This window comes from Peromyscus eremicus, chromosome 7 (assembly GCF_949786415.1).
Source record: "Peromyscus eremicus chromosome 7, PerEre_H2_v1, whole genome shotgun sequence".
Classification (NCBI taxonomy): domain Eukaryota; kingdom Metazoa; phylum Chordata; class Mammalia; order Rodentia; family Cricetidae; genus Peromyscus; species Peromyscus eremicus.
Window position 1 is genome coordinate 108,251,937 of NC_081422.1, and position 143,475 is coordinate 108,395,411.

The following is a 143,475-nucleotide window of genomic DNA, read 5'->3' on the forward strand; positions in this document are numbered from 1 at the left end:
TTCTCTCCTGGAAGTCCTCTTTTTTGGCTGTTACAGTGCTCTCATTTATGAGTCTCTGTGTTTGACACACAGTAGTTAACTAGTGTATGCAGACTGTAAATTCTGTTGATCAAGTTTGTTCGCTAATCTTGTTTGCCCCAGTCTCTACTTTACAAATATTTGACTGAACAGATAGTGAGTTTAATTTTTTTTAGAAGGGGATGGCCTCACTGTCTTGGCAAGGCTGGCCTTGAACTTTTGATCTTCCTGCGTCTGAGTTTACAGGCACATGCCACCAGGCACAGCGTCCATGTAGTTGTGACTGTCATGGGTTATCTGCCTCCCTGAGGTCACATGGTTCCCTTCTGCAGCTGCTGTCCCTGCTGGCCTTCATCTGTGAAGAGGTTGTGTTCGAGTGCACGCTGTGTGGAGGCTTGTACTTCTTTGAATTTGTGAGCTGTAGTGCCTTCCTCCTGAGCCTCCTCCTGCTGATTGTGTACTGCACACCGCTGTATGACAGAGTTGATGCTGGGAAAGTCAAATCATCGGTAAGTGGGGAGACACGGCCACCGTCAGGCCTCTGGCTTGTCGTCACACCTGTTTATTGCTGCAGTAGTCATGTTTCAGAGCAAAGCTCTGGGAAGAGCACTGTCCGTGGTTAGCACTCTGCACTCTAGCAACTCGGGCCCCTTCAAAGATGGAGATGGGAAATGAGTCTTGAATGAGAGCCAGAAATCACCAGTGATGTGTGGTTATTGGTGCCTTCACATAATTCATGTTAGACATTTTGTTGTTCTTTAAGACAGGGTCTCACTAGCCCAGACTAGACTTGAACTTGTGATCCTCCTGCCTCAGCTTCCTGAGTACTGGTATTGTCGGCTTGGGCTCTCATGCCTTACCTGAACATTTCTTAGAAGTTTGACTTTTGTCACTTTTTATTTCTTACATTTCGGAGTGTCGTCGCTCATGGACTCTCTAGTTAGGAGTTGTGTGCCTACTTCCTTCCAGACATCACACTGTGTCCGGGACATAGTGATGAATAAATGAACACTACAGGCTTTTAAACAGAGCAACAGTGGTTCTGTCTGTATTTTGCTTTCATTTAATTTTATATAAAAAAGGGGTGTCTTTAGGTAAATAACGAAGATATTTGGGGCTGGAGGGATGGCTCAGTAGTTGGGAGCAGTGGCTGCTCTTCTGGTAGACCTGGGTTCAATTCCCAGTACCCACATGGCAGTTCACAACTGTCCCATTTCCAGGGGAGAAAAGACTGCTGAGCTGTCTCTCTAGCCCACAATAAAATCAATCAATCAATCAATCAATCAATCAATCAATAAATCAATAAATAAATAGAATGTGTTTGTTGGTTCACTGTTAAGATGTTTCCCAGGTTGGGCATGGTGGCGCACATCTTTAATCTCAGCAGGTAGATCTCTGTGAGTTCGAGGCCAGCCTGGTCTACACAGTGAGTTCCAGGACAGCTTTGTAGAGAGACTCTATCTAAAACAAATATCTCAAACAAACAAACAAACAAACAAACCAGGACAGCTTTGTAGAGAGACTATCTAAAACAAACAAACAAACAAAACAATACAAAAGAAAGAAAGGAAAAGAAAAGAAAAAAATATATTTTCCTTATAATGCTAGGAAAGCTTCATTTTCACATTAGAGGTACTTAGCTTTCTATTGGCAATCTGCTGACCCATGGTGCTTACATGTAATTTAGATTTGATGGCTGACAGATGAAATAATTCATTTATTTAGGGCACACTTGCACAGTTGATTTCTTAGGCAGTGTTTGGGTTGTCAGTAGTCACTTGTGGAGAATGTGTTGTCAGGATTGACATAATTAAAGAGTTGACATCTCCAGGCAAGGATGAAAAAGTTTATTATATTTTTAACCATTAACAGGAGAGAGCAGTATAAAAAGAAGCCATATGATTCTTATATTTTAAATTGATGAGAAGTTGGCATAAGGTCAGGAATTGATCATATGCTTAATATACTTTTTTCTGTCTTCTTTGTGGTGCTGGAGAACTATTTAAACTGAATTCCTTTTTGTACCTCACAAATTTTATTCTGTAGGAATCTGTTGTCTTAAAAAGGTCGGGAAATGGGGCTGGGAAGATGGCTCAGCAGGTAAAACACTCACTTCACAGATATTAGGACAGGGATGTGCGTCCTCAGCACTCACACATGACCACATCTTTTCCCCCAGTGCTGGAGACAGACTGGACTAGCCAAGTCAGTGAGCTGTGTTCTGGTGAGAAATGCTACCTTGATATTAGGTGGAGAACATCTGGGAAAGACATCTACCTCCGCCTCAACATACGCACACATATACATGCAAAACAAACAACAACATTCCCCCCCCCCCCCAACTGACGGGGATATAATTGAGTTGGTAGAATACTTAACTTGGTTTGCAGTGAAGCCTGAGCTTTATGAATTGGTGTGGTCTTACATGTCTGTAATCCTAGCAGTCAGGGTCTAGAGAGAACTTAATCCACAAGGTTGCCCTCTGGCCTCCACACACAGGCAATGGCATGCTCCCCCCACCCCCCCAACACTAACAATAAGAAACAAACAAGAAGCCAGGCAGTGGTGGTGCACACCTTTAATCCCAGCACTTGGGAGGTAGAGTCAGGTGGATCTGTGAGTTCCAGGCCAGCCAGGGCTACACAGAGAAACCCTGTCTTGAAGAAACAACAACAAGAAACGAACAAAAAAACCAAAAACAAATAAAAAGAAACAAGAAGTTAGGTGATTAGAAAGTGGTATAGCTTGGATTTGAACTGAGGTAGTCTGCCTTTAGAAGCTATGTTTAATTGAACATTGCATCTTTCTTTTTAAAAAATAGAAGGCTGGAGAGACATCTTTCCAGCCCCAATAGTGCATTTTTCTTTATCAAGATGTTTGTCCTAGGTAGGCATGGTAATCCCAGCATTTGGAAGGTGGAGGCAGGAGGATTAGAAGTTAATGGCTAATCTGGGCTACATGAGAACTTGTGAGAAATAAGCAAAAGTTTAGCTCAGTGGCAGTGTTTGCCTAGCATTCACAAGGCCATAGGTTCACTCCCTAGTAACACCATAAAAGAAAAGAAAAACCTATTCAAAAATGAAAATGGGCTACGTATGGTGGCATATGCACCTAGCACTCAGGAAGCAGAGGCAAGTGGTTAGAGCTCTGTGAGTTCAAGGCCAACCTGGTTCACATATTAAGTTACAGAACAGCCAGGGCTACATGGTGAGAGCCTGGCTCAATATCCCCCCCCCCCCCCCAGCAGCTGAGGACCGAACCCAGGGCCTTGTGTTGCTAGGCAAGCTCTCTACTACTGAGCTAAATCCCCAACCCTCAAAAAAATTTTTTTTGTAATATATTATTATGTTCAACTTAAAGTGGATAGTGTTTGCATGCAGGCTTGTTGAAAAGGTACCTGGCTAGCATGTTTAAATTTGGGTTGCACCAAGAAAATGTAAGTCATTCAAGGGTTTTTGAAATTAAAACTGTTAAACTTTGTGTCTGCTTTTCTAACCTATTGTGTTCTTGGTTTCTCTGCATGTGCAGGATTTTTACATCACCCTGGGAACAGGGTGTGTATTTCTATTGGCGTCTATCATTTTTGTTTCTACCCATACTGGGACCTCACCTGAAATTGCTGCAATTGTAAGTACTTCGCATTTTTAACCTTACTATGTTTGTTTCCTTAGAAATAGCGACTTTAGAAAGTTCTTGGTAAGTTATATATAGGAGTAATAATTTTTTTTTTTTTTGGTTTTTCGAGACAGGGTTTCTCTGTGTAGTTGTAGTTTTGCGCCTTTTCCTGGAACTCACTTGGTAGCCCAGGCTGGCCTCGAACTCACAGAGATCCGCCTGGCTCTGCCTCCCAAGTGCTGGGATTAAAGGCGTGCGCCACCACCGCCTGGCTAGGAGTAATAATTTTTACTTATTTGTTTATATTCATGATGTGTGTGTTTGTGTGGGGTAGGCACCTGTATGCCATGATCTATGTGCAGGTAAGGGATGAGCTTCAGGTTGGTCCTGTCTTTTTTCCTTGTTTGAGACAGTCTTTTCACTGTGTAGTCAACCAGCCCTCCTTTTGAGATAGGTCTCACTGTGTAGCCCTGGCTGGCCTAGAACTCACGGAGATCTAAGTGCTGGTATCCGTGGCATGAGTCAGCTCACCTGGCCCCATTAGCTTCTTGGAATGTCCAGTTTCCACTTCCCATTTCCTGTAGGTGTTCTGGGATCTGCTTTTGATACTGTGTCTGACTTCGGGGACCTGAACTCAGATCTTCAGGCTTGTGTGCCAAGCCCTCCCCTCCCCCTCCCCCCCCCCAGCCATCTCCCCAGCCCGAGAGTAGTTTTTCTTCTACTTCAAATGTAATACTGACTAGAAGACCTAGAAGTAACCAATTCGGTAGTCTTCGGAACCAAGGAACCTGCCTGCAATTTGACTGAGTTTTGTTACAAAGTTTCTTTACGCTGCATAGAGACAAGTGTCTGCTAATGCAAATGGCAAGGTGGCCTTTGTCATCAGACACGGTTTTTTGCCCTTTAGTACTGCGTTAGGTGCGGTGCAGAGGCACTCCAGAGAAGAGGCTTGTGGGGTTAGCCAGGCACCTTGGGATGGAGTGTTGGAGTGAGCAACAGAAGCTTGTCTGCACTTCAGTCTTCCTTGATTACTTCTTTAGATTTTGGTTTTCTTTTCTTTTCTTTCTTCCCCCCCCCCTCTCTCTCCCCACCCCTTTCCTCTTTTCTTGTTTGTTTGTTGCAATACCGGGGATTGAATTTAGGACCTTATATATGCTAGGCAAGTATTCTACCTCTGAGCTACAACCCCAGAATTATGTCTTGATTTTGAGATAGAGTCTTGCTCTATAGTCTAGGCTAGCCCTGAACTCACTATTTATTTTTGGTCTCAAACTCAGAAGTCTCTTGCCTCAGCCTCCTGAGTACAGTGATTCCAGGCATATGCTGCTAAGGCCATCTGGAGCAGTCGTTAGCAGGCTACACATATCTTTAAAGTCTAATCAAGACTTTGTGCTAGGCAGAAATAATTTTTGAGGAAGTCAGTCCATTTTTAGGTTTTTAACCTTTACATGGAATCAATTTTTTTTTTTTTTTTTTTTGAGACAGGGTTTCTCTGTATAGCCCTGGCTGTCCTGGAACTCACACTGTGGACTAGGCTGGCCTCAAACTCAGAGATCTGCTTGCCTCTGCCATCTGAGTGCTGGGATTAAAGATGTGCACCACTGCCGGGCGGTGGTGGCGCACGCCTTTAATCCCAGCACTCGGGAGGCAGAGCCAGGCGGATCTCTGTGAGTTCGAGGCCAGCCTGGGCTACCAAGTGAGTTCCAGGAAAAGGCGCAAAGCTACACAGAGAAACCTTGTCTCGAAAAACCAAAAAAAAAAAAAAAAAACCAAAAAAAAAAAAAAAAAAAAAAAAAAAAAGATGTGCACCACCATGCCCAGCATAATCAATCATTCTTTTTTTTTTTTTGGTTTTTTGGTTTTTTTTTTTTTTTTTTTTTTTTTTTTGGTTTTTCAAGACAGGGTTTCTCTGTGTAGCTTTGCGCCTTTCCTGGAACTCACTTGGTAGCCCAGGCTGGCCTCGAACTCACAGAGATCCACCTGGCTCTGCCTCCCGAGTGCTGGGATTAAAGGCGTGCGCCACCACCGCCCGGCTTCAATCATTCTTGAAACTAGTACTGTGACAGTTCTCCTGGTGGAGGAGATTGACCAGTTCTCTCCCATTTCCTCTCCATAGCACTGTTAATCCTTCTCACCCACTGTGAAATGACAAGTACACTTGCCTGTCCCCAATCCTGCTGCTGGGTGACGCCTTAACAAAGGAGCAGTTCGGGGAAGAGCTAATTTCATTGGAATCCTTTGGGCCAAGTGTTGTGGGGGTTTTTGTTTGTTTTTGAAGACTGCGTTTCTCTGTGTAGCCTTGGCTGTCCTGTAACTCACTCTGTAGACCAGACTGGCCTCAAACTCTGAGATACTCAGGCCTCTGCTTCCTGAGTGCTGAGATTAAAGGCATGTGCTACCTGGCTCCAAGTTTGTTTTTTTTTTTTTTTTTTTAATTTGTATTATTCTAGATTTTAGAAAGGTAGTACTTTGTATGTTCTGTATTATCCAACACCTTTAGAAGGCCTGGGGCAGAACTCTATAATCCAATTTTAATATTTATGAAGGGAAACACATGAACATCTGTAAGTGAAGACTAAATAGTCTTTGTGTGAATTTTGAGCCAAGCAAATCAGGAAAGCTGAGTTTTGTAGCTTTACAGGTCAGAATTGTGAATGAAGGGTAGTGGGCTGTACTGACTGGTAGCAATGTGGCGATGTGAATGACTGACTGACACAGGCTGACAGACCTCCTGCAAGTCAGCAGCTTCCAGTGCTTTGTAAACAAGGGGACTTCAGCTAGGGCAGCTGTTGGCTGTTACTACATTAGGAAGCCTTGGGGTGTTTTGTGTGTGTGTGGTGTGTGTGTGTAGGTCAGAGGACAACATGGGTAGGTTTTTTTGTTGTTGTTGTTGTGGGGCGTTTACCCAACCACCCCCACAGTTCCCCAGAGTTTTCTTGAGTGCGAGCAGCAGGAAATATTAGATAGAAGGATTTATTGCGGAGAGTATCGCGGAGATAAACAGATAGAAAATAAAGGATAGCCTCGAGAGGGCCTGGAACCTATTCCAACGGGCCCCGACTGTCTCTGCCCCAGGGTTTTTATAGAGATGCCAAGGGGTGGAGCAAAAGACCTCCTCCCCCAGCACAGCCAAGTGCAGACCATCTCAGACACCTGCACTCAGGCCCGTGGTCCTAATCATCCTCTATGCGGACCTGCTGGATAAAGCCATGAGGAACCCGAGAACGGGCTCCCACATGTTGTTTGTTTTTTTAAGACAGGGTTTCTCTGTGTGGCTTTGCGCCTTTCCTGGAACTCACTCTGTAGCCCAGGCTGGCCTCGAACTCACAGAGATCCGCCTGGTTCTGCCTTCCGAGTGCTGGGATTAAAGGTGTGTGCCACCACTGCCTGGCATTTTTTTTTTTTTTTTAATATTTAAAAACTGTTCTGTCTGTGTGTGGGTGTGTACATGTGTGTGCAGGTGCCCTCAGCCGGGGTGTCAGATCCCGGGGAGCCAGAGTTAGAGGAGGTTGTCATCCTCACAGCATGGTGCTGAGACCTTTGCAAGAGCAGCATATCTTAGCTAGACCCACCTCTCTAGCCCACAACCTTGGTTTTGGAGACAGAGTTTCTCACTGGGAATTGGCCAAGTAGATTAGGCTGGCTGGCCAGCAAGCCCTGCCAATCTGTCTTTCTCTGCCTCCTCAGTATTGGGATTACAAATATGTATCACAACATCTAGCTTTTGAAGTGTGTGTATGTGTGTGTGTGTGTGTGTGTGTGTGTGTGTGTGTGTGTGTGTGTGTGTGTTTGCACGCCATAACATACATGTGGTGGTCAGAAGACTTTGGAAGTCAGTTCTCTCCTTCCATCTTTATGTGGGCTCGTACTTAGGTCATCAGGCTTAGAGCAGCAGGTACGTGTACCCATGAAGCCATCTTGCTGGCCCCCCTTTTCATTTTTTTTTTATTTATTTATTTTTGGGTTTTCAAGACAAAGTTTCTTTGTGTAGCCCTGGCTGTCCTGGAGGTCACTCTGTAGCCCAGGCTGGCCTTGAACTCAGAGATCTGCCTGCTTCTATTTCTCAAATGCTGGGATTAACGGCGTGTGCCACCAGGCGATGGCCCCCTTTTTAAAATTCAGGTTTGAGGAGACTGAATTCAGGTGTTCATGCTTGCGAGGCAAGAATTGAATTGAGTGAGCTATTACCTTGGCCCTGAAACTACTACTCCATATGGTGCACAGACATCCATGCAGGCAAACTACTCAGACACAGAGAAGAAACAGAAGTAAAGCCTTCAAAAAGAAAGCAGTGAGAGAGTTGCAGATGGCGCCTCGCCAGCCTGGTGTAGGGGACAGACAGATACAGTCAAGCCACAGCAGACTCCAAAAGGGGACCGACCTGGCTATGGCAGTGAGTTATAAATTAGTTTGTCGTGCTCTGCTGGGGTCATCAAGTGAATAATGCCAAGCTCGGTTTGCTGTGGTGAGATGAAGTGTGTCCTTCAGAGTGGAGGGGCTGAGGAGAGAAAGAAGCCGGAGACCACAAGAGATGGCCCGGTCATCATGGAGGTGTGAGCCAGCTGTGGCCCTGCCTTCAGTCCTAGCATTTTAGAAACTCAGGCAGAGATTGAGTCTGAGGCCAGCTACCTAGGAAGCCACCCCCACCCCCACCCCCACCCCCACCCCGCCCCCCATCCCCCACCCCCACCTCTCTCCTCCCCCCACAGAGCACAAAGTCATGGAGGAGGCCGGCTGGAGGTGCAAGAGACTTGGTGCTCTCTCTTCCCTTCCTTCCTGGTTTGGTCTCCACTTCCTCAATGGCTTTGCTGGTGAGGAAGCTAAATTTGAAGTGTGGTCTTTTGTCTCTTGACAGAATTCTCAGAATGTTTAGTCATCTGTTAGAGTACTACAACGAGGAAGTGACTTAAGGAAGAGGAAGTAACACTGTGTTACTACAGTGTGGCAAGTAACTGGAAAATGTATTTTAGGTCATTTAACCTAGTAGTGTTTTTTTTTTTAAATGGAGTTTTTGTTTTGATATGAATAACTTCATCTGTCTTCACCTAACCTGAGTTGTAAATCACATTTCCCTTATCACATCTGTGGGTCAGGGAAACAAACCATTGCTAATAATCATGTGTTTGATACTATTTTGTGGAATCTCATTTATCTACAGGCCTTAGTCTCATTGATTGACATCCCACATAGACTCCTGCGTCGATGCTAGATGGAGCAGAGGCTGTGACATTGCAGTTAGTAACGCTGGCCTCCCCATAGGACTCGGAGACCTGACCTGGAGTCCACCGAAAAGATAGGGAACGAATGGGGGTTGCCTTCCTTTTACAGGTGTCAGAGTCGGATGCTGTAAGAGAAAATAGGGCTCCACTCGAGGAATGTGGGATTTGTAGGACATAGAGAAGTCTGATCACACTTCAAGGCCAGTTTGGGCTGGCAGGGCTGCAGGGTGGTGTGTCTAGATCCCTTCCATGCTACCTTGACTCCTAAAGTGGCCAGATCTTAAAACAGCAGGTCCAGGACGTAGCCTTTCCAGCCTTTTGTGTGTAAAGACATGGCTTTACAGGACAGGTGGAGGGGTGGGGTGCAGGGGATTGAGATGTTACCCCGGGTCTGTCTTGCTCTGTCAGATACAGGTAGTAGGATTGAGACCTCTTGAGAGAATAGGAAGTATTGATGTGTCTGTGGATAACAGAATGAAGGGGGGGATCGTGTGTGTGTGTGTGTGTGTGTGTGTGTGTGTGTGTGTGTGTGTGTGTGTTGGTGGTGGTGGTGGTGGTGGTGGTTTGTTTTTTCCCCCCTGAGACAGGGTTTCTTTGGTAGCCCAGGTAGTTGCCTCAAACTCACGGAGATCCACCTGCCTCTGCCTCCCAAGTGCTGGGATTAAAGGCATGTGTCACCCACCATGCCTGGCAAGGGGGGACCTTCTTAATAGCTAGATGGATTTCTCATCTTGAGGCAGCTTTAGAAAGAGACAGCTGTGTGGCTTTGGGTATCCCTGACAGTGTGGCTCAGCCAGCCTCTGAGCCAGGAGATAAGAGGTAGATATTCAGCCCAGGGGGCGGAGGAGACTTGGTAGAAGGACTGACCGTCTTACTCACAGCCAGTGAAATGTTGAGAGTTACGGTGAGCTTGCACAATGAGGGATCTGGATGTCCTGCCTTGGTGCCCCTTGAAAGGCTTGTCTGGTAAAGCAGAGGGACACATGGGCCACCACAGAAGTACTGTGGTAGATGGACCTGATGATGGGGACTTAGGACATGTTTTGGATATATGTATCCTATATACAATCTGAGGTCTTCTATCAGAAGAGCAGCATCTGGAACCCGAGTGGCTATCCCTAGGTCAGCACTGGGGCCGGAATAAAAGAAGTACCTGTTTAATGGAGACTTCGCAGGCACGGGAAGCAAAAAGAGTGTAAGGAAGGGGAGGTGCTGGTTGTTTGTGAGAGTAGGCCAAGGTTCCAAGGACACAGAGAACACAGTTTCATCTACTGACGTTTATCAAGTTCTCTTGTAATCACCAGTCAACTATAATGTCAGGGACAGCACTGTGGGCAATGTGGCTGGTCAGCAGAGCTCAGTGAGGAGAGTTTGGAGGAATTCTTTCCTGTGCTACAGAGGCAGGTGAGGCTATGGGAGGAAGTGGCCTCGTCTGGTTGATTTTTGAATAGGAGTTTGAGGTTCTCCAGGAGGTCAGAGGACTAGATGTGAGGGACTTGTGAGAGGTATTCCTCAGGGGTGGAGCCAAGAGTTGGGCTGGTGTCTGGTTTTAACACAGGGTGTTTGCCTTTGTGGCCTGTGAGCCACTTTAACCTGGAAAAATGAACAAGAGCTAAGACCCAATGATTCAGCAGCAGTTGGGGCGAGAAGGGCCAGAAGGGGTAGGGGGGCTCAGAGGTGAGGATTTTTAAGTAGAATTTGTTCCTCAAGTGGATGGGGAGAGATGGTGGGTAGCAGTGTACCTTAGAAATGTCAGGTGGGCGAGAGCGTGGATGTAATCACCTGGGGTGTGTGGGGAAGGCAGGGTCATCTAACACAGGAGCCTTCCGTATGTCAGTGTGGAAGGACTTAGGCCATGTGGAGCTCGAGGTGCTGAGCATGAGCAGTGTGGGCAGGAAGCTAGCTGCTCCAGACACTTCGCCCTGGACTGTTAGTACGATGCTTCTGTAGAAGGCCATTCATCTCTGCTCTACGTGATGACGACGGAGGCCTGTCCAGGATCTGGGACTTCCGGGTCGTGTGGGCTTGGCAGGCTCCCTGTCTGACTTTAGATATATGTGCAGGGCCCTTGCCAGTCTGTATGGAGGCAGGAGGCCCAAATTTGGATACTGTTTTAAGATATCCATTACTGTGCCAGCTGCCTTGGATGTGACCCATTCAGAAGGGTCGGGACCAGTACATGTTTGGTCTTTTTAATAGATGCCACATGGGTAACACCTGCCAGTCTGGGCCAGAGGTTTGTTCTCTCGGAGCCCCTCCTTCTACTTTCCCACATCCTCAAGGCCATACAGCTGTCCCCTTCCTCTCTCCCTGCTACACAGAGTAAGAGACTGATGGACTCTAAGCACGTACTATGGACTGTTATTCACCCACATGGCAGAGAACTTCCCCCTTCTGAACCTGTAGCGAGGTACCCACACTCTCTCTGCCTTGTAGGACTCCACTCTTCTCAGGGCCCCCATTTTCCATGGCATTCATAACTCATAATAAACCCACCTCAGTGTCACCGTGGACCCCAGTATCTGAGACCTTTCGGGTGGGCCCCTCCTGGCAGCTTTTCTTCTTCAGGAGAGGATTCAGAAACAGAGCAACTGGGAAGGGAGAGAGGTATGTGGTTTGAAGTTCGGCCTTCACATCAGCCTTGTGATTTCCTAGGCTAATAGGGAGTTTTAGTGTCTCTTGTAGTGGATTGTAGCTGCTGGTTGAGGTGGAAGCAGTCTGCATCAGTTAGATTAGGGCTTCTGAGTGACAGGTGATCTCTTGGTGGTTAGAAACCCTCCCTCCTTCCTGCCACATGGAAAGTGTGTCTGGAGGCAGCTTATCCACCATGCACTGGGATGGGAAATCTGGTTCTTAAATAACCATTGCAGGGACTAGTCTCCAAATCCCAACCGGAAGTCAGTTGTGAATGAAGGGAATTCCTGTCATAAGTTTCCAGAGGAGGTAGTGTGCCAAGGTGACTCATGCTATCCTACAGGGACTATGGCTTGGAGGTGTCAGGTAGAGGAGGTGAGATTGGGGACTTCTCCGGTAGCTATGGAGATAGAGGAGCAGGGATCTAGATCTCTCCTGGGCTTCCATCTCTTCCTTTAGTGGCAGCACCTAACTAAGCCTGGGACTGGCTCTGCCACTCTGTGGGACGGAGAGTGCTTGCTTGGTGTGCAGTAGCACTGGGCTCTGGACCTGGCACCTCATACCATAGCAGAACTGGCGTCTGTGTCTTGGTGTGCAGTAGCACTGGGCTCTGGACCTGGCACCTCATACCACAGCAGAACTGGCGTCTCTGTCTTGGTGTGCAGTAGCACTGGGCTCTGGACCTGGCCCCACACCACAGCAGAACTGGCGTCTCTGTCTTGGTGTGCAGTAGCACTGGGCTCTGGGCCTGGCCCCACACCACAGCAGAACTGGCATCTGTGTCTTGGTGTGCAGTAGCACTGGGCTCTGGACCTGGCACCTCACCATAGCAGAACTGACGTCTGTGTCTTGGTGTGCAGTAGCACTGGGCTCTGGGCCTGGCACCTCACCACAACAGAACTGGCGTCTCTGTCTTGGTGTGCAGTAGCACTGGGCTCTGGGCCTGGCCCCACACCACAGCAGAACTGGCATCTGTGTCTTGGTGTGCAGTAGCACTGGGCTCTGGACCTGGCACCACACCACACCAGAACTGGCGTCTGTGTCTTGGAGGACTTTGAGTAGCACCTGTAGTCCAGACATTTTTCTTTCCTTTTTAAAAATTATTTATTTTTATTTTATGTACATTGGTGTTTTGCCTGCATATATGTAAAGGTGTCGGATCCCCTGGACCTGGAGTTACAGACACTTGTGAGCTGCTGTGTAGGTGCTGGGAATTGAACCTGGGTTCTCTGGAAGAGTAGACAGTGCTCTCTTAACCCCTGAGCCATCTCTCCAGCCCCTGGAAATTTTTCTTTTGTTACTTTCCTCTTTCAATGACTTTTACATGCTGTTAAAGAATAGTAAGTATGGGGCTGGAGGGATGGCTCAGCAGTTAGAACACTTGTTGCTCTTTTAGAGATCAGAGTTCGGTTCCCACCACCCACATCAGATGGCTCTTTCCCATCTCCAGGGAACGCTGTGATTTCTTTAGGCCTACAAAAGAACCCACATACATGTGGCATTCACTCCCACAAACACACACATATACATAGGTACAATTAAAACTTTTTTTAGAAAGTAGTTATAAGGTAGAATGGATATGAACTCTCAGGCACACGTGATTATAACCCACACGTCCTCATATAACCCCTCTTTTCTTCCTTAGGTGTTTGGCTTTATGGCGAGTCTGATGTTCCTGTTTGACTTTGGCCTCATGCTGTATGAGAAACGGCAGGAGAGCCAGCTGAGAAAACCTGAGAACAACACCAGGGCTGGAACCCTCACAGAGCCACTGAATGGTTAGGAGAGGCTCCTCCCGTGTGACCTGTGTGCACCTGTCTTTTGGAGAGAAGAGGAGGGGCAGGAGGGCAGCTTCTCAGTGCCGGGCTGGGTGGCGGCCCATCAGTTAGCTCAGAGGGTTTTTTTTTTAATACTGTAGGAACTTGTCTCAAATGGAGGAGGCTTTGTTGTTTGTTTGTTTGTTTGTTTGTTTTTAAAGATGAGGACCATTGTCTTTGAATTGCATGTCTGTCATTTGCTACAGGACGCCCATCACCAGGCTTAGCTTCCAGACCATGCATTCTCTGTCCTTTTACGAACCGTTTCATTTTAAAATCATTTGCTTCACTATTAGTTTTTGATAGTTAAATTCTGTTCTGTTGTTGGAGATTTAATTTGTATTTAAGATGCTGGCGTAGGCCTCTTTCCTTAATATATGATCCTTGTCTTTACTGTATCTCACTCAGCTTTACACTTAAGTGCTAACCTTTAAAGGCAATTATTCCTGACCCATGCATTGCTTAACAGAAAGTGCGTGGGCTGGTGGTGTTTTATATGATATAAAAACAATATCAGCAGCTTTGTGGTTTTTACATTGCACTCTGGTTGTTGAGGTTACATTTAAAAGAAAAAGGAAGATTGTTGTGAAATGCAGAAAGTTGAAGAAACTGATCCTACATCTGAAGACCAAAGATAGATTAGACTCTGTCCTGTACAGCAGACATGATTGCACAGATAGGCCTGGACCACTTGGTGGAGATGTGAAGGGTCGTGCTGGGTGCACACATGGAAATAAACAGTTGGTGGTGTCTGTGATGTGTGCACACACACACACACATACACACACACACAAACGGTTGGTGATGTTCATCCTGTGAGTTGGAAACTGGGAGTCTCCCTCCTGGCAGATGGCTATTCCGACTCAAGTGACACAGCTCTGCAGGCTTCTCTTTCGAGATCTGGGCTGAGGTTGCTCAGCCACCTGAGACGCCTCCGTTCTGACCTTCTGGAAGATCCCTGTGCCGCATCACCATCTGCTAAGGGACCCTTCACTCTTGCTCTTCCCTTCTCCTCACTCAGGTTCATTTCAACTGTCTCCAGGCCATCCAGACACTTGTGCCCTTCCTGTCACCAAAAGTCTGAGGCAGGAATGTCAGGTTCTTCTTCCCATAGGCCTCTGCTTGAGTTTCTCTCCAGGGGAGGTATCTGCAGAAAGCAAATCCAAGAATCCCTGCTAGTGAATACTGTTGGTGGTTAAGGAGGCCACAGGCTGTTCCTGACACTTGGGAAGGGTTGCTTGTTGCTGTATGGCTATCTTAGAGCCACTTGGGACCTTTGTGCCCAAAGGAGACCTTTCTTATCTTCCTTCTCGGAAGTGGAGGAGTCTGGGCACACAGCTTCTGCTGTTACTGACTCACTGCCTGACCTGCTGGCATCGAGGTTACATGCTAGTGACATCATCACACTTGCTTGGGAGACCGTGGAACCAATCATGGATGTTGCCTCCCTGTAGGGCGTGCCACCTAGGGGAGGGGACAGAAGCTCTTAAACCAGGGACAGAATACTTCAAAAATAACCAGCTTACAGCAGACAGTTGTAGATTATTGTACATCAGGCTGTGCTGTAGTCACAGTAAGTACCATCTAGACCTGCTGAGAATTAATAGCCAATCAGGGCAACTTCAGTGTTACCGACTGGTAGTGTCTGTTACGGTAACAAAATACCGAGACAACTTAAAAAGAGGAAGGATTGGGGCTGAGAGATGGCTCACAGGTTAAGAGTGCTTCTTCTTCTCTTCAGAGGACCTGAATTCTATTCTCCAGCACCCACACGGCATGGCATGTGACTGCCTGGTGCTCTAATGCCAGGGTATCCAGTGTCTTTGGTCTCTGTCACCCAGACATGCATGACATCCATTCCATTTGCACATCCACACATAAAGTAAATTATAAAAGGAAAAGAGGGTTTATGTGGCATGCATTTTTGTATGCTTCAGCCCACGGTCAGTCCTGTTGTACATCATGGGGGGGTGGGTAGAGCAGGCTGCTGGTCCTGTGCCTCCAGGAAGCAAGAAAAGCGTGGCCGTGACTGGAGGTCCTGTGTGCCCTTTGGAGGGTATGCCCCGCCGACCTAAGACCTCAAACTAGGCCCCACCTCTAAAGGTTGCTGCCACCTCTCAATAGTGCCATCCTGGAGAGCCCTTGGGGACAACTCATCTCAGTGTGCACCTCTGCCCATGTTTGGCTTGATCAAGATGGATAGACATACTCAGACTCAGCTACTTCTTCCCTTTAAGAAGATACACTGGTCACTTGTATCTGTGGTCACTCTTAGAGCTTTCTCTCTTGGGGGACCTGTGGCTGGTTGGCTTCTGCATTCTCGGGGGGCAGATGGGGTTAAAGACTGTGACACCAAATCAGCTCAAGAAGAACTGGGATCAGAGACCGTCAGCACAGAAAAGGTGTCTTTATTCACAGCTGTGGCAAATTGGATTTGCTGTATTTTATACAAATGTTTAGAATGGTTTTTAAGACTTAGAAGGGAAATATACTTACAGAACAAGACTTTTATAATTACTATACTTAAATTATGCTTTATGTGGGGACTGGGAAATGTATTTTTACATTGCTTATATCCAATCACTTTTGTATTTGTTGATTTAAAGCCTGTGGGTCTTTTTTTTTATCACTCTTAATATCAACTTTTATAATCTTTTAAATAAATCCTCTTAAGTCTAGTGTTGATGCATTCACAGTTGTTCATTGCATAGACTTGTTTAGATAAGCCCTCATTGGAGGAGCTCGCTGTCCCTTGGGCGGTGTGGTCGGAGGGGTCTGGAAGAACAAACCTGCTCCTTTCCATGGCTGCCCTCCGGAGAGGTAGAGGATGTGTTTAAACAGCGTGCTTGCCCTCCAGAGAGGTAGAGGATATGTTTAAACAGCGTGCTTGCTGGCTGTGGCAGCACAGGCCTCTAGCGTCAGCACTTGGGGCTGAGGCAGGAAGATCGCCCGCTTCAGGCCGACCTGGTCTACATGGTAGTGAAAATATTCTTAGGACCAGCTGTGGTGGAGGCAGATCTCTGTAAGTTCAAGGCCAATCTGGGCTACATAGTGAGTTCCAGGCCAGCCAAATAAACAAATGAACACAAAAATATTTTTAGGATATCACATGGGATGAGTTATCAAAGAATGTTCTACACTGAATGGCTTTAAATCCCTTTTGCCTCCTCTTTCCCCTTTCTCTTTCCCACTTCTCCTTTCCCTTTTTTTTTTTTTTTTTTTTTTTTTTGAGATGGGGCTCATGTAGCCCAGGCTGGCTTCAAATTCACTATGTAGACTTGAACTCCTGACCCTCTGTTTTCACTTCCCGAATTCTGGTATCATAGACAAGTGCTGACTCCACCTGAATAATTTGAAAGAAACAAGTTTGGACTCCACTTCACATTCTAAATGTGGCTCTGGTGCTGCAGACAGACAGATCTGTCTGTTTGGGACAGCTTGGTAACTAGAAAGTGTGAAGCAAAGCCGCAAGGTTCTGCTGAAGCCGGAACAATTTGTGGAGTTTGTAAAATTCCTGCCTCCAGTCACTAGAGAATAACAGGACCTTTCTAGTCATCCCAAATTCACTGGAATTTGTACATTCTTCAGGCTTTGTTGTTTTATGTTGATAAAGAACATTCTATCAATATTCAGCCAGCTGCAGAGAGCAGCAAACCAATGAACTCCCCAACAGGAAGGCAGACTCACTTCAGGGGAGGTCTGGGGAAGGCATCACGAAGGCTGGCCTGTGTCTGTAGTCCGGCTGATGGAGGAGATCACTTGGGCCTAGGAGTTGGAGACCAGCCTGGGAAATTCAGTGCCTTGACCAACTGTGTCCTGGGGTTTCTGCCCATCCATTTTCTGCTGTGGGTTTTGTCCTCAGAGTTGACTCTGTGTGGCGACATACCTAGACACCATCTGCTCACAAGGCTGTCCAAAGGTGAGAAGGGGTTGTTGATTCTCCTGTCTCCAGGTGTTCCTTTCCCTTGAGCCCTTAGTGGGCCTGACTCATCTCACTCGTGAATCAAGGTTATGCTGACTATGATGAATGCACTGTGACTGGACTAATGTCATCCAGCCCCCTCCCCACCATGGTGTGAAAATCCCTTTCAAGCTTGTCAGCGGAATTCCGGTACCTACCAGAATCGGTCCTGCTAGCAGAGGAAGGGATTATCATGTTAGAGCGAGGAGAAATAAAGTCAGGGTGCACTGATGATAAACCCAGTGTATAAAGCACTTGTTAAGGACTGGGGAGACGGCCCAGTCAGTTAAGTGCTTGCAAGGCCTTGAGTTTGAACCCCAGAACCTACACAGAGCTGCATGTGTTAGCACATGGAGCATGGGCAGGCAGGTGGATATAGGTGGATCCCTGGGGTTTCTGACCAGCCAGTGTAGCCTGCTCAGTGAGCTCCAGGGCAAAGAGAAAAGGTAGATGGGTCCCAAGGAACACTTGGCTTTGGTCTATACACCTGTGTGCATATGCTCATACACATGGACTGCACACTTATGCACACATTTGTAGTACTGGCTCCCCTGAAGTGTCCATTATTTTTTAGGATAAAGTATAATTCTACAAGTAATTTGCATCATATATTTTTGTTGTTGTTTTGTTTTTTGAGACTGGGTTTCTTTGTATAGCCTTGGCTGTCCTGGAACTCAATCTGTAGACCAGGCTGGCCTCGAACTCACAGAGATCCGCCTGCCTCTGCCTCCTGAGTGCCGGGATTAAAGACGTGGGCCACCATGGCCTAGGAGAAAGTTGTTTTTAAATAAAGACAGCTATAAAAGTCAGTGAATAGTTCCATTACCCCAAGTTATTTTTAACATGTATGTTTATGTGCGTGCGTGCGTGCGTGTTATAGTGCCATTTAGAGGTCAGAATTGTGAGAGTCGGGGCTGTCCTTTCATGTGGGAGGTCTAGGACCCAACTCAGGTCGGCCGGTTTGGCCGCAAATGCCTTAATCTGCTGAGTGGGTTCATCAGTCCTTTAAAAGACATTTTTGTATGTGACTACTAGAATGAAAAATGTATGTTGCATAATGACAGGTGAATGTCGTCACCAAGAGTTACACAGTGCCGCCCCCACTGACATATGAACTCACGTCTCATGCACTTTCAGAGTGCAATACAGCCACGGAGGAACCAGCATAAGAAAAGCAACTGTCTGGTGATTGGTGGTTCCGGGTGTGATGGTGGGAAGGGAAAGATGTTCGTGGTGGCTAATCGTGGTTGTCAGCTCTGCCACATCTGGAATCAACTAAAACCCTTTGTGTGTGTGTGTGTGTGTGTGTGTGTGTGTGTGTGTGTGTGTGTGTGCATTCTTTCAGTTCTGTTGTCTGGAGATCCCGTGTGTGTGTGTGTGTGTGTGTGTGTGTGTGTGTGTGTGTGTGTGTGTGTGTATTCTATCAGTTCTGTTGCTCTGGAGGACCCTAATACAAAGTAGTTATAATATAGTTGGCTGTTTTCTTGATTCTCCATAGTAAAGAACTAATCTGAAGGAAGAAGGGACAGAGAGGGAAGAGTGGGAGAGACCAGGCGTGGCCCAGTGGTTAGCGCGTGTGTTTGGAGTTGAGGACTATGACTAATCCACGTTAAGAATGCGCGCGCGGGGGGGTGGGGGGGGTGGGGGGCTGCTTTATGTCTGAACCTAGGCCACTGCTCTGGTGGGGCCTGGGCGGCACTGCGTACCGCGGGCCGCCAGGGGGCGCGCGCTGCACGAGTGGGCGCAAGGCCTTAGCTTTCACCTCTGCATGGAGTTTTGTTTCTGCAACTGGGATGCAGAGTGCTGCTGGAAGCATGCATAGCTGCGGCAGGGGACCCGGGGTCCCCCGGGAGGCCTCCGCCTTGTGCGGCTGTGAGAGGAAACAGCTGGCAGCCCTGCGGGCCTCCGTTTGACTTCTCACTTTATCCCAGAACTGCCAGAACACGCGCGCCTTCACTCGCCAGTGGACGAGCCGGCCGTATCTGCCCCAAGACAGGTTTCGTTTGGCCTCAGCTGTATTTCTAGGTTTCTTTGGCAACGTTTCCAGATCGGGAGATGCTTAGCTAGAAAACCCAGATTTCCAATTTTCTGGGTCACTGGGGCAGCTGGCAGCAGTGAGCAGCTGGCAGGTGGCAGGCCCGGGCCAGCTGCCACCTCAAGAGCAAAGCGCCCAGCAGGCAGGGTCTGCCGGGGCTTAGAGAACCCTAACTAATCCAGGCAGCCCTCCTCCTCTAGAGGTAGCCGGTTCCTTTTTTTGTACAAGTGTATGTGGAGAATATCTGCTGCATCTGGGGGTCCTGCCGCGTACAATTCCTAACAGTACCCACGAAGAGGTTTGCACCGTTGGTGTTTGCTACCGGTGGCTGGCCTACATGAACTGTAAGGTGATAATACCATATTTCTCTTTTGTTAAGATTTATGTTTATTTTGTGTGTGAGTGTTTGCCTTCGTGTGTCTGCACGGCATTCATGCAGTGTCAGAAGAGGCCAGAGGAGGGCATTGGATTCCCCAGATGAAACTGTAGTTCTAGGTAGCTCTGAGTCACCGTGTGAGTGCTGGGAGTGGACCCAGGTCTTCTGCAAGAGCAGTCAGTGCTCTTCAGCACTGAGCTGTCTCTCCAGCCCTGGGTAACACATACTTCATACATGCACTGAATGTCTGCAGCCCTGCAGGGCCTCTTCAGGCCATGATTCAGCCACCAAAAGAGGATGGTGGGGGTGGTGGTGAGCAGACCCTGAAAGACCTGCTAAGTGTGTAGAAGTTGGTTTCTCGTGTTAGCAGCCACCTTGGGCCCCTGGTGTGAGCAGACCCTGGGTCTCTGTTTCCCAACTTCTCAGGAAGAGGCTGGACTCCGCTGCCGTCCCATCTGGGCTCAGGAGACAGCCATGCCTGGGGTCAAGGACCAGCGCTGTCGTCAGTCTCCTGTCCCTCTGGCTTCTTTCTTGGGCTTTGCAGGCCTTACTGCCAGCCTGTCCAGGCTTGGTGCCTTCCCTGCAGGGCCTCAAAGGCGGCCAGTTTCCAAAACCCTTTCCGAGCAGCACAGAACTCCTATTTGTAGCAGAGGCTTGCTGTGAAGAGCCTCTCCCTACTTTATTTCCCCCTCCAGGGCCCAGTCAATGGAGGATAGAGGGAGCCCAGCAACGACCTTATTTTCTGGACCCTGGGGCTGCTGGGAAAGACTGGGCAGGCTGCAGCTTCCCTGCTCTCCCTGTCAGCCCCACTTTCTTTCTTTCTTTTTTTTTTTTTCTTCGAGACAGGGTTTCTCTGTGTAGCTTTGCGCCTTTCCTGGAACTCACTTTGGAGACCAGGCTGGCCTTGAACTCACAGAGATCCGCCTGGCTCTGCCTCCCGAGTGCTGGGATTAAAGGCGTGCGCCACCACCGCCTGGCTGAGCCCCACTTTCTTACCTTTCCCCTCCTATGTGCACACGTGGCCCTGCCAAGCTATGAAAGTGAACCAGCAGGAGGCAGGGGAATGTTCTTTGTTTATTGTGTAGCCCTGGCTCCACTGGAACACACTGTATAGACCAGACTGGCCTTGAACTCGTAGAAATCCCCATCTCTGCCGCCCAAGTGCTGGGATTAAAGGCGTGCGCCACCTCTCCTGGCTCCGGTTAGGCTGCTGTTGCTCTGTGGTTTTGTTTGTTTTGCTTTTTTAATTGAGACAGGAGCTCATGTAGTTCAGGGTGACACTGAACTTTCTATGTAGCTGATGATGACCCTGATCGTGATCCTCCTGCCTCCACCCTCCACAGTGCTGGGATGACAGGTGTGGGCTACCATGCCAGGTAGGGAGGTGGCCCGGGATCCAGTGATGGCCAACGGGCCACTTCAGAAAGCTGCTGCTTGGCCACACTTCTCAGCTCCTTCTCCCCTGGTCGTGCCCTCCTCAGACTCATCCCCAGAGAGGACTCTTCCAGGCCAGCAGTGCTTCCCACATGCAGAAGAGCACATCTCGGTTGTCTGGTGTGCCTGGGGCCTGGCTTCCACCATTCTACCCAGCTCCTATGCCTGCATGGCTACGTCACCCTGTGAACAAGGTTTTAGAAGATCCCTCCCTTGCAACACATCCCTATTTTCTTGGATGGAGTTGGTCAACACATCCAGGACACCTTGGTGGATCAAGGGCTGGCTTCCAGTATTGTCCCTCTGCATCAGCCTGCTGGCCCACAGCACAATGGCCACTCTAACATACTCAGCCTACTCTGTCACTACCCTCTCAGCCTCCATTGGTGCCCCTGCCACATGTAATGAATGCTTCCCAGAAACTCACCAGATTCTTTTTTTCTTCTCTTCTTTCTTCCCTTTTTTTGGTTTTTCGAGACAAGATTTCTTTGTGTAGCCTTGGATGTCCTGGAACTCACTCTGTAGACCAGGCTGACCTCAAACTCACAGAGATCTGACTGCCTCTGCTTCCTGAGTGTTGGGATTAAAGGCGTGCGCCACCACTGTCCAGCATCACCATATAAGGGTTCTGTCCTGTGTTCACATTGTCCAGGTGTACTCCTGGAAATTACACCAGAGCCCATGTTCTAACTGGAAGAGAATTTAAGGTCCAGGATAATAAAAGTCAAAGCTGGATGTGGTGGTACACAGCTAGAATCCCAGTACTTGGGAGGTGGAGGCTGGAGGATCAGGAGTTCAAAGGTCACCTTTGCCTACAAAGCAAGTTCAAGGCCAACCCAGACTATATAAGATTCTACCAGAAATGGGGAGATGTGTGTGCCTGGGAATGTAGCTCAGATGGTACAGTGGTTCCCTAATGTGCACTGAGCCTGGGTTCCATCCCCAGCACCACAGAAAGCTGGGGATCTCGGTACACACCTGTAATCTTAGCATTGGGAGGTCGAGGCAAGAGGATCAGAAGTTCAAGGCCAGCCTCAGCTACAGTTCAGTTTGAAGCCAGCCTGGGAGGGAGAAAAAGGAGATAGGGCATTTAGCATGGAATACACACAGAGTACGGGGGTTGAATGTGTAACAGACACAAACTAGCATAGAAAAGTCTGCTGTTACAGACATCTAATTCAATAAGAAATCCTGCTGCAACTGACTGATGTTTTATTAACCCCCTTCCCCCCCACACACACACCCTGTGACGAAGGCAGAGATAGGGACCGGAGAAACAGAGGAGCCACACAGTGTTTCTGCTCCTCACTTAGAACAGAGGGTGTTCGCCGGGCGGTGGTGGCACACGCCTTTAATCCCAGCACTTGGGAGGCAGGGCCAGGCAGATCTTTGTGAGTTTGAGGCCAGCCTGGTCTACAGAGCGAGATCCAGGAAAGGCGCAAAGCTACACAGAGAAACCCTGTCTCGAAAAACCAAAAAAAAAAAAAAAAAAGAAAAAGAAAAAAAAAAGAAAGATTGACAGGCCAGATAAATTAGGGTCCACTTCTTTTGTGAGGACTCTGGGTGGTCTTGGTCCTGAGGGGTATGTAGAGTCTATGCAGGCAGATCCAGAAGTCTCTCCACTGTGCTCAGTACAGTCCTTGGTACCTGAGAGGTGCTAAGAGCCCCGAATGGAGGAATGTTCTCTGAGGCAGACTGGAAGGAGGCTGTAGCTGCTTGATGCTCAGGAGCCCGGTGTTTCGGCAAAGCTAGGCAAGGCACTGGCCTTGTCACCTGAGCAGTCCATAGCCATGCATGGAGTCCTCCTGGGGTGAGCCTACGTCCTGCAGATCCTTTCGAGGGGACCAGAGGCTACGGCCTTGTCAGGCAGATGCATCTTGAGAGAGAAATGGAAAGTTAGGTCACCTTGCCAGGAACAGAACTCACCCCGAAGCCATGGGCTTCTGCTCCACATGTCTGAGCCGAATAGAGTGTGTGTGTATGTGTGTGTGTGTGTGTGTGTGTGTGTGTGTGCGCGCGCGTGTGTGCGTGTGTGCGTGTGTGTGTGTGTGTGTGTGCGCGCGCACGCACGCGCGCGCGTGTGTGTGTGTGTGTGCGCGCGTGTGTGTGTGCGTGAGCTTGCGTGCATGCATGCAGGGGAGGGAGGAAGAGAGGAAGATCAAGGTCATGCATCTTCCTTTATTGCTCTCCATCTTATTTTTTGAGACACGGTGTCTTGCTGACCCTGGCACTCACTGTCTAGGGCTAGAGTGTCTGGCCAGAAAGCTGCAGGCATCTGTCTCCACCTCAGTGCTGGGATTACAGATAGATGCCCCCATATTCAACTTTTTACGTTGAGTACTGGGGATCTGGATTCTGGTTCTCATGCAAGCATTTTACTGACTAAACCCCAGCCTCTGAGTATGTTTTTTAAAAAGGAAGAAAAGAGGGGAGTGGAGAGATGACTCTCTATGTTATGTTCCCAGCACCCAAGCCAGCTGGCTCACGACTGTCTCCAACTCCAGGGGATCAAACACTCTATTCTGTCCTCTGAAGGTATCTACATTCACACACACAGGACTCCCCAACCCCACTTAAAATCTTTAAAAAAAAAAAAAAAAAAAGGAAAGGAAGTTGTGGCTTGAAGAAAAGAGTAAATTAATCAAAACAGTTGTGTTGGTTTGGGCTTCCTGAAACCTCCCAGTGTCTCTGTTTTGAGACAGGATTGTAAAGGGGGTCTGATGGCCTTGACGGTCTTCGGCTTCGGTCCCCACTACTGGGACCACAGGCATCTACCACCAGCTCCACAATTTCACAGTCGGTTTTTAAGAACACAGCTTCGTGTGGTGGTGCATGCTTGTAAACCTAGCACTGGAGAAACCGAGGCAAGAGGACTGCCCTAAGTTCAAAGCCAGTCTGGGCTGCACATGTAGACACTGGCTAATCCCATTAAGGATGTATATCGGGGTTACTTTGTAAGGGCACTCATTATAGCAGTATTTAGTAACAACAACAACAAAGAAAATTTAAAAAATTAAACAAAGCCAAAACCTTAAAACTGAGTAGGAAAAAGGGCGAGTGATCCCATCATTGAAAAATAGTAAAGATTGAGAATTCCTCATGACACCAGGCAAATGTCTGGTACATGCTGAAGTGGTGAGGAGGAAAAGGCAGGTGTGTTTCCATGTTTAGAGAGAGGGTCTCTATGTAGCTCTGGCCTGGCACAAGCCATGTAGACCAGGCCAGCCTCGAACTCACAGAGATCCGCCTGCCTCTGCTTCCCAATGTTGGGATTAAAATTGTACATCACCATGCCCTTTCCTGGTTCTTTTTATATACGCATATTTGCATGTGTGTTTTTTTTCTGAGAGGAGATACTGGGAGGAGGTCAGGCACTACTGAGCGCTGGGCTTGGTGCCACACACCCATAATCCCGTGACTGGAGGCTGAAGCAGGAAGATTGCAAGTTCAGACCTACTCTAGGCTTCCTAATAAGACTTTAAGAGGAAAGCAAGCCTTTAATCCCAGCACTCGGGAGGCAGAGGCAGGTGGATCTTTGTGAGTTCGAGGCCAGCCTGGGCTACAGAGCGAGTTCCAGGAAAGGCGCAAAGCTACACAGAAAAACCCTGTCTCGAAAAAACAAAAACAAAACAAAAAAAAGAAAAAAAGCAAAACAGTGAAAACTTTGCCTACATTTTGTAAGAGTTCTGAGTTTTATTGTTACAGGACGCTTATTGAAAAAAAAAAAAATGCTTGCATAATCCCAGCACTTGGGAGGCAGAGGCAAAAGGATCAGGAGTTCAAGGTCATACTTGGTCATTCATACACAGAGCATCGGTGTATCCCTGGGCATGTAGAGATGGGTAAGAAGGCAGGCAGGGAGGGGCCTTCGATTCCACCCTTCCTCCTCCTGTGCCCTGCCCTCCAACTCTGCTTTGGCCCTTGGTACCAGGACAGCCCCTATTGCTGAGCCAAGGACAGACCTCCCACCCTGTGTGCCCTGCGTCCCGATGACCAGCGCTTACCTGTTGACTGAGTTATGCAGCTGATCTTGTAGGACAGCCACAAGCTTGCCAGGCAGAGGAAGCTGGCCAGAAACCCAAAGACCTACAGTAGGAGAAGAAAGGGAGCTCATACCCCAGGGCCCATCGCTTGGGTTTTCTTCTGTGTCCTAGGAAGAAGCTGGGGAGCCATCTGACCCAGCCATCTCGTCCCCACTCAGTTAGCCTTGGGCTTCTGGTCCCCCTCGTCAGGCCCAGGAGCCAGGTCTCTGGGTTTCTAGCCTTGTCCTTGTTACTTTAGGTAACTCTAAGGCCCCTGACTTGGGTTTGTATTTACAGCTTCCTTGGGGCCAAGCCACTGGACCTTGATGATCCAGGACCAATAAAAATGAGAGAGGTGGTACTGTAAATTTTAATTTGGATTTAAACACTGGAACGTGCCTGCAGATTATATGGCTAGCATCATTGGCTTTCATTGGTAACGGCTTCTGGTCTCTGCCAGCTTTAGAGTCATGTAAGAGCTAAAGCTGAGGCCTCGGAGCTCAGCTTTATGTCTGCACATATTTAAATAATGACAATAAAGTTAAGTCAGGGCCAGGCTCCTACCTTTTCCAGGGTCCATCTAGTGCAGGGTTTGAGGAGGGTTGAACTTGACCTAATAGGCTTCTCAAAGATGGTTGAGAGAGAGTAATCATGACCCTGGTGTCTTGGGAACCATGAGGCTGGTGGCCATGGACCCTCCTTGGACCCTTGGACCCCTCCAGTAGCCACTGAGGAGTAAGGACACGTCTGCCAGGTTTCTAAGCCTTCAGGCAGCTAACTCTTTGAGCCTACAATCCCCCAAGGTGAGGATGGTGCGCCATCCCTGCCCTTCCTGTTTCACAGCTAAACCAGGAGAGGGACAGGGAGCTACCTCTGTTGCTCAAGACCCCAGAGCACACCAGGACCAGGCACAGGGTTCTGACCCTGGGCAGTGGGCTCCAGAACTCATGCTCTGCTAGCCTGTGGCCCAGGTGTCCTCAGACCCACACAAAGGCCTCGGGTCACCATGCTCCCACTAGTGCTGACACTGGCCAGCAGCTGACATTGGATAGGTGTGTCCAAGAACAGCCAGATGAAGGGTAGAGTTCCAAAAAGGTTTGGTGTTCTTTCCAGGCCCAGCTCACTGTATAGGTACCCGGCTGTCCCCAGCAGCCTATGCCCAAAGGCCTTCTCCTTAGCTCTCTTTGTCCAGCTTGTCTGAGTCACATAATGAGCTGACTGGAGCCAGGCCTTGCTTCCCATTGTCTGTTCTGCACAATTAGCACATTACTACTATCCCAGTCCAACTGTCTGCACTGCATAATTGAACAGTTTATTATTACACCCTACAGATGCTAGTCTGCACCACAGTGCCTTGTTTGTTTGCTGATTGTCACATGGGCCCTGTCCTCCTCGACTAAGCTAGAGGGCTACTTTCTCATGAACAGGGACCTCATTTTGTTTTATTTTTCTGGCTTCCCTGTGGTGTGATAAATGTTAGCTACTGGGGCTGAGAGACCATGGGGCTGACACAGTTTATGTGTGACCTGATTATAAAACCCAGTGGGAATCCCTTTGTGAAATACAGTGTGTGTGTGTGTGTGTGTGTGTGTGTGTGTGTGTGTGTGTGTGTGTGTGTGGTGGTGGTTGGGGTGGGTGGTGGTGGTGGTTGGGGTGGGCGGATTCCTGGACTCTTCCCCCAGCATGTACTATTATCAGGCAGGTACCACCTTGCAGGTGGCAGCTCAGAGGTCACATGGAGCACTGGAGGGAGGGTGCATCGGGGCAGCATTGTTTACGGGCTTGGCCACCCCTCGGCAGTGATGTTTGGTCTCCACTGTGTGGACTTGAGCAGAGAGTCTGTCCGAGGGAAACTCCAGGGGCAAACTGGATGACAGGCTATGGTCTGGAGAGTTCTGGTGATATTTGTAAGTGAAACTCGCGCAGACCTTGAAACTCATTTAGAAGTCTTAGCTCAGTTGGTAGAATGCACCAGCATGTACCAAGTCCTGGGTTCCATCCCCAGCACCACATACACCAGGTGTGGTGTTGCGTGCCTTGGATCCTAGTATTGGGGGGGGGGGACTGGAGGGGGGCTGGCGTCAGGAGAATCTCAAGATGAAGGTCATCCTTGGCTATTTATTAAGTTGGAGGCCAGCCTGGGCCACAAGAGACCAAGTCTTAAAACAAACACAAAAAAATTTCTTGCCTGGGTACTGGACTAAAGGCTACTCAGATAAGAAGTTGGCAAAATCATGACCACAAGAGTCTATGGACCTTGTAAAAAACGTTTCAACCATGTGTCCATATCTGTATGCCCTTCTGTGTGCTCATGTGTGTCCCACAGTGCTGTATTTCTGCACATTCTAGCGACCTGTACATGGCTATTGGGTGCCCCTTCCGGTCCTGAATACTGTTACAACTGAAAACGGGGACTGTGTTGAAGCTGAGTTGGTAGAGCGTCTGCCTCCCACACAGGCAGCCGAGGATTCCGTTTCTGGCACTGCATAAAAATTGGGCATGGGTGGAGCACACCTATAACCCTAGAACTAGGGAGGTGGAGGCAGCAAGATCAGAAGTTCAAGGTTATCCTAGCTACATCGTGAATTTGAGGTCAGCCTTGGCTACATAAGAGTCTGGGTTTTGTTTTGTTTTTTTTCTGAGACAGGATTTCTCTGTGTAGTTTTGGTGCCTGTCCTGGGTCTCGCTTTGTAGATCAGGCTGGCCTCGAACTCACAGAGATCCACCTGACTCTGCCTCCCAAGTGCTGGGATTAAAGGCGTGTGCCACCACTGCCCGGCCTGTATTTTTTTTTTTTTAAGGTATCTGAGCAGGGTGGTGCATGCCTACCACTCCAGTACTCAGGAGGAGACAGAGGGAGGCAGATGCAGGAGGATCTCTGTAAGTCTAAGGCCAGCTTGGGCTACATAGTGCATTCTAGGCTAACCTGGGCTAAACAGTGCATTCCAGGCCAGCCTGGGATACCCAGTGAGACCCCAAAGAAAAGACAAAGGACTCATGCAGACATCACTAATTGATCTGTTTCCTTCCCTCTAGAAGCAAAAGAGATGCCCAAATACTTCTCTGCCATGAGTATATGCTCAGAGTAGGCATGGGGATTGAAACCCCTTTGCTGTGATTTTTTTTTTTTTTTTAAGGCAGTGGCTATAAGGAAGATGGGCCCAGAGATAGGCTGTAGAGAGTAGGCCCAGCTCTCTAAGTTTGTCAACAGTCCTTCAGTCTACCTTCCCAGACCCTCTGACACAAGCCCAAGCGTCAGGCCCTTTGGAAGAGGCTGGATTGAGGTAGGCGTGGGTTCTAAGAAGAAAGGTTCCCAAATCAACCCCTTCCCTGCCCCCTGTCAGGAAGAAAGGACCTCAAATCTGAATCAGTTGCTAAAAGCATCTCACCGCTCCTGCCACCAGGCCACTCTGGTTGTAGCTCTTGGAGGCCGCCACGATGGAGGCAATGAGAAGAAGCAGGGTGCCGATTAAATAGTGCAGCAGTTCCTGGACGGGGCAAAGAAAGAAGAGACGTGAGTGGAGAGCGTGCTCTGGTGCAGTGGGGTAGGGACAGCTCCACTTTGCCTTGGAACGCTTAGGCCGGAAGAACGGCATGCTTCTCAGTGTGGAAGCTGGGCCAGGAAGAGCCACCCTGGGGAGAAAGGAGCCTGGGAGAGCAGGAGGCACAGAGAAGGGAGGCATCTCTGGTGAGCAGTGCTGTTCACCGAGAACTGCCTGCTTCCCGAGATCGACCTGCAGACCTTTCCTCTGGTCCTTGGTTTAATCCAGCATAAAACAAAACAAAACAGAACAAACAACAACAAGATACTCTAAAAAAACCTAGAAGCACAAAGCACCAAGGTCTAACACACACACACACACAGGCACTCGATAGATGAGGTTCTCAATGTGATGACGGATATCTATAAAAACTCACACCTAGCCTCACATCAACATGGAAGGCACATGCTTCCCTTCAGAGATCACAGCCGTGACACCTGCTCTTGCCCTTTCTGTTCAACGTTCAGCCACTCTGTTCGGCTAATTCTCCACAATAAGGCGAGGCAGTCAGATGAAAGGCATCGAGATTAGTCGGAAGAAGTGAACCACTGATATGTGTGGACCGTGTGATCTGGTACATGTTGGATTCTAAGGATCCACTAGGTCCCTGTTAGAACTGATGAATTAGCACATTTATGCTCAGGTAGAAATCAAGGCACAAAATTAAGTATATTTTCCAGGTGTGGTAGCACACACTTAACTCAGGAGGCAGAAGCAGGAGGATCTCTGTGAGTTTGAGGCCAGCCTGGCCGACACAGTAAGACACTGTCTTCAAAACGATCCTTCCGGTTTATCTTCTCAGCCTCTGCCACCAAGTGCCACCATTCAACTCTCTCAACAGTGTCCACATTCACCATCCTTACCAGCTCCTTCCTTCAAGGCTGGTCCTCCCGCACTCCACACACACAGCACATACATACCAAAAGGAGCCCCAGCCTTCTAACGCTGGGAAGTGAGTTTGAGAAACCCTCAGAGCTGGGCGGTGGTGGCACACGCCTTTAATCCCAGCACTCAGGAGGCAGAGCCAGGCGGATCTCTGTGAGTTCAAGGCCAGCCTGGGCTACAGAGTGAGTTTCAGGAAAGATGCAAAGCTACACAGAGAAACCCTGTCTTGAAAAACCAAAAAAAAAAAAAAAAAAAAAAAAAAAGAGAGAGAGAGAGAGAAACCCTCAGGCAGCCAGCAGAGATGTCTACCAGACACTGAAGAGTCAAGGTCCAAACAGCCATGTCCCAACCCCTGTCCCAACTCCTACATGCTGACTATGGGGCCAGGTCTCCCTCTTACCGACAGGGGCCAGCTGATGCAGGTGAGCACACGGTAGAAGCGGAAGAGATGGACCAGGTAAAAGATGAGAATCATTATCAGGTCACAGATGGTAACTACTTCAAAGAAGCTGTACGCGCCATAGTCGATCCGCAGAGAGCTTCGCACACAAATGAAGGCAATCAGTAGGGTGACCTGTGGCAGACATGGAGATGTTGGCACACTTCTAACCAAGTACCCAGTTATAGACAAACAGGAAACCAGCTGAGCTGCCCTGTGTCAATCCTGAATTGATACACTGCTACAATCCAGCTTATTCCCACACAAATTGGTTGGGAGATTGGAAGAATTTGCTTTCACATAACACACACAGGCTTTAAAAATACAGTCAGGGGGAGCCAGGCTTATGCACTAGGTAAAACTAATATTCAGCTGTTTCAGATGGCAAAGATAGCAACTCATCCATCGTCCTTATCAGTGGACAGCAAGTTATTATTGATTGATGTGTGGTGTACATGATCCAATTGAAGCATTTGAGAACTCTGCCAGGTAGACAAAAATTATCCTTTGTTTCATATAGGGAAATGGAGGCACACTGAGTCACTAATTAGTCCAACTAGCTCAGCTTGTATGCAGTAACATATTTGGATCAGTGTCCGTGTGTGTGTGTGTGTGTGTGTGTGTGTGTGCGCGCGCGTGCGCGCGCACGCGCGCGCATGAACACACACTTGTATATGTGTGTGGAACCAGAGGCTGACATCCCATATCCTCCCCTAATGCACTTCACCCTATTTTTTGAGGCAGGGTCTCTCACTGAACTTGAAGCTCCCCAATTCAGCTAGACTGGCTGGCTGGGCAGCAAGCCCCAGAGGTTATGTGCACATGGCCAGCTTTTTCACATGGGTGTTGGGATCCAAACTTGGGTCCTCATGCTTGACTGACTGAATGAGCCATCTCCCCAATCCCCTGCTCTGCCGCAATAGCCCTTCTTCAGGTAAAGCCCACTTGAGAGAATCTAACATTCACAGTATTCGGTGTGGACCTGGGTGGCTCCAAGAAGTCTCTGTACTGTCCTAACTGGTAGAAAGAAGCAAGACACTACCTGTAATCCAGACTCTTTGGAGGCTGAGGAGACTGCTAAGAGTTTGAGGCCAGCCTGGGCTGCACAGTGAGTTAGGGTCAGTGTTAGGTACATAGTAAGACCCCACCTTAACACAAAATAAATAAAAAGATCAACAACAGAGCATCAAGTATTAAAAGCCTGATGGTCCGAATTGGTCCCTGGGACCCCCACGGTGGAGGGATAGAACTGGCATATACAAATTGTCCTCTGAGCTCCACAAACATGCCCCTGTAAGGAATAAATAGGCAAATATAGTAATAAAAATGTTTTCAAAGAGCAGTGACAAGAGCTGGGTGGTGGTGGCGGCGGCGGCGGCGGCGGCAGCGGCGGCGGCGGCGGACGCCTTTAATCCCAGCACTGAGGAGGCAGAGGCAGGTAGATTTCTGAGTTCGAGGCCAGCCTGGTCTACAGAGTGAGCTCCAGGACAGCCGGGGCTGCACAGAAAAACCCTGTCTCAAAAGGAAACAAACAAATAACAAGCAGACTTTCTTAGTTCCTTTTCCCATTTCTAAGGTAAAGTACTCTGACACAAGCAACTTAAGGGGGAAGGAGTTTATTCTGTGTGGTATTTGAATGCAGTCGGCCCCCATGAGCTCAGAGGGAGTGACACTATTAGGAAGTGTGGCCTTGTCGGAGGAAGTGTGTCACTGTGGAAGCTGGCTTTGAGGTCTCATATATGCTCAAGCCATGCCTAGTGTCTCTGTTCACTTCCTGTTGCCTGCACAAGATGTAAAACTCTCAGCTACCTCTCCAGCACCATGTCTGGCTGCACGATGCCATGTCCCATCATGATGGTAATAGATTGAACCTCTGAACTGTAAGCTATTAATCAATTAAACGTTTCCTTTGTTGAGTTGCTGTGGTCACGGTGTCTTCTTCGTAGCAATAGGAACCCTAACTAAGCCAGTCTGGCTCACAGTTCAGTGGTATAGTCCTTCAGGGCAGGGAGCCCAGTGCAGCAGGGAGCCCAGTGCAGCAGGGTCTTGAAGCAGTTGTTCACCTCTCATCCACAATCAGGAAGCAGAGGGATGAATCTTCCCAGCTCCTGTCTCCATCTATACAATCAGGAAGCAGAGGGATGAATCTTCCCAGCTCCTGTCTCCATCTATACAATCAGGAAGCAGAGGGATGAATCTTCCCAGCTCCTGTCTCCATCTATACAGTCCAGGATCCAACCAGTGATCGGTGCCTCCCACACTGGGCAGAACTTCCCACTTCATATGTGTGAATGTGTGTGTGTGTGTGTGTGTGTACAGGTGTGAACACATGGCACAGTGCAAGTGTAGAGGTCAGAGGACAAGTGTCAGGGGTCATTTCTCTCCCTGCGCCATATGAGTTCTGGGGATCAGGTTTGGCTGTAAAGCCTTTACATGCTGAGCCATCTTGCTGGCCTTGTTAGTTTATTTTTGAGACAGAGTCTCATTATCCCAGCTGGCCTCCGATTCCCTATGAATGAGGATGACTGTGAACGTCTAGTCCTCCTCTGTCCACCTCCTGGACCGAGATTACAGGCATGTGCTATCACATCCAGTTTTATGTGGTGCTGGGGAATGAACCCAACTCCCTAGCCTAGGAGTAGCCACATTTTGGGGGGGGGGGAGGTTTGGAGGGTTGAAGCTGTCCTGGAACGTGCCCTATAGACTAGGCTGGCCTCAAACTCACAGAAATCCACCTGCCTCTGCCTCCTGAGTGCTGGGATTAAAGGTGTGTGCCACCACTGCCCAGCTAGGAATAGCCACTTTAAAGAGACTTATTTATTAATAATTTATTTATTTGTATTTTATGTACATTGGTGTTTTGCTTGCATATGTGTTTTTGTGAGGCTGTTGGATTCCCTGGAGCAGGAGTTACAGACAGTTGTAAGCTGCCATGTGGGTGCTGGGAATTGAACCTGGGTCCTCTGGAAGAGCAGCCAGCCAGTGCTCTTAACTGCTGAGCCATCTCACCAGCCCCAAGAGATTTATTTTTATTAGTTTGAATTACGTGTAGGCATATGTGTCTGCATGTGGGTATGTGCACATGAGTGCCAGTGACTGAGGAGGCCAGAGGCATTGGATCCCTGGAGCTGGAGTTACTGCCTATTGTGAGCCACCTGACCTGGGGCTTGGAACCAAATGTGGGTCCTCTGATAGAGCAGTAAGTGCTCTTAACTGCCGAGCCATCTCTCCAGCCCTGGAATAGACACTTTTAAAACAGGCCCTGGTCTATGGTGGTGCAGGCAGAGGCAGACAGATATGTAAGAGTTCAAGGCCAGCTGGGTCTACATAGCAAATTCCAAGCCAACCAGAGCTACATAGTGAGATCCCATCTCAAAACAAACAACAGAAAACAAAACAAAACAAAAAATAAAATAAAATAAAATAAAATAAAACACATTTGGCATGTTTTGAAAGTAGGTTATTGGTTGTTCTGGGTTTTGTGTGTGACTCTTGCTCAGAGCGGAACTCTGTCAAAGGAGAATGATGGGAACAGGTGAGGGACACACCTGACAGCTGCACCTGGGGTACTATGGCAGATGTGTACCCACATACAATTACATGTGCACACAAAATAGTGAATAGATAAGGAGCCATAGAGGAAGGCAGGTGTTTGAGTTTGCTGTAATAGTGCATTTCACCTCACTTCTCTGTTTTTCCTTGAGACAAGGATCTCATGTAGCCCAGACTGGCCTGGAACTCACTAAGTAGCCAAGGATGACCTTGAACTCCTGATCCTCCTTCTAGAGTACTGGGATTACAGGCTTGTACAACCATACCTGTTTTTTACAGTGCTGGGGACTGAACCCAGGACTTCTTGCATACTAGGTAAACACTCTACAGACTGAGCCACATTCCCAGCTGTCCCTATGAAGAGGCCTAACTTAACATTAGTGCAGCTATGACAGGCTGCAGACTAACAATGCTGGGACAAGGCCTCACCATTACAATAACCAGGAAAAGCCACAAACTGTACCCTGTGGGGGACTAATCAGAATTGAGACAAACAAGTACTAGATGCTCCAGAACATAAGGGATAGCTTACATCACTTGTATGTCAGTTGCCAATTTCCTTGCAGCAACACTGGTACCAATCCCTGTTTGACAAGACTTCTGTGAACCCACTCCTGCCCAATCAGGAGTTCAACCCCCATCTGAATCCGGAATTCCCCTACCCTCATCCTTTACTCCTTAAAAACCCTGCCATAACTGAGCTCAGGGCTCTCCCTGATCCAACCACTGTGTCAGAACACATGGAGAGACCAAGCTCAAGCTTTCAATAAAGGCTCTTTGCTTTTGCATATGAACACTGACTTCTGGTGGTCTCTGGGGGGCTCATGACTCGGGCATAACACCTACACTTTTTACTCCAAGCTACCATCCTGTTGGATCTAGGACAAGAGACTCTGGGACAGTATAATGCCATTCCAGTTACCCCACTGAAGGCTGCCCAGAGGAGGTGACATCAGCCAACCCTGACTCACAGCTGCTCAGACTCATGACTTGCAGGGCTGGCCCTTGAGAGTCCTGTCCAGCTGGCAGTAAGTACTTACTGGATGTCATTAACATATTTTTTGGGGTGGGGTGAGGTTGAGACAGAGTTTCTCTGTGTAACAGCCCTAGCTGTCCTGGAACCCACTTTGTAGACCAAATTGGCCTTGAACTCACAGATATCTTCCTGCCTCTGCCTCCTGAGGGTTGGGATTAAAGGCATGCGTCACCACCACTCACCTGGCTAAGATTTATAACTATTTATTGTGCAGCAGAGCTAACTGATACATCTGTTTTCATAACTGGCTTGGCTTCAAAGTCAGAGTACCCTTGCTTTTAGTAAGGGAACAGGAACACATTTATGCTAGATGTAGTGGCTCACACCTTTAATCCCAGCACAGCCTGGTCTACAGAGCGAGTTCCAGGACAGCTAAGGCTACACAGAGAAACCCTGTCTGGAAAAAAAAAAAAAAAAAAAAAGAAAAAGAAAAAAGAACCCATTTATTTGGTAATTATTCATTGGGTCCCAGCCACACCCCCAGCTGCAGTCCTTGTCAGTCAAGACATAAGTTTACACTGAAGGAAGCATGGTGGTCCTTGCCCTTCATCTCAGCATAGACAGAGGCAGAAGGATTGCTTCAAGTTCAAGGCCAGTCAGTGCTACAGAGTGAGACTGTCTCAAACCAAAACTAAAACCAAACCACCAAACAAACAAACAAACAAACAAACCAACGTAGGGACTGGGGTGTAGTTTCTTTTGCTGGCCTGGTGCTCACAAAGCCCTGGGTTCAATCCTCAACACCTCATAAACCAGGCGCGGTGGTACAAGCCTAATGCCAGCATTTGGGAGGGCACAGGGGAGGATCAGAAGTTCAAGGTCATTTTTTTCTACATAGTGAGTGAGACCAGCCTGAGACTCCATCTCAAAAAACAAACCGGCCGCGAGGTAGGCTGATCTCTCTGAGTTCAAGGCCAGCCTGGTCTACAGAGCGGGTTCCAGGATAGCAAGGGATGTAACACAGAGTAACTCTGTCTTGAATAAATAAAACAAACTACCGGCTGATGCAATGGTCAGCAGGTAAATGCACTTGCCACACAAGCCTGATGGCAGAAGTCCATCCCAGAACGTGTAAATAGTGGAAAAAGAACTGACTCCACACGGTTGTCTACTGACCGCCAAAACGTGAGCCATGGGACACATGCCCATGCACACACTTACATATACACAATAATGATAAAGTTTAAACAAACCCCAGAAAGGCCACACTGGCTTCCATGTAGCCAGGGAGAGTCCTCAGGAAGCTTGGACAAAGAGCACATGGTGGGGCTGGCACTTTGGCCAGTACCACGGGAAATCAATCCTTAGAGAATCAGTGAGACTGGTCAGACCTTGTAAGAGGCCTGGCATGCAGCCTTGGGCAAGTGCCAGAAGTGTGTGCCCATTGAGTCCCACAATGAGGCTGCAGGATGCCTTGATTCAAAACTGAAGCAGTCCCGAGCCAAGCCTGTGCCAGCCTGAGGGAAGGATTAGTCTGGGATGAAAAATGACCGAGCAAGTATACAAGAACCATGACGGGCCTGTGGCCTGGGTACAGATGGAAAGCCACTGTGGTTCAGCATGTGTGATCACCCACCATGGGGACCCGAAGAGGACCAGGGAAGAGGGGTTGAGGCCGCTTGAAGACTGGCCTTCAGTAAGAACACGGGAAGCTGGAGGGGAGGGCTGGCAGGATGTCTTAGAGGGTGAAGGCTCTTACCGCCAAGTCTGAGGACTGAGTCGGAGCCTCAGGTTCGACATGGAGGAATGAGAGAATCAATTCCTGTAACAGCCAGGGGAGAGCCGGAGAGGGGGAACCCAGGTGTGAGGAAGGCAGCAAGGCCTTCCCCCTCAAGACCTCCAGGGGAGGTTTAGGGGACTCTGATGCATGGTGATGCAGGGAGCCCTGTGGGTACACAAGAGGGTCCCTGCGACTGGTCACAACAGCACCCCCACCCCTCCCTCACCGCTACAGAGTCCTTGGATTTTTCACAACAGTTTCAAATTGAGTCCAGATCCTCCTATAAACCAAACACTAATGACATCCACTGGGGCCTCCCCACCTCAATCCTGCAGGCAGCCTTGGTCCTCCGAGGGCCAGCTAAGGAGCAGGAAGCCTGTGTGAACCCCTTACAGGAGGGGTTCTCCACCTTCCTACTGTTGCGGCCCTTTAATATAGGTCCTCATCTTGTGGTGACCCCAACCATAAAATGTTTTCCTTGCTACTTCATCACTAATTTTTCTGCTGTTATGAGTCATAATGTGAATATATATGTTTCCGATGGTCTTAGGCGACCCCTGTGAAAGGGTCATTCAACAACCCCAAGGAATCTCGACCCACATGTTGAGGGCCGACTGCCGCTGCCTTACAGGAAGGAAAGATGGGGTCTGAGGCCCAGATACTTTGTTCTCCCAAGGTCTGAGTGCTGCTGTCTATGCCCAGGCACAGTGGAAGGGGGCCCTCCCTGGCCTGTGTCTGAGTTCTCCTCACTGTGAGTCCTGTGGAAACAAAGGCCTCCCTTCAGTGATGTCCCCGCCCCTCCTTAGCCTCCACTTATTAAAAATAACCTGGGATGGCTGACCTTAGCTAGCCCCACATGCTCCTTTCACCGGCCCATGGCCACGCTGAGGCTGCCTCGGCTACTGTCAAAGGAGAAAGACAAAGAAGGCTTTTCAGTCTCCACAGAAGGCCCCCGCCCCGGCCTGGAAGCCCTGGGAGGAAGTGGGGAGGCCACGAAGCCTGACTGTGGGTCTGTCCTCTACAGTGCCTGCACTCATCCACCTGCACCGAGACCTGCACGGCTCAGATGAACCGGACACAGGCCTGCAGTCCTCAGGTGACAGCTGGAAGGGGGGGCGGGGGAGACAAGGGTCAGTTGAGGTCTTCGTGAACCTTGCTACCAAGAGCAAAGGCTTCCTTCTAACCCCTGTCTCAGAATTGGGCTGCAGAACGTTCCCTTTCCTAAAGCATGGTAGAACTGAGGAAGAGGTTAAAAAATAAAAAGAGATGAAAGGGGAAAAACAAAAAAACAAAAAAACAGCCGTGGCGGTGGTGGTGATGGTGGTGGTGGTGCACACCTTTAATCCCAGCAGTCAGGAAGGATCTCTGAGTTCGAAGCCAGCCTGGTCTATAGAGTGAGTTCAAGTATAGCCAAGGCTATACAGAGAAACCATGTCTTGAAAAAAAAAACAAAAAACAAAACAACAACAAAACAAAAGTCGTCACAGAAAAAGGACAGGGATTCCGAGTAACTCAGAGAGGACTGTTCATATGCAAACATCTCGGGGTGGCTGTGAGCTCTCCACGTTTCTGCCCCTCAACTGCATCTTAGCACGTCACACCAGCAACACAGAAGAAATGGGAATGCAGGGCATCTCAGGAATGCACAGCTGGTTTAATCGTTTCAAATGATTTGAACCAACACACTAGAGAAACAGACACGAGAGGCAGCCGTATGTCCCTGTCAACTGATGCAGAAAAAGCATGGCAACAATTTCAATATCCATCCATGATAAGAAACAAAACAAAAAACCTCTCAGTAAGCAAGGACCAACCTTAACCTGAACAGGGAGTGCTCAAGACAAGCACAGCTAACTGTGCTTGGCCGTGAGAATGGTAGTCTGTCCCCTCAGGACAGGAGGTGACAGGGAGAAGACAGCTCCTCACTGCTCATAACTGACTGAAGCTGTGACAGGAACACACACTGAAAAGGGAAGTGCACAGTTTCATTTTAGGCAACATGCTCATGTCTGCAAAACATCCAATGGAACTCAAAAAGAAGGTTCTGGAATGAATATGAGTCAGCGATGGCATGGGTTGCAGAGTTCAATTTACGAGAGCAACCATATTTCTGTATGTGAGCAACGAAAATTGAATTTACACACTAAAAACAAGTACCACTTCCTTTTTGTTTTTCCAGACAGGGTTTCTCTGTGTAGCCCTGGCTGTCTTGGAACTCACTCTTTAGACCAGGCTGGCCTTGAACTCAGAGATCTACCTGCCTCTGCCTCTTAAATGCTGGGATTAAAGGTGTGCGCCGCCGCCTAGTTAACAAATACCACTTCTAACAGCAGCAAATCGGGAGCTACTCACTGAAAATACAGCATTGTCAATAAGTGAATTCTCCCCAGAACTGGTGGGCCAGTTCAACAGAACCTGGGTGGAAACCCAGCATGCAGCCTTTTTTTTTTTTTTTTTTTTTTTTTTTTTTTTTTTTTTGGTGTGTGCGTGCATGTGTAGGTATTGACAAACTGATTCTAAAATGTATATGGGAAGGTAAAGTGGGAATAATCAAAGCAGTTTTGCAGATGATCACTATACAGTTTGAAGGCTTACTGTAAAGGTAATAGTAATTAAGAGAATGTGGATTGGGCTGAGGTGTAGACACATATGTTGGTGACACTGAAGGGAAGGGAAGTGGAGGGGAGGGGAGGGGAGGGGAGGGAGGGGAGGGGAGGGGAGGGGAGGGGAGGGGAGGGAGGGGAGGGGAGGGGAGGAGAGGGGAGGGGGAGACCCCTCAAGAACATGGTCAATTAATATTTTGTCTGACAGAAGTAAAAGTAAGGGGGTGGGGAGAAGGCCCAGTTGGTGAAATGCTTGCTACACAACTGTGAGGACCTGGGTTGTATTCCCAACATCCATGCACAGCTGTGCACAGCTGTGACCCCCATGCTGAAGAGGAGGGGCGGACAGCCAGCCAGTCTAGTAGAATTAATGAGATCCAGGCACACTGAAAGACCCTGCCTCAAAAAATAATAAGGTGGCTGGGTCTGGAGAGATGGCTCAGCAGTTAAGAGCACTGACTGCTCTTCCAGAAGACCTGGGTTCAATTCCTAGTACCACATGGCAGCTCACAACAGTCTGTAACTCTAGTCCCAGGGGATATAACACCTTCACACAGACCTACATGCAGGCAAAACACCAATGCACATGAAATAAATAATTAAAAAAATAATAAGGTGGGCTGTTATGAGAACCCACGAATCTGTTAAGGGATCTCAAGAATTTATTAAGGTATAAAATGGGGATAATGCAGTCACTGGTACAGAATAAGGGAGCCGCCACTGCTGATCCTGCTGGTCTAGCTATTGCTGTCCTGTCCTGTCTCTGGCGGGGATGGGGGAACAACTGCAAGCTGCTCCATGCCACTTGACCTGGTCCTGGCAACCCAAGAGAAAGCATGACTCCTCTCTCCATTCGCTTAAGGGGTCACGTACACAGACAAAGCCACGCCCTAGGGCTTGTACCCCAAAGCCATCGGCTGAACAGAACGAATCCCCACAACAGTGGGTTGGCTGTGACAGTTGCGTGCCTTTAATCCCAGCACTCAGGAAGCAGAGGCAGGCAGATCTCTGTGAGTGTGAGGACAGCCTTGTCTACATAAGACTATATGCTGAGACCCTGTCTCAAAATAATCAAGTGGAGAGAGATGGAATACATTGATACTGACCTCTTTGGGAAGTAATGCTGCAGTAGACGGAAGTTTGATGAGAAAATGACCCGGCAGAGAATATAGGTCAGTCGGCACAAAGTTCAGTCTGCAGCACCACATAAACCAAGTGTGATAAGTGCACACCTATAATTCCAAAAAGCTTCTAGACTGAAGAGGAAGAAAGAGACCTGACCACTGAATGAGATCACGTGTGATCACATGATCCTGGGGCCCTAGACCAGAAGGCCGTTAGTGGGTTGTGGTAAAGTCTGACTAAGACTTGTAGATAACATCATCAGTGCCATTGACTTCCTGTTAGCAATATGTAGAGAAGGCCCTTTCTAGAAAATGTGCACTAAGTACACCACATCGGTAACTTACTCTCAACTGGTTCAGAGAAAAAACTGTAAGCCAGGCTAGCTCTCCCTGCCTCCATGTCCCGTAGGCACACTGCTCTGATTACAGATGTGTGCTACTAGGTCTGGATTTTACGTGGGTTCTGGAAATCAGAACCCCTGTCTCCAGGGTTGCCTGTAAGCATTCTTACCCACTGAGTCATTGCGACAGGCCTGCAGCTCATCTTTAAAGTAGGTGTCAGAATGATACTCAAGCACAGCGTTGAGATACGGAAGGGTTATCTGGCATGTAAGGGGTTGAAGGAATCTGGGTGGAAAGACTGTCCAAAGCCAGGCACAGTACTTGTTTAGAATACATTTTTTTTTATCCTCTGTGACCACTCTGTCATCTGGGAATTGCTCTCTGGTGTTTTCTTTCTTACAGGGTTTTCAGCAGACATTCCAGGGCACTGCTTTCTCTAAAGGGAATAATGTACTCCAAGAGGGCTGAGAAATAATTCCCACTCAGAGGGCCTTAGAGGCTGGTCATCACTGCTCGGCAGGCTTATTCCTGGAAATGAGGAAAGTCTGTTCAGAAGGATACATTAGATGCCTACAGTGTATATAGTGCTGATGTTATTTAGAATCTGGCCACACTTCGAAGTCTTTAATGGCCTCGCGAGTTTCCCGTGGCTTCTCTAGCCAATGACCCCAGTGGACATTCATTCCCTTGCAGTTCTGGAAGCCAAATCTGCATCCGAGTGGAAGTGAGGGTGGCAGAAGCTTGTTCTCTGTAGACTCCAGCCCAGGATTCGTCTCCTCCTTCAGCTCTTGAGATGCACAGCTCTTCCAGGTCTCCAGCCTCGCTACCTCACATCCTCTTCTTTTTCTCCTTTCCCCTCACACTGAGTTTAATTAGGGCTACTCCCGGGAGCATGGGCAACTTGCCAGGGGTCACACTGTTGAGGAAAATGTCTCTTTTCCAGAAAGAAATTTTAAAATCTGATGGTTCATTTTAAAAAATGCCTCAGACCAACTTTGGTCCTGCTACAGATGAACAGAAAACACAAGACCCCTGCTAATACCTGCTAGTCTAGCTCTTCCTCCCCACCCACACTCTGTTAAATTACCTGCCCCCCCCCAAAGTAGAGGTTTAGAGTAGAAAATTATAGCTAAACTTGCCTGTCGAAGTAAGACAACTGTGTGTAAAAGTTGCAGCCATTACTTTTCAGTACAGCACGACTGTCACCACTGATGGTGACTGGAGACACAGTCATGGAAGCAACTTATAAAAGAAAGCATGTAACTGGGGGCTTGCTCAGTCTCAGAGGTTTAGTGCATGGTCATCATGGCAGGAAGCATGGCGGCATGCAGGTAGGCACGGCACTGGAGCAGTAGCTGAGAGCTTACATGTTGAGACAATGACCACAAGGCAGAGACTGAGCTAACTGGAATGGTGTGGGCTTCTAAAACCTTAAAGACCACCCGCAGAGACACACCTCCCTCAAAAAGGCCATGTCTCCTAATTCTCGCCAAATAATTCCATCAATTGGTGGTACCAAGCCTTCAAATATACAAGCCTATGGGGGCCAATACGTATCTTGCCCCAGAGTTCTTCCCTCCACCCAAAGTGTCACGCAGTGAACAGGACGCCCTGACTGATACTGGGAAGAAACCTTGGACCTCAGTGTCACAGCTGGGAATGGTGGCACATGGGTGTAATCTCAGCACTAGGAAGGTGGAGAGGCAGGAGAATTGTGAATTCCAGGCTAGCTGGGGCAACATAACAAGACCATGTCTCAGAAACAAAACCAGCAGTGCACGATAGACACGCATGTCTGCGGCTTGTCTCATTTTCCAAGAGACACAGGAGGTGTTGGGAAGGTGCCCACTCCAGCAGTCACGGGCTGTTCTCCAGGACACATTGTCCATGGTTATGACTTACGTGGTTACAAGGAGTTAAAAATGAAATGGTATGCCAGGCCGTGGTGGCACACACCTTTAATCCCAGCACTTGGGAGGCAGAGGCAGGTGGGTCTCTGTGAGTTCGAGGCCAGCCTGGGCTACAGAACGAGTTCCAGAGCTGTTGTACAGATGGGAGATGGCTCAGTTGGTTAGTCGGTGAAGTGTTCACTGCGTACGCAGGAGGACCCAAGTTTGGTCCTCAGCACCTGTGTGAAAAGGCAGGAGAGGTGGCCCACAGTTGTCATCCCAGTGTTGGGGAGGTGGAGGTGGGCAGATTCCTGGGGCTTGCTTGGCCAGGCAGGGGAGCTCAGGTTCAGAGAGAGAACTGTCTCAAAAGGGGAACAGTAACTGAGCACACCTGAGGTTGACCCTTAGCTTCCTCACGCACATGCACAAATATGCACCTCACCAGTACGCACAGCTAAGCGTGCACACGCGCGCACACACACACACACACACACACACACACACACTGATTCAGTTATTGCTATTATCGTGACATTGTTGAAACAGGAAAAAGGCTGTTGAAATCATTTTCTTCCCCATCGACTTTATTTTTCACTCAGTAAATATTGATCCCCACCCCTCCTGCTCTTATTTTAAATTAGAGTTGGATAAGAACAACAAAACAGCACAGCTCTTTCAGTGGACAGCAAAGGGTAACATGGAAGTCCTGAGGGCGCCTGTGCCTGGAGGTCCAGAGGGACACTGGGAAGACAGTAGACGAGCCAGGTCACAGTCAGCAGGAAGGCAGCAGGTGTGCATATCACAGAGCACCAGATGCCGCCAGATGTGTTCAACCTGTGGCCAGTGGGCCACATGTGCTCCAGGACAGCTGTGAACACAGTTTGACACAGACTGTCAGCTTACTTAAAACATTTAGATGATTGTGTGTGCGTGTGTGCGTGTGTGTGTGTGTGTGTGTGTGTGAGAGAGAGAGAGAGAGAGAGAGAGAGAGAGAGAGAGAGAGAGAGAGAGAGACAGACAGAGACAGAGACAGAGAGACAGAGAGAGACTGAGATTCAGTTGTGCAGTTTTCTGGCATGGATTTTGTATGTGGCAACATCTTCACAGTGTGAAGACGGACACACCTGGCAGACAGACAAGAGGAAACCCCGCGCCCCCCCCCCCCCCCCCCCCGTGGCTTCCACACAACACAGCAGGGAATCCACAACTCCCAGCTCCGATGTCTTCCTGCTCAAGTGCCCAGACTCCCTGTATCCACCAGGGCACAGAGCATCTCTCCAGCAGCTAGGGATGCTGCTGTGAACTCATTCCTCCATGCCCTCTATCCTTGCTTCCCTTAGGCATCGCGGCTCTGTGGCTCAGAGGTCTTGGGGCTTCACTGGCCTCTTTCTACAATGTGGCCAATGAGGACAGGACCACTCTCCCTGGCTCCCCATGAAGTTGGCTGAGGCTGGGCCCAGGAAAGCTTGCTTTTGTCTAGCTCCATCTGCTCAAATCTCTTCCTCACCCCATAAAACAGCTGCATCAGCTCTCCCAGCCAGCTCTGCCTCCAGATCGACTGACTGCAGCTCTCCCCACTTTCCAGGTCCCAGATAACTCCAGATGTGCGCTCTAGCAGTGGAACTCTGAGCACCGTGGGGACACTGAGTAGAGCCCTTCTCTATGACAGTGTGAGCCTGGAGAACTCAGGCTCAGGGCAGGCTTCTAAGAGCAAACATTTGGTCCATGAATACTACTATCAGGAGTGTCTGCCAATCTTCTTTCTTTCCTTCTCTTCCTCACTCCCCTGTCTCTTTTACAAGATCTCACTCTAGTCCAGGTTGGCCCCAACCTTGAGGTAATCCTCCTGCATCAGCCACCCAAGTACTGGGACTGCAGGGGTGAAGCACCATATTCCTGTATATGAAAAACTAAGATAATATCTACAAAGGCACCCACAAAGGACCCAGAGCTAACACGAGGTGGGAAGGAATCTGTGCCTGCTGGTGGTGACTGCTCACATTAACCATGGCAAGCCCATTCCCTGGAACACAACGCTGTCCGAAAGGATGCTCCTTTCTGTCCTTTTAGGGTTCTACTACATGGCAAGGCTGTACTCAAACCTGCATGTTCCTGCTTCAGCCTAAGTTCCTGAGAACCGGAATTACAGATGTATGCCACCACACCTGACAGGATTTTTATTTCTTCAGAATAGCTTGGGACAGGGACCATGGAGAAGAGGCAGACAGCAGAGATATGGCACCAATTCTACAGCTAAGTGGTTCGACAAGATACTCAGGTTGCCTATATCACTGCCTCATCTGTAAAATAGGGATGCCAGCTAACACCCAACCACAATATAGTGATGATAATGAGCTTTGAAAAATATCTTTAATTATATGCATGTGTGTGTGTCTGTGCACAGGAAGAGGCCAGGGACATAGTGGGTTTGAGCCCCTTGATGTGGGTGCTGGGATCCAAATTTGGGCCTTCCTCAATAGCAGTATGTCCCCAACTGCTGAATCACCTCGCTAGCCTGACCAAAAAAAGTTCTTACTTTACAAAATTCCATACAGGAAGCTGGGCATGGTGGCACAGGCTTTAATCCCAGCACTTGGGAGGCAGAGGCAGCGGATCTCTGTGAGTTCAAGGCCAACTTGGAACACAGTGATTTCCAGGACAGCCAGGGCTACATAGAGAAACCCTGCCTCAACAAAACAAAACAAAACAAAGCCAAATTCCACACAGGGCTGGGGACATGGCTCTCAGTTAGTAGAGTGCTTGCCTAGCATTCAGGAAGCCCTGGGTTTGACCCTCAGTTCCACCTAAAACTGGGTGATAGTGTGCACTGCTGTACCTGTAATCCCAGCACTTGAGGGGCACAAGAGGACCTCCCCTTTAGGAAGATGCAATGTTCCTTTTAAAGGCTCTTTACTGCATGTGTTAGGCCCTCCCTCTAGATAAACAGAAGTGGCAGTCTCTGGGGCCCTTAACTGCGTCCTCAGCACCCTTCAGCTCTGCAACGGTGTGATGTACTCACAGGAATGATGCTCCATCCCCTTTTCGTGTATCATCGATCAGCATCAGGAATTCCACCCTTACTCAGGATGGACTTACTCAGGATGGACTTACACAAGAGTGTGTCTCCCTGGGGTCCCCCAAGCGTGTGTCTGTCATGTTGAGCCAGTCTGGGAGAGCCTGCTCACCACACACAAAAGCTGCAGGCTTGGTGAGGAAAAAGTGACTTGGTTGGCCCTGGCCAGGTTCAAGTGCGGAGGCAGAATTCAATAGATTTTTTTTTTCTTTTAACATGGGGAAAGTCATAATTATCTCAATGGTTCTGTTTATCCAAAGGGGAGAAAGAAAACTATACAGCCAGAGGGATAGAGAGATAGCTCAGGAGTTAAGAGCACTTACATCTCTTCCAGAGGACTTGGGTTTGGTTCCCAGGACCCACATGGCAGATCACAACTGCCTATAGCTGGTAACTCCTGTTCAGGAAATCTTAGGTACTGTGGTGCACACAAACCCATCCAGGCACACACACATACACATAAATACAAATAATAAATCTAAAATAACCCCACACAGCCAGGGGCCGGGGAGGATGACTCGGTTGGTAAAGTACCTACTTAGAGAAGCAGGTGCTTTACCACAGCACCCATGCTTGTATTCTCGGCACTCTGGAGGTGGAGGCAGGAGGGTCAGACATCCAAGCTTACATTTAGGTACACATATATGTGGTGGGATACATGAATGAAACCCTGTCCAAAAAAAAAAAAAAAAAGCTTAGGTTCTGGGCTCTGACTTGGTGGGAACCCAAGTGTCACTAGTCATGGCTTTCAGGCCTTAAGACAAATGACAAAGCTCCTCTGCCTCAGCACTCACCTGTGAACATAGGCCCCAGCCTCCTGAGACAGTGAGAACAGCAAGGGAACAGAGAAAACACCCAGCTCTGCAGCTCTTGCCTGCCGTGCTCAGCCTGTCATTAGTTAGCTAACTACCACTCTTCTGCCGTAAAGGGGGAAAGGGGTTTTGCTTGTTTGTGCTTCTTCTTCTTCTTCTTCTTCTTCTTTTTTTTTTTTTTTTTGGTTTTTCGAGACAGGGTTTCTCTGTGTAGCTTTGCGCCTTCCTGGAACTCGCTTGGTAGCCCAGGCTGGCCTCGAACTCACAGAGATCCGCCTGGCTCTGCCTCCCGAGTGCTTCTTCTTAAGCAAGAGGGGAGTTGCAGCTGCTCAGGGAGGTGGGAATAAAAGTGGGGAGGTCCTGACGCAGGGTCGCATTTCCCCTGCTCTCCTGCATCTTCCAATCCATCCCCCTGGGAAGAAGGGGCTCTTCCCAGCAACTTCTCACCTGTTCCATCCAGCCATTTGTCCTAACCATGGGGTTGGGGGGGTGGGGAGGGGGCTGCCTCAGGACATAGCCAGCGTGAGCCAGGGGACCTGATGTCCGCTGGAGGCTGCACCTCTGCAGCTACAGATGCCTCACGAGGAGTGGAGTGCGGTCAGAAGGAGTGTTGTCACTTCTCGGAGTCCCTGGGGGCTCCCAGCTGGGTCCAAACCCCCAAGAGCCCGGAATGCCTTTACTGGCCTGTGAGAAATACAAGGAGTGTAGCCAGCCAGCGAGGAAGCTGCAGAGCTGTAGTGGATATCTGTTCTACCTATGACCTTGAGGTACAGTCCCTCCAGATGCAGCAGGTAACTGTTCCACCTATGACCTTGAAGTACCTGCCCCTGGGGCGTGGCCTCGGGGCTACCCTTAAGACCTGAGCCGCTCCTAGGCCAGTCTTTTCTCTCCGTGGTGGGCTTGGATGGTGCGGACTGACTGGGGCGGCAGAGCAGCGTGGGACTGTACCTCAGCCTTCCAGGACCCTGTGACGATTCTCCTATTCTGTTTAGTGAGCTTTCTTTCCTAATGAATTCCTTTTACCCTTTGAGCAGACTCCCGTGGATTTCTCGCAATACCGAGCCAGTCTGGTGATAAGGGAAGCAGCAGCTGGCAGGTCAGGGGGCCTTCCAGGGCCGAGGTTGGCCAGCAGCAGCGCAGGCGGCAGGCAGATGGCAGGGAGGAAACAGATGCGCTGCCCACGGGCCATGCAGGAAACCGGGGCAGGGGAAGAAGGAGAGGCCTTCTCTACTACCAGAATTTGAAGAACTACACCGTTCCCCGGGTGCTGCTGCTAGCACCCGGGACCTAGAGGGTCTCTGGGACCCATTGGACAGTTTAAAACAAAACCAGACAAACAAACCCCCCCCCCCCGGGAGTGTCGGCACACTAGGGGACCAATCACTGGCACTACAGGGGACCACGCACCCTTTCCCCTCCGCAGCCCACCAGCCTGGTGCACCCTCCTCATGGTCTCCAGGCAGTGTACCCCACCTTTGGCCAGTAGTTCTCAGCACAGCAGCAGCTGGCTCTTCAGGGTGCCTAGTGGGGGGCAGGGGCGGGGGTGGGTACTTGGCCGTGCCTACAAAACCCTTTGGATCTGCAGCTTGAGGATATAAAGTCTCCTGCTTGTGGGGCTCTATGTTCTAGAACTGTCTACGGTCACTGTCACCAGGAATTAAATACAGGCACATTTCCAAGCATGACTAACTAGCCTATCATTGTTCCTTTTCCAAAATGCCAGGCACCAAATCCACTATTACAATTATGATTACTATTCTACTTGGCACGTTGAAGTTTGTGGGCAATAAAGGGAAATCCATTAATTTACAGACATTCAAAGTCTAAAAACTAGGCCTGGGAGGTTGATAAATGCAGCCTGGGAGAGAGGAGCTAGCTGTGTGAGCCAGATGACTCAAGTTCAGTCTCCAGAACCTCATAAAAAGCCCCACGTGCAGATCAGGTTTGGATGTGTGCATGGGAGTTCTTGTGGGTGCACACACACAAACACACACACAGTAAGCGAAATAAAAAGTATTTTAAAAGTCTAGAAAAGCCTGGACATGGTGGTGCGCTTTTAATCCCAGCACTCAGGAGGCAGGGTAGGAGGATCTCTGGGAGTTTGAGGCCAGTCTAGAAAAGTGTTCAATGCCATCCACCCCTGAGGGGCACAAAGCTCTTCATTTCTCTTTGCAGAGGGCAAGTGGCATCTATCCCGAGGAACTATGGGCACACTTGTTGAACACGATTTCTCTACAAGGCAGGGCACTGTGACCGTGTGTACATGGACAGGCCTGGAGGCTGTGAACTTGAAGTGAGGCGGGGGAGAGGCTGTAACATGTGCCTCCATGCCTGGCTGCAAACCACGCTAGGAGAAAACAGATTGCAGCTGGGCCCGCTGGGGCATCCTGTCATTTCAGTACTCTGGAGGTGGAGGCAGGAGAATCAGGAGTTCAAGATTGTTCTCAGCTACATAGTGAGTGAGTCTGAGGCCAGTCTGGGCGGCTTGAGACGCTGCCTCAGAAATGGGGAAGGGGCCAAGACACAGTTGATAAGTACCCAGGACCTCAAGAAGAGTAGCCAGTGCTCTTAACTACTGAGCCATCTCTCCAGCGTTATCATCCATTTTAAGCATTTATTTTAGCCTTTAGCAGAAAGTGGCTTCCTGTTCTCGGTCAGGATTGGGCAGAATCTTAGCAATGTGTTTCTTGGCTGCCCTTCAGTCTCTGTATTTCTGGAGGTAGAAAATGAGGGTGCAGGTCACACTTGGATGGGATCTGAGTGCACTTTTAATGATTATAACAAAAGATTTGAGGGAAGCTAACATATTTATTTTGCTCTTTTTGAGGCAGTCTCACTATGTAGCCTTGAACTCACAGATATCCACATGCTGGGAATTCTGGGGTTCAAGGTGTGCAACCCCATGCCCGCACCCAAGGCAGAGTCTGTTGTAGTTCAGGTTGGTCTCGGACTCTCTATGTAGCCAAGGATGGTCTTGAATTTCTGACTCTCCTGCCTCCACCTCCTGAGTAGCTGGGATTACAGGTGTGCACATCACTTGTAGAAGATTCCACAAAACTGTCCTCTGACCTCTACATTCATTCTTTCCCTTCCAGCTATGGCCCCTTGGGCACCCAGGTGACACCCAAAGACTGGCCCATCAGCCTACACTCCGTGAGGCTGGGCAAGCTGTGGGTGTCCCTGAAATACAGTCCTGCTTCCCATACCCGGAGGCTGCCCAGATGCTCTTTGCCCCCTGAACTGCTTTTCTTTCAAATGGCTGACTGGGCCTTCATTCCGGTCTCCTGTGAAGTCCAGTGGCTTTTAGTCTAGTCTCAACGGTTGTCTAACCATCCACGACAACTTTGAACCGTTTCAGTCACCACCCCCAAATCTCTACCCACCAACAGTCACTTCTGACTTCCTCCCACCACCGCACTGGCCCAGCCCTGATCGGCCACTGATGTTCGTCCGTGTCTGTGATAATTTGCCTATTTTCAACATTTCAACTGATCAGAACCACAGAACGTGATCTTTTGGTGGGTGGCTTCCCCCTCTCACTTAGCACACTGTTTCTGAAGCTCCAATACAGTTGCATATCTCAGGATCCCCTCCTTTTCTTTTGCTGTATTATATTTAAGTAGAGTGCTTTTTTTCCCTCTATTAATTCATTCACCATTTAGCAGGTTGTCTGTGTTATTTCTAGCTTCTGGCCATTGTGAATGCTGCCACGAAAATGAATATATATAAATGTACATTTTCACTTCTCCTAGGCTAGCAGGAGTAGTGGTCACATGGTACACACACACACACACACACACACACACACACACACACACACACGCATCAGGTTTTCATGCTTATTTGGCACAACTTCTGACATACTGCACACTGCATCCTTACAGGAGCTATGCCATTTTACACTCCCATCAATAGTGTCCCAGAGTTCCAGCCTCTTTACACCTTCCACACCCTAGCCACTTGTCATCTGTCCCTATTATTATCGTCAACCTCATGTGTGTGACATTGTCTCACAATGGTTTTGATTTCTCTGGATTGTTAGCAAGTTCAAACTCTGCCAGAATTGTGTGTTCTGGGGATGCAAGGGGACACCTGTGCAAACTAGACTTCAGCTGCTCCCACCAGCTGGGTGGTTTGGGTGCTCATGGCCTTTCAGGCAGTTTCCTCACCAGTCAATGACATGACTCACTCCATTCCTTAAAAGCACTCAGTGAGATGATATAGTCATGGTGTACAGCAATGCATTTCCCTGCACATTACTGAAAGCTGGCTTAGAAAAAAGAGCCTGGTGTGGTAACGAGTGCCTTTAATCTCAATACTTGGGAGGTAGGGGCAGGCAGATCTCTGAGTTCAAGGCTAGTCTGGTCTAGAGTGAGTTCCAAAACAGCCAGGGATATATAGAGAAACCCTGACTGGAAAAACAAAACAAAAAGATGCTTTTAAATGAATTCCTTCAAGTCAAGAACAGTGATCATGTGACTAGCCCATTGAGGAAGATGAAAGACATCGAGCACAGGACTGCAAGGGTCACTCCTGAATAAACGATGCGCAGGCACCAGGACTCACGTGAGTCTCACTTTCTTCTTGCCTCTGGCCTCTTCATTTCTACAAGTCACAAGCCCAGAGGAGCCTAAGGCAATTTCCCCTAGGTAGTCGTTATCCTCCTCTTGTAGCCCAGGCTGGCCTGGAACTCACTGGGTATCCAAGAATGACCATGAATCCCTGATGCTCTTGCGTCTGCCACCTGAGTTCTGAACGCTGGGGTTAAAGGTAGGAACCACCATACCCATAACTGGGGTGCTGGGAATTGGTCTAATACATCTAATCAAGTACTCTAACCAACTGAGCTACAGCCCCAGCCCTGGCCTTTGCAGTTTTTAATTTTTCAGATATGTATGTGTGTCTGTGTGTGGGCAGGTGCCAGTGCAGGAGCCCAAGGAAGTCAAAGGCATCAGATCTCCCTGGAGTTAGAGTTATAGAGCCGCCTGAAGTAGGTGTGGGGATCAAACTTGGGTCTTCTGGAACGGAAGTACCACTTCTTAACCACTGAGCCATCTTTCCAACCCCAGCCTTTGTGGTTCTTAAGGTTACCATGCTGAAAAATCTTTCGTCGGAACACACCGAAAGCACTTCACATGAAGTTGAGACACAGAGGTCTGTACGGCACTGAGATACTGGCCCTGGAGAGTGCTGTCGGCGTGGCGGCTTCCGCTGGCCCCCACCTGATAAGCGAGAGGTTTCTATCACTGAAGACCCCCCGTCAGAAGAGGTTCCTATCAATGAAGAACCCCGAACAGCCGGGCTGAGGCAGGAGCCAGACAGGAGGCCCCCAGCAGGCAGCCTCACTCCCAAGATTTGATGAGCTGGCTGCAGTGGAGGTGGGAGACCTGGCCTGGGCTTTAAGAGGAGCAGAGAGGCAGCAGGCAGATGAAGCCACTGTTAAAATCTTTGCTCTCTGATTTTGAACAGGTACCCATACGCTGGCACAATAACCCTGTCCCTCAGACTCATGGGCCAGCATTAACGTTTCTTCCCTCCATTATTAATGTTGTGCACCAAAATCACAGGCGAACACAGACATTTCTCACCCGCTTCACTTGTGGATCAAGGCAGAGGCCTCTGATCCAAACCTCTGCCCATGGACCTCATCTCCACCTGTGCCTAGAGTCTCTCTGACTCCAGCCATCTGAGAGGTGGCCTCTCGGTTTTGTTTGGCTGATCGAGGCCCTTAGCCTGGGTCCCACACACCACTCTGATCAAACCAAAACAGCTTAGTACCACATGTTTAGTTCCTTTTTAAAATGCCTCTGTGTCCTGATTTTGGTCCATTCAGGTACCCTTCTTAAGAGAGGGAGAACTTCTCCTTCCTCCCTTTCCACACAGAATGCCAGTCACCTTTCCACACAGAATGCAACCGAAATGACGGCAATGGATGGCAGAAAGCTCTGGCCCTGTACCCCAGCCCCTAGGGGCTGCTCCCGCTTAGCAGGCAGGACCCAGCTTCCGGGTCTGCGACCTTGCACCGGGGTCCCTAGACTTCTGTCCCCACAGCTTTCTACAAAACCACCACTCCCCACTCCGCCCATGGTGAGTGGGGAATCAAACCGTCCAACCAGTTCCAAAACACACCACACAAACAGTATTGAAGACGAGACATTTCAAAGAAGTTGAAAAACAAAAACAAAACAAAACAGAAAACAAAAACAGGAGGGGTAAAAGAAGGGTGGGTAAAGAGCGAACTGGAACAGGCCCGGCAGCTTCTGGCCGGGCCAGAGGCTTTTTGTGCAGCCCTGGTCACACTAACAACCGGCCCCCTCACCCTGCCTGGCTCCAAGTGACCACCAGAAGCCCCTCAGCCACAGGCCTTCCCAGTTAACCATCTGCCTTCGGAGGAGCCTCTGAGGCCTGGGGGAGTGCAGGGGGCCCGGCGATCGTCGTAAAGGCGGCGCTTCTCCCCGTCCCCAGCAGAGATCGGAAAGCCAAGCCGAGCCCTCGGCTCTCGGGCGGCCAGGCGCGGCCTGGGGACGGCAGGGAACAGCCAGGGACTCTCCCTCCCCTGCCCGGGTGCGAGACGTGCGGCCTGGAGAAGAGGAAGGAAGACGAGAAGGAACTTGCACCCCAGGTTTCGGTGGGGAAGCGGGCCGGGCCCCGCAGGGCGGCGGTTGGAGAAGGGAGGGGGCCGGGGACCCTGCGGGCTGCTCCGGGAACTTTCTAGGAGACACTGGGGACACCAAAGCGGTGCGCGGTGCTCCCGGAGTCCCGGCCAGGTGCAGCCCCGTGTACGCGTCCCCAGGCCACTCCACTCTTCTTACCATCTGCGCCACTTTGAGCAGGGCGCCCTGGGTGCGCGGGTACACCCGGTCCAGCAGTCCCTCCGAGGGCTGGCCTGGCCCCGGCGCGCCGCCGCTGCTGCACGTGGTCCGGATGAGCCCCGATCCATGCGACATCGCGGGGGCCCAGACCGGCGGGCCGCCTCCGGGGCCCCGGGACCTCTGGCCCGTGAAGCTGAGACGGGACGGGGCGGGGCCTCAGGGGCGGGGCGCACGGGTCCCTCTTCCCAGCTGTGGCGGGACCCAGAGAGGACCCGCTAGCAGATGCCCCGCAAGCTCCTGCCCACCAGACGCGCGGAAGTTGGACTGGTGTGGGCAGGAAACCGGACGCCTGGGGTACTGGCCTCTCCCAGGAGCGCACCGCCCAGGTCACAGCTGGTGACGAGCCTCCAGGGATTTTTTTTTTGTGTGTGGGTGTGGCTGCCGCTGGGTGCCGACACCACTAGGGTGAAATGCTCGGAGCGTACCCTCCTGCGCTGTTCATTTCTGCTGCGTGTGCACGTGTGTGTGTGTGTGTGTGTGCACAGTTGTGCGTGCACACACCTTCCTTCCCCCATCCTCCCTCTATTCCGCTTTCTTTGTTTTTTTTTTTTAATTTTTTTTTTTTTTTAAAGACAGGCTCTCTCTTGCCGGCGTCGTGGCACATATTTTTAATTCCAGCACTGGGGAGGCAGAGGCAGGAGGATCTCTGTGAGTTCGAGGTCAACCTGGTTTACATAGTGAGTTTCAGGGCCTCCGGGACTACATAGAGAGACTTTGTCTCAAAAACAAACAAACAAACAAACAAAAACAAACAAACAAACAAGTCAGTATCTCACATGTACCCCTGGCTAGCCTGGAACTCACTATATGAACCCAGCTAATCTCAAACTCACAGGTATCCTGCCTCAGCGCCCCCGCCCCCCCCCCCAGTGTTGGAACGTAAAGGTGTGCACCACACTCCACTGACCTTTTAGATGACTCTAGGCTGTGTAAAGTTGACAGTTAAAGTTAACCAGGAAACATCTTCAATATTGTGAGACATCTTTTTAATTATGTGTGTGCGTGTATTGTGCGTGTATTGTATGCACAGTGTGTGTGTGTGTGTGTGTGTGTGTGTGTGTGTGTGTGTGTGTGTGTACACGCGCATGCGCGCGCGCTGAGGAGGCTGTTGGTGTCCTGCTCTGTCACTCTCTGCCTCTCAGAGGCCCATATCCCTCTCTGTATTAGTCACTCTTCTTCCCCATACTGAGAAAACACCTAGCAAAAAGCAGCCTAAGGAAAGAGGAGACGATTTTGGTTCATGGGGGAAGGTTTTTTTTTCTGGTCTGTTATTGGACCTGGGGTGAACAGACGTTCATGTCTCAGAAGTCACACAATACAGGCTTAGTCCTAATTCTTTTTTTTCCCTTCCCAAGACAGTTTCTCTGTGTAGCCCTGGTTGTCCTGGAACTCAAAGAGATCCACCTGCCTCTGCCTCTCAAATGCTAGGATTAAAGGCGTGCGCCACTATCGCTGCCTGATTTAAGGCTTTTTTTTTTTAGACTCCTTTTGATTTTTAAATGTATTTATTTCTTTTATGTTTATGAGTGTTCTGACTACATCTATGTCTGTGCACCACGTGTGTGCCTGGTGCCTGAAGAGGCCAGAAGAGGGTGATACAGACAATTGTGAGCTGCCACTGGGTTCTGGGAATTGATCTTGGATCCTCTGGAAGAACAACCAGTGCTCTTAACCAATGAGCCATCTCTCCAGCCCAAGGAAGACTATTTTTCTTTGATATACAAGATTGAGGCCTCATTAAAAGTTAAAATGGCTAGAGGTCAGACTATACATTTTGCTGATATACTCAGCAGAAACTATTACCCCTGTGATGCCAGGAAGCCTCTCCCCCATCCATTCTTCCCTCACACAGTCCAAATATCCACCCTTATATCCAGTCCTACTTACAGCATCTTACATCATCTTCCCTGTATCCCACATCACCCACACTTGCCCTTTACAGCTTCCTGCTTACAGGTCACTTCCTGTTTATTTTTGTGTACTTCAGAGACAGGGCCTCACTAAGTAGCTCTGGCTGGTCTTGAACTCTCTAGGGAGACTAGGCTGGCCTCCAACTCACGGAGATCAACATGCCTCTGCCTCCTGAGTGCTGGGATTAAAGGTGTGTGACACCTGTGTGTTGTTTATTTTAAACTTCTCAGACTCACGACCTTGCAGGCAAACTTGACTGTGAGTAATTTTCTACTCTAAACTAGTTTGGGCAAGAGAGGATGGGTGGGTAACTAAGCAGAGTTTGGGTGGGAGGAACAGCAAGACCAGCAGGTGTTAGCAGGGGTCTGGTGTTTTCTGTTCATTTGCACCAGGACCTAAGCTGGCTCCAGGCACCTTTGAAAATGAACTGTTGGATGTGATTTTGACAGTGTTTGTCACGTAGCCTAGACTGGCCAGCAAGTCTCGGAGATTCTCCCGGCCCTGCCTCCCCAGTGCTGGGACTGCAGGCGTGGGTGCAAAGGGATCCAAACTCAGGTCCTCAGGCTTGTGCAGAAAGCACCTGTACCCACCGAGTCATGGCTCCAGTGCACGTGTGTGTGCACTGTGTATACTCACACACTTACATTCTGGCATTGTATGTCCATGTTATTTTCTTTGGAAACTTATCTTTTCCATTACATTTCAATTAAGGCCATTTTCCCACACAATGCCATCTTTTCTATTAAAACACTAATTGTCTTGGGGTAGAGATACAGACTTTGAGTTGGTTTCTCCCCCAGATGTATCTTCAGTGTTTCATACAGAGACACAGTTTGCATTTGAAATCTTTTGTATGCTAATACTCTGAAGGGATCTCTCCGGTGAAGGGAGCAATTTAAAAATCTGAAAATGAATTATTGCAATTAAACATTTCCTCTCTCGATTTTCTTTCAGTTTTCAAATACTAGCCAAATATTTATCATTAGGAGGATGGATTGGGAAAGCAATGAGAAGAGATGAAATGCCTCAAGCCTTTCTTTTATTGATTAGCCTGGAGTAGGTAAACACATTAAATTAAAAACCTGCCCAGTTCCATCTAAGAGGCCAGGAAACGCTGAAAAGTGGACTCAGCTGTTGAGCACAAATGATGGGAGAGATGATTTTAGGTGAGCATACAAAGTAACGGCTTTCATCGTGGCATCTTAAAAATATTTTAATTACACTTATGTATTTGTGTGTGTGTGTGTGTGTGTGTGTGTGTGTGTGTGTCCATCCCACTGTGAGGTCAGAGGGCAGTTTGACTGGCTTGGCAGTCTCTAAATAGACCAGGATGGACTCAAATATGCCTGTCTCTTTTAGGCACGATGGGGGTGCACACATTTAACCCCAGCACTTAAGAGGCAGAAGCGAGGGGGATCTCTGAGTTGAGGCCAGCCTGGTCTACAGAGTGAGTTCCAGGACAGCCTGGGCTACACAGAGAAACCCTGTCTGGTGTGTGGGGGAGGATGCAGCATTATGCTGTTTTTTCTTTTTTTTAATTTCTTTTTTTTTTTTTTTTTTGGAGCTGAGGATCGAACCCAGGGCCTTGTGCTTGCTAGGCAAGTGCTCTACCACTGAGCTAAATCCTCAACCCCTTTTCTTTTTTTTAAACAACAAAAATACAAATCAAATCAAATCCAGTTCAAATGTTTCAACTATTGATACAAAAACAAAACAAAACAAAACAACCCCTAAAAAGAATAAGAGATGGTTTATTCTGAAGCCAAATTTGAGTGACTGTGGTCCTGGAACACAGATTTAAGTTAACTCAAATTCCATGTTCCCCTGCAGAAGCACTTGTATAGCTTTACAGAACAAAGTCACAAACCAAGGCAAGTTTAAAATCTGTTAGTGGATGCGTCAGAGAGAGGCTGTTACGAGATGGGAAGGCTTTTCTGTAGGCCTCAGATGCTGTCTGGTGACATTCTTAGCTTTGGGGTTGTGGAAGCCTGTGTTCTGCTAAGTTCATAGATTCCAGAGGTTTTTAATCTATTAGTCACAGGTTGTTAGTTGCTAACCAGACAGAGAAGTGAGCAAGGAATGGCCATTCAAGGGAGGGATGATAGCGTGAGAGATAAGGTAACTAGTTATCTGAGGACCTGCAACATTCCAACCTCTCCATAGCACTACAGTTCTATCAGTCAATCAGTTGTTGCAGACACAGCTTCTTTCCAGGAATTCTTGTTGACACCAGCTTTCTGGAATCATTGCACACTTGAAGATGATTCACCAGAAAGGTCTCTTGATTTTTTTTTTTTTAAAGAAAGAAATTTTTCTTTTGGTTGAACCCATGTGTATTGTTTTGATGAATTCTCAGGGGAGTTTATGGGCCTGCTTCTGAGAAACCAGAGAAAGGCAGACGGGAAGATGGTGTTCACGATGGTCTTTGGGATTTCCAGCCTAGGAAGAGCCATGCTCACCCCAGTGGACTTTACTCCTTTACACTTGAAAGAGCCTCCCTTGGAAGGTTCCCAGAAACGCCTTTTTAGGCCTCTATTTTTTTGCCCTTTTATGGAGCCTTGACAGCAGGATAAAGTACTTAACAAAATCCACTGGCTAAGTGGACGGTATCCTTGCTTTGGTTAGGGAGAGGACAGAGAAATAGCACACAAGACTATTTTAATTAATTCATTTTTGGTTTTGATGACCTGGGGGATTACATACAATGAGATTACCCAAACTTTACTTTTTTCCTGTTGTTTTGAGACACAGTCTTGCTTTGTAGCCCTGACTCACAGGAATTCTTTCTTATGTAGACCAGGCTGGTCTTGAACAGGAACAAGCTGCCTCTGCTTCTGGGCTTGAAAGCATGTACCACCATACCTGGGTGTCTGAGTCGGTGTCCTGTTGCTGTGAAGAGACACCATGACCACGGCAACTCTTATCAAGAGAACGTTTAATTGGGGCTGGCTCACAGTTCAGAGGTTTAGTCCGTTATCGCTGTGGTGGGGAGGATGGCAGCGTGCAGGCAGACACGATGCTGGAGTAGCTGGGAGTCCTACAACTGGAACCCCGGCAGCGAGAACACCCCCAGTGACACACGTCCTCCAACAAGGCTACAACTCCTAATCCCTCCCAAAGAGCGCCACTCCCTGATCACCCAGCACTCAAATACATGAGCCTGTGGGGGCCGTTCTTATTCAAACCACCACAGCTGGCTTTTTTTTGAGACATTGTTTCGTAGTAGACTAGCTGTCATGGGGGGGAGGGGTGGGGGGGTGACTGAGGGTGGTGAATGTATTCACCCTTAGATCAGTGATTCCCAAGGCTGCGACTCTTTTTTAGGGGGGCGGGGATTCAAGACAGGGTTTCTCTGAGTAGTTTTGGTGCTTGTCCTGGATCTCGCTCTGTAGACCAGGCGGGCCTCGAACTCACAGAGATCCGCCTGGCTCTGCCTCCCAATGCCGGGATTAAAGGCGTGTGCCACCACCGCCCAGCTAGGCTGTGACTCTTTAATACAGTTCCTCATGTTTTGGTGATCCCACCATAAAATTATTTTCGTGGCTATTTCATAACTGTAATTTTGCTGCTGTTATGAATCGTAATGTAAATATCTGTTTTCTGATGGTTTTGGTGACCCTGTGAAAGGGCCATTGGACCTCAAAGGGGTCCGTAAGCCACAAGTTGAGAACCATTGTTTTAGACCGTGTGGGCAGTGAACGCATTCACTCTGTAGACCAGCACAGCAGGCAAAGCCTATCCAGTATATCTCAGGAGCAGCAGCCTGGGCAGTAACATGAGAACTGCTGGCAGCTTTACTGTATCTTTTGCAAGGTCGCCAAGCGGCAGGTTGTCCCAGGGATGCCATGGAGAACCAAATAAACAAGACAAACCCAAACACGCAGACGAAAGAAACAGCACTGAACAGGGACCACGGAAAGCCCTAGAAGCCTGTGGGATGTCATATTGAGAGCGAGTGCTTCAGCCCTGCACATGACAGCAACCCCACTAACGTTTCTGTGGTTTTTCTTGTTTTTTAAAAACTCAAGTTGAAAAGTCACCCCAAGATACTTGCTGTAGCAGCAGGAACTGTCCCGCCTAAAAACACTTCCTCTCAGTGCATGTGCCTGGCTCATCTGAGCTCTCCCACTATCTGATAACAGCTACTGAGGATACCATCATAGTTGAGATAAAGATTTGAAGTATGGAGACATATTTTGGCATAGAAGTTCTGCCCAAATTTGGCACACTCATCTCTGGGGTCAGGAAGATTTGTGTGTGTGCACCCATGCTGGACAACACACAACCTTAGATATGGTTCCTCCGGTGCTGTCCACCTTTTCCGTGACAGGGTCTCTCACTGGCTGCCTCAGAACTCCACAAGTAGGTTTAGCTGGCTGAGTAGAAGCTCTGAGGGGCCCACCTGGCTTTGCTTCACTAGTGCTGGGATTATAAATGCACTATGGCTCAGCCCTTAAAGGCTAGGCTCACAACCAAAAATAAATGCACTACCAGGCCTGAATTTTTTTTTTGGGGGGGGGGGTGGAGGGCAGGGTCTGATGTAGCCTCAGGCAGACCTTGAACTTCTGATCCTCTAGCTCCTACCTCTTGAGTGTTGGGGTTACATGTGTGCGTGTACCTATGCCAGGGATTGAACTTGGGGCTTCTAAAGTGCTCTACCAGAAGAGTCACGGCCTCAGCATTATTTATTTATTTATTTTTAAATGTGGGTTCAGGAGATCAAAGTCAGGTCCCCTGCTTGCAAGGCAACTGAGCCGTTTCCCCAGCCCTCAACAACATGATTTAAAGGTGCCTGTACCTATCGATCCTTTTGATGGCTACATATTTATTTTATGTGTTCTAGAATGAACAATCCTGTCCTGATGGCATCTTTCCCAGGAGCTCATTACTGAGCCTGAGGCCATGTCTCATTTGATTGCTCTAGCACATGGGCCAGCATGTGAGAGTCATGGGCACTGTGGCTCCCAGATCTGAAGAGATGGGCTGTCTTGCCACCCTGTTCTGGTGACAAAGGACAAGTGTTTTCTGACAAATATGGCTGCCTGAGTAGCCCCGAGAGCAGGAGAGCTTTCTCAGCCGCAAGGCTCTGGGTGTACCTCCTATCCGTCATATTAAACATCTGCTGGGGCGTCGCGCCAGTTAACCTGGTGTCTTCAACATTAGCTTTGGAGAGAGATAAGCAGGTAAGAGCCACACATTGCTCCTGCAGGGGACCAAGCTCATAACTGCCTAAGCACCAGCTATAGGGGATTTGATGTCCTCACCCTACATATATATGTATATAAAATTAAAAATAAAAATAAGCCACATGGTAGTGGGGCATGCCTTTAATCCCTGGGAGGCAGAGGCAGGTGGATCTCTGAGTTCGAGGCCAGCCTGGTTTACAGAGTGAGTTCCAGGACTGCCAGGGCTACACAGAGAAGCCCTGTCTCAAAAAACCAAACAAATAAACAAATAAAAATAAATAAATCTTTAAAAAGAAAAATTAGCTTTGGGCCAGTGAGATGGATCGGTGGGCAAAGAAAGGCTCCTGCTGCCGAGCTTGGAGCCCTACGTTTTATCCTTGGGACCTGGAGGGTGGAAGGAGAGAACTCACTCCTGCAAGTTGGCCTCGGACCTCAACATGTGCACTGTGGCCAACTTGTATACCCACACCCACACACAAACACATACACACAGGCACACATACTAAATTAGCAAAAATGTAATTAAAAAATTTGACACACTCTTAACATCCAACAATTTATTTATACATTATGTAAGAAAATAAAGCCTATGAGGGGGTTGAGAGACCTCGGGGTTCATTAGAAGTCACAGCACTTGCAAGTAAGTATCCAGCTTAATTGTAACAAGCCATTAGGAGGTAATTTAACTAAGATATAAAAACATTAGTTAAATACAATTCTGGGGCAATGTACATTATAGCTACAACTGTTTTTACAGAGGGATTCATCCTGGTGTGTTTTCTTCTCCATTATCCGAAGAGGAAGTCACTGTGTGGTCCTGGATCTCCAGGCTATGAAACTGAAGTAAGTGTTTCCAGCGTAGCAGATGGTGACCAGGAAGGCGAAGAACTGTGGGGAGGGAAGAAGCATGGTAGAGACGGGCCTTCAGCACATGTCCAGACTAGAAAGTTATTGTTTTCCCTCCACCGGGTCAGGTGCTCAAACCGCCCTGGACCCTAGGCTTCCTTCTCTAAACCTACTTTAAAATTGCGTCAGTAACTTTTCTTTAGGGATGATGATGGAGATGATGTGTACGTCTAATCTTGTTCAGGTAACCTTAGACAGGGCCCAGCCTCCAGTGTTCTCCATCACCTCGAAGAAATGAGGTGAGGCAGCCGCCGCCGCCGCCGCCGCCACAACATACCCCTGGCCAGTGTGTGTTTATGAATCTCAAATCTCAATGTGCAAACCTCTCTTGAAAGTTAGGAGGGACCAAGGGGACAGCTCAGGGAGGGTGAGCCCGTGGCAGCTGCTGAAAAGGAGGCTGTCGCTGCTGCTTCAGGGTTCACTCTGTCCTGCAAAGCTCCGAGTGCATGCTGCGTCTTCAGCTGTCACCCTCCTGAGCTGGCCGTTGCTCCGCATCTTCTTCAGGGGAAACTCAGATCCTTTCTAGAAGGGCAGCTACTGTCGTACTCCGGCTCCTTCTTGCTCTGTGCTACCCCAAGCCTGGGCTGTAGGTTGTAATGCCTTGTTGGCCATCACCCGGTCAACTGCTCTACTTGTCACTTATTGCAAGTGGCCCTTTTTCTCTGCAGCTAACTTTGACCCCTCCCTCTTCCCGAACAGGCCTGGGGAGAAAGTTTCAGGAGGACTGTGGGTGGTGTTTGGGAGGACTGACTCACCGAGGAGGCTGCCCAGCTGTTGAAGTTGTGACTCTCCTTCTCTGGGGAGACAGAGGACGCATCCACTATGGCGGCTGAGAGGTACGAGAGGAAGGCACTGCCGTTAAAGTACAGGCCCTGTGAAGAGGGCAGAGTGTTGAGGGGGGGACCTCACAGGGCAGGAGCTGTACCCGAGTGTGCGAAGGAACCAGTGGACAGCTGGGGAAGGCCAAAAGGAGGCAGCTGAAGGAGGAGAGCATGTTACTGCAGCTCCAGTCCAGGGTGCCACATGCCGGGGCCCCCAGACTGCAGACTGTCCCTTAACCATCTCTCTCCCTCCACTGTTCCTGGTCCCCTGCTCCTGTGAACCTCAGCATGGTGATCCTGGTGGAGGGAGGCAGGCAGCAGGGAGGGCCATGCAGCCTCACCCCGGCCCCCACCTCAGCTGTGGTCATCTAGCACATGTCCTCTGGCAGAGACTTTCTCCTGGGTTCCTAGTCCCAGGGAGGGGCAATTAGCTAAAGCTACTTCTTAACTGTATATGTGTATGTATGTATGTATGTATGTATGTATGTATGTATGTATGTATGTTTTTATTTGCCTGTATGTTTTGGGGACAGGCATATAGCATAGGCTGGCCTTGAACTTCTGATCCTCCTACCTTTATCTCCTGAGCACTCTGATGCCAGGTATGTACCACCACCAGCTTCACAGATACTTCTTAAAACGAGAGAGGGGGGGGAGAGAGAGGGAGCCGATAACATCAGAGCCTTTGGGAACTGTTGGCACCTTGGCTTCTCTACTTTTCTTTACTCTTTAACAATGGAGATCGAAAAGCCAATTGGGCAACACTGTAAATGTAATTCTTACCTGATAATTGTTCTTACTCTATATAGTTTTACTATGTTAGAGTTAAACCCTTTCCTTTTTATTTATTCAAAAAGGGGGAAATGTTGCAGAATACTTGTTTACACTGTGTGAAGATGTGGCACTGTGATTGGTTTCATAAAGAGCTGAATGGCCAGTAGCTAGGGAGAGAATAAGTGGGGCTTCCGGGGAAAGGGAGGAACTTGGGATGAATCTAGGCATGGGGGAGACACCAGCGAGACACTGAAGAAGTCATGTATATGGGACGGAGGAGAGGTAACCGAGCACGTGGCAGAATGTAGACTAATAAAAACAGGTTAACTAAGTTATTAAGAGTTAGTTGGGGAAAAGCCTAAGCTAAGGCTGAGCTTCCCTAATTAATAGTAAGTATTGGTGCCATTATTTGTGAGCTGGCAGTCCAAAGGGAAGTCCCACCACACAGCTGATTTCCAGCTGCATCTAAACCCTAGGACACCACACTCTTAACATGTGTGGGAGGAGGGAGGAGGTGGGAGGCGCCGACAGCCACTCAGGGAAAAGGAGGGTGCACCCCATGGATGGGGCTACCATGGGAAGTCAGAGATGAAGGGATGGAGTTGGAAAAGGAGAGGAAGCAAGGGTACACAGACACAGATGTCAGCCTCCCGAGGCGAGTGCAGCCCGGTTTCATCTCCGTGCACACTGGCGCTGGCCCAGGGTGATACTCCCTTTTAGACGCTAGGGATTGAGCCAGGGTCCTGGCTGCCTGACAGCCATCCACAATGAGATAATCTAAGTCACATCAGCTACGGGCAACTGATCTTTGAATATGAAAGAGTTCAAAAGAATTTAGAAAGAAAACCTGGGAAACACAATGGAGCTGTTCTTACGGTGCTCGGGAGAGGATATGGAGCACCAGAGAGACATTCTGCACTCTGACTCAGTCTACACGACAGGGCATTCTGCCAGGCAGATTATGTGCACAGCCAGGGTGTCTAACTTGGGGTTTCACCCGAGAACTGCTGTCTGTGTTAACGCCACTGAGAAAGTCTTCCAGGTGTACAGCGGGGCTGGTGTGAGATCTATCTAAACAAGTCTCTACCGACTTCCTCCATACCTTCTTTACCTGTCGGGTTTGCACATCTAGTTCAAGTTTATGAGTAACCACAGGAATCTTTCTTGTGATTTATTAGATAATGGGCAGTCTTCAACAAGTCAGTCTGAGTGAGTCAGCTCCTTAAGGAAATGAAGCTTAGCGGATCATGTCCAATGTCATGCTCACCCGAGAGCCAGGTAGACATTTCAACTGTGAGTAAAGTCTCTTCCTCTTGTGTTGTGTGGCCTCACTCTGGGGTTCTTTCCAACAAGGCCAGTGTTGTTGGGAGGTAAGCAAGAATGGTCATTCACATTTTGCTTTGAACAAGTCTGGGAACTTGAACACTTGGAAGAAGTAGGTATGTGACATTTTATGAAGGTGGCATGGTCCTCAAGCGAGTCACTGATAGTTTACATTGGCAAAAATAGCTCCATTTTAAAAGTTGCAAGCAAAAATGAACACTACGTTATGTATTTTATTCTTTTAGAAAAAATTTAGTACATCTGCTTAAGAAATCGCCTTAGTCATTTAAGCCTAGAAAAAAGATTAGGGAGAAGGGTCCTGTTTCTCTGGATGGTTCCTTATACCTGTTGGCTGTGTGTCCAGGGACTTAGAAAAGGTCACACACACTCATCATTTGTCAAATGACAGACTTCCCACCTTTTAAAAACTGATTTGAGGCCAGGTGTGGTGGCGCAAGCCTTTAATCCCAGCACCCAGAGGCAGAGGCGAGTAGATCTCTGTGTATTTGTGGCCAGGCTGGTCTATACAATGCATTCCAGGCCAGCCAAGGCTACATACTGAGACCCTGTCTCAAATAAAACAACAACATAAACCTCTTTTTCATGGTGTCTAAGATGAAGCCAAGTATCCCTTTCCCACGCAATGGCCATCAGAGACTCACTGAAATGGATACAAGCTTCAGACTTTGTATGAGAAGGGTGTGGCCACAGAAGTGGAAGAATGGAGGGATTATGTGGTCCAAATCAGTGGTGGGAATGACAAGGTTTTCCCGTGAAGCAAGGCATCTTGACCCAGAGCAGAGTGTACCCACTGTTGAGTCAGAGACATTCTTGTTCTAGATCAAGGAGAACCGGAAAGAGGAAGTGCAGGTCTGTTCAGGATGCATTATGGATGCATCTGAGAGTTCTCAACTTGGTAATTACAGATAAAGGAGAGGAGGACATCCTGGACTGATGGACACTATTGTGTCTTGGTGGTTGGGAAAGCTTTCCAATATCTCTAGAGAAGATAATGTCCCAGTATGTTGTCAGAGAGCCCTTACACAAAGAAGGTCAGAAGCCCGGGACCACAGTGCCCAAGAGTCAGCATCTTGCTACTCCACATGTCCTGCAACACAAACGCCAACATCCGGCCCTGAAGAAACAAGCTGGGGGAGGAGGCTGCAGAAGATGCTAAACTTTTGACCAAAAGAAAGAACGGCAAAGAAAAACACCTGGAACAGAGTGCCAAGAGATGTCGGCTGTCCTCACTGAGACTTCTACTTCTCAGTCTGAGTCTAGTCAAAATAAGTCTTTATCTGTAACTAATAAATGATCAGACTTGAATCTAAAAAAAAAAAAAAAAAAAAAAAAAGCTGGGTGGTGGTGGCACACACCTTTAATCCCAGCACTCAGGAGGCAGAGGCAGGCAGCTCTCTGTGAGATCAAGACCAGCCTGGAATATAGAGCGAGTTCCAGGACAGCCAGGGCTACACAGAGAAACCCTGTCTCAAAAACCAAAAACCAAACAAAAACAAAAAACAAAAAATTAAGAATATTTTTTTAAAAAAGCGAATCTATGCAAATGTCAACTAAACAGAATCCAGTTTGGACAGAGTAACGTTAAGTAAAGAGACGGTGTCTCACCTAGGATGCAGCCATGGCCTCCTTCCCTAGCCCGGATAACGAGGGTGTCATGGTGCACTAAGGTCATTCTCAGCCACATAGAGACCTGCCTGGGTCTCAAAACCAAACCAAAGGACAACAAAACAAAGAAACCAGCTCCTTGGATGGCTCCAGAGAACTGGGGGGGGGGGGGGGGGGCGGAGGAATGGGCATCACAGCATCCTGCTGTCCTGCTGCTGTGAAGGGCGGGCCAGGTACAGCTCAGACATGCTAGACCCTCCCATGGGTCTCAAAACATCCCTGTGCTACAGGAGTGATCTGCAGAGAGCATGGAACTTTACAAAGGTGGCCAGCTGCTCTTTGTGGAGGGGAGAGGAGGGAGGCCACAGTTCCCTCCTGAAATTCCATCCCGCCTTGCTCTGAAAGCCTCTGTGTTCTCCGGGATAAAGGAGCACGCAGATAAACGCTCGGCTGGTCGGCCACTTTTGTTTATCCTCCGGACCGTGGACCCGGGGCCCTCTGGGGCCCTCAGTTTAAAATGTTGACCTGCTAAGGACATCTATCCCTCCACAGGAGAGGGAAAGCATATTCAGTGTCTGGGCAGGTTCCTACAGGCCAGAACTAGATACCAACTTCAGAGGAGAGTTTGTAAGAAGTGACTGAGCCACCTGGCCATGCTGGGGGAGAATTTGAGCTCCAACCAGGCAGGTCACCACCCTCCGAAGTGGCCCACTCTACCAGGTGGAGTGTTTTAGGAAGTTCCATGTCAGGGGGTGGAGAGATGGCTCAGTGGTTAAGAGCACTTACTGCTCTTCCAGAGAACTAGGATTTGGTTCCCAGCACCCATCTGACAGCTCACAACCACCTGGTACTCCAGTTCCAGAGGATTTGATGCCTCTTCTGACCTCCCTGAGCTCCTGCATGTACATATAGAAAATAAAATAAGTATATATTAACAAATGCTCCTTGTAGCTAAGGGTGCTGAATCAACAAGGGAGCCACTAACCAAAGATAAGTGAGAGTCAGACTCTGTGTGTGTGTGTGTGTGTGTGTGTGTGTGTGTGTGTGTGTGTGTGTATGTGTGGATGTGGGTATGTGTGGGTGTGGTGGGGAGGTGTGTGTGGGTGTGGGTGTGGGTATGTGTGTGTGGGTGTGGGTGTGTGTGTGGGGGGGTATGGGTGTGTGTGTGTGTGTGTGTGTGTGTGTGTGTGTGTGTGTGTATCTTTCAGGAGTTGGTTCTCTTTATCCACCATGTGTAACCCAGGGATTAAACTCAGGTTGGCAGGTTGGGTGGCAAATACCTTTACCTGCTGAGCCATCTTGCCACCCACTGCAGCTTTTTACATGGGTCCAGGAGATCTGAACTCAGGTCCTCAGGCATGTACAGCAAGCATTTTGTCAACTGAACCATCTTTGCCCACAACTTAAGCTTTTCTTTTCTTTTTTTGGTTTTTCGAGATAGGGTTTCCAATTAAAGGCATGCACCATCACCGCCCAGCTTGCTTTTCTTGTTTTAAAAGAAGTTCGATTTTTATTTAATGTGTCTGAGTGTTTGCTTGAATACACATCTGTGCATCATGTATGTGCTGTGTCTGTGGAGGCCAGAAGAGGACGTCAGATCCCCTGGACCTGGAGTTAGAGATCGTTCTGAGCTGTCATGTGGGTGCTGGGAACTGAACCTTGCTCCTCTGCAAAGAGCAGCAAACGCTTCTAACCACTGAGCCACCTCTCCGGTCCCCAGACTGAAGCTTTAAACTGGCTTGATTATACTCGGTTGTGCACAGCACTTTCTAGGGTTACATTTTTTTAAATTATATTTATTTATTTTGTGCATGTGCATGCGCTTGTGTCAGGCTGTGTGTGTGTGAGTGAAGGACACACCCAGGACAGCTTCTGGAAACTGGGTCACCCATTCCCGTAGTAGGTAGCCATTCTAACCTTGATCTGGAAGTTCCAACCCCCATTGAGGCTTTGGTAACTGTCACGCCTACAAGGCGGGGCCAAGAGAGGACCCTGGACGCTAGAGGTAGGCCGAGCAGAGTTCTCCAGAGAACACTGCTGGACGGTGCTACATCTTTCCCAGACCCTGCAACCTACCTATCCCTTCATTTGTAAGTTACGCCACTAAATAAACCTCCCTTTTAACTACGTGGAGTGGCCTTAATAATTTCACCAATATCTGGCACCCAACGTGGGGCACGAACCCACGACCCTGAGATGAAGAGTCTCATGCTCTACCGACTGAGGTCCCAGGGATCAAACTCAGGACATCAGTCTTGGGTTTTGGTATTGGAGTCTCCCTCTGTAGCCCAGGCTAGCCTGGAACTGGAGGCCATCCTACTGCCTCAGCCTCCTGGATGTGGGGCGCATATATGTGAACTGATTCTCTACTTCCTTTCCAATTTTGAAGGCAAAATGGTGCTTAGTGGCTGCCTAAAACAAGTCCTTCAGATGCCAGTAGGAACACGGGGTCTGCAGACAGCTGGGGAAAGCCCTGAGATGATGGACAGTTCTCTTTGGGACATGTGACCGAAAATGAGTAATGTCAGAGTTTGTTCTTTCCTGGAGCAAGCTGAGCAGTCAGAGCAGTGTGGCCGCCTCCTTCCAGCCCAGGAACACAGGTCATCTCCAAAAACATACCCCCTCTCAGAGGCACGACCCATCCAGAGGCTGGGCCTATTGTGTCCTCTTCTGTCACAGTAGCTACATTCAGGCTCACCTAGTGGCAGGTGGCTGGGAAAGGTCTGGTTGGATGGAACATTCTAGACTAGAAGAAAATGGTAGCGAGGGAGAAGGAGCAGCCCCAGCCCTGGTGCTGCTGAGATGCCACTCAGGCTGCTGAGGACAGAGCTGGTTGACCCCCCCCCCCATACCTGCACGTATTTAAGAAAGCAGTGGAACGTCCCATGCAACCTAAGTCAGAAGCTCATTTTTTAGTAAAAGGGGGACCTGTAGGGCCCTGCCCCCCCCCCCCCCCCCCCCCCCCCCGTTTTGGGTAACTGTTGCCTTGCTTGCTGACCTTGACCTTCATATCCTCCCTATGCTAATTCCCTGCCGGGTTCCACCCTCTTGAATGCTTAAGGGAAGTTCCTTGTCTGTGTATCCTGCATAATGGCATTAACAGCTTAGATGCAAGATTGTAAAACACCTATAGCAAACTTCTGCCCTCTGGGGTTCTCCCATTGTGCTGTAAGCCTGTATTTAAGACCTTTTCCCTCCTTCAATAAACAGCATTCAGCACTAAAAATAATAATAATACCCCCCCCCCCCAAAAAAAGGAAAGCAGTGGAGTCCTTCCTCTCAGCCTACAGCGTCATCCCAGCTCTGGCCAGCAAGCACGAACATAGCCTCAGCTACCAGAAGAGACAACTTTCCTTTCCTTTTTATATATTAATTAATTTTTATTTTGAGATTAAGTTTCATGTAGTCCAGGCTGGCCTCCAACTCATTATTTATCTCAACTCATTATTTATCTGAGAATCCTTCAGCCTCTACCTCCTGAGGGCTGGGACCACAGGTACGCACCACACTCAGTTTATGTGGTGTTGAGGATCAAACCCAGGGCTTCACGCACCCTAGGCAAATACTCTACCCACTGACCTACATGCCCAGCCCCACCTCACTCACGTTATTGTGCTCTCTCACTCTGTTGTCACAGCTATTTTTTAATCCAACATCCAAATGACTTTCCCTTCCCAGTGTCCACAGGGAAAGAGGACACTGACTCCCAAGGCCTCCTGTGTGGTCCTGGATGGTCATAAACACCTTGCTTGGGATCACTTTCAGAACAAGATACAAAGGCTTTAAAATGCCTATACAGATGTCATTGATTCAGAAGTGGCTGTGTGTGTGTGTGTGTGTGTGTGTTACTTTGAAACAAAGTAAACCAATATATCTTTTTTTTAAACCAATATATCTTTAGAGTTCTATTTTATACATGTGATGCCACTTTAAAAGAAATATATTATTATTATTATTTTAAATGAAACAGGGTCTTTCTATACATAGATCAAGATGACCTTGAACTCACTATTTGGCCAGCTTGGATTCAAACTTGAGATCTTCTTGCCTTGGTTTCCCAAGTGCTGAATTGCTAGAATTATTTACACTTGTACCACCATATCTCTCTACCTCTATATCTATCTGTCTGTCTGTCTGTCTCATGTATTACAGGCGGGCCTGAAACTCCATATGCAGCTGAAATGACCTTGAACTTCTGATCCTCCTGCCTCCACTTCCCAAATGCTGAGATTAGAGATGTGCCTAGTTATGTGGTGCTGAGGATTGAATTCAGGGATTTGCACATGGAGGCAAGCACTCTTCCCACTGCTATGACCACTTCCAAATTCCCCATCAAGTCTTCCCACACTCCGAGGCTTTTGCCTGAAGACTGTGTGATCAGCCATTGTTTTCCTGTATATGACGTGCTGCCTGGAGCCAGGACAAATGTCCAAACCCCTTCACTGTTCTTGCTTCCAAATGGGAAGACATCAATTTAGTTTCTTTGTGTTTCTGTGGTAGTGGGGGTTTAAACAGGTGACCGGACATGCCAGGCAGGTGCTGTACTCCATCTGCCACACTATTACTTTTTTGTGTGCGTTTGGTTTCTTCTGTTTTCTTTTCCCTTTTTCTTTGCTACTGGTCATAGAAACAAGGCTTCCCACCCTCCAGTTCCACCCAGACTCCACTTGTTTGTTTTAACAGTCCTTGTCATGCCCCTTTTCATTAGTCATTCATGCACATAGAACTGTGATGTAGAGTTTGAAGGAAGACCTGGAGATCATGGTGTCCTGACACACCTGTTTGCAGGTGTTCATAGTGATAGAACCCAGTTTTCTTTGACTCAGTTTATCTGAGAATGTCCTAGGCCATGAGCCGTTCTACTGTGCCTGGTTTCATGCTCAGACCATCAGGTAATGAGGACTCATTCACTGCAGCTGGTTCTCCAGCCCTGTCCTGTCCTGTGTGAGCAGAGGTGACCCTGAATCCACGAGAAGACCCTGGCTGTCCCACCTCATAGCCCTGAACAGGTGCAGTCCCCGAGGTAGGCTTACCACTGTGGTCCAGGGCACCTGGGGAATCCTGGTGTAGGTCATGGTGATGTAGACGATGAGGAAGAAGACCGTGAGGACCCAGTAAAAGACAGCTACAAACATGACCCAGCCAAAAGCAGGGACTCGGAAATACTCAGTGCCAGCGATGAGCGTCCATACCAGCAGTCCAAAGACCTGCGAAGTAGCAGAGGTGATGCAGAGAGAGGCGGAAGGAAAGAAAAAGAGTGGAATAGAAAGAAAGGTCATTAGTCACAGTGCCCATCACAGCCTGTACATGTTGAACAAATGCCCACACACGTGAACACCCCCCCCAAATGCACACTCACGTGCACATGTCCCCCACGTATACATAATTAAAAGTAAACCCTTTAAAACAAACCCCTCCCTTATACTATGTCTCAGCTATTCTGTGACAGCAACAAGGAGTGACAAACACAATCCCCAAGCCACACGGCAGTCAGCGTGCACCCCACACCCCAGGAGGCAGCCCCCAGAGTCCACAGGGCTGTGGCTGTAGAGCTGTGTCACTCAGGCCAGCCTCCCCTTTCTGTGGTGGCTTTCTTTGTGCTAAACAAAGCAGTTTGGCCTGCTGGCCTCTTACATCACACCCTGGTTCATTTTAGACAGAGACAAATTAGAAAAGAAAACACGGATGGCGGCTGGTCCCCATCTGCTCTGATGGTCTAAATGGCCAATTCGGAGAGCACGCTTCTTGTCACTCAGTGCATTCTGGGAAATTCTGGAATGAAATTGCTATGTTACAGAGGTCAATCAGAGCCATTTTGGGTTAGCAGTGTGCTCCCTGAGCACTTGCTCTTAACTATGCATGGTGCTGGGCACTGAGGTCACAGATGTGAGAGGCACAGTGTCACTGAACCTGAGGAATTTACCATGTCACGTGTTAGACACATTATTCAGGTCTGTTTCAATACAGTTGACAAACAGTGGTCATGACTACACGCAGCTCATAGCCTGTATCAATTGATGATGATGATGAGTGTGTGTGTGTGAAAGAGAGAAAGAGAGAGAGAGGCAGAGAGAGATAGAGAGAGACAGAGAGAGAGAAGGCCAGGCCAATCCCAGGTGTTGTTTCTTAGGAGCCATCCACCTGTTTGTTGAGACAAGGTCTCTCGCTGGGACCTGGGGTTGTCCTTTCTGCAGGGCGTCCACCAGTGAGCCCCTGTCTGTCTGCCTCCCTAGCACTGGGATTATAAGGATGCACCACTATGCCTGGCTTTTTATGTGGCTGCTGGGGATTGAACTCAGGTTCTCATGCTTGCATGGCATGAGACTCTAGCCTGCTGGCTCCCTTCATGTGCTGAGGTTTCTCCTTCAGAACCAGGGACTCACTCTTCCAGCCGCTGCCCTCCATCTACTGCCTCTTAGTCTGTTCAGCAAGCATGGCGACCATCTCCATTTCTCCACTAGGGGGCGCCGACACACTGCAGATGAATGACCAGGCCAGCCCGGCGTTGGCTGTCTGCAGGCTGTTCCTTGAGGAAGGGGTATGGAGCAGGGGTGGTGGAAGGCTCTTGACTCTCCTTGTTAGTACCAGACATTGCCACATCCACCATGAGATAAGGATGGATTAATGCAAAGACCCGGAAGGCCGATTTAATCCCCATGTCCTTGGCTTCCATGTGATGTTCTGGCAGAGATTTTGCTGAGGTATCTTCATGAGCTGCAGCAGAGCCTTGCAACAACACCCACCAGAGAATGCATCCTGGGGTCTCAGGCCCTGGTACGATCTCTAACAGGGCCCCTGGCCTCCCCTTTCCCAATCTTGGAAATGAAGGGATAGAGGTATAGGACTTAGGGGTCCAGCACCTAGGTGGAGAGTATTCAAGTTGCCTGATGAGACAGATTTCAAACCTGAAGGATATCGTGCCTTCCAGCCTCCCTCAGCACCACTGTGGGGTCCCTTGGGAGATCTGGAGTAGAGTGAAGCCCCCAGCACAGGTGCTGTTAGGAACCTGGGACTCAGGTTATTCTGACATTTTAAGATTGACCAAAGGCCTACACTGAGGCTGTCACAGGACCCCGTTATTCCCAGCAAGCAGTGCGGTGGGAATCTGCATACAGGGTGGGTGTTAAAATGTGTCTAAAGACTGAATTTAGGCAGCACCCGTGACCTGTCACCCATGGACACAGTTGCCTTTGAGTCCCCTGAACCCCTGTAAGTATCGTCAATGGAGTCGGTAGTCTCGATACAGATACAGCCGACTTGCACGTGGTCTGTGGTCTCTGCCCAATCTTGGGTGAGTAGAGACACAGTAGATAATGATGTTGTCAGTACGCCAAGTTGCTGTGGGATGTTCTGTATGGCAAATGTGTTGCTAATTAGTCAATAAATAAAACACTGATTGGCCATTGGCTAGGCAGGAAGTGTAGGCGGGACAAGGAGGAGAATAAAGCTGGGAAGTGGAAGGCTGAGTCAGAGAGACACTGCCAGCCGCCACGATGACAAACAGCATGTGAAGATGCCGGTAAGCCACGAGCCATGTGGCAAGGTATAGATTTTTAGAAATGGATTAATTTAAGCTATAAGAACAGTTAGCAAGAAGCCTGCCACGGCCATACAGTTTGTAACCAATATAAGTCTCTGTGTTTACTTGGTCAGGTCTGAGTGGCTGTGGGACTGGCAGGTGAGAGAGATTTGCCCTGACTGTGGGCCAGGCAGGAAAACTCTAGCTACACCAAGTTGCCTGCACCTCTGCAGAGATGAGTGGTCTCTAGTTATTCCCTCCGGCAAACGTGACCAAATGCTTTGCACAAGCCGCACCTTGGCAGTCAGGGCTCTCAGAGTCCTTAGCAGTGAAAGCAGAGGAGGGCCGAGGCCCCGTGCCTGTAACTGGGGCCACGATGCTCAGGAGGAGGAAGCACCGCAGTCCAAGTTGGCACTCTCTCTCTTTTTTTTTTTTTGGTCATGGCAGCGTGGTGACTGTCTTGGGCGTTGAGTCTCATACAGTCTTTTCCAAGCCCTTTATTGTGCCACTGTGGTGGGGCCTTAGCCAGGCCAAGCAGTGTGTAGAATGCACTGGAGGGGGAGTGGCCAGGTTTCAGGGGAACTTTATTTACAAACAAGGGCAGGCTGGATCTGGCTAGCAGGCTGCAATTAGCCAGGCTCTCCGAGTGTGTGGTCCCAGACGGGAGGTCCAGAGCCAGCTAAGAACAGACATGCAGGCTCCAGTCTAGACCTGCCACTCAGCCGAGCTGGGAAGACGCAGGGCAAGGGGTCACAGTCCCCATCCTCAGGCAGCTCCAGGGACTAGTCCTGCATTCCCTCCCCACCTCCCTTCTTCCCCTCTTCCTTCCCTTCTTTTTTTCTTCCTCCTTGCCCATCGGGTGTCCCATGCACCGGGTGTGATCTTCAATGCTGTCTTAGTTAGGATTACTACTACATCGACCAAAAGCAGCTTGGGGAGGAAAGGGTTTATTTGGCTCACACTTCCACATCACAGTTCATCAAAGAAGTCAGGACAGGAGCTCCAACAGGGCAGAAACCTGATGCAGAGGCTGTGGAGGGGTGCTGCTTACTGGCTTGCTCCACATGGCTTGCTCAGGCTGCTTTCTTATAGAACCCAGGAGCACCAGCCCAGGGGTAGCATCACCCACCATGGGCGGGGCCCTCGCACATCAATCACTAATTAAGAAAATGTATTACAGGCTTGCCTACAGCCCGATCTTATGGAGGCATTTTCTCAATGGAGGTTTCCTCCTCTCAAATGACGTTAGCGTGTGTCAAGTTGACATAAAACTCTCCAGCACAGATGCGAATGGGCCAGCTCTAAGCTCTCAGACCTCCCAAAGGACACGGATCATCACAACAATCCTGTCAATCAGCCAAGAATGCTCTGTCCACAGCCAGTCACCAAGGGCAAGCATCAGGCAAACCAGAAAGCCAATTAGTCTGCAAGGACAGAGGACCCTGTGGCGACGGCTCTGTCCTCGAGTGGAGGGTCTGGACTTCCTGATGCTCCAAGGCTGTCCCTGAATGCCAGACTTGGATAAAGTGTTTCCATGCCAACCCGACTCTCGGCTCTAGTTGACTCAGGTCTTTTATTCTGTTTTGGTGAAGCAGAGTATAAAAGGAGAAGACGAGGAAAGGGTTAAAGAATAGGAGAGCTCCAGACTCATGCAAGGACGCAGTGAGGGCTGAGGACTTAGGTCAGCTGCTAGAGTGCATCCCCAGCCAAGGTGTGAAGCCCTCAGCTTGGGGCTGAAGAGATGGCTCAGTGGTTAAGAGCATGTATTCCTCTTGCAGAGGACCTGGGTTCAATTCCCAGCACCCATGTTGAGTGGCTCACAACAGCCTGTAACTCCAGGGGAATCTGGTACCTCTGGCCTCCAAAGGCACCTGCACTCATGTACATAGACACACGTACTCGTGTACATATACCCACACACGTAGACACACATACTATATATATATATATATATATATATATATATATATATATATATATATATACTTACACACAGACACATACATACATACATACACATATACCCACACACATAGACACACATACTCGTGTGTACATGTATATATATATATATATATATATATATACATACACTTACACACAGACACATAGATACATAAACATATACTCACATAGATACATACACATATACCCACATACATACATAGACACATATACATACATACACACCACACTCACCCATGTAGACACACATATTAATATACATATGCCCACATACATAGACACATACACATATTTTTTTTTTTTTTTTTTTTTTTTGGTTTTTCGAGACAGGGTTTCTCTGTGTAGCTTTGTACCTTTCCTGGATCCCACTCTGTAGCCCAGGCTGGCCTCAAACTCACAAAGATCCACCTGGCTCTGCCTCCCGAGTGCTGGGATTAAAGGCGTGCGCCACCACAACCCGGCCACATACACATAATTTTAAGGGGAAAAAAAAAAGCCCGAGTAAAACAATGCAAAATAGCTTCTCCCCTACTGCGCGGAGAGACGCTGGCTCCCCCAAGCTGTGCTCAGCCCCTGGCTCCATGATGCCTGCATGAGGTGTCCCACTCACGATGATGTGGGCTCTTTGAGAGCAGGATGGAGGTCTGTCTCTGCAGTCTTTCTTGGCTCTCCAGAGCTTTACTGGTGAAGGGGTGTCAAGGGTCGAGTGCTGGACCACCAACAGTCTCCAGAGCCGCCAGAGCCAGAGGCCTCCAAGTTCACTGTCTCATGCCCAAGAAGAACAAGGAAAGCCGGGCAGGAAGTGAGCAGAATAAATGTAGATTCATTGAGGAAAAGTAAGAAAGAACTCTTGAGAATGGGAGGAGGAGCTCTAAGGACAGGTCTGAGGATTCTTTCTGTTCCAGAACCTTCTGGAAGGATCCACGGGTCCACGTCTTTCTTGATTACATATGAATTTCAAGTTTTGGGGTTTTTTTTTGTCTATTTCTGCAAAATGTGCCATTGAGACTGTGCTAGGGACTGGACTGCACTGAATGTGTAGACATTGTCTTTCTGATACAATGTGTTTTAAAAACACATCAACATTGGGGCTTCTAAAGCTGGGTGAGCCTCATCATCTGAAGAACGCCCTCTCTCGCTCCCTAAAAGATGTTATCGATCACTGCTAATCAAAACTTACTTGCAAGACCACAGGGAAGGGAGAGATGCTCAAGAGAACACACAGAATTCTGGCTGGGGGTTAATCACTTTGTGATCTTCTCTCCGCACAAGCTTTAGCGTCCTTTTCTGGATTCTGGCTATACTCAGCACATCTGGGAAAAGCTGTGTTGATTCATTCTTCTAGCTGCCCAGTGAGGGTCAGGAAGGCTAGCAAACACCAAGACAACCAGTGGCCCCGCACCAGGCCGAGGCATACATGGAAGACAATACAGTCTCCTTCTCTTGACAGTGTGCAGCGTCGCCCGGGAGATAAGGCAAACAGAGAACTAACGCAGCCCCGCAGCCTTCGAGGGGTCAAGGAAGTGGACTCGTGTCAAGACATGCTAATATTCCCACAAGGGAGCCACGGATGATTCTGTGGGGAGTGTCTGCATTCCAGGCACCCACGGTGAGGATGTTGGCAACAGCTGGGCTGGCAGTGTGAGACAACCCAGAGCAGAGTGGTTGGGACGGCTCTGGAGAGGATTCAGAGGTTATTCACTGAACAGGCAGAGGTGGGCTAGAGCTATTTTTTGGAAATGTATCCTGGCTGCAGCATGTCACACGGGCACATCTTCAAAATCTCTCCTTGGCAAGCTGGGCAGAGTGGTGTACGCCTTTTTATCCCAGTTCTCAGGAGACAAAGGCAGACAGAACTCTGAGTTTGAGGCTAGCTCGATCTATGCAATGAATTCCAGGCCACCCAGGGGTACATAGTCAGATCTTGTCTCAAAAACAAACAACCAAAACACCAACCAAACAAAAAACAAAACAAACAAAATAAAAAAATCCCCCCCCCCCCCCCAAAAAAAAAAGCGCAACCAAACAAAACAAAACAAAAGCAATAACAAAAAAACCCCAAACCACTCCTTGGCATTGTCTGTCTGGGGAGGAGCATTCACTCATGGAATCAAACAGAGGTCGTCCCTGGAAGGATGTGTTTCCATGTGGCATGGTCTCGGAGGCCAGAGGACGGGCCCTGCCAGCCTGGCTTCCACACCATACCTGGCTGTGCTGGCCTGCGCTGCTGAGGTGGTCCCAAGCCAGTCAGTCACTCTGAGCTGGCCATATCATGGTCTCGCTGGGTAACCCATGCTGACTGAAATCACTGACTGCCTTGGCTACCAGGGGAAGGTCCACACCCATTGCTTGGTGGGTGTGCCGGTTTGTTTTATGTCAACTTGACACAAACTGGAGCCATCTCAGAGGAGGGAACCTTGTTTGAGAAGAAATCAGGCTGAGCAAGCCATGAGGAGCAAGCCAGTAAGCAGCACCCCTCCATGGCCTCGGCATCAGCTCCTGCCTCCAGGTTCCTGCCTGGTTTGAGTTCCTGACTTGACTTCCCTCAGTGGACTGTGATTCAGGATATGTAAGCCAAAACCAAACCAAACCAACCAAAATCCCTTCCTCCCCGAGTTGCTTTTGGTCATGGTGTTTCATCAAAGCAAGAGTAACTCTAGCTGGTTGTGGTGGCCCATGATGATAGGATTTGCTGAAGGAAACTGAGGCAGGAGGATCACGAGTTTGAGGCCAGCCTGGGCTACATACACATTTAAAAGGGGCTGGAGAGATGGCTTAGCCTGCTCTTCCAAAGGTCCTGAGTTCAATTCCTAGCAACCACATGGTGGCTCACAACCATCTGTTATGAGATCTGGTGCCGTCTTCTGGCATGCAGGCATACAGGTAGGCAGAACACTGTATATATAATAAATAAATATTAAAAAAAAAAAAAGAGTAACAAAGACAGTGGGCCTCAAAAGCTCAAACTGGCATTCCAGTCAGCCACTAACTCCTCGGGACTGCCTCAGTGACAAGAAGGAATACCTCTGTGCTAGAAGATGGAAATGCATCAGTTTGACTCAGAGATTCAGAGTTGAGCTAGGGAAGAAGTTAAGTACTAATGTGGAGAAATGATTAAGTACCTCCGTAGTGAAAAATCAAACCCATAGATCATGAGACCTTGCCTAAAAAAAAGAAAAAGAAAAGAAAAAGAAAGAAAGAAAGAAAGAAAGAAAGAAAGAAAGAAAGAAAGAAAGAAAGAAAGAAAGAAAGTCAAACCAGAAACACTATAGGGGAGATGATAGTTCATAGGGATAAAAAAAAAATAAACTTCAAACAACTGTTTTAACCCGGGCAGCTTCTGGCCTCTTTCTCAGACTAGTGAGACAGTGAGTCACTAGGAGGGCTGTGATAGTTCAGATGAAAAGCCCTGGAAAGCCAGCGTGCAGAAACAGCCTTGTTAATTTAGATATCTACTGTGACATTTGCCTTCCATTAAGTGCTTAAAAAAAAAAAAAAAAAAAAAGTCCCCTCTTCTAGTCTAGGAACAAGTGAGGTGGCTTTTGTCTGAAGAACAGAGGATTGTGGGGGATTTCAAAGTCAGCCAGTAACAATGCATCTATCATTTAGAATTTTTATTTCTTTCCCGTGGCTCTGGAATTCCAAGGTACTCTTTGGTCTGTTTCACAGTTTAAACAGGCCTGTAATGATCCACCAGGATGGTCACAGATCAGTGTCCCCGCAAAGGTTGGGAGAAGACCCTGCTGCTAAATTAGCTAAGTATGTGGACAGTTCACAGCGGCAGGCAGGATGCGCAACCCCCAAGTTTGGCGTACAGATTATCCTGAGTGTAAAGCGGCTCTTCAAGAGTAGCACATGCAAGAAAGGCCACCCTAACGCTGCCTTTTCTGCCTGAAAATGGGGTGCGGAAGCCTTTTATGGAAGATACCCTCACCAATTTGCAAGGACAGTAACATTTTTATGGCCAGAGGCGGGCCTTGAGGCCTAGAGTCTGCACAAGTGAAACTAGTTAAAATATTTCTTGTCTCCCTTGGTGTTTCCGTCCTTTCTTAACTTTTAAAAGACATCTGCTTATTTATTTAGTGTGTGTTCGTGTGTATGTGTGTGTGTGTGTGTGTGTGTGTGTGTGTGTAGTGTGTGTGTGTGTGTGTAGTGTGTGTGTGTGGTGTGTGTGTGTGTAGTGTGTGTGTGTGGTGTGTGTGTGTGTGTGTGTAGATCAGACTACAACTTAAGGGAGTCAGTTCTCTCCTACCATGTGGTTCTGGGAATGGGACTCAGGTTCTCAGGGTGGAAGGAGGAATCTGACTCTGTCCTCTGACCTCCACACGTGTGCCCACACACATACACATGCAGACACACACACAATAAACAAACAAATAAAAAGTGTAATAAAAAAAGAAAAGAAAGAATGCTTGCAATGGCCTGAGATCCTCGCAGCAGGCCCCACCCACTTCCCCAGCTCCACCGTGGGGCCTGGCCTTCAACACACCGGCAAAGGGACACACAAGCCACCCCACAGCGGCACTGGTGTCAGTGCGTCCTTCCTCAGACAGGACCACAGTGAACAGGACACACAGTGGTGTGTGGACTCCTCTCTCCACTAAGACTTGAAATTAGCCCACGTGGAAAGCAGTCGGTGTGGCTATGTTTGAGCAAAATTTCCCCAAACAGGCAGCGGGCAGCGGGCCAGGCTTCCCTTCATGTCAAATGGGATTTGGGATGGTGTGATGGGGACTCTCACCAGGGAGGGAACTGTTTGGGGATATTTGATCACACTATGTAAAGATGTGTCTCTGTTTTACCTCACCTGCCTGAGGCACCTTTTGATTGGTTTAATGCAGGAGAGGATGGCGGGACTTCCGGGCAGAGATAGGAACTCTGGGGAAGAATCTGAGGCAGGAGATTCGCCATGGAGACTCAGAGGAAGCTGGACGTTCGGTATTGAGGAGAGGCGACGTGCCTTGCAGAACATAGATTAATGTAAACGTGTTTTAAGAGCTAGTTGGGAACAAGCCTAAGCTAAGGCCGAGCTTCCATAGTTAATAAGAAGCCTCTGTGTCTGTATTCGGAAGCTGGCAGTCCAAAGAAAGACCTGCTACAGGGAACACTGCTTCTTAGCAGAGCATGCCTCTGGGCTCCCCTCCTTCCCATACACAAAGCTCTAAGGAGTTATTTCCACTGATGGTATCAACCCCAGACACATGTATACACCCCACATCTACACATGCATGCACGTGCAGACACACACTCACATACACACACATTCACACATACTCACTCACTCTGCAGTTGTGTGTTCTTGCCTCTTTTCCCACATAGTCTTCTCTATTCAGCACAAGCTGGTCCTGAGGTTGTTTGAACAGGACCTCACGTTTCCCTGGGAACCGTACTGGTCCAGCTGTTTCAGCAGCATGAAATAACCTCTCCTTGGGTGTTATTTTTAAACGCTGCTTTGTTGAGTCATATCAATAGAAGGGCCTGTCATTAGCTGATAACCAGCACCGTTTGTCAAGAGCAAAGCAATCACCCACATGGGAAACCGTCAGGGGAGGAGAGCCCTTGGCATTGGACCAAGAAGTACACAAATGCTTTACAGTACGTGTCAAACAAGGGGTGGGGTGGGGCAGCTATATCATCCACCACAGAACAGCTGTCACCCCAGATGAGGGACGGGATCACAGGGTCAGAGACAGTCACTATCAGTCCATGGCGGGGATCAGAGAGACACTGTTCAGGTGAAGCCACTGGGAATAAAAATAAAAGTCCATGCCAATGAAGACATGGGCGTATTTTGAGGCATCATCTGTAACTCAAATCCTACCTAAAAGCTCTCCTTGGGGTTGGAGAAATGGCTCAGCTGTTAAGAGTTCTTGCTGTTACAAGGACGGACGTAGGCATGAGTCTCAGCACCTACGTGGTAGCTAACAACCATCTGTAATTCTAATTTTGAGGGATCTGATGCCCTCTTCTGGCCTCCAGGGGCACTACACACACACACACACACACACACACACACACACACACACACACACACACACACGGTGTACAGACATACCTTCAGGCAAAACACTCATATAGGTAAAGAAAAAGAAAATTAAATCCCTTTATAAAAGCTTTTCTGCCAGGTGTGGTGGCACAAGCCTTTAATCCCAGCACTCAGGAGGCAGAGCCAGGCGGATCTCTGAGTTCGAGTCCAGCCTGGTCTACAGAGTGAGATCCAGGACAGAGAAACCCTGTCTCGAAAAAACAAAAAACAAACAAAACAAAACAAAAAACAAAAAAAAACCCCAAAAACCAAAAGTTTCTACCCACCCATTTCCTCCCTTTTCTTCCTCTCCCTTCCTCCCTTTCTCCTTGACTCCCTGTTTCTTTGGGGTGAGATATTTTGTTACTTCGCTGAGGCTGGCTTTGAACTCCTAGGCTGAAGCAATCCTGTGTCAGTTTTCTGAATGATCAGGGCCATAGGTGTACCCCTACTGTCCCTAGCTAAGATCTTCCAAATGACAGCCTTATGGAGATATAATCCCGGGTCACAAATGCAGCCATTAAGGGTGTGGAACTAATGGGTTTTAGTGTACTCCTGGAGTTGTGTGACTGCCATGATAACCAGCTGTAGGACGGTGTCGTTATTCTGTAGACACCGGCCTCAGCTGGCTCAGGGGCAATAAGGCGCTCGCTGTGTGAGCCTGACAACCTGAGTCAATTCTTGGAACCCAAGTGAAGGTGCAAAGCAGAGAAGACACTCCACAAAGCTGTCTTCCGACCTGCAGACTCCCACAGTGGTGCACCCCCCCCCACATCACACCACACCCCTCCCACACACACATAAGGAAATTAAAAGTGAAAACAAAACCCTTCTCCATGAACAGCTGCTTCTAATAGTCTCCTCCCTCAACCCTCCTCAGCTCTGGGTCACCGATGACCTGCTGTCTATGTTAGCTTATTTGTGCTGTGCTATATCCAGAGAATGATCTGTGATAGGCGTATTTTGGGTTTTGAATGATTGAACTGATTATATATATAGCAATTTAAAATAAAAGAATAAATATTGATGGTGGATGGATGAATGGACAGACTGACAGAAAGACAGGCAGACGGAAAGGTAACATCAAATCAGGGGCTTATGAACATCCATCAGAAATGGACTGATAAAACACCTTTAAGAGAGGCAGCTGGGGGCTGGAGAGATGGCTCAGTGGTTAAGAGCACTTACTGATCTTGCAGAGGACCCAGGTTCAATTCCCAGCACCCACATGGCACACACCCACAGCTTACAACTGTCTGTAACTCCAAGATCTGACACCCTCATACAGACATACATGTAGGCAAAACACCAATGCACATAAAATAAAAATAAATTATTTAAAAAAAAGAAGAAGAAGAAGCCTGGGCACAGCAGTGTTCCTTTGTGCTAGGCTTCAAGTAAAAGAGCAGACAAGAGCAGACAGCAGGAGAGAGAGCTGGCATCATTAAATTAGGGGCTCACAGTACCCAAGAGACCGACTGGGGGAGCTGAGGCATCAGCTGGAGTTCCCAGCTGAGCTTCTCATGGCTGAACTTCCGGCTTCTATTTTATATCACAGAATCGGGCACGTTTATATCATGGGATAAACAGTCTGCTGGAAATGGCTTCCTTCCCACCTGTTCTCAAGGACATGACGTTTTTAACGCTTGGGCTGTTCGGCTGTTCTTCTCTCCCTGTTACAGAGTTGGGGGAAGGTCATCTCCAGATCTCAGAGGAGACTTTAAGACAAACATGCTTGAATCTGAAACAGGGTGGCAGCGGCGGCGGGGCAACACCCCTTCCTGGGCCAGCTTCTCAGTGATCTCAATCAACACGTGACTACTAACCAATACCGTGTAATCACAACATTTCATATAAAAGGAACCATGCAATGTGTGACCTTTGTGTTTGGATCTTTGTCACCAAGGTTTAGCCATGGTGTGGCATGCATTGATATTTGATTCATTGTGTGTACACCTATGTGCACACAGTGTAGAGGCCAGGGGGACATTGGGTGTCTCCCTCTACCACTCTCCAACTTAATCCTTTGAGATAGGGTCTCTCACTGAATCCGAAGCCAGCAAGCTTCCAGGATCCTCCAGGCTCCACCCCCCAGTGCTGGTCTCCAGTCTCAGAGGATACAGGCACTTGTGGTGCTCCCTTCCGTACGAGCCCCGCAAGGACTTGGCTTTCAAGGTTAATTTTTACTGGTCATAACCCCTCGGTGCTTTTTATGCTAAGTATCCCGGCATCGGCTGACAACCACTGAGAGCGGTTTTGACAGCTCCGACAGGCCCCCTTCATGGCAGCACTAGTTGGCAAAACGATCTAGTTCACTGCTTTTTTTTTTTTTTAAACCTCATTAGCCTTTTAAATATAACATGGAACTGGGAAGCTAGAGATAAAATCGTTAGCTACAAATTCACAGGACGAAGTCACTTGACTTTCATTGAAGAACAGACTCCGCACTAGGGAGAGCTGGGAATGGAGGAAGTGGAGAGACTACAAGGTGGGAAAGCAGAGTGACCTCCTCCGAGAGCATGAGGGGAAGGAGGAGGGGCTGAGGGGCAGGATGCTGTCAGCTTAGTAGCAAGCGGCTTTCCCTGCTGAGCCATCTCACTAGCCCAAGGTCGGGACCTTTTCTAAGAAAAGTCAGAAAGAACCCTGACCTCCCTCTAACTGCTCTGCGGCATTCCCTTTGATGGGCCAGCGCCTGCCTCTCCTGGTTTCCTGCTGGTGACCAGGTTCCTGTCTCCAGCTACCCGCAAAGTGCCCCCAGGCACGGCTAAGCCCTCTAGTCTGTACCCAGGGTCCCTTTGGGGTCATTTACACTGAGTGACAAGCAGATCCTCAGGACAGTATTTTATGTTGCTGTGACCAATCAGCTGACAAGAAACAAGGTCTGAGGAGACGGCTCCTCTGGTAAAGTGCTCCCCGCGCAAGCCTGATGAACTGAGTTCAGATCCCCAGAACCCGTGTAAAAGACGGGAGGCCAAGACAGGAGTCTTGTGAAGCGCAGGCCGGGCACATGGAGTGTGAACAGGAAGGCCCTGTCACGGGCAAGGGGGCAGGCAAGGACTGATACTTGAGGTTGTCCGGATACCCACAGGTGTGTCATGGAGCGAACACACACACATACAACTGAAAAAAAGGGAGGGAGGATTTATTTTGGATTATGTACCACCACATGTGACTGCTCTTATTGAGCCTCAGACTCTCGGCGATGCCCTTGCTTCAGCCTGCTGAGGGAACTTCCTTCCCATTGAGTTTCTCAGCTCCTAGTCTAGTAGTCCAGTGCTTGACAACAGTCAGTGCCTCTGAAGGTCTAACCCTGCATCCTCTGACCGCCTTCCAAGCTCTGAGAAAGCTGCCACCTGCCAAGGCTGGGGCCACACACAGACACGCAGGGCATTTGAAAAGACCAAGGTGTTAGTTAAAATCTGCTGAGTCAGTGGACGGAGCAAGCAATGTGAACTCAGGTGTGTATGTGAGGGACAGACAGACATACATACACACATATTCCAGGCTGGCCTTCAGCTCACTATTTTGCTAAAGGGGACTGTGAACTCTGATTCTCTCCCTCTGCCTTCCAGGTGCTCAGTGGGATTACAGGTGTGCACTCCACATCTGGTTTGTACAACGCTGGGTAATGGAGTCCAGGACTTCCTGTGTGCCGAGCAAGTATTCTCCCACCTGGGCTACACCCCCAGTCTCATAAAAGCCATTGTTAACTTGCAGGCTGTAGATACCATGCATGCTGGGGGGCTTGTCAGCAGGCCTGCGTGGCTCTCAGCAGGGGTCCCGAGGAGCCCAGGAGCCAGTCCTGACTTAGTATGTGTGCTCTGGGGCTGGCTCTTCTGACCTCGGGCGGTATGGGTGGAGGCTCAGTCATGTACATTGCTCTGCAGCAGCAGTCCACTAAATGGCTGAGCCACACTGTTTACTCATCAACTTATTCCTAGATAAGCCACATTTACATTTCTTTATCATAATCTTGATTGTTAAAAGAGTAAACAGGCTAGCTGGGTCTGGTAGTGCTGGTCTGCAATCCCAGTTACTCACGAGGTGGAAACAGGAGATCGGGCCAGCTTGATCGAGTTAAGAGACTGTCTCAAATTAAAAAGTAAAAGAAAAGGGCTGGAGAGATGGCCCAGTCAGTGGTTAAGAGCAGGGGCTGCTCTTCCAGAGAACTCGGGTTCAACTCCTAGCAGCCACATTGAGGTTCCCAAGTATCTGTAACTCCATTCCAGGGGCTCTGACATCCTCCTCTGACCTCTGAGGGCATCAGACACGCATGTGGAACACAAACAGACATATATACAAAAGCAAAACATTTATACACAGAAAATTAAATAAATTACAAAAAAAAAAAAAAAGAGTAAACCGAAGGTGAGCAGGCCAGTCGGCAGAGTGATTGCCTGGCACACATGAAGCCCTGGGTTCAATTCCCCCGCACCAGGAACGGGAGCAGCAGCCTGTAATTCCTGTACTCAGGAGGTGGAGGCAGGAGGACCTAAATCAGAGGTCATCTTCACCTCCTCAGAAAGCTTCAGGGCAGTCTGGGATATGTGAGACCCTCTCTCAAAATAACAACAAACAACAAAAGAAAAGTAATTATAACTATAGGAACCTCCTTAATATCTCTCCCTCTGCCTTCCAGGTGCTGGGATAACAGGTGTGCACCCCACATCTGGTTTGGACAATGCTGGGTAATCGAGTCAAGGACTTTGTACATGCCAAGCAAGCATTCTATCACCTGGGCTGCACCCCAGTCCCATAAAAGCCATCGTTAACTTGTAGGCTGTGAGATACTTGCCAAAGAACTTTCTTTGCTGTTTGTCCTTTTCTTCTAGACAGGGTTATGTAGCCCAGGCTGGTCTTGAAATCCTTTATCCTCTTGGCTCAACTTCGCAACTGCAGATTGCAGGCACACATTGCTATGTTTGCAATCCCTGCCCCACCTACAATTTTTTTAAAGCCATGTTACCATAAAAACAGTGCAAGTGTGTCCCGGTTCAGACCTGGCACCAGCCAGAGAAGCTTGCTAACAGCTAACGGTAAGGATGCTCCAGAGTCAGGCAGGAGCTCCCAGGAGGAAGCAGTGTCTGCAGCTGGGAGGCTGGGCAGCCATGTGGTTCCTCCCTAGAGCTGCAGGAAAATGACCTGTGAAGAAAGTGGTGTCTGCCTGTTGGATTAAAATATCAACTTGACACAATCTACAATCACCTGGGAAGTCTTTTTTTTTTTTAATTTATTTATTATTTTTTTAAAATTTTATGTGCATTGATGCACTGCCTGCATGTATATCTATGTGAGCATGTCAGAACACCTGGAACTGGAGTTACAGAGGGTTGTAAGCTGCCATGTGGGTGCTAGGAATTGAACCCAGGTCCTCAGAAAGAGCAGCCAGTGCTCTTAACCACTGAGACATCTCTCCAGCCCAGGAAAAGAATCATTTTTATTTTTTTTTCCTTTTTTTTTTTGGTTTTTTTGAGACAGAGTTTCTCTATGTAACAGTCCTGGCTGTCCTGGAACTCACTCTGTGTAGACCAAGTTGGCCACGAACTCACAGAGCTACGCCTGCCTCTGCCTCCCAAGTGCTGGGATTAAAGGTATGTGCCACCACCGCCCGGCAGGAAGAAAAAAAAGAGTCTTAATGGTTGGCCTCTGGGTATGTCTGTGGGGGACTGTCTTCATTGTTGAGGTCCAGGAAGACCCGCCCTGTAGTGGACGGTATTTCATAGTCTGCACCCTGAACTGTACAGTGAAGACAGCTAGCCGAGGAGACGCACCACCAAGCAAGCAAAAATGTTCTCCTTTATAGGAGTTGCTGTGGTCACGGTGTCTCTTCACAGCAATAGAACCCTAATTAAGACAGTTCCCCATACACACTTTGGACTCTTCACAACTGTCTCTAACTCCAGCTCCAGGGACCAACACCCTCTTCTAGCACACATGCCTACACTCACACACATACATAAAATAAACAAAACGTGGTGGTGCATGCCTTTAATCTCAGCACTCGGGAGGTGGCAGCAGTCACATTTGTATGAGTTCCAAGCCAGCCAAGGCTACACAGAGAGACTCTGTCTCAGATAGATAGATAGATGATAGATGATACATAGAAACAAAATAAAAAAATTGTGCTACACAAAGCTTCCTTCCAAAGACAGCTTTGTGGAAACATTTAATATGTTATAAATAAATAACATCTGAGATTATGAAATACCACCCTCCTCTACTTCTATCAGTCAGGGGGGTTTAGAGTGTCAGCTTTTATCCTCCTAGGGTGATGGTTCTTACCCACTAGTTCAAAACCAGTGCGTTGATTCTTTGCCTTGTGGGGAAAGATTAAACATGATTCACTTTAGTTTTCATATGCAAGCAGAATGATTTTTTTTTCTTCACAAGCTTCCTTGAAGCCCATTATTTACCAAGTTTCAATCTGTCTCCTTGAGTCAATGGTGTGAGCGGCTGAGTGTTCTCTACTGTTCTGCAGACTTTGTCTAGTGAGGCGCTGAAGCCCGTTCCCGTCCTGGGCTGTTAACTGCAGCACAAAGCCAAGCCGTAACCAAGCCAGAGGAATCCCTCCTCTTTAGCCATGTGTGCCACCGGGACAAACACCAGGCACCCTCATAACCCCACACAGCCCTTCAGCAATTGTTTCGGGCTACTGACTCCAGGCAAATATTTGCTTTGGAGGCTTTGGTGTGAACAGACAGAAGCAAACGGGCTTCCTTTGTTCGTATAGACGGGACAACCATGCAGAAAACACAGACCACTCCCGTCATTCATTTCGTGCAAATGTGTAAAGAAGCAACAGTGACCGGTCTGCAAAGGTGAGACCCGACATATTTCTTCATGCTTCCCTTCTCCCCAAGCCTTCCTCCACCGAGACAGCAACAGGAAGCCTAGAAGGATGCTTCTAGGGCAGTGGATGCACAGTCCGTGGGGGAATTGTAAAGAAAACGTCCCTCATGAGCGCTCGCCTCAAAAGCACAAAGACCCAGCACCCACATAAGAATGTGGGATGTGATGGGGTTCGCTGTAATCTCAGCACTGGGTGGTGGAGAGACGAGGTGCTCTGCGCCTACCCAGCCTAGCCTACCTGACAAGTTTGAGCCACAGGAGACCCTGTTTGGAAAAAGGGAGGTAATGGCTCCAGAGTCACAGCATGTGGCTGTCCTCTGGCTTCCATATGCACTCACATATACATGCATCTAAACACACACACACACACACACACACACACACACACACACACACACACACCATTCATGTGATCTCATAGAACACTGTGGACTTTCATAAGTCCTTGTCGGCAGATACTCTAAGTGACAGAGTTTGCAACACCAGTTTGGGACAATCTTTATCACATGCCATATAATGTGACCCCACCAGACACACAGTGTAGGACGTATTATATTTTTGCTCAGATTGATAACATAAGCCTCACCACAGATAAACCGAGTTATGGAAAATTCTAGAAGACAAGTGACCTAGACTCTTAAAATATCTTGAATTATCTCTAACTGGAGAAGTCCTTTGCCTGTAAGTGATAGAGCTGATCCAGGCAATCCTTGACTGGATCCTCAGAAAAAAAGGCTTAAAAAAAAAAAAGGTACAGGGCAATCTAAGCTGCATTGTGGGTACCTGAATTGATGCTAATTCCTTCAGTGCGCTGAAGGCATTGCAATTGCTTACCAGAGCATCATTGTTCTGGGGAGACGCATCCTGATCTACTTAGGGAAGACGTGTCACATGCCTGCAACTCTCAATGCTTGAGCAAAAAAATGAAACAAGGGCTGGTGAGAGGGCTCAGTGGGCAGAGGTGCTTGTGGCCAAGCTTGGTGACCTGAGTGTGACCCTCGGGATTTAGATGGTAGGAGAGAATTGACTTTTCATGTTGTTCACTGACTTCCACAGGCATGCCTAGGCTGCACACACATGAACACACACACACACACACACTCACTCACACACACACACAGTGTAATAAAGATCTGTAAAATTTCAGAATAACCCATTATTCCCCGAAAAGGATAAAGAACACATTAGCTGGTAATTGTAAAAGAAGGCCCAGCATGGTGGAGGATCCTAGTAATCAGGAGTCAGAGGAAGGAGACCAGGCCTACTCCATCATAGCAAGGTCCAAGCCAGCCTGGGCTACACAGGGATCCTCTGTCTCAAACAAAACAATTACACATAAAAAGTTTGTATTGTAATTCCCATTTTCTCAAAGGTTGATTAGATTTTCGAAGTTAAAATGGGCGATCTAGCCGGGCGGTGGTGGCGCACGCCTTTAATCCCAGCACTTGGGAGGCAGAGCCAGGAGGATCTCTGTGAGTTCGAGGCCAGCCTGGGCTACCAAGTGAGTTCTAGGAGAGGCGCAAAGCTACACAGAGAAACCCTGTCTCAAAAAACCAAAAAAAAAAAAATAAATAAATAAAATGGGCGATCTGGGGGCACAGCTCAGTGATTGAAGACTTATCTCACAGGCGCAAAACCCCGAGTTAGCGCCAGCATTGCGAGGCAAAAAAACACCAAAAAACAAAAAAACCACAACCAACCAACCAAAAAAACAAAAACAAAACAAAAAAACAACCAAAACTGAGGCTGGGCGTGAGAAAACAGCTAAATAAAGGTGTGCTGCTACGGAAATCTAATCAAACCAGGAGGTTTCAGAAATGTATCCATTAGGGGGAAGAAGAATAAGACCCAAACACCATTTTCTCTCTCCACTCTGAAGCTAAGCCCTTTGCTGCGCTGTGTGTTGAAGCCTGAGACAGGAACACACTGAAACCCGAGGCTAACCCAGCATGTGTTGACTCTGTTGTCACACTATGCTGATATCAGAAGTTTAGCTGCACCGGGTATTTCAAACTTTCTAGAAAGTTCTCACTGATGTAATTGCTTGAAGATTTATGCATACACTAAATGAGCCCTAAGCACACACTAAAGTGAAGTTTGAAACTTGTTAGCACGAGGGCTCTCAAGGGAATATTGAAAAGTCTTGCAGGAGAGGTCTCCACTCCCCAAGAAGCCGTTGACTACCGGCTATGTAGAACAAGGCAGGAGGGTCTGTGAGTTCAAGGCCAGCCTAGTCTACATAGTGTTAGGATTAAAGGTGTGAGTTACTATGCTGATATGAGGCCCAGGTTGACCTCAACTCTGGCTTCTCTTGCCTTGGCTTCCCAAGTGCCCGAACTTGGCTAGAACACCTTTAATTTAATTAACAGAAGTTGAATGAAAGAGGATAGATACTTAGATAAGGTCTCCCTCCAAAGGGACCCCCGAGGCTCATGCAAGCAAACAGTTTGGCCTGACTTCTGCCTTCCGGGTGCTGGAGTTACAGGCGTGTGCACCATCACACCCGGCTTATTATCATCTTTGACCGTTAAAATGACATTTGTATCCTGGGCTCCCTTGTGAACACTTACATTAAGTGTAAGTCCTTACATTAATTCTCAAAGTATTTTCCAAATCCTTCCCACACACAGACCTTACCATTCCACACACAAGCTTTTATTTTAAACTACCAAGTGCCCCTGAGCTGTAAGGACACCAACCCCCCCCCCCCCAACTACTACAAGCTAGTACTTAAGTCCTCCAGGAAGGTGAAGGAACAATACACAGAAGACAACTGTTCTGTTTTGTCTTCAAAGTTTGTGCCATGAGGTCACTGTTGTGATTCCAAGAGGCAAGGCAGCCAGAATGCTCATAGCAGGGGTGAAGGGGACTGATGCCCACCACACATTCTCAGGGGGAGGCTCCCACTGTATCTACAAGGTCACAAAAGCTGATTCAAAAATGGAAATGGGCCAGGCGGTGGTGGCGCACGCCTTTAATCCCAGCACTCGGGAGGCAGAGCCAGGTGGATCTCTGTGAGTTCGAGGCCAGCCTGGGCTACCAAGTGAGTTCCAGGAAAGGCGCAAAGCTACACAGAGAAACCCTGTCTCGAAAAACCAAAAAAAAAAAAAATGGAAATGGCCTTGTCAAAAGGGTAAGAATGGGGACCGGGGAGATGGCTCAGTGGGAAGTGTTTGCTGTTGCAAGCACACGGATCTGGGTTCAAATCCAGAGCACTCACACAAGAAGCCAGCTGTGGCTGTGGCATGCCTGTAACTCCAACCCTGAGGCTGGGGAAGGACCACAGAGACAGAAGGAGGCTCACTGGGATGTGCTGGCTTTGGGTTCTGTGAGAGACCGAGACTTAAAGGCTCAAAGGAAAAAAGGGGACAGTGGTAAGCAGGACACTTTTCATCCTCTCTGGCCTCCATGGAGACACACACACACACACACACACACACACACACTTACTTGCCTGACTTTCCTTCAAATGGGGGTGGTTTTCCTACAATCATCTTTTGATACTAGTACACCTTAGGGAGATTTGTCCCCCTCGTTCAGTGTTTTGGTCACAAATCTTCCAGAAAAAGCACAAACACACGAGGCAGGAGCTGTGAAGCAAAGGTATGTTTAGAACCACTTATTAAAATAATTAGTGTGGACATCGGGGAGGATGGCTCTGGTGCCCTCTGTTGGCCAGAACGAGCATTGTCCTCCTCTGACCCTCCTGACCTTGCTCCTTTTTCCTTTGTGGTCATATTAGGTCACTGTCCTTCCCAACAAATCTGAGTAACAGGGGCAGGCCCCACCCCGACCTTTGGCTCAGGTAGGAATGCCTACTTTTTTTTTTTTTTTTTTTTTAACACAAGCAACCCGCACAACCCTAAGGGACACCATTTCCACAGGCACCAGGAGAATCCCAGAGGTCAACAATTATACTGCCTTTGAGGGCAGGGAGGCTAGTCAATGGGCCAGAAGCAGAGGCTGTCTCGAGGGACCGGAAAAGAGAAGCCGGAGCCTGACACAGGGAAACAGGTCCCAGATGATTGGTGAGCCAGCTTTCTGTACCGTGACAACACGCTGACACTGTGGGACTGTGGTGGGGCAGGACATCAGGACAGATGTACACATGGGAGAAAACCATTCATTCGCCTTATAGATGGGAGTGAAAACAGAGAAGAAGAGGGAGCGGGCTTCCAGTCCAGTGACTGAAAGACTTCCCAGCAGGTCCCACCTCCTCAAGGCTTGACCATTCATTCCCCCAGTGGAGCCAATCTGAGGACTATACCTTTATCACCGGGACCTACAGGGGATACTTAAGATCTAAATTACAGGTGCTGGAGAGATGGTTCAGTGATTAAACGTACTGGCTGATCTTCCAGAGGACCTGGGTGCAATTCCCAGCACCCACGGGGTGTGCAGCTCATAACTGCTTATAACTCTACCTCCAGGGGATCAACACTCTCACACAGACATATATGCAGGCAAAACATCAATGCACATGAAATAAAAATAAATAAATCATTTAAAAAAGTTGTTCCTATTACAGAGGACCCGGGTTTGATTCCCAACACCCACATGGTAGCTCACAACCATCTGTAACTCCAGTCCCAGGAGACCCAATGCTCTCTGGGAAACCAGACATACATACAGGCAAAACATAGAAAATAATAAGATAAATAAAACAAAAACAAAAAACAGCCGGGCGGTGGTTGTGCACGCCTTTAATCCCAGCACTCAGAAGACAGAGGCAGGTGGATCTCTGTGAGTTCCAGGACAGGCTCCAAAACTACCTGAGAAACCCTGTATTGGAAAAAACAAACAAACAAAACAAAACAACCAAGCTCTAAATTACTGTGTCAGGTATCCGTGGCTTGTTTGTGTATGTTGACTACCCGTCTGTAATCCATCATTGTCTGTGCTGGCTCCAGATGCACCACTGGGTCAGGGCATGACTACTCCTGGAAGGGCTGAGCAGTCAGTGTAACTCAGGGGAGTCAACTGGCTAACATGACACACTGTTGGAGAAGTCTGATGGGAAGGGAAGTCCTGCCTGTTCCTTGAAGCACAGAGGAAGGGGCACACAGTCCAAAGAGAACAGGATACCAACCCACAGAAAAGCAAAACATAAATCTTGACATATTATTTTCATACATTAACATATTTTGTGAAAAGGAGGTGTGTATAGACTGCGCTTTTCAAATGTAGAAAGGGCTGAAAATGAAAACAGAGGTCACATTTGCTTCTATTTGCATACAGCAATTTCTCAGCTGGAGGTGACTTTGCCCTCTTTGGGGCCTTTGGCAATGCCTGGACATCCTTCTTGTCGCCATGACTCCAGCTGGGGTGTGCCACTGACATCTTGGTGGGTAGAGTACAGGAAAACTGTAAGTGCCCCACACTGGACATGAAGGCCCCTCCGGAGCTCACCCAGCCCAGCATGTAGAGGGATCAACAGGCAGTCACACACATGTCATGTGTACGATGCAGGGTCAATGGAAGTGGGAGTCAGACATCAAGAGTTCTTGTCACACTTTGGTCATTTGAATCATGTGACACATCACCTAGTCAATGCCTATTTGAAAACTGAGTTTAATTTGGAAAAGATAAACACACCGTGGTGATGTGGAAAACAGGAGGGCCCTCTGCTAGGGTTCAGGAGCTTGGGTTGAATCCAACCATGTCAGAAACTCATCATGTGCCTCTCTCGGCTCCTTTTCCTGGTCTTGACACATCTAGATAGGAAGAGCCCAAGGCAAGGACAAGGACAAGGACACACCTTGACAGTATAGTTCAGTACTGCTCAATCATGATTACTTCATGGACTTAAAGCCAAAGCAATTTATTTTTTATTTTTGTTTGTTTGTGAGGTAGGGTCTCTCTATGTAACCTGGACTGGCCTGGAACTCACTCTGCAGACCAGGCTGACCTCAAACTCACAGAGAGCCTCCTGCCTCTCTGCCTCTGGAGTACTGGGATTAAAGGCGTTGAGCCAACCATACTTGGCTCAACAAATCTTTTTTGTTGTTGTTGGTTTTGTTTTTGTTTTTTTTTTTTGTTTTTTTGTTTTTGTTTTTTGAGACAGGGTTTCTCTGTGTAGCTTTTGGAGCCTGTCCTGGAACTTACTCTGTAGACCAGGCTGGCCTCGAACTCACAGAGATTCACCTGCCTCTGCCTCCCAAGTGCTGGGATTAAAGTCTTGCGCCACCACTGCTTGGCTCAAAACAACTCTTAAAGCAACACACAGTATGGCTGAGTCTTGGAACATCTGGAAGAAAAAGTCTAAAAGTAGGGGACTGGGAGGTAACTTGGCGAGTCAAATGCTTTTGTGTAAGTGTGAGGGCCTGGGTTGGGTTCCTAGCACCCACATAAAAAAGCTGGGTGCATCAGGTGTCTACAACCCCAGCATCAGGAGCAGGGACAGGTGGACCTGGGGATGGAGCTCCCTGACCAGCCAGCTGAAACAAAATGGCGAGCTCCAGGTTCAGTGAAGAGACAGACCCTGTCTCAAAAGCTAAGGTGGGTCAGCAGGCCACACAAAAAGAAGGCATTAAAAAAAGGAGGAGGACTTGTTGAGAAGAGGGGGTCAGTGAGGGAAGGGAAGGGTGAGGGAAGGAAAGGGTGAAAATGGCAAACATCTAACTAAATGTATGAAGCAGTCAGACAATCTTAAAACGAGGAAAAATACAAGCAGAAAAGCAGTTGAGGAAGACATCCCAATGTCAACGTCTGACCCCCCACAAATGCACCTACAGGTGCGCGCGCACACACACGTACACGCACACACACCTAAAAGTACATTGCTTGTGACAGAAAAATCTCATTAAATTTTCAAATTAAACATAAAACCGTAAGCCAATGAAATTCAAATCAACAACTACGTATTTTTATGAAGCTGAACCGTTATTTACAACTCAAATATGGTACTGACAACAGCCAGGCAGATTCCTTTGGGTTTATCCAAACAATGCCCATGTCATCTGATATATCCTCTGGAACAATGGCATGGCGCATGGCATTCTCCAACTGCGACCACAGCTGCTGCCAGCCCTTTCTGTGGCCCTACTGACCCACCCTGCGTCTAGCTGGGTACTTTCATAATTAGTCTGTGTTCCAATGTCACGAGCCCATGGCAAAGCACTACAATTCACCACCAAGGTGACTGTAAACATAAACACAGGTGTCTGTTCTGAAGTAATAGCAGGCCTTGGGCAAACTCAGAATTCTAGAATTTGCTTCTAGCATTAAACTAATACAAGAATTCTGTTGTTAATAATCCCTGAAAATGCAGATATAGACCATATAGCATGGGAGACACCAGCAAGGTGGATTAATTCTGAACTCCACCTTTCCAGTACCGAAGTCGTTCACACCTGGCCTTAGACAGTCACATTTAATATACTCAAAAGCAACCTGTCACCCCTCCGACCCCCACACATCATGTGCCCCCATACAAAACTGTTATGACTTGGGCTGTAATTATTTTAAAATGTGTTTGGCAGAGAATTGGCAGGGTGGGGTGGGGGGTGTGCATGTCACATCGCTCCTATGGAGTCCAGAGAACAACTTGCTAGACTCTGGGGTCTCCTTCCACCTTGTCGTTTGGGGATGGCACTCAGATCATCAGACTTGGCAGCAAGCGCCTTGCTGTCCTGAGCCATCTCACAGGTCCAGAATGGACATGTTTACAATACTAGCATGCCCCATCTAGGCCCAGAGTCCAGCATTCCGCTCATTTAGGTTGCTATATTTCAGTTAAGCTTTATAGTCTTGTTCCATAAAAGTCATAGGTATTGTTGATTTCTAAACTTATATTTTGAAACTGTTTATTACTTATGTACAGAAATGGAATTGGCTTATGATTTATTTTTGAAGGTGTGTATGTGTGCCAGTGTCCATGTGTGGTAGCTTGAATAGGAATGGCCCCCATAGGGTCATATATTTGAATGCTTTGGTCTGCAATTGGTGGAACCATTTGGGAAGGATTGGATTGGGAGGTGTGGCCTTGTTGGGGGAGGTGTGTCACTGGGGATGGGCTTTGGGGTTTCAAGAGCCAAAGGCACTCCCAGTGTCTCCTCTCCGCCTCTTGATTGTAGTCAGATGTTAAGCTCTCAGCTACTGCTCCAGGGCCATGCCTGCCCACCTGCCTGCCTGCTGCCACGCTCCCCATCATAATGGTCATGGAGGTCCAGTGGTTGAGGACTGTTGGACAGCCACCTGACACGGTGCCTAGGCTCTCTCCGGTCCCTCTACTGTCTATCTTAAATCTCTTCAGGAGGAGTTTTCAGTCCTTGGCTCTCTAAAGCGGCCCACTTGCTGCTCACCCGGGGGAAATGGCATCAGTTTTTCTTTGTGGCTCTCAGATACCAGAAAGAACTACGTCTCAAACTTGTGGTCTGGTGGCCAGGTCTGTTTAGCACTCACAGCACTGAGCACATGTAGTCTTTAGACAAATTTTAAGAGGAGGTTAGACATTTTATCACATTTGTGAGTTCAATTTTTTTTTTTTTTTTTTTACAATCAAATTTAGATTTTAGTGTTTCTCTAAAGACAATCAGAACTACTGCCCATGGGAACCCCTTCTCCACTGTCACCGTCAGTGGCGGTCGCGTAGCAGTGCCCTGTTTAGACACAGGAGCTGCAACCTCTGGTCACTAAAGACTCACCGTTCACCGCCACCTCCGCTCACTTACGCTACCTGGGTGACCTCGTGATTGCTCCTCTAGAAGAGACTTTAAGAGACACAAGCTGGGACTTTGGCCTTTCTCATCCCTGGCTTAACCCTGGGAGTGTCCTCGAGTCTGAGTCTTGCTTTCTACACCACGAAAACGAGTGAATGGCATGCATCTGGGCTAACTAGTAGTGTGGCAGATTCAAGTTCGATAAACGGCGGGTAGCTAACGTGTCTTAAGAAATGCTAGCTGTTTTTGCATCTAGTTCCCATCATGTCAGTTCCTCCACTGCATTCTAAGCTCAGGGGCAAGGACCTGTCATGTGTCATCTCACAGAGTGACACTGTAATGAGCATGGAATGCAGTCAGGTGACCTGGGGTCAGACGCCAGTCTAGCTATGTACCATCTGTCAAATGTTCAATCTTCTGGAACCTTTGTCTTTATGGTCCACAATATAATATGGCAAGTAAATAGTATGTATCACATGAATTGAGATTTTATTATTCCTTTTAAAGATACAGATGAATCATTCATTCCATGTCAAAAGTTAACACAAAATTCCATTTTGCAAAGAGGTCAGCTGGTAAATGCATGTTTCTCAGGTTCTTGGTGGTCTCCTCTATAACCTTACCAACAGTCTCCAGACAATTTGTGTGTGTACATGTATGCAGGTGCAGGGTTCAATGTCAGGTGACATTCTCTCTCTCTCTCTCTCTCTCTCTCTCTCTCTCTCTCTCTCTCTCTCTGTTTTATTTTGTTTTTTGAGACAGGGTTTCTTTATACACAGAGCCCTGGCTGTCCTGGAACTCACTTTGTAGACCAGGCTGGCCTCAAGCTCACAGAGATCCTCCTGCCTCTGCCTCCCAAGTGCTGGGATTAAAGGCATGGGCCCACTGCTCAGGCCATCTTCTGTTTTTGAGACAAGGTCTCTCACTGAATCTGAAGCTTCCCAGTGTAGTCAGACTGGCTGGCTAGGAAGCCTTATGGATCTTCCTTTCTTCCTTCTTCTCACTGCTGGGATCATAGACATGCGATGCTGCGTTGTGTTTGTTTAGGTAAATTCTGGGGGTTGAACCCAGGTCTTCATGCTCATGGAAAGCCCTTGACTAACTAAACCATCTCCCCAGCATTCCACACGATTTGCATAGCTTTTACACAACTGCAACCAGAACACACATCTCTTCTACCATTGTTTAAAGATTAATTATGTGTGTGTGTTCCTGTGGATGCCTGTGGAGACTAGCACACTGGCTCCCTGGGGAACTGGAGTTGCCAGTGAGTATGAGCTACCCTACATGAGTGCTGGGAACCAAACCTGGATCTTCTGCAAGAACAGCACGGTTTTGTTTTGTTTTGTTTTTTTGAGACAGGGTTTCTCTGTGTAGCTTTGCCCCTTTCCTGGAACTTGCTCTGTAGACCAGGCTGGCCTTGAACTCACAGAGATCCACTTGCCTCTGCCTCCTGAGTGCTGGGATTAAAGGCGTGTGCCACCACCACCTGGCGAACAGTACGTTCTTTTACCTTTCAAGTTATCTCTCCAGCCTCATCTTTATCATGGTTTTGGTTGAGAATGTTCATAAGGTTGGGGAATACATAAAGCATTGTGCATTTTAATTTAAAGAATAGATTCCCAAATATGTATTTCAATTCTATTCATCTTGTAAACATTAAGATGCATTTTCGTATTTACCAGATCGTTATTTCCAGGACCTTAATGTTTTAATTTAACCATATTCTGAATTAGTATCCATGTGCACACATGTGCATGCAGACCTGCACACACATACAGATGTTAGCTAGGTGTCACATACCTTTATATCTAGTTTCATCGTGGTCCTGAGAGCAACCCCCTAAGGTGTGGGGCTGGTACTAATGACTCAGAAAGAGAATGTACCTGCTACCCCACAACCAAGCAGAGGGCTTCATAACGCGTCCCCACTACACAATACTCCACTTCTAGTTGGCAGGCAGGCGTTTCAGGGCCAAGAGTCCTGCCAGACTCCGAGCTTTTGAGCCTGGATCTACCTGGCCTCTGCATTAGACAGGTTCACCTGGGGAAAGCTCTCTAGCAAGGAGTCCAGCTGAGAAGATTTCATTACATCCTGTGTTAGTCAGGCAGTTCATGCCGTGGTAACTGAGATGATGTAAAAGGAAGAAGATTTGCTGGGCTCAGCCTTCCAAAGGTTTCCGTCCACCGTGATGGGGAGGCTGTAAGGAGCAGAGTTTGAGAGGACACATGTTTGTGGGCTTCCTCCTTTCCCTTTATTCCTGCTGGGCCCGAGCCTACAAGTCTACTGGGAGTTGCTGCGCACGTTCAGGGAAGGTCCTCCCCCTTAGCCAATCCTCTCTGGAAACACCCTCACAGACATGCTCCCTCTCCTGGAGCCTCACCATTCAATCAAGTTGGCAGATAAGATCAACAATGACAATTCACCATAGAAATGGTGTCTGAACCACAAGGTAATTTTCAACAGTAAATCCAGTGGCCAGTGAGATGGCTCAGCAGGTAAAGGCGCCTGATCCCTGAGATCCACATGGTAGAGAGAATTAACTTGCCAGAGTTGTCCTCTGTCCTCCACATGCTCGTGTGTGCTTGTATGCATGCATGAACGCATATGCACACACACACACACACACACACACACACACACACACACACACACACAGACAGATAATAATTTAAAATTTGGCCTTAAAAGAAAAATCCAGGCAGGGTTTCCTTAGTCCTCAGGGGTGGCTACAGTGAGAAAGTCAGTGTGCAGATCTGTGTGTGGTAAGAACTGACATGTCCACCAGAGACACTCTTTATTCATGACATGCTCTAGAGCCCCCCAGTGATCTACTGGAACCATGGATCTGTGAGCAACATAATATACAGACCAGGTCAGTTAGAAATTAACAGTAACTATGTTAGCAACTTGTTCATTTCTGTGACAAGACCGACTCACGGGAAGAAGGAGGGCCTTATTGTAGCTCACAGTTTCATAATGGGGTGAGGCCTGTGGCTGGGTTCTGACCTGGGTGTGGGAGACTGCAGCTTGGCACATCACTGAGATGGATGAGAAGTAGAAAGGAAAAAGGAAGTAGACCAGGCTATACCTCTCAAGCCCACTGCACACCAGTGGCCTACTTCAGCCAGCCGAGATTCACCTCTTCAGGGTCCACCATCTCCCCAAACACTGCCCACCGCATGCTTATGTACTTGAGCCTATGGGGGAACATTTGACATTCAAACCGTAACAATAATCAGTCATAGAACCGAACGCTCACAGTGGCAGACTCTCATAAAAGTTACTCAAGTCCTTCTCAAAATGTCCTGCCTTGTGCTGACCATGGCTGACTTCAAGTAACGAAGTACACAAAGGGAAACTGAGGACAAAGAGGGACCGCCGTGCCTGGCTCCCACAGTGGTTGTGTGCACCTGTGGCCAGCAGTGGAGAGAACAAGCTGTTGCAATGGATCACTGGTGACCCTTAAGGCCACATCTGGCTGCCATTTGTCTTTGCTGTTGTTGTTAAATAAAATTTTATCAATTTGTTTTTGACAGAGGGTCTCACTATGTAGCACTAGCTGGCTTCATATGCAACATGTTGCTGACAATGACCTTGAATTCCTGATCCTCCTGCCTCCACCTCTCATACATTGGGATTAAAGGCATTGTGCCACCATGCCTGGCTCATTTTTAATTTTACAGATTTAAATTTTTTACTGATTAACTTTTTAAGAATCTCATAATTAAGTGACCCACATTGTGGTCGCTGTTTTCAAGCTACAGAAGTGGGTCAACCATTGGTAGAGACCACACACGGCTTGCAAAGCCAGAAATGGTATCACCTGGCCCTTGCTTGACAGGAAAAGTCTGTCAGCTTCCGAGCTGGAGCCCTTGCCCTCTAGCAGGCCCTGAACATTACTGACTAAAATGAATATATTCATATGTCCCAAAGAGATGGTATTGTTCCCTCTGCAGCAATGACAGCAGCCTCAGAGGGGTCACATCACCTATGCCCCCAATTACTGCAGCACTCAAACATGTGACTATAAAACATGGGCATCAGACACATGCCAGAGGTGGGGACAAGCAAGGAATAAAAACAGACATGGCTTCTGCTTTCAAGGAACCCATGTGCTCATGGGGGAGGAAGGCGAAGTGGAAATACAATCACGTGCTGGGTAACAAGCTCAGCCGACATGTGTGACGGGGTCTGGGTCATACTGCAGCAGAGATTCTGCTTGCCTAGGACATCATGGCTGACGTGATGTCTAAGCGTGACGCGAAATGCATGGCAATGCTTGTGTAAATCAACCTACCGCCCTGCCAGTCACAAAAAGGGGTGACAGGACCATGCACAGTATGTACTTGATATGTAAACCAGGTGGCTTATGTATTCACTAGACTATGATTTTCATCAGTATCATATACAACACACCTTCTACCCATCAAGCTTACAGTAAAACAGTATGTTGGGGCTAGAGGGAAGGCTTGTCAGTATTGCTGAGCAATAGCCACTCAGGACTAGAGTTTGAATCACAGAAGCCATGTAAAAAGCTGGGTGTCTGGCCCATACCTGTAATCTTCTGGTCTCTGCATATGTGCACAGGAGCAGGAGCACCCCCCCCCCCAACATGTTCACATGCTCAGATACACACAAAAAAAAAGTAAAACAGCATTCTGTGTTATCCTGGCTGTAGCATCAATACCTTAGGTTTGTCACATGTTGTTGGATCGTTTCCATTGGGCTTGACCATCTCATGATGCTTTCCTCACAGACCTAGGGTCCTTAGGCCATATCATATACACATACACTAGGTTTCTGTAGCATCATCTATGACGTTCTTGACATGACAAAAACTGTGTAATGACACATTTCTCAAAACACATCCCTGTCAGGAAGTGTATCTGCACATAGCTGCAATCATGGTTAAGTGCTGAGGTTAAAAAAAAGTCACCATTCAGCAGGGATGACTGGGATTGCCTCCAGCTCTGTAGCCTAGCCTTCGAGTGCGGGTATCTGAGCAGGTCAGAAGTGTCAGCTCCTCAGGAGTGACGGGCAGTTTCGAACCACCTGAACTCAGGTCCTCTGCAAGAGCAGTACATGCTCTTAACCACTGAGCCATCTCTCCAGTCCCAAACCTCCCCTTTTTGAATTAATTATAGACTTATAAAAAGTTGCAAAAAAAAAAAAAAGTATAGAGAGACCTTCTACACAATCACCTAGCTCCTCCTAACAGAAACATCTTATATAACTATGGTATTTCAGATCCAAACCAGAGAACTGATATGGGCAGAGCATCCTTAAGCTTAAGTAAATCTCACCATTTTTGTATTATTATTATCTATTATTATTATTTGTTGTTGTTTGAGACATGGTTTCACTGTGTATCGCAGGCTGCCTCAAGCTCTCAATCCTCCTGCCTCAGCCTACCTAGTGCTGAGAGTATGGCCTCGTTTGTATATTTACTATTTCTGTATGTGCCAGATCTTCATGGCATTTTACCTTTAGTATATGACCTCAAACTAGGCCACCTCTAGTATATAACCAACGGTTCACTGGGAGCAAGATTCAAAGACTGTTCTTTCTCCTCCTCACTGGATCTGTGTTTGTTCTTCCGTTGGGTCAGAGGGCAAAGAGCCACATTAGCCAGGGCCTCTGAGGACATCCAAATGGCTTGCAGGATCAGTTTCAACAGTTCTCACAATAAAAAGCCACATTAAATCTGCATCTGGTTCTGGCATGGTGGCCTAGGCCTTTGATCCCAGCACTTCAGAGGCAGAGGCAGGCAGATCTCTGTGAGTATGAGGCCAGCCTAGTCTACATAGTGCGTTTCAGGACAGCCAGGACTATATAATATGATCATGTCTCAAAAAAAAAAAAAAAAAAAAAAAAAAGGATTAGCCTGCATCCACCCCTGCTGTCTTGGGAACAAGGCACTATTGAATCTCCCCGCTCCAACTGACCAGACACCGGAGAGCTCCTAAAATAGTGACAGGAAAAAACAAAAACTTTCCCCTCAAACAATTGACAGGCCTTTTCCTTTTTGGCATGGAGAATTCATTCAGCCAAATAAACACAAGTAGTTATGCCCTCTGGGGCGTGTTCCTAGGTCGTACATGTTTACAAATGAAATTTCACAGAAAAGACATGGAAGCCACCTCAAGATAACTATTACTTTCTGGCCCAGAAGAAACAGGAGAGCCATGTACAGTGTGTGTGCTGTGGTCCCAACTTCCTGATGAGGCGGGAAGCCTGCAAGATGGAGGGGCAGCCTGGGCTACCCAGGGAGACTGCCTCAAACAAACCAATGAACAGAGATAACCAAATGGAACAGTTAAAAATCCAGGAGAGGGGCTGGAGAGATGGCTCAGCGGTTAAGAGGACTGAATGCTCTTCCAAAGGTCCTGAGTTCAATTCCCAGCAACCACATGCAATCACAACCATGTATAACAGGATCTGATGCCTTCTGCTGGCAAGCAAAGCACTCATACATAAAGTAAAAGTAAATAAAAATTTTAAAAGAATCCAGTAGAGTCCACGAGTCCCTGCCTTTATTTCTTTGTTACCCAGTGCAGTCTCCCTGATACTTTGATTCTCAAACTGTGAGTGTGTGTGTGAGTGTGTGTGTGAGTGAGAGGGAGGGGGGGAAAGAGAGAAACAGAGACAGAGACAGAGGGGAAGCGAGAGAGACAGAGAAAAACACTTTTGTCTTTTGATTTCATTTGACCATCCTAGGTTTCTACGTCAGCCTGTCTGTCTATCTCCTCCCCCACCACCCCACCCCCCTCACCCCGCCCATTATGACAACTCTATTCAATGCCCCTTTCTCACTCTCTCTTTTTTAAAACATAAAACCAAACCAGGGTCTCATGTAGCCCAGGCTGGCCTTGAAACCCCTATGTACCAAGGATGACATCAGTCTTGATCCTCCTTCCTCCACCCACCAAGTGTTGGGGTTACAGGACTCTAATACCATACCCACCCAGCTTAGAGGGAACCACACACGCACACACACACACACACACACACACACACACACACACACACACACACATCTCTCTGAGATGGGACCAGGGTGTCTCCAACAGGAGTCCCACAGGCCTCCCCTTCAGTAAACATGGGGAGAGTTTACCCACGTCCAATAACAGATGACGTAGGCATGGCGAGTCTTCTACCTCCAGCAGAGGAAACAGCCATGTGACTAAACCAGGTCAGTCAGGGACCTCCTTCAAGGCCAGCTTGGTCTACATGAGTCTCAGGCCAGTCAGGAATATACAATGAGATTCTGTCTCAAACAAACAAACAAACAAACAAACAACCCCTCCCCGCCAACTCAAGATGTAACTATAGAGTTAATTGAGATAGTGTGCAGCATCCGGACCACAAAGAGAGCTTCCCGAGAAATCCACAGGGAAGCAGGCTCCACCATGATGAAGCCAGGCCCATGCAACTTGTACAACATGCCAGCCCCCTTTTTTGATCTTATTTTAAGCCAGTTTGGTCAAATTTCCATCATCTCCACCTACCTCACTGTGGGGAATTAGAAAGGACGTTGGCAACAGTTTCAGGAAGTGCGTCCCTCTGCGTAAATACTCAGCAAATGCACAAGTACAGTAGGTACAGAGTGCCGTACCACACACAGTTCCGACGAAGAGCAGAAAGGAAGTCTAACAAGTACAGTAGGTACAGAGGGCCGTACCACACACAGTTCCGACGAAGAGCAGAAAGGAAGTCTAACTAACAGTTGCTGGCAGCACACACAGAAGCCCTGGGGTTGATCCCCAGCACCCCGGACACAGTAAGTCATCCACCTGCCCCGGGCACCAAGCCATGTGACTGTCAAAAGAGAAAAACAGGTTTCAACCTGGTCTGGGCTGCTTTTCCCCAGCCTCTTTCAACACTCAGACATGATGCTTGCCTAACTCTGTTAAAAGTACAGAGGGCAGGTCCTTCCTAGGTCCCAAATAATTACTCTAGGTTCGGCATGGTACATTCGTTCAATTTTTCAAAGGGAAATCTAAATCTGACATCTGATTTCTCTATATTGGCAATGAATTCATGTGTTTGGGCCAAAGACACAGTTTCCGTCCACTCTAGCAGACAGAAGGCAGCTTCTCCAGGCAGCCCCCAGAGTCGTTAGTCCATTTCCCAGAGAACGGAATCAATAGGGTAAATTCTATTCCTTTCTACTCCCTTGCTCAGTTCTCTAAAAAAAAATAAATAAATAAATAAAAAATAAAAAAAATTATTATTATGTTGAAGGAATTATCTTTATTGACAAAGGATGACAATGAACTTAGAGTCCTTCTGCCTCCGCCTCCGGATTGCTGGGGTGAACCACTCTGCTAGGTTTATGCCAGGCGGAGGAACTCAGTGCTATGTGCATGCCAGGTAAGCACTCTGCCAACCAAGCTACGTCTCCAGCTCACCCTTGCCTTCTTTTCAAGATTAAACAATTCTCTCTAACCACAGGACTGGAAAACAGCACCATGGAGATGCCAGCTACTGATTCAGGGAGTAAATAAATAAATAATGCCAGCAGGTGAAAAGGTCGCCCTCAGTTCCTTAAGGAAGTTCTTCTGGGAGCCGCACAAAATGAGTTCACCCAGCGCAGCATCTCCTCTGAAGGAGTGGGAGAGGGAAAGAGAAGACACAGGAAGGCTCATCCTCTAGTGCTCGCTATGTGGAAATGGTGAGATGGGGTACCAGAAACCAACCTGGGAGGGGGGGGCGATGGCTCAGCCCCTTAGAGTGATGCTCTTCTAGGGGGAGGGTACTTCCCAGCACCCACCTCACACGGCTCACAACTGCCTGTAACTTCAGCACCAAAGATCTGACGCTGTCTTCTGGCCTCCATGGGCACTCAAACACACATTGCACACACACCTAAATAAAATGAAAACCATGAAATACGTTAGCTTCTTGTGAACATTAGGACCAGACAAGAGTCATGAGAGGGCAGGGGAAGGGGAAGAAAGCATGGGTCACTCGAATTCACAGAAGTATGCAGGCGGCTTCGGGGACACTGGGATTTTGAGCCATTGAGGGACAGGAAGATCCATACCACCTAGGTAACATCACCAGTCCAAACAAAAGGCTTTGAAATATCTTGAAAAAGAAGGAAGCAGGAAGGAGAAATGAGGGAGGGAGGAGGAGGAAGAGGAAGGCCGGATGGTAGACACAGTAGACACCGGGGTGCAGTTAGCTCTAGGAGGAGATGATGCCAACAGGAAAGGCAGCATTCCAACATGCCAAGAGAAGCCAGCTGAACTGGACTCCATAGCACACACCTGCAATCCCAGCACTTGGAGGCTGAGGCAGGAAAGTCAAGAGTTCGAAGTCATCCTTGACTGCACAGTTAGCTCGAGGTCAGCTTGGGCAAGACCAAAATTAAATGAAATAAATAGAGACACTGGAGGAGTCTTGTTTTTTTTTTTTTTTTTTTTAGTTTTTCTTAGTTTTTCGAGACAGGGTTTCTCTGTGTAGCTTTGCGCCTTTCCTGGAACTCACTCTGTAGACCAGGCTGGCCTCGAACTCACAAAGATCCACCTGCCTCTGCCTCCCGAGTGCTGGGATTAAAGGCATTCGCCACCACCGCCCGGCTGGAGGAGTCTTTTTAATAGAAGGATCGACACTCCAAATCAAGGCTGGGTGTTGTTGTTGCATGCCTTTGATCCTAACACTCAGGAGGCAGAGGCAGGGGGATCTCTGAGTTCTAGTCCAGCCTGGACTACATAGTGAATGCCAGGACAGCCAGGGCTACACAGGGGAGAAAAATCCAAATCAAATCTAAGGTTAAATAAATAATCCCCCTGCTTGACATATTGTAGTGAGGCTGCTGGTTATAATAACAAAGGAAAAATGAAAACTGAAGACCTTAAACCAGAGAGAAATGCCAGTTTACAACCAACAGCCCGCCAACTTGGACATCAGCCACAAAACCAGTAAGACAGAAGGAAGACACCTTGGATACCCTGACGTGAAACACAGTAGCCGTCAGTTTAGGATTGTGTGACCTGAGTAGTTATCTCCCAAGAATGAGGAAGAGAGAGATTTTCAGAAAACTGAAGCAGTTGGGAGGTCAGAGCACGGGGTGAAAAGCAGCCACATGGGCTGTGAGCAAGGTTCAACCGCTACCGCACAAGGTGATGATGACGCTTCCCCCGGAGGCGGACATGAATTAAACAGAAATGTGTTAGGCAATAAAAGTTCTTCCCAGGCTCAACAGAAATAAGATGAAATATTCACTCAGGTGAAATATTCTTTAGTAACAGGGGCCACTCTGGGCAGGTAGGGTAAGAGGGGGTGTGGGGAACGTGGCGGCTTCAATAACCAACAGAACAGAAAACATCACATTTATAAAGTTTAGAGGGTAAGGGTCTCTGGTCTTCAGAGAGAAGGGGGTCTCTGAGTTTAGCATATCAGTGAGGGTATCTTCTATAAAGCCATAGTGTTTGTTTTTAAAGAGAGAAAGAGAAAAAAAGAAGTCATAATTTAGAAAATTAATCCCACTGTCCCACCCTTCCTTGGAGCTGTTACATTCTAGGGGTCTAGCACCTTGGGGAGCAGATGGACAGGATGTGAAATGTCTCTGGTCCACTCTACAGGGGCAGCGCCCTGTGAGTTAACAGACTCCGGTGACTTGTGAAGGTGCTATCCCATTTGCAGTTGTGGGGAACACTTTGTTTAGGAGCTGGCGAAGCTATGGCTAACCTATGCGCTAATTACGCCCCATAGGTAGGGAAGCCCCTGGAATAGACAAGGGTAACCAGCAGATGAAGAGAGAAAGAGTGAGGAACAGAACAGGAAAACACCATCGGAAGGGTGGCTGCTCAGTCACCACAGAGAAGGCGCCAACCATAGAAGAGTCATAAAATGGGATATGACAGAGCTGTGGACGTTAATGAAAGACAGTTGAGTGTTATCCACGTGGGAAATGGTAATGAATGAAATCGACCAGCTGTAGGGGAAGGTATCCATGCAAGTCTATCGTCCTTGAGATTCAAAATGAGTCATCTTAACGATACCTAGAATAGGACCAAGACTCAATCCATGTGTCTTTTCTGCCCAGAAAACAAATGCCACATTCAGGTTTTTGTTTTGTTTTATTTTGTTTTTGAGACAAGATCTCATGTAGCCTAGGCTGGGCTCAAAGTTACTAAGCAGAATAGGATGACCTTGAACTCTGATAATCCTGCCTCCATCTTTCAAGTACTGGGATTAAAAAGATTTGCACCACCACGCCCAGTACTGAGGCTGGAGCCCAGGACTTCCCATGTGAGGGAAGTACTCTACCAGCTGAGCCACATCCCCAGCCCCTCATTAATCATGAGACACCGACCCCCTTCTGGTCTCACCACCCTGCATTTCCCTGGGAGGCACCCACTGCACACAACCCCAGTCCACCCACTAGGAAGTGCAAACACGTCTATTTTTGAGGATTCCTTCTTAAAAAGCTTATTTCAAACATTACAGAATACAGATTAAAAATGTTTAAAGAAAACAAAACAAAACCCAAACAAACACATGGGTGTATTTACATCCAGGGAGAGGACAGGGCAATCTGGGGGCTTCAAGATGTCCTATTTAAAAAATTACTATGATTCTTCTGGTTATTTGAGACAGAGTCTCACTACGTAGCTTTGGCTGGCCTTGAATTTGCTATGTAGACCAGGCTGGCCTAGGGCACACAGAGATCCATCTGCCTTTCACCTTGTATTTATTTTAAGACAGTCTTACATTGGCCTGGAGTGAGCTGAGTAGTCTAGGCCGGCTGGTGTGGGAGCCCCAGGGATCCATGTGTCTGCCTCCCTCTGTGCTGAGGTGATACATGCACACCACTGTACCCAGCTTTTGACATGGGTCCTGGGGATCTGAACTTGGCTCCTCAAACTTGCTTGATGAGCTCTTAACTCTTCTCGGCCGCACTCCCCTGGTCTTAATTTCCCAGTCTTCAGAACATGGGAAATAAATTTCCATTTTTCATGAATTAATGTTTCAGATGTTCTGTTACATGGCACACCTCAAAAACCCAGGTAGCATATGGTTAGTTGTCTTAATATTCTTTTTTTAAATTTTATTTTATTTTTCTTTATTAAGAAATTTTCTACTCACTCCTCATGCTATCCACAGACCCCTCCCTCCTTCCTCTGTCTTAATATTCTTTAAGCTGTGTGTGCTTATTTAAAAAAACCAAACTTTATTTTGTTGGTTGTGGTGGCACATGCCTTTAATCCTAGCACTCAGGAGACAGTGGAAGGCAGATCTCTGAGTTCCAGGACAGCCTGGTCTAGGTAGCAAGTTCCAGGCCAGTGAGAGCTATACAGTGAGACTAAGTCTCAAATAGTAAAAACAAATGACAACCCAAATGTGGGAAAAATTACAACTCCCAAACCAAAACCTTTTTAAAATTATTGTTATTGTTTATGCATGTGGGTGTGTATAATGTGTGTGCACATACATGCCTCAGCACTCACAGACGTCAGAGGGCAATTTTGTGATCATTCTCTTCACCTTAAAAACCTTTTTTAAAGGCTTATTTATTCATTTGTTTGTTTATGTGTGTGTCTGTGTGAGGATGCCTGTGGAGTCCAGAAAAGATCTGATCCCTGAGCTGAGGTTACAGGTGGCTGTGAGCAACCAGATGTGGGTTCTGGGAACGAGTCCATTGAAAGAGCATTGAACACTCTTAACTGATGGCCATCTCTATCTCTCTATCTCTCCATCTCTCCCCATCTCTCCAGACCCTCCTTCCACTTGTTAGTGGCTTCCAGAGGTTGAACTTAGGCCAACAGACTTGGGCAGTGTGCTGGCTAGTTTAATATCAACTTGACACGTGCTATAGTCATTTGAGAGGAGGGAGCCTCAATTAAGAAAATGCCTCCATAAGATAGGCTATAGGCAAGTCTGCAAGACATTTTCTTAATCAGTGATTGATGTGGGAGGGCCCCGCCCATTATAGCTGCCATGCCTGGGTTCTATAAGAAAGCTGGATGAGCAAGACCTGTGGAGCAAGCCAGTAAGCAGCACTTCTCCATGGCCTCTGCATCAGCCCCTCCAGGTTCCTGTCTTGACTTCCTTCAGTGAAGAACTGTGATGTGGAAGTGTAAGCCAAATAAACCTTTTCCTCCCAAAATTGTTTTGGTCATGGTGTTTATCACAGCATTAGTAACCCTAAGACAGGCAGCAAGTACCTTTCCCTGCTGAGCCATCCCACAGCCCCCGCCTCCATACTGATTATATGTGTGTATATATATATATATATATATATATGTGTGTGTGTGTGTGTGTGTGTGTGTGTGTGTGTGTGTGTGTGTGTGTTTTAATGCTTTATGATATTCCAGTTGAACAGGTAGAAGGAGGAGGCATCAAGCCAGATGTTGTATATCCCAGAATTTGGGAGGTGAAGGGGGGAAGATAAGGTGTTCAAGGCCAGCCTATGTATGCTACATGGAATCTGTCTCAAAAAGTAGAAAGGCAGGAGGGTGGGGGAAATCTTGCTCTGAGAGCCTGGGAAAAGACACCACCCTACTTCTTACTTGCCCAAGTCAGTGAATTAACCACAGGAGCCAACCCCCAAGTGCTCTGGGAAATGGGGAACAGGGAACACAAGAGGTAACTCCTACCTGAGCCGTTACCCAGGCTACCACTTGGTCTCCCATCTTTTGTCAGTTCAACGTAATCACATAATAGAAAGTTTAAAAAAAACCCAAAAATCCAGCACTAGCTACCCAGGCAGTATAAACATTAAGTCTTGATGTGGAATAAGAAAGAAAAGGAACCCACTGGGGAGTCCTAGCAAGGTTAAAGGCCCTGAGATCTAAGTTGGGGAGGGGAGTGTACATGCATGTGTGCTATCTGCATGCACATGCACTGAGGGATGGGCCCTGAGGCCAGAGTACAGGCGTCCTGTCTATAGCCTACAGTCTGGGGTTACAGGGGTCAGCTCTTTTTTTGTTTGTTGTTTTTTGAGACAGGGTTTTCTGTGTAGCCCTGGCTGTCCTGGAACTCACTTTGTAGACCAGACTGGCCTCGAACTCACCGTATCCACCTGCCTCTGCCTCCCAAGTGCTGGCATTAAAGGTGTGTGCCACCACTGCCTGGCTCAGGTGCCAGCTCTTTACAGACACTGGAGAGCCGGGTGGTGGTGGCACATGCCTTTAATCCCAGCACTCGAGAGGCAGAGACAGGCGGATCTCTGTGAGTTCGAGGCCAGCCTGGGCTACAGAGTGAGATCCAGGACAGGCACCAAAAGCTACACAGAGAAACCCTGTCTCAACCCCCCCCCCCCAAATACATAGACACTGGGGATTTGAACTCATCTTCATGCTTGCACAGCAAGCTCTCTGAGCCACACTGACCTCCACCCCCCAGACTAGTCAACATAGCTATTGTAGACATCCTCAAACATCTCCAACTCTAAGGGAATGCGTTGCCGGTGAGACAGGAAACACAGCCACAGGCTGTCTCCCTCTAAGGCAAACCTGTAAGAGCAGCATTTCCCCTCTTGACTGCAGTCACACTGATGGCCACCCAGGAGCGTCTGCTTCTAGGGCCCCTTCAACCTGCTCAAGGTTAGTACTTCCGGTCGAGACTTACTCTCTACAGCCATCTCAGACACCGACAGAGATCTCATGTTGCAGCCTTTAAAGCCATAATTTCAAAAATTCTGTGCTGCCTCTAGCTGTTTCTAGAAACAAGGGAGATTTTTAAGTAAATACAGCTATCTTTCTTCTGAATTATTGTCCCCCCTAAGACGGAACTTCTTATAATTAATTTGGGTATGGGAAGGAAAGAGCGGGTGAGATAAGAAACAAGGTTGTTTCTCAGCACAGGTCATTAAGCTCGGACCTCTGGAAAATCAACCACCCTGAGGTTTTTCAGGGTTTCTTTGGCTCAAGCCTTACAGGACTGAAGTTGATGTAATCTTTCCACTGGACTGCAAAGTCGAATCATTCACAACCGTAGCTAGATCATTCTATTAATCTTTTACAAAGTCTAAATAAACTCAGCATGGTAAAATAAGCAGGTCTCTCAGTTTCTTACTGTAGTTTTTAACCTTTAAGATTCTTAGCAGGACAGTGGTGGTGCACACCTGTGATCCCAGCACTCAGGAGGAAGAGGCAGGCAGATCTCTGAGTTCAAGGCCAGCCTGGTCTACAGAGTGAGTTCCAGAATAGCTAGAGCTGTTAGATAGAGAAACCTGTCTTGGGCGGGGGCAGATTCTTTAATGTTATGATCCTGCTAGGTGTGGTGGTTGGAATCCTAGCACTTGGGAGGCTGAGGCTAAGATGGCCAGCTGAAGCCTGGGCTATACAAGGAGACTTCATCTCAATAACAAAGGCCTGGAGGTATACCTCTCTTGGTAGAGTGTTTGCCTAGCATACTGCGGTTCAATCCACAGCATCATGTGAATCAGGTGTGGTGGTACATGCCGGAGTAATCCCAGCAATCAGGAGCCGAATCATCATTGGCTACATGGTGAGCTGAGGCCAGCCTGCGATACAAGAGGCACTGTCACTAATAAACAAATATGTGCCTCCGCCACTAAGCACAGTTCATATTAGAGATGCCGAGTGCCACCAAGCACAGTTCATATTAGAGATGCTGAGTCTATGCCTAGGTAGGCAGCTTGTCAACAAGTGCTGGGACAACTGGACAGGTTTATGTAAAAGACTGAAGTGAAATATATATATTTTTTTCCCACGACAGGGTTACTCTGTGTAGTTTTGGTGCTTGTCCTGGATCTCACTCTGTAAACCATGCTGGCCTCGAACTCATAGAGATCCGCCTGCCTCTGCCTCCCAAGTGCTGGGATTAAAGGCATGCACCAACACTGCCTGGCTCTGAAGTGAAATCTTAACCATAAAAAAAGCATAAAACGAATGGGGAATAAACACAGCAGTGAATGCCTATGACTTAATTAGGTAAAGATTTCCTGGAAATGACAAAATGCACATACAACAAAATGAAAACCTGGGGGCTAGAGATATGGCTCGGTAGTTATCAGCACTGGCTGCTCTTGCAGAGGACCCAGGTTCAGTTCCCAGCACCCACAGGGTGGCTCAAACCGCCTGTAACTCCACTTCCAGGGGCTCTGGCACCTTCTTCTGACCTCTGCAGGCACCATGCACAGACATGGTGCACATACATACATACACAAAACACTCATACACATAAAATAAAAAGAACTAAACCTGTAAGAATAAAAGGAAAAACTGGATTTCATCCCAATAAGCAGTGCATGTTAAAGAACACTATCAAGAAAAGTGGAAAAAAAAAAATAATATCAACTCATAGCATGGGAGAAAAGTTTTCAAGATGTGGAGCTGTTGAGGAATTTATAGCAGGTTACAGAGAGAACTCAGGATAAAAAGCAAACCAGGTCTGGAGAGAGAGATCAAGTCGGTAAAATGCTTGCTTTGTAAGCACTCAGACACGGGTTCTCTGTGCAGCCCTGGCTGTCCTCGAACTCACTTGTAGACCAGGCTGTCCTGGGACTCCCAGAGATCTGCCTGCCTCTGCTGGGATTAAAGGCATTTGCTACAGGGATTTATATTTGGGGGGGGGGGGGAAGCCTACTGTGGTAACGCTTGCTTATAATCCCAGGGCTGGGGAGGCAGAGATTGGAGGATTCCTGGGGATCAGTGGCCACCCGGCTAGCCTGTTGTGCAAGCTCCAGGCCAAAGAGGGACCCTGTTTCCAAACCAGGTGGACATTAGAAGTTGTACACACTCATGGCATGTTCACCCCCCACAACAACATGCACATCCACATATGTGCACACAAACACACACACAAATTAACTTTTAAATTAGCAAAGGATTTAAATAGACATTTCTCAAAAAACCATACACACACACACACACACACACACACACACACACACACACACACGACAAAAAGACACAGGAAGATTGCTCAAGATTGCTCAGGGAGCTTGGTCTGCAGGGGAAAGCAAACCAAACCCACAATGGTGGATCGCTTCACACCCAGCAGGATGACTAGAATGAAAGAATGCCCTTGGTGAGAAAAGAAAGCCTCATAGCCTTGATGGACAGCAAACAACCCGGCAGCTTTGGAAACAGTCTACTGAGTCTCAAGACATTAATCCGAGTCACCTCATGTGATTCCATTTCTTTAGCTAAATGCCCCAAAGAATAAGCAAAACAACCAAACCATGTCTTTTACAGAAGTTTGTCCATTAAGGTTCACTGTGATATTCATAATGGTTAAAATATGGAGCAACTCAAATGTCTGCCAACTGGTGAATGCATAAACCAAATCACGTACACATGAGTGGGACGGAGCAGCATTTGACTACAGAAATAATAAAATACTCAGACACGCTACAGAATGGTTGTATCTTGATATCTGTTGGTGTGTATGTGTGTGTGTAGTATGCATGTTTGTGCATATACACATGCCCATGGGTACACATGTAGAAGCCAGAGGATGATTTCAGATGTCCTCCTCCATTGCTCTACACCCTATTTTTTTTTTTTTTTTTTTTTTTTGAGACAGGGTCTCTCATTGGACCTGGAGCTCATCAGTGGGCCAGTAAGCTTGTCAATCCCCTTGTCTCCACCCCCTAGCCCGGGGGTTACAGGCGCATGCCACCTCACCCAGCTTTTTACGGGGGTGCTGGGGACCCGAACTCAGACCCTCATGCTTGTGAAGCAAGCATCTTGTGGACTGCATGGATGAGTCTTGGAAGCATGACGCTCAGTGGCAGCCTTTGAAGACTAAGGGCTCCATTTATCCGTAATGTGCAGAGCAGGCAAATCCACCAAGACAGAAAGTAGGTTAATGATTCCCCCAGGCAGACGAACGGCAAGAATGGGGAGTGACTGCCAGCAGGTACAATGCTCTTTAATGAGGTGAAGTTCCAATTACCTAATGGGGACAATGTGTCCAAACCTATAATCATCTATGGTCCCCTGAATTGTACACCTTATAAAAGGTCAACTTTACAAATGAGTTAGATCTCAGTAAAGCTAAACCTGGTCACAAAATCATGGCCATGGAGGACATAACCCCTCCTGCTCCTCCCCGGGGGGACACTATCATTATTTTGCTAAATGGACATGGTATCATACTTTCTAAATATTTCTGTTTGTACCCACAGATTAGTGCTGCCCTCAGCCTGGGCCCGGGAGCCTTCTGTTTGCAGTGAGTGGTGGTTAATGCAGAGGCTCATAACTGGTTAGAGTGCCGTGACTAAGTGACTAGTTGAATGCTTTACCCTACATGGGACTTCTGTATCACCCCTTCTAAGGCTCAGGTATAGGAGGACAAGGGGTAGGAAGTAAGAGCCCAAGGATGGGGGGATGCAACACGATTTCTGGACCCACAAACTCACAGCAGCTCTGGCTACTTGGTTGAGACCTGCCCAGGACCCCATCCCTTCCTAAAGAGCCACAGGTGCTGGGGAGGGGAGTCCTACTCCTCAGTAAGTATATAACCCCTTACCCATGCTCACAGGCACCCCTTATGAAGTGCATGACCACCATGGCCTCATCCTTTAAAATGGATTCTAAGTACTCTAGGAGCAAAATGACCCAGAGAAATTCTTTCCTGGAACTTGCTCTGTAGACTAGGCTGCCCTAGAACTCAGAGATCCACCTACCTCTGCCTCCCAAGGGCTGGGATCAAAGGCATGTGCCACCACCACCTGGCCAGAGAGATTCATTTAGCCTTAGTGTTAAAATGTTGCTCAAAGCCAGGTAGTGGTGGTGCACACCTTTAATCCCAGCACTAGGGAGACAGAGGCAGAGGCAGAGGCAGAGGCAGAGGCAGGCAGATCTCTGAGAGTTCAAGGACAGCCTGATCTACAGAGTGAGTTCCAGGACAGCCAAGGCTATACAGAGAAACCCTGTCTCGAAAAACAAACAAAGAAACAAAAATGTTGTTCAAAGAAGGAAACAAGCACATTTACAACAGTAGGAGTCTGGATGTTTTTGAGATACTCTGTGATCATAAAGAATGGAGTAAGCAGGGCCTAGAGAGTTGGTTAATGGGTTAATTAAGAGCAAGACTGCTCTTGCATCCACACGGCCACTCACAACTATCTATAACTCCAGTTCCAGGGGACCTAACTCTGTTTTGGCTTCCTCAGGCACCAGGCACACATGTGGTGTCTAAATACCCATGCAGGCAGAACACCCATGCACATAAAATAATAAAATAAATAAATATTTTTTAAAAGACAAAAGCAAGTTTGTCAGAGAGGTAGAAATTATATAATAACAGATGCTTTTTAAAAAATGGAATAGAATAAGGGGAACACACCTAGTGGCACATGCCTTTAATCCCAGTTCCCAAACTCACAAGGCAGGCACAGGTAGATCTCTTCTATTTCTAGGCAAGCCTGGTCAACTTAGTGAGTTTCAGTGTAGACAGGGCTACATGGTGAGACCCTGCCTCACAAAACAAGGAAAATAAAAAAGCTGGGGGGAATAACTGATGAAGAAAAAAAAAGAAAGAAAGCAAAAGGGAGTAAGAGGGAGCAAGTATGATCAAAGCACATAATATACTATTGTGAAAGAATAAAATTTAAGAATACACACAGCAGGTTGGAAAGATGTCTGAGTGCTTAAGAGCACCTGCTCTTCTTGCAGGGGACTATAATACAGTTCCCAGCACCCACATTGGGTGGCTCATAACTGCCTGTAACTTCAGCTCCAGGAGATCTGATGCCTCTAGCTTCTGAGGGCACCTGTACTCATGTGCACAAACCCATTCACAGACAGGTGAATACACATGACTAAAAATAAAATAATCTTAAAAAAAAAAAAAGGAATGGTACTAATCACATGAAAAAAGTTATTCAGTGTCAGCAAGAAACAGGACCTGTGCTCACTTAGAGAGATTAGCATGGCCCTGCACAAAGATGACAGCGTAGATTTGTGAAGCATTCCGCATTGGAAGGAAGAAGGGAGAAAGGAAGGAAAGGAGGAAAGGAGGAGAGAGAGAGAGAGAGAGAGAGAGAGAGAGAGAGAGAGAGAGAGAAAGGAAGGAAGGAAGAAAGAGAGAAAGGCCTGCTCGGATGAAGTAATCTGAACAGAGCTGGATACAGGTGTTATTGGGAAAGCCGGGTGCAAGAAAACTGCAGAGATGTGGAAGCGGCTGGCGGTGAGAAGCAGGGGAAACGAACAGGTATTAAAGCCAGAGAAAACAGCAGATGGGGAGAACTGCCCACCACACGGCTGGGCAGACAGGAATCCTGGGGAACGGGTGCCTAGATCCAGTCTCTTCTCACTCTGCCTCACTGGATAAAACAAGAGCACGTGAGAGCCAGCACAGCGGTCCTTCTGAGTGCCCCGTCAGCCTTCTGGGTGAGAGCAGGGCAAATCTGGGAGACCAACAGCAGGGCAACTTAGATGGTCACGGTATTAGCTGCTCTCTTCATGCTGAGACAGAGAAAAGCAGCTCAGGGAGGAAGAGTCTGGTTGGGCTCACAGCTCTGGGGTGCAGTGCATCATGGGGACAGAAACAGGAGGCAGCTGGTCGCACTGCATCCATAGTCAGGAAGCAGGGAGTGAATGCTAGTTCAGCTCGCTTTCTCCATTTTATTCAGTCAGGGCTCCTACCCTGGGAGGCCGCTGCTACACTCGGGGAGTTTTGCCATCACCATTAACCCAATCTAGAAACTTCCTCACAGACAAGTGCAGAGGCCTGTCTCCCAGGTGATTAATTCCTGTCAAGCGGACAACCCATTAACCACCAGGGCCCCAGCAAGAGCTGTTTATGGGGCTACATTTTCTAAAAATTATGGATAAGTAGTGTAACTCTTAAGAAATTCCAGAACATACCCTAAGAGGTAAATAATGGTTCACCAAGAGTGCTTACCCACAAACAGTAGGCCCACAGCAGGTCTTTGTGCTGGAACTATCCCACACATTTCAAGATGTTTGGCATCCCTAGCCTGCGTGGGGGCACTAGCCAAGCAGTAGAATCCCCTGCATTATAACAATCACACTTCAAGATACTCCCCACTTACAGATGAGGAGGGGTACTGTGCCTGGGAAGAACCACTGTGGGGAGCAGTAGTTCATCCTTTCAAAGTTTCTTTTTTCTCTGATTTTTCCGCAAAGACTTCTGTGAAGTGGAAATTGCTCAGGAGCTGACAAGATGGTGCCTTAGACCCTGGCCCCGAGTCCACCCAGTCTGTGCTTCCTCAGCCAAGTTTGCTTGTGACAGTGCAGTAAATAAAGGGGACTTAACGTGATGACATGGATGCCATAATTCATTTGAAAGCCACCAATAATAGGAAGGATTCAATTAGCTGAGATTGTTGCAATCACCTTGATTCTGTTTCAAGTGCTTGTAATAGTTACAAGATTGCAGCATCCTACAATTCACAGGTCAAGTAGCCGGCTGTTACTAGATTGTAATAAAACTGTAAAAGGAAAGAAACCCCTATAATTTGGTTTCAACATAAGAGTTACCATGACACAGCCTTGAGTGTCAGGTTGAGCGGCAGCCACTCCCCTCTTCCCCAAGAGGCCAGACAAGCAATTTGAATGACAGATGCTGGGAAATGGGGTTTGCTCTCTATTATTTCTTATTTATTTATTTATTTATTTATTTATTTATTTATTTATTTATTTAGGTTTTTTTGAGTCAAGGTTTCTCTGTGTAGTCCCAGCTGTCCTGGAACTCCTATAGAGCAGGCTGGCTTTGAACTCAGAGATCCACCTACCTCTGCCTCCCAAGTGCTGGGATTAAAGGCGTGTGCCATCCCCCAGCTCAAGGGTTATTTGACTTTTTAAAACAGGCACAGTCAGCTCTGTTCAACAAAGGCAGGTACTGATTGGGGAGATGGCTCAGTGGATAAAGAGCCTGCTGCCCAAGTATAAGGACCTGAGTTTGGATCCCCAGCGCCCATGAAAAATCTGGGTGTGGTGGTATGCACCTATAACGCCAGTGTTCAGGGTTTGGATCCCAAAGGCTCACCAAATGTCCGGGTTCAGTGAGAGATTCTGTCTCAGAAAAGAAGGTGGAGGGCTGGTGAGGGCTCAGTGACAAAGGCGTGTGCCACCAGGCCGGACAACTTGCTTTTACTCCAAGGACCCACATGGAGGAGAGAATCGACTGACCTCCACATGCCCCATCCCCCCACCCCCCAAATAAAGGAGGGGAATAGAGGAAGACACCTCCGTGTCACTCCTCGGCCTCCACAAGTGCCTAGATGAGCGAGCATACCCACACATGCCCATGCACACACATCCTGGTGACGGTTTTATTTACAAGGGTTTCCATCTTTCTCAAAGAGCTCATCGCAATCTAAAGAGACCCATGGCAACCCATCAATAGTAGTTATTTCTAGTGTTGGGATGACTGGTCCTTTATGTTTCTTCTTTTGCTCTTATATTTTCTGAAAAAGTATGCAACAGGAGCACGTGGGTTGTAAATCAGAAAACAGGAAGTGGTGGTGGTCCAGGCCCACCCCCAGAAGCCCCAGCTCCGTCACTTGAGCGTCTGTTTGCTCTGCTGAAGCAGGAGAGCTTGCCAACTCCTTCACTCACACAGCAAATATTTGTTGAGCTCTTTAACGCCAGGCCTTGCGCGGTGACTCCAATACTTTCGGCTATTTATTACGGCTGCAGATATCCTCAGGGCTGGCTGGGCCAACCACTTGGGAAATGAGCTAAGCCAACACTTTCCCAACTTTCTGTGCAAGGAGACCACTGGGAAACTGACTCACTGAGTTTGGGATCTGAGACTGTGGAGCCAGCAAGCTCCCAGGATCCAGAAAGGTGTTGCTGAAGGTTTCTCAGAGGGTCCACCCAAGTCCTCAGCCACTCTACACCACGATCACCGGCCCCGCCTCCCCGCACCCTCCGCTTTCATATGGGCTAGATTTCAATTCTACAAATGCTTCCTTGGGTCCAGAGATGCCACAGAAGGGGAACCCTTGTTAGACAGTGTAAGTCGAATCTCCTTAGTAGGTAAGAGCAGAGACCAAGAAAAGGCAGGCGTGGATTTTAATCTCAGCTCCACCGCCCACGGTTAAGCTTTACTCCTCCCCTTCTCTGGGCCTCGGTTTCCTCACGTGTGAAAGGAGCTTCCTTGCAACCACCTTCACAAGGGAGCGTTGCAGGGACTACACGGACTCAGACGCTTCTTCAGGACTTGACACCCTGGCAGAGGGCGAAGACAATAGACAGTGGCCGCCACTAGTTGTCAACACAACTCCAGGCGGAAGGCCTGGCTTCCAAGGGAGGGAATGTGCAGGCCCTGCCCCCTCCCAGGCACGTGCCCAGCCCCCACCAGGATGTGCTCCGGTAAGGTACAGCAGCCCTTAGGTTCTCAAAGAGGCTGGGATTCTCGGAATTTATTCAGGGAAATTTTCTTGATTCACCTCAATCTGACTACAGGACGATAATTACGAAAATGAATTTTTTCCCCTTTATAACTAACATTAGAGAAATTTTTAGAGCTGGGGGTGCGGTTCAGTGGTAGAGCATCGGCCTAGCACGTGAGGCTCTGAGTTGCAACCCAGCACTGTGGAGGGGTCAGTTTGAGAAAGGCTTTGTTTTCAGGGACCCATGCACGTGTACATCAGGTGAGGGAGGCCCTAGGTGTTCCAGACACTCAAGATCAATAAAAGCCCACTGAGTATCCAGCTCCCGGGATAGGCCACCATCCTCGAAAGAAAACAGCAAGCTGGGAAGCCTCCCTCAACAGACATCGTGAGGGTCACGACCGTCGGTCCCCAAGAGAGTGCAAGACACAAGAACCTGGATGTGAGTTTTGCACTTTACAGAGAAATCGAGGCTGAGCTCAAGAGCGTTCCCGGAGCCCGCGGGAAGACCGGAGCCAGCTCGGTGGGCGGAGCTGGAGGCGCGTGAGCTAGCCGGGTCCACCTGCCTCCCACGGCCCGACCCGGTCCGACACTCACGATCTCGGCCACAATCAGGAGTCCCGGCACAGTGCGGAGGAACTCTCGGTCGTAGGCGAAGCTGCTGCTGGTGGTGGAGAAGTTCTCTGCGAAGGAGCTGGCGGTGGTGGTGACCGTGTGCGAGCGCGCGCGCTGCGATTCTTCCATCGTCGCGCCCGGAGCTGGTCCCGGTCCCCGGGGACCCTACCCCCACCCAGCGAGCTCCCTGGGCTCAGGGTCCCCGGCCAGGGACCGGGAATCGCGGCCGGCGAGTGGCGGGCGCGCCGGGGTGGTCTCCGGGGTCAGGCCCGCGAGTGTCCCCACTCGTCGGCGCGCGCGCTCCGGAGCTCCGCGGGGACCCGGCAGCGGGATCGCTGGCAACCGGTGGCTGCGGGAGGCGGGGGAGGGGAGGGGAGGGGAGGGGCGTAGACGGGGCGGTGGGGGGCGGGCACTCGGGGACCTCCCCGCGGGGGCGCCGCCGCGCGGCCATTGCACCTGTCGCCCGGGGACTGAGAGCTCGTAGGGGTGCAGGGACGCGCAAAGGGAACGCTAAGAGTGAGCGGCACCTCCTAGTCGCACCCCTCCTCTCTCCGGCCACAACCAGGCTCCGCCCACCTAGGGCCACCAAGCTCAGACCTGCTTCCTCCCACCTGGCCGGACTGGCAGCAGGGCCTCTTAAGGAAACCGGGGCCTCTAAGGACGTGGCGGCTCCCGGACTCAGACAGCCAGGCGGATGGGGGAGGGAGGCTGTAATTGTGATCCAACCGGACCTTAGACCCCGGATCGATGCGAGGCCGCTTGGACAGTGGACAGTTCTCAGGCCCTCCGCTGCAGCCGCCAAAAGCCGGGTGCTGTTTCCTGTCCCTCCTGTCGGGAACAATTTGAGGAACTAACTTAATTGCTGGGCTGTGAGAACGAGACACTTTCAGGCGCTCTCCACAACTCTGGCGGGGACTAGCTGGAGCATAGAGCGGAAGATGGAAGGTGGAGAGACGTCCAGGGTTCCTGGTCAAGATGTATCATTGTGACTGTCCTCATTAGCCCTGGAGAGGGAAAAAAACAAAACAAAACAAAACAAAACAAACAAACAAAAAACCCAGCAACTTGTTTCAAACCAGCTTGAAAGGGACCGTCTGTGCAAAGTGATGTTTATGACAAGCTAGCTGTGCTTTCCTGGCGTAAGCGGGGAGGAGGTGGGCATCTCACTGAGTGGCAGCGGTGTGCCCGTCAGGTGAATGCTAAGCTGAAACCTGGGTGCTTGTATAATTAGCATATAGTTATTGGCTCTGCTTTGCTGGGCCTCAGTGGTGCCACCTGCGTTTCCAAACAAAACAAGGTAAGAACTTTGATGGATGATGGACCGCTGGCCAAAAAGAACCAGTTCCTGTGCCTGTCCTGTTTTGTGAAGAGTGACAATAGACAATTTATCTGAACCCACCAAGTGGGGAGGAAATAATCCAGTAAAATACAGTTTTGAATTCAAAGTGAAGGCATAACAGGTTTAAAAAGTAGTCAGGCGTATTCTATCAGGAGAGCCCAAAAGAAAGCACAAATAGCAAGCTGATAGGAGTTAGTTTAAACCCGGAGCCTCTCTAGGAAGAACTCTGGGATAAAGAGTCTCAAAAACAGGCCAACAATTTCAGGGTGGTGGCTCATACCTATAATCCTAGCACTGGGGGACCCGAGGCAGGAGGATGGCTGCAAGGTCAAAGCTAGCCTAATGCTACAGTGTTTCAAACAAGAGTCTGAGCTACATAGAGAGCTCAGTAAGAGCCTGGATACAGAGAGCCTATCTCAAAATAGATAGTTTGATGTCCTCCTGGGCTCCTCCACAAAGGGTTTGAGGCCAGGCTGAGCTACAGAGTGAGACCCAGTCTCCCCTCCCACCCCCAATTAGAAACAAACAAACAAACAACAACAACAACAAAAAAAAAAACCCTGAAGCTCTCTTTTTTATTTGCTTTTTATTGTTTTGTTTTGAGACAGGGTTTCTCTGTGTAGACCAGGCTGGCCTCAAACTCCTGCCTCTGCCTCCTGAGTGCTGGGATTAACAGCATGGGCCACCACCGCTAATACTGCTGCGGATGGAGAGACATGGTGTCTGGAGGAGTCTAAGATAGCATGTGAACACACAGCTAATACAGAAAGTCTTGACAATTTTATTTCCATAATACCAAGGACACTCCCTTTCTGAGGTCCTTGGGCCAGGTGGCTTTCAGAATTCTTTAATTTAGGAAAATAAAATTAGTGGCTGGAGAGATGGCTCAGCCACCAAGAGCAAGTACTGCTCTTACAGAGGACCAGAGTTGGGTTCCCAGCGCCCATGTCAAGCAGCCTGTAACTACCCGTAACTCCAGCTCCAGGGGATCCAATGTCCTCTTCTGGATTCCCTGGGCACCTGCATCTCTGTGGGTGTCCACATAGACACAACACACACACATAAATCTTTGTTTTGTTTTCCGAGACAGGGTTTCTCTGTATAGCCTTGGCTGTCCTGGAACTTGTTCTTGTAGACCAGGCTGGCCTTGAACTCAGAGATCTGCCTGTCTCTGCCTCCCTGGGTGCTTGAATTAAAGACGAGCACCAGCACCACCCAGAACCATAAAAATAAATCTTAAACTGGGCGGTGGTGGGTCAGCGCTTTGATCTCAGCACTAGGGAAGCAGAGGCAGGTGGGTCTCCGAGTTCAAGGCCAGCCTGGTCTACATGAGTGAGTTCCAGGACAGCCAAGGCTACACAGAGAAATCCTGTCTCAATAAATAAAAACAAAAAATAAATCTTAAAAAAAGTAAAATAAATATATATGCCTTTTTCTTTGTGTATGTGCATGTGTATGGAGTGTGTGCATTTATATGGGGTGTATGAATGTTATGTAGAGTGTGTGGGTGTGCATATGTATGCAGCCAGAAGAGGACATTCAGTGTTGTGCTCTGTTACTCTCTGCGTTATTCCCTTGAGACAGTGTCTCCCACTGATCCTGGAGCGAGGCTGGCATCCAGCAAACCTCAGGGATCCCCCAGAATCCACCTCTGCCAGCACTGGAGTTAGAGACAAGTTTGTGGCCATACCCAGCTTTTTTATGAGTGCCAGGGATTTGAACTCAGGTCCTCAGGCTTATGCAGCAAGTTCTCCTCTCTACCAACCATCTCCCCAAGCCCAATAAATACACATATACAGCATATGACACAAATACTCTGAGCTAGGTCCCAATCAATTATACTAATTTTCTATAGTGGAAATATATGTGTGTGGGGGCTATTACTATGTAACAAATATTCTAAACATCAGTAGCTTAAAAATCACCATTTTATTTGCTCAGGAAACTGTCGGCTATGAATTGCAGCTAGGCTTGGCATGGAAGATCTTCAGTTCCGTGTGGGTTTGGAAGCATGCTCTCAGCCAGGAACTGGCTGAGATGGGTAGTCCAAGAGGTGTCCCTCCGGTACACATTACAGCATTCTCTGTTTGTATTGCCAGGAAGCTGGGCTCTTACAGCATGGTGGACTCAGGCTACCAAGAGGGCCAAAAGCAGTGTGTTAGTTATTTTTCTTGTTGCTTCAACAAAGTCCCTGACAAAAGAACTTGAGGGGAGGACTCACTGGCTCAGAGTTTGAGAAGCAGTACAGTTGCCATGACAGGAGAGGTATGGTGGCAGGAGTGTCAGGCAAGTGGTCATATTCAGTCGGCTGTCTCCTCTTTATTCTGTCCAGGTCCCCAGCCTATGGAATAGTGCCACCCACGTTCAGGGTGAGTTTTCTCCACTTGGTTAGACCTCTCTGCAGACTCTTCTCGCAGACACCCAGAGGTGTGTCTCCTAGGTGATTCTACAGTAAAATAACCTAAAGATAAACTCTCACAAGCAGGGACTTCAGGCCCAGACCCTCAGGATACATACCATCTTAAAAACAAAACAACAAAAAAAACCAAAACACACAGACAGCTTATTCTCCTGGCAAAGGCCAGCCCAGATTCCAACAGGAAAAACAAAGGTCACCTCTGCATGGAAGGAGCCTCACAGAGTTACGGCCATCTCCTAATCTACTAATGAGATAAACAAAGGTAATAAATAGCTTCAATCTGTTTCAACTAGATTTCCCACCAACTGCATTTTCTGCAAATTTAAGAAACTCTTCCCTGAGGACTTTATGTCAAACAGAACTTAGAGATGAGATCGGAAGGAACACAAAATTGAAGAACTCAAAGATGGAAGGGACATCATTGGAGCCCACCAGGTGGCTTGCTGGATTAAGGCATTTGCCACCAAGGCTGGGACCCACAAAGTGAAAGGAGGGAACTGACCCTCTGACCCTTAAATACATGCTGTGGGACAGCCCTACCCCAAAAATGAATACAAAGGTAAAACACCCAAGTGTGGTGGTTCACGTCTTTATTCCCACTCAGGAAACAGAGTCAGGCAGATTGATAAGAGTTCCAGGCTACCCTGGTCTACATAGCTACATAGTGAATTCCAGGCCAGCAACTGCACAGTGAATCTCTGCCTCAGAACAAAACAATTCTAACTTCATCTGGGGCTAGAGAGACAACTCAGTAGATCAAAGTGTTTGCTGCTCTTGCAAAGAACTCTCAAGTTTGGCTCCCAACATCCATATCAGATGGCTCACAATGGCCAGTAACACCAGATCCAGGGGATCTGATGCCTCTGGCCTCCAAGGCTCCAACACTCACACACACACAATCCCACTCTCCCACATATATATAACTAAAAATTAAAACAAATTTTAAAAGTTTTAAATTTTAAATAAAAAATTTAAAATAAAGATGAACTTTCATACCAGCCTCCAGATAGGTACTTCCTAATTGGCACAAGGGCCAGGGTGAACTGGTCAAGAGCAGTAACGTGCCAAGGGATCCCAGGGGATTAGTTCACATGGGATGTATAGTCATGGACTAGTTGCAAGGCCATATTATCCAATAAGCAAAGAAGACACAGCCCTCTCATGGGTTCAGAGTGCCTGAAAGTCAACAGTAATTTAAATTAGTGGACATTTTGAGGCTTCTGCCTGCTACCTAAGAAAAGACCATGGCACAGTTTTTTTTTTAATAAGGTTGTCTTCATAGGTTTACCTACATTTATTTCTCTTAATTATTCTATTGTTTTAAATTAAGTGTGGCTATTTCAGGAAAGAATCATGGATGGATGGTAGGATTAGTGAGTGCAAGTAGGACGAGCAAAAGACCATTTACATCATCTCAAAGACTCCCCAGAAAATGCCATCCCCCTTGACTTTCATAACCTTGCAGGATAGAAGCCTATGAACCTCCTGATAGGTTGTACTAAGCAGAATACCACTCGCTCCTGTGGTATTCCCATCCAAATGTGTTCTGGGTTTAGTCATGAGAACAGACCAGGGCAAAGCTGGGAGTGTTGGCACACACTTGTAATCCCAGAGTTGGAGAGGTAGAGGCAGGCACTAGAGTCTGCTGGTCAGCCAGTCCGGCCACATGGTGAGTTCCAGGCTGGTGAGACGTTCTATGCACGGTGATTGGGTGTGTGATGGATTGGGGCTGGAGAGATGGCTCAGTGAGTAAGAGAACATGCTGCTCTTTTGCTCTCACAGAGGACCCAGGTTTGATTCTCAGCACCCACATGAAGGCTCACAACCACCTGTAAATCTAGTCCCAGGGGATCCAGCCCCTCTTCTGGCCTTCACAGACTGTTGCAGAGGTGTTGTGCACGTAAACTCATCCAGGAAAACATATACATAAATAAAATGAAGTAAATAAGCCTTTTTTTTTTTTTTTTTTTGTTTGTTTGTTTGTTTGTTTTTCGAGACAGGGTTTCTCTGTGTAGTTTTGGTGCCTGTCCTGGCTCTCCCTCTGTAGACCAGGCTGGACTCGAACTCACAGAGATCCACCTGGCTCTGCCTCCCTAGTGCCTCCACATGCATATTCACACACACACACACACACACACACACACACACACACACACACTAACTAACTAACTACTAGGTCTATCTGTAAAAGAAATGAAGTCAGTATATCAGAGAAACATTTATTGCAGCACCATTCACAACAGCTAAGAGCTGAAAACAGCCTAAGTGCCCATCAACAGATAGATGGGAAATGTGCCGTATATACACAATGGGATATTATTCGGCAGAAGGAGGAGTGAAATTCTATCATTTGCAGTAGCCTAGGTGGCACTGGAGGTGCATTAAGTGAAATAAGTCAGACACAGAAAGACAAATACTACATCTTCTCACTCAGTGTGGAAGTTAAACAGAGGATCTCAGAGAAGCAGAGAAAGTAGCAGTTGTTACCAAAGCCAGAGAAAGGTGTGGGGAGGGAGGGGCGGAGAGAAGATGGCTGACTGTGTGGTACAGCTGGCCGGGAGGAATAGTGTCTGATTCGGTAGCACGAGCACTGTGATTGACAGTAATTAACTGAATATATTCAAGGAGGTAGGGGAGAGGATTTTTGGGGTTTCCCATCAAAGAAATAACGAACGTCCAAGGTGATAGAAGCTAGTCACCTTGATCTGTCATCAAACATCATGTATATGTATTGAATGCCATACTGCAATCCATAAATATTTATGATTACTATATGTTGGTAAAATAAAAATATAGCTTTAAATTTTTCCTGAGGTTGTAGGTATGGCTTAAGCCCTGGAGTTCAATCCCAAGCACCACATAAACAAGCAAACAAACAAACAAACAAACAAAAACTTAAAATTTCATTAAGGTCTTGGTCTCAAGAAGATGGACTCCTCAAAGTTTGTTTGTGTTTTTGTTTTGTTTTGTTTTTTCATGGCAGGGTATCTCTGTGTAGCTTTGGCTGTCCTGGAACTCACTCAGTAGACCAGGCTGGCCTCAAACTCACAGAAATCCGCCTGCCTCTGCCTCCCAAGTGCTGGGATTAAAGGCATGTGCCACCACTGCCTGCCTTTATTTTTTGTTTTGTTTTGTTTTGTTTTGTTTTTTTTTAAAAAAAAACCTGGATCTCACAATGTAGCCTTGGCTAGCCTGGAGCTCACTCTGTAGACCAGACTGACCTTGAACTCATAGAGCTCTGCCTGCCTCTGCCTCCTGAGGGCTAAGACTAAAGGTGTGACAATTATGCCCAGCTTTCCCTAAAGTTTTTATCTGCATTCAGAGTCTCAAAATTTATTTACCTCTGGTGTGTCATTCGCTGTTAGAACACACAGTTTGGAAAATAAGACACAGTCTCTTCCCTGAAGGAATATATCATCAAGAGGATGAGATTCAGCAGGGATGGCTGGTACCCCACTAGGCTACAAATGGGCCAAGACCAACTTTGCCCAGGAGGAGGGTAGCAAGATCAGCCTGGGCTAGGGCAGATTCTTCAAGGAGCAAATATTTACATTGTTTTCAAGGGTTGTTCAGATTCAACTAAGCAAAGAATGACAGGCTAAAGGAGGAAATTATAGAAGAAACAGTCCTTCAAACAGAAAGTTCTAGACTAGCATTTCTGCTGATACAGCTGGAGGGAAACAAACGCCTTCCATGTGGAAATCAGTGAGCCTTCCTTCCCTGCTCCTCCTCTTCAATAGACATTAATTGAACTCTTCAGCTAAGAGGAAGGGTTGGAGACAGGCCCTTGGCGAACATTCTACTGTTTGAGATAGGGAAGGGGATTTGGGATGAGACTCAATGGCAGAGCACCTCCCTAGCATGTCGAAGTCCTAGGTTCAGTTCCTAGCCCTGGACATGGTGTCATATACTTGCAATCCCATCATTTAGGAAGCAGCAGAGGCAGGACAGAGAGGCCATCCTTGGCTACCCAAAAAGACCCTGCATGTGCCACACAGGATAGCCACAGTTTACAATCTTTTTAGGGAGTAAAATGCTCAAGTCTCTCAAATGCTCTGCACACTTGCTACTTTTGTTCAGCAGTTAGTTACACAAGCCAGCAGAAAATTAAACTCGATATACACATAGATGATATATACATTTCCGGTAAGTGAAGGGAGGGTACTGGTTGGGTTTTCCCAGCAGGAGGCTTAGAACACCCTCATGCAGGGTTGCAGAGCAGATATTAATGGAGCTGTGTTGAGGGAAGGTCAGTTTTGCTGGTACACGTCTTGCAAGGGCCTACCAATCCAACAAGGAAGCAGGACAGTCACAAGCAGAGGGTAACTCACCGTGTCTCCCAGTGAGGTCCAAGAGAGAAAGACCCTGGTTTCCAGGTTAACTTGGCAAGAACCGCAGTAGACGCTCCCTAGAACAGTTCGGGGTGTTCCACAGGACAGAGCCGGAAGTTCACAGAACTGAAGGTGTAGCCAGAGAACACAGACGGAAGTTCACAGAACACGGCCGGAAGTTTCTCAGAACGCCAGAGAATGCAGCCAGAAGTTCACAGAACGCAGCCGGAAATTTCTCAGAATGCTAGAGAACGCAGCCGGAAGTTCACAGCACCTAAGGTGTAGCCAGAGAACACAGCCGGATGTTCACAGAACACGGCCGGAAGTTTCTCAGAACGCCAGAGAATGCAGCCGGAAGTTCACAGAACTCAAGGTGTAGCCAGAGAACACAGCCGGAAGTTCACAGAACACGGCCGGAAGTTTCTCAGAACGCCAGAGAATGCAGCCGGAAGTTCACAGAACCTAAGGTGTAGCGAGAGAACACAGCCAGAACACGGGACACTAGTACACCACTTTGAAAAGCACAGCCATCAAGGGGTGTCCCTGCTCTCTGTGTCTGCACCCTGACCGTGCCAGGATCTAACTGGTCCCTCTGGCTACACACACTCCAGGTAAACGAAGGGATGAACTCCAGCTGTCAGATGTCTTCTGATTGCTGTTTGAGGTTCACAGAACGCAGCCGGAAGTTTCTCAGAACGCCAGAGAATGCAGCCGGAAGTTCACAGAACTGAAGGTGTAGGAAGCACCATGGAACCAAGTAGGAGTGCCACAGAATGCAGTCGGCAGTTCCACAGAGCATCCCCACACACCCCAGTGCCTCAGCATGCAACCAGAAGTCTCACACAACAAAACCAGAATCCCTATTGGATAAAGCCGGAAGGCTGCAGTTGCTTAAAACACCGTGTGCTTTTTGCTGGCGCCTTGCTGAACGTCTGTGGACCAGTCCTGAGAGCCCTGTTGGTGGCGCTGACAATTCTAAGTTCTCCGGGAGGAAGGGCTTGAAACAGCTCGACTGGCAGTCCAGATGCCAGCACCTTTCACTCATTAGTGTTCATTAGGCGCCCATGTTTGAATTCCTATCTGAGGTGTGAACAGTGCTGCCCTCCCAATGCTGGGTGAGCAAGGACCTGCCCTCCCAGTGCTGACCACACCCAAGGAAGGGCCGAGATGCACCACTGTGCAATCAGAAGCACACCAAACGTCGGACAGGAGAATTAGAAGCAGCAATTATACTGGTCACATGCCTCACCTGAACGCTCTAGCCAAAGGAACTCAAACAAACAATCACAGAGTGGTTTTTTTTGCTTACCAAGGACTTCTGCTTTGGGAAGAATTAATTGGAGGGTTCTTTTGTGCCCTGGGCACCAACAAATACTTAGATGTTTGTTTATAAATGATGAACTGTTTGCAAAGAGGTGATGGACACCCCAGGAATTTGAAGTCGGCTAAGGTCCTTATCCAGACTCACCAGCAAGAAACAAACAAAACAGCAAAGGTGTATGAAAGTACATTTATGCGTTCTTGAAGGGTTCCCAGCAAACAGGAGGTAAACTACATTCTAGGATTGTTTCAGTATTTCTGTTGTCTGTGTGTCTGTAAAACTAAGAATCACTCCTGTGTGTGTGTGTGTGTGTGTGTGTGTTGTGCATATGCATGTGAAGTGCAAAGGACAGCCTTGGATCCTTTGCCTCAGATGTCTTCTGATTGCTGTTTGAGACAGAGTTTCTCATTGGAGTTTTGCCAAGATGGCTAAGCTAAGCTGGTCAGCTAGCCAGTGAACTTCCAGGGATCGCCCTGCCTCTACCTCCCGTCTTGGTATGACAGGTGCATGCTGCCACATCTGGCTTTTTACCCGGGCTCTGAGGATCTGGACTCAAGGCTTCACACTTGCCTGGCAAGCACTTACTGACTAAGCCATCTCCCCAGCCCCCCAACCTTCAAAACCCCCCTTTTGCTTAGAGGCAGCTAACTGTTCCTTCAGCCCCTGGTCTCCATACGGCTGCTGTACTGGGAAGTGGGGGAGGATCTGGACCTGACTTGTAAGGCCCTGTTGTGGTTGCCTGAGCTGAAATTAGACGAATTATGGGGTGATGAGCAGCTGGAGTTCATCCCTTCGTTTACCTGGAGTGTGTGTAGCCAGAGGGACCAGTTAGATCCTGGCACGGTCAGGGTGCAGACACAGAGAGCAGGGACACCCCTTGATGGCTGTGCTTTTCAAAGTGGTGTACTAGTGTCCCGTTTCTGGGGGAGAAGGGGGGCTGGCAGAGAAGAGCTGATGAGACCGTGCCCAGTGACTGGCAGATAGTAATCGTTCAACAGGACCCGGGAGAGGCCAGGATGGAGAGAAATACGCCTTCTACAAAACCAGAGGCTGTGCCGTCTCTGCATGGTTTGCTAGATGAATGAGCTAGAGCTTCACACGTGACTGTTTTTATTTATCTCTATCTCTAGAAATGGTTTGCTCCATAACACAGGGAGCATGGGTACATTTCATGAGGCAAAGTATAGAGGCTTTTTTGGGTTACCTTATTCTTATTCCCTGTATGTAGCAAAGATCTAGCTTTCTCCTGGTCCACTCCTCCCTCCTTCAAGATTTTTTTTTTTTTTTAGTTCAGGGTCTCATGTAGCCCAGACAGCCTCCAATTTACTATGCTGTAGAGGATGACCTTGAACTTTTGATCCTCCTGCCTCTCCTGAATGCTGAGATAGGATAGGAGGGAAAGGAAACATATCTTTATACATAATTTTATCTAACCTTCAGAGAAATTCTGCAAAGTGGGTGTGGTCAACCCATATCTGCATTGTGGAATCTGGAGGCTCAGAGTGGTTCAGTCATTTGCCCAAGATTGCATCACGGGCAAGGTGGACAGACTGGATCTCAACACTTCTCTGGAGATCTCTTTTTCATCAACACCTCCTGTAGAAGGTGACTCATTCACGAGAGGCATTTCTACAACATCTGTGTCATGATTCATAGCCTTTTTATTACTCTTCCGACAATCTGGCCGGCTTGGTACTCCTTGTTCCATTTCATAGACAAGAAAACAAGCAATTATGCTCCCAAAGTCAGCACACAGCCTAAACCCACAAGTTATAGGAACTCAAGGCTGCTGATTCCTCTACAAAGAGAACTGGTCTGCAACCTTCTTCAAATTGAAAATTTAAAAAAAAAATGACTTCTCTCTACATGAATTGTAGAGGAGAAGGGGAAGGCTGTGTGTTGCTGGGGACACAGAATACTTTGTGTGACCTGGCTTTGAGAGTTGTTTTTTTTTTTTTTTTTTTTTCCCTCAGCAGCTTGCCTCGAAACTCTTTATGTAGCTGATGGTGACCTTGAAGTCCCGATCCTCCTCTCCACTCACAAGTGCTGGATCACAGTGTACCACATTCTTGGTTTGTGCAGGGCCAGGGAGCAAACCCAGGACCTCATCCATGCTAGGCAAATACTCTACCAACTGAGCTACATCTCCACCTCCTGGGTTGGCTTTTTAGAGGTATGTTGACATTCCAGGTTGCAGGTGACAGTCACATGAGGACCGCAGCCTGTAAGTTTCTCGTCCTCTTCTAGAAACAAAGACCAAGTTCTCATAAGCCTGTTACTCATAGCCTCAAGGGGGAGACTGGAGTACTCCCAAGTCCCAAGTCCTCTCTTCACTTGCTTCCTGTAGGAGACTGGCTTTCTCTGCCTCTGATCTCTGGGGAAATGGTGGTCAGCTGTTTTCTGGGGCTGATGAAGACAGTTAGATTGACCTAGAATTTGCATCTTAGGCCTCAGTTTCCTGAGAGAGGGCCCAGTGTTTTGGCTTTGGCCTCATGCCTGTCCCTCATCAATCAACAATGGCTGGTACTCTGTATCCCTGTGGGCGAGAGAACAAAAGAACAGATATCTGAGGACTAGGGTCCTCACCCCTAGCTTCATGTGAGTGTCACCTGAGGAACTTCAGAACGATCCAAGTCCAAGCCATCCCCAGATACTTGTTCCTTTTAAAGTTTTATTTATTTTATCTCAGTGTGGTAGCATGTGCCTTTAATCCTAGCACCCAGGAGGCAGAGGCAGGCAGAGCTCTGTGAGTTCTAGACCAGGCTGGTCTACAGTGAATTCTTCAGCAGCTAGGACACATACATATATGCAGGCAAAACACTCACACATGAAATTCTAAAAAATAAGGTTAAAAAAAGATTTTTCTCTTTTATTCTCAACATGGATTATACCCTAGAGAGACCTGGAAGTGTGTGTGTGTGTGTGTGTGTGTGTGTGTGTGTGTGTGTGTGTGTGTTTGGTGTGCATGCACATGAGTGTGCTTGTGGAGGCCAGAGAACCGTTTTGGCTGTTCTTTCTCAGGCACCATCCACCTTGCTGTCTTCTCTCACTGGCCTAGAGCTCACCAAGGATGCTAGGCTGGCTGGCCAGGGAGCTCCAAGGATCTCCCTAGCACAGGGATTACAGCCTCTCGACACCATGCCTGTCTTTTTATGTGGGGTTTAGGAATTGAACTTGGGTCCTCATGCTTGCAAGGCAATCACTTTACCAGCCAAGCTATCATGAAGGTTTCTTTCTCTTTTAAAAAAAAAAATATGTATTGTGCCAGGCAGTGATGACGAACACCTTTATCCCAGCACTCAGGAGGTAGAGGTATGGATCTCTTTTTTTTTTTGGGTCTTTCGAGACAGGGTTTCTCTGTGTAGCTTTGCACCTCTCCTGGAACTCACTTGGTAGCCCAGGCTGGCCTCGAACTCACAGAGATCCGCCTGCCTCTGCCTCCCGAGTGCTGGGATTAAAGGCGTGCGCCACCACCGCCCCGGCCTGAGGCATGGATCTCTATGAGTTCAAGGCCAGCCTGATCTATGATCTACAAAGTGAGTTCCAGGACACCTAGGGCTGTTACACAGAGAAACCCTATCTCGAACACCCCCCACCCCTGCCCGCCCAAACAAAACAAAAGTATTGTTAGTGTGTGTATAAGAAAGAGACAGAGGCCGGGCGGTGGTGGTGCACGCCTTTAATCCCAGCACTCGGGAGGCAGAGGCAGGCGGATCTCTGTGAGTTCGAGGCCAGCCTGGTCTACAGAGTGAGTTCCAGGAAAGGTGCAAAGCTACACAGAGAAACTCTGTCTCGAAAAAACAAAAAAAAAAAACAAAAAAAAACAAAAAAAAGAGAGACAGAGACAGACAGTGAGGTATCTGGGGATGCCATAGCAGGCATGTGGAGGTCAGAGGACAACTTTGTGGAATGAGTGTGGTGATATTTTATTTGTACTCTAACAAATAAAGCTTGCCTGGGGATCAGAGGAAAAAGTCAGCCACTATATTAAATATAGAGGTCAGGTAGTGGTAGCACATCCGGTAGATTCATCCGGATCTCTCTGAGTTCAATGCCACACTGGGAACAGAGCCAGGCCTGGTGGCACACGCCTTCAATCCCAGCAACAATCATAGTAGTCAGGAGGTCTGTACAGACAGACAAGAAGTGATAGAGCTGGGCAGAAAGAGGAAGTGATGTAGCTGGGCGGAGCGAGGAAGTAAGATGGCAGGGCACAGAAAGGTATATAGGCGTGAGTATACAGGAAGTAGGTCTCTCTTGGGCTCAGGGTTTCCTATCGGTAAGAACTTGTGGCTGGCTGGCTGGCTTGTTCTATTCCTCTGATCTGTCAGCTTTCACTCCAATATATGGCTCCTGGGTTTTTTTTTTTTTTTATTAATAAGACTGTTTAGCAATTCGTGTTCCAAATGGGTTCTCTATTTCCACCTTATGTGGGTTCCAGGGATCAAACTTGGGTCACGAGGCTTGCTTGGCAAGCATCTCCTCCTCTGTGCCATCTCTCCAGCCCCAGGAGGCTTTTCTCAAATATGCAGGCAGCTCCCACTTGCAGAGACTAGCTTAATTGGGGTGGAGTATAATTGGGAGATTGGGCTTTTGAGGAGCTCCCACGTTGACTGTAATAGCAGAATGTAATAGAAGTATTTGAGAGCCCTGGCATGAAGGGTCTACCTCTCCCTTCAATTCCACCCAGTGCCTCTATTTCCCACCTCCCACCCTTTCTCCCAAACCAGGAGAGTCAATACTGAAAATCCCAATTCTGTTTAGCTAGTGAATTCCAAGAAAGCAATTATACTGTTGTACAGTTTGATTGAAGCTTAAGGAAGGTAAATAGCTCCAGGCAAAAATGCAACCTAAAGAGTCTCCTTGAATCTTTACAAGCATGAATATGCCTCTTTCTCTGCCCCTTCCGAGCCCTACCCCTAGATATGGGGTTGTATTTTCTCTCTTCACAGCCACTTTTCTGAGCAGATGAAAGAAAAATTACCAGGGTTTGTGATGCTGGCCTTGCTGTCCATTTGTTATTGATTTGACGTCTCAGCCCACAGAGGTTTTCAATTTGGCTTACGTTTCAGCCTCTGCTGCTCAGTCATGCACTGCCCCGCCTTGTGAGGGGCTAAGTTGACGGGTGCTCTCCGGCTCTCTAGCCATCTAGACTGAGCTCCTCTGAGCTCCCTGGATAGCATCTGAAGAAATGGTAGAAGGCTGCTGTGCGACAGTTGTCCTTTGGGGGCAGGCAGCCCTGGCTGGGGGAGGAGACCCCTCAAAATTAGTTATCTAGGAAGGGGGTCAGTGCTCTCCCCTTGTATCTATCATCGTATGAGGGCTGGCTTTCCAGTCACCGCCCCCCAAACCCCTCCCTTTCCCTTTCTAGGGAAAGAATCCCATCTTCTAACCATGGCCTGTAGCAGATGTTGAAAGGGGAACCCAGAGCCACCAGGGACTTTGGAGCTGTGGTTGTGTCAGACAAGATGGAACTGAACCAAGACTTGCCATCCATCTGCTTCCCCATCCCTGGAACAGCAACACTCATCCCAGCTTCTCAGCTCCTCCTAAACCATGGCCTGAGGCTGAGGAAAGAATGCATGTGTCGAGGATGCCATTTCCACCACAGAGGGCCACGGTGGGAGGGTGAGTTTGAATCTCTCTCTTGGTCCACATCTGGGTCCCGATAGGTTCCAGGCAGTGTGTGTAGACTCACCTCCCTTTGCCATCCTGATTGATAGAGAAGGAAGCCCAGCTCAATGTTAAGGAGACACACTTGGCCAAAACAAATTGTTTTAGGCCGAATACATACATTTTCCTTTGTTGATGCCTCGATGCTGGTGAGCCTGCCACCTGGACCACCCTCCCTCCATGCTGGTGGGTCTGTCACCCGGACCACCCTCCCTCCATCCTCCATGCTGGTGAGTCTGTCACCTGGACCACCCTCCCTCCATCCTCCATGCTGGTGGGCCTGTCACCCGGACCATCCTCCCTCCATCCTCCATGCTGGTGAGTCTGTCACCTGGACCACCCTCCCTCCATCCTCCATGCTGGTGAGCCTGTCACCCCGACCACCCTCCCTCCATCCTCCATGCTGGTGGGCCTGTCACCCGGACCACCCTCCCTCCATCCTCCATGCTGGAGGGTCTGTCACCCGGACCACCCTTCCCCCCGGTTTTTGCAAACACTTTTACTCTTGCTGTCAGCCCCAAGTGAAGCCTGAGTTCTCTGTGAGTCCTCCCTACTAAACTTAGTCTTTGGTGGGGTATGTATGAGTGCCTGCTGTGCAAGCAGAAGGACCTGAGTTCAGATCCCCATCACCCATGAGAAAGCAGGCATCGCCTGGGCATCTGTAACCTCAGCTCTCTGGTGATGGAAACAGGAGGACCTGGTGGAAATGTCAAGGTCCAGGTTCAGTGAGAGGCCTTGTCTCAGTGAGAATGAGGTAGAGTGATAAAAGAAGAAACCTGGCATCGTCTCTGGCTTTCATACACATACGCACGTGCACATAAGCCATATAAGCCACACATACACACACACACACACACACACACACACACAGAATTGAAATCCCTTAAGCCATCTTCCCGCCCCCCCCCCAGGGTTTCTCTGTGTAGCCTGGGCTGTCCTGGAACTTGCTCTCTAGACCAGGCTGCCTCTGCCTCCCTCGTGCTAGGATTAAAGGAGCATGCCACCACCACCCAGCTCCTTAAGCCATTATTATACATGGCACAATGCTCTAGTTTTGAAATGATCTTCTAGAATTGAGCTTTGGTGATCATTCTTATGAGTGTTTAAGGTCAGAGAGCCCATTCCTCTAGAGACTAGGGAAAGGGCTTTACACACAGCTGGCACCCAGTACGTGGGCATGAGTGGGTATGTCCCCAGTAGAAATGGCTGAGAGGGTGTATGAATGCTCTAATTAGAGTCCGGGGTGGGGGGGAACAGCTCTTATATCAAAGGGGATAAAGGGTAGTTTATCCTGGAGCCAAATATGAGTGACCAAGGCCCAGGAACACAGAACTAGGTTACCCCAAAGAAGTTTCGTGAAGTTTTAGTAGCAGACCAAAGAAAGACATACATTAGGGCCATTGGAAAATACATTTGGTGGGCACGTCAGAGAAGCAGGGTACATCTGGCAGATGGCTTCAGATGCTGTCTGATAGCATCCTTGGCCCTTCTAATGGCAGAGAAGAGGGTTTTGGTAATATGTTCCAAAGGTTTTCAATCTGTTTACCAAGATGTTGGATCTGTCACATAGATAGGCAAGGAAAGGCTCTTTGGCTGGGAGAGGAGGACAATGATAGCCCAACAGAAATTGTGACTAGGTTCCCAGACCCTGTAACATTCTAAACTCTACATTCATTGAAGTTTTATCAGTCTATCAGCCTCCGTGTATACAGCTTCTTTATAGGAATGTTTTTTCACACCAGTAACTAGCCACTAGGTAGAGGTATGCATCAGTATTTGGTCAGTTCTGAATTTTCCTGGATTTTATTTGGTTGGGTTTTGTTAAGACAGGGTTTCATGTAATGGGTCTTTCTTGGACTGCCAGCTCTCAAATACTGACATGGCAACTTCTTGTTAAGTATGAAAGCTTGGCCTTATCTTAGGCTTGTTCCCAACTAGCCCTTAAAACTTAAATTAACCTGTTTATATTAATCTACATTCTGCCATATGGCTCATTTCCTCTCCTCAGTACCATATGTCTGACTTCCTCTGCATCTGGCTGATGAATCTCCAAACCTCAGATTTTTTCCCAGCATTCCTATCTCTGCTTGGAAGTCCCCCATCCTCTCCTGTTTAGCTATTGGCTGTTCAGCTCTTTGTTAAACCAATCAGAAGGTGCCTTAGGCAGGTGAGGTAAAACAGAGACACATCTCACAGTGTACAAAAAGATTATCCCAACATCTTCCCCTTTTAGTCCAATAAAAGACTCTTTCTCTAACATCAATACAATAAGAAAAATTATCGGGTAAGAATTATATTCACAATGTACAGTCTATTTGTATTTGGCAACTTTGGAGAAATTACTCTATTATCCTATCTTGATGAGTCCAACGTTTTGTACCTAAACCAATTTCTATCATAACTTTTTTTTTTGGTTTTTCGATACAGGGTTTCTCTGTGTAGCTTTGTGCCTTTCCTGGATCTCACTCTGTAGACCAGGCTGGCCTCGAACTCACAAAGATCCACCTGCCTCTGCCTCCCAAGTGCTGGGATTAAAGGCGTGCGCCGCCACCACCGCCTTTTATTACCAACCTAAAATATCATTTTATACATTAAAACATTTTCTTCGATAAACAAGCTTTTATGTCTCTCAAGCTTTATAAACTTTACATCTCTTTTGTGAGTTTCTATTCTGAATTTGGTAATAAGGAAAACTATAAAACTGTAACTATCTAGTCTTCAACCCCATCAGAGACCTGAGAAGGATAAAATATTACCTGAGTAAACAGGAAGTGTAGAGCAAGCAACTTCCAAAACTATAGAAATGACAGAGACAGATGGCTGTCTAGGAAGTCACCCAAGGTTCCTCTGCAATGTTGGAGCATCCATCTTCAGCTTACAAGCCTAGAATATCTGACAGACTTTTTTGTGAAGCAGGAATTTTGAAGGACTGTCCTACCTTGTCTTGGCAAAGTTCAGCAGTCACCTTCTTTTGTGTCCTGCTTGTCTAATTTGGACAGCATACTGTTAGCAGTTGAGGCAAGGGCAGTTTCTTGCCCAGTGGCTAACTTTGCCGCAATGAAAGCAAACTCCATATGCAGGTTCTTAAGTGCCCATCATCATCTTTGAAGTAGATTGGTGCTGCCAGGAGCAGATATGTCTCATTATTATGTTTAACCTTGAAAACATACCTAACATGACTACAAGTTTCATTGTTATAGATTACTAACTACTAACTTGCATTTCTTAATTATCCTAAACAGTTTATAATAGTAGCTTTCAAGGACTAGAACTTTACATTACTTTTTAAAATGACCTCAATAGGTACAATATCTTAAACAAGGGTAGAAATATATAATACAGTATAATAAAAATAACCTTAAATTTGTATCAATATACAAAAATGCATACCAATGTAAAATACTTGAGATGAGTAGTTGCTTTTTAGTTTAGAAGTAGATTCAATAATCTACCCTTTTATCCTACCATTCCTATATCCCCCCTTTTTTCTGACTCCCTTTTTTCCCCAACACTAGATAAGAAAGAAAGAAGGATAGAGGAAACAAAAAGAAAGAAATTCCTGAATCTAACCTCCTTTGTTTAGTTTTTTTTCCCTGACCATGAACAATAATAATTTTCAATCAACCCCCCTAAATGATGACAAACATCCATAACCCACTAAGTGACCAAAAGCCACCCACCCCATCTCTTGGGAATATGGGCATTGTGATCTTAAAATTGCTTCCTGTTGTCTTGGGGGTGACAGCATCTTTATGGGACCCTGAGAAAATTTGGATAATGGTCAAGTCCTGGGAGAGCTAGCTCTATCATTTGTTGTCCAGTCTCTATGTGATGGGAAAGTTCAGGGTTTACCTGTAGTCCTGGCTGGAGTAGTCTGTGAGGCTGGATCATCTTAGCTAGCCACTTTGAAGTTGCCCTGCATGCAGATTTTTGAGGAAACAATGGAGGCATTCTGAGATGTTGGATCATCTGGGCTTCTTGTCCTGTACTCATTGGTGTCTGGTCCTTTTGTTCTGAAAACATGCAAACTTTTAAAGGTAATATACATATGTGCATTAACACAAATATGGAGTGTGTGGTGTGCACTGAATAGCTAAAGATGATTTTCTGTTCTATGTTTGAGCAGGTAAAAGGCATCTGTCAACTTTATAAGTCCATTTGGACTGCATAGCCAAACTAAACTGTCATGAGGACGCTGTAGCCAACAAAATTTATGTCTCATCCAGTCACAGAACTGTTCCCACGTAGAGGGATCAGCATATACGTCATCTATCTTGTAGTTTTTCTTGGTTTCTTCCTTCATGTCTGCAGCCAAGATGTTCAAATCTGATCTTTATTAATTTTGAAGGAAATTAATAAAAACCACATCCCCAACAAAACACATATCCTGGTTTCCATCCGAGGTCAACACATCTTTAAAATATACAGGCTGATTCAATTCAGCAGTTTTTTTCTACTATCCTCAGCTGTTGTCTTTTGTTCATTAGCATTTTTAAAAATTTAAAGTTAATGAAGTACTATATAGGATCCAAATGCCCTGTGTTATGGTGTTTCCCATCTTTATATGGCTTATTCTTTTTATATTTCTTTACTCTCTCTTTAATGACTTCATTTGATTATTTTCAAACATTTATTTTATTCTACAACTGTCTATACCCATTTTCTTTCTTCAGCACCTAAGTACATTTTCAAGCATACTATACCTGTTCAGAGGTTTTTTTTCAGTCTGGACCTGACTTTCTGTTCTCTGATTGCTTGAACCAAGCCTTAAAGGGACAGACCACCTGCTGACAGCTCTTTATTAAACCAATCAGAAGGTGCCTTAGGCAGGTGAGGTAAAACAGAGACACATCTGCACGCAGTGTACGAAAAGATTATCCCAACAGTCTCATGTAGCCCAGGCTCACCTCAAACTCACTATGTGTGGGGAATGAATTTGAACTTATGATCCTCCTGTCTCTACCTCCAGAGTGCTAGAATCATAGGTGTGTGTCACTACACCTAGTTTATATTGTGTGGGGATCAAACCCAGGGCCTTGTGCATGCTAGGTAGGCAGTCTATCAGCTGAGCAACAGCCCCAGCTATTTTCCTGGTTTTAATACTGGCAATTTAAATCAGGAGTCTTACCCAGCTTGTTATAAGGTTATAGGGACCTGGGAACCGACAGAAATAACATGCAGAACTATGCATGTGCAAGCTTTGATCTGAGCAGATGAAAAACCTTATAGGATCTGGGCTTAACACCTTCTGGTCATCTCCCATTCACTACCCCAGGGCCATACAGCTTCCTTTCCAACCCCGAGATGCTCTCTCTGGGGCCCTTGCCCTTGCGGAGCTGATTGCCTAGAAGTTTCTCTCCCAGACCTCCACACAGAGAGCGACAGAGCCCTTTCCAGATCTGTGCAGGGGCTGACATTTCCAAGTCCTTTCCTGGCCATCTTTGATGCCGTGTCACCCTTTCCTCCTCCTCAAGTTCTCTTGACGCCTGTTCCTGTGTCTGACCAGCTCTTCTCACTGCTTTGGTGTGTTTGCCTCAGCAGCCAGCACAGCAGCCAGTGTGCAGCAGGCACGATAGTAAAAACCACTGTAGAATAACTGGAGTCAGACTGTGTTGAAAATCAGAGGACAGCCAAGACCTCCCACTCTAGAGAGAGCAAGAGACAGAGGCAGAGGCAGGCAGAGCTCTGAATTCGAGGCCAGCCCGGTCTATATAGTAAGTGCCAGGCCAGTCAAAACTACAGAGCGAGACTCTGTCTCAAAACCAAAACAAAATCAACCCACCAACAAATAAAAAGCAATAAACAAGAATCTTGGGTCTGGGAATACAGCTCAGCTGGTGGACTGCTTGCCTTGTGTGAGCAAAGGCCTGGCTTCAGTCTCCTCTAGCCCGTAGACTGGATGTGGTAGCTCATGCCTGTTTTCTTAGAGCTCAGGAGGTAGAGGCAGGAGGACCCAATGCTTAAGGCCATCTGCTGTTTAGTGAGTTCCTGTCAGCCTGTACTACAAAAGACTCTGTCTCCAGAAGCAGGGAAAATCCTGGGAGCAGCCTTGTGGGGACAGCAGAACCCGGGAGGCAGGATCTGCCCCAGCTTGCTGGTTCTTCATCCTGGTTTCTTCCCCCACCCACAGGAGCAGCACACGGCAGGAAGAAGAGCAGAGAAATGGCCGATGGCCTCCCTGTGAGCTGTGCAGAGCCAGGTTAGTTTCCTGATCCGGAAATAAGAACGGTTGTTATTAGGGTTACGGAAAACACAGGTGTGTGTCACAGTCCTGTTCTGCAGAGCAAGCTAGTCAACACTCAGTGGCTGAAAACAAGCCGGATTGTGTCAGATTTTGTGGGTCGGGAACTTGAGCAGGACTCTTGGTTCATCTGATCCTTGAGGTGTGGTCTGAGATTGTTCAGCGGATAGACGGACTAGTCTGGAGGATCCAGGATGGTGGCACACTTGTCTGGTGCATTGGTGGAGATGGCTGGAAGGCCTGCTGTGCCATGACTGTTGAGTGGGGCATTGGCATGTGCCCAAACCAGCAGGGTCATCCTGGGGGAGCTAGATTTCATAAATGATAGCTGTCTTACCACAGAGTGAGTACCCTAAGATAGCTAAGCAGATTAGTATTTTCTGTCTGAGCCTCAAGAGAATATGACATCATTTCCTTCCCATCCTTCTGCTTACAAGAGTCATTAGGTCAGGCAGATTCAAAAGAGAGGAATTGGACCTAACTCTAATCTGATTTTGGCAGTACTAGGGCTTGAACCTGGACCATGCACATGCTCTACAAGTGCTCTAACCCTGAACTATATTCCTAGTCCTAGGTCCCAGTTGTTTTTAAATCTTTGTCCGCGGGAGTGTTCACGTGTGGGGGTTTGGTCATGGGTTCGTGTGTGCCATGATGCACATGTGGATATGAGAGGCCAACCTCAGCTATCAGCCCTCACGTTCCAGTGCCTTCCAGGAGACAGGATCCATTGTTTGCGGCTGCATAGACCAGCTTTGATGGATTCTGTCTCTGCCTCTCTCCTTGCTGCAGGAGAGCTGGGATTGAGATGGGAACTACCATGTCTGGTTTTATGTAGGTCCTGAGGATTTGAACTCAGGTCCTTATGCTCTTTACTCCCTCCCCAGACTCAGATCCTAACTCAACCCCTTATGGAGGAGTGACAGTATCAAACCGTGAAGGGGAGAAGGTGACCAGTGATGCTGAGGGGATCTCTAGAAGCATGAAATGATTTGAGGTGAGGAAAGGCTGTGTCTGCCTTAGACCCTGCCTCTTAAGGGTTTCTATTACCTTTTAATAGCACAAAGCTGAGGGATAGCCCTGAACACACAGGCCTTTGGGGGCCAAACAAAATCCAAAGGTGGTAGCCACCCGGGTGACTCTTCTTACTGGGTTCCCGTGGCGAATGAATGTGGCTTCAGGTTCAGGCCCCAGGAGGGAGGACAGCGGTAATCATGTCCACCAATGCATCTGCATTCCTATGGGGATCCGGTAACCATCAATCAGGCACAGGACCCAGAGCTTCTAAACCCAAGAAAACCAATGGTCAACTTTTAGGAGAAGCAGTTTCAAAGTGGTTTTAATACTTATTTTTATTTTATGTGCATTGGTGTTTTGCCTGCTTGTATGTCTGTGTGAAGGAGTTGGATCCCCTGAAACTGGAGTTACAGACAGATGTGAGCTGCCATGGGGGTGCTGGGAATTGAACCTGGGTCCTCTGGAAGAGCAGCCAGTGCTCTCAGCCACTGAGCCATCTCTGCAGCCCTGTGGTTTTAAAGAGGAGTGTGAGCTGAGCACCAGCTTGCATCTTTCTCTGTCCCTGATGCAGCTGCAGGGTGACCAGACACCTCCCACAGCCACGCCTTCCCTGCCAGTATGGACTGTCCCCTCAAACAGTACTA

The 143,475-nt window shown here is 48.0% G+C and overlaps 3 protein-coding genes across 3 annotated transcripts in view; 1 reads left to right on the top strand and 2 right to left on the bottom strand.

Moving 5' to 3' along the window:
* Cmtm6 (CKLF like MARVEL transmembrane domain containing 6) overlaps positions 1–15,254 on the top strand; it is a 21,675-nt gene extending 6,421 nt beyond the window's left edge. The window contains exons 2-4 of the mRNA XM_059268821.1: positions 351–527; positions 3,547–3,645; positions 13,132–15,254. Coding sequence (XP_059124804.1) covers positions 351–527; positions 3,547–3,645; positions 13,132–13,269 — 414 coding nt within the window. The 3' untranslated portion in view covers positions 13,270–15,254. The remainder of the gene's footprint in view (positions 1–350; positions 528–3,546; positions 3,646–13,131) is intronic.
* A 7,658-nt stretch (positions 15,255–22,912) lies between these two features.
* On the bottom strand, positions 22,913–53,266 carry Cmtm7 (CKLF like MARVEL transmembrane domain containing 7). Its single transcript, XM_059268822.1, has 5 exons — positions 52,961–53,266; positions 29,959–30,132; positions 28,521–28,619; positions 25,114–25,195; positions 22,913–22,985 (listed from the first exon to the last, which is right to left on the bottom strand). The coding sequence occupies exons 1-5, from the start codon at positions 53,093–53,095 to the stop codon at positions 22,972–22,974; spliced, it is 504 nt and encodes a 167-aa protein (XP_059124805.1). The 5' UTR covers positions 53,096–53,266; the 3' UTR covers positions 22,913–22,971.
* A 7,393-nt stretch (positions 53,267–60,659) lies between these two features.
* On the bottom strand, positions 60,660–120,830 carry Cmtm8 (CKLF like MARVEL transmembrane domain containing 8). The gene is made up of 4 exons (XM_059268823.1): positions 120,476–120,830; positions 70,601–70,774; positions 61,779–61,895; positions 60,660–61,005 (listed from the first exon to the last, which is right to left on the bottom strand). The coding sequence occupies exons 1-4, from the start codon at positions 120,620–120,622 to the stop codon at positions 60,922–60,924; spliced, it is 522 nt and encodes a 173-aa protein (XP_059124806.1). The 5' UTR covers positions 120,623–120,830; the 3' UTR covers positions 60,660–60,921.
* Positions 120,831–143,475: the final 22,645 nt, after the last annotated feature.

Excerpts from the sequence above, each read along its gene's own strand:
- Cmtm7 (XM_059268822.1), bottom strand. The coding sequence starts at position 53,095 with ATGTCGCATGGATCGGGGCTCATCCGGACCACGTGCAGCAGCGGCGGC. Across the intron at positions 28,620-29,958 it reads GCATCAGCTGGCCCCTGTCG|GAACTGCTGCACTATTTAAT; the intron begins GTAAGAGGGAGA and ends TGCCCCGTCCAG. Across the intron at positions 25,196-28,520 it reads GTGGCCTGGTGGCAGGAGCG|GTCTTTGGGTTTCTGGCCAG; the intron begins GTGAGATGCTTT and ends CTCCTACTGTAG.
- Cmtm8 (XM_059268823.1), bottom strand. The coding sequence starts at position 120,622 with ATGGAAGAATCGCAGCGCGCGCGCTCGCACACGGTCACCACCACCGCC. Across the intron at positions 61,896-70,600 it reads AGGTGCCCTGGACCACAGTG|GGCCTGTACTTTAACGGCAG; the intron begins GTAAGCCTACCT and ends CCCTCTTCACAG. Across the intron at positions 61,006-61,778 it reads ACAGCTGGGCAGCCTCCTCG|TTCTTCGCCTTCCTGGTCAC; the intron begins GTGAGTCAGTCC and ends CCCTCCCCACAG.